The 143,710-nt window shown below is 38.5% G+C and overlaps 10 protein-coding genes, 1 long non-coding RNA gene and 1 pseudogene across 13 annotated transcripts in view; 4 read left to right on the forward strand and 8 right to left on the reverse strand.

Moving 5' to 3' along the window:
• The first annotated feature begins 16,161 nt into the window (after window positions 1–16,161).
• LOC144632776 (endoplasmic reticulum mannosyl-oligosaccharide 1,2-alpha-mannosidase-like) lies at window positions 16,162–32,566 on the forward strand. Its single transcript, XM_078491504.1, is given in 9 exon segments — window positions 16,162–16,403; window positions 17,644–18,528; window positions 19,515–19,703; window positions 27,676–27,863; window positions 29,810–29,816; window positions 30,171–30,269; window positions 30,271–30,285; window positions 30,674–30,868; window positions 31,401–32,566. Coding segments are annotated over 9 exon segments (2,022 nt in total). The 5' UTR covers window positions 16,162–16,289; the 3' UTR covers window positions 31,731–32,566.
• A 734-nt stretch (window positions 32,567–33,300) lies between these two features.
• Window positions 33,301–43,478, reverse strand: LOC144632068 (extracellular tyrosine-protein kinase PKDCC-like). The gene is made up of 5 exons (XM_078490675.1): window positions 41,457–43,478; window positions 37,527–37,661; window positions 35,910–36,339; window positions 34,674–34,874; window positions 33,301–34,048 (listed from the first exon to the last, which is right to left on the reverse strand). Exons 1-5 carry the CDS (start codon window positions 42,051–42,053, stop codon window positions 33,963–33,965), a joined length of 1,449 nt encoding a protein of 482 aa, XP_078346801.1. The 5' UTR covers window positions 42,054–43,478; the 3' UTR covers window positions 33,301–33,962.
• Window positions 43,479–43,622: 144 nt separating this feature from the next.
• On the reverse strand, window positions 43,623–53,597 carry LOC144632391 (THO complex subunit 3-like). The gene is made up of 11 exons (XM_078491032.1): window positions 53,495–53,597; window positions 53,246–53,341; window positions 53,002–53,125; window positions 51,355–51,446; window positions 51,030–51,098; window positions 50,535–50,611; window positions 49,923–50,003; window positions 49,140–49,226; window positions 47,776–47,854; window positions 44,759–44,869; window positions 43,623–43,818 (listed from the first exon to the last, which is right to left on the reverse strand). The coding sequence occupies exons 1-11, from the start codon at window positions 53,579–53,581 to the stop codon at window positions 43,756–43,758; spliced, it is 966 nt and encodes a 321-aa protein (XP_078347158.1). The 5' UTR covers window positions 53,582–53,597; the 3' UTR covers window positions 43,623–43,755.
• A 711-nt stretch (window positions 53,598–54,308) lies between these two features.
• LOC144650761 (uncharacterized) lies at window positions 54,309–56,648 on the reverse strand. The gene is made up of 3 exons (XM_078510513.1): window positions 56,467–56,648; window positions 55,604–55,866; window positions 54,309–54,960 (listed from the first exon to the last, which is right to left on the reverse strand). Exons 1-3 carry the CDS (start codon window positions 56,565–56,567, stop codon window positions 54,662–54,664), a joined length of 663 nt encoding a protein of 220 aa, XP_078366639.1. The 5' UTR covers window positions 56,568–56,648; the 3' UTR covers window positions 54,309–54,661.
• Window positions 56,649–69,215: 12,567 nt separating this feature from the next.
• On the reverse strand, window positions 69,216–72,196 carry LOC144650771 (uncharacterized). Of its 2 annotated transcripts, XR_013570193.1 has the most exons (4): window positions 72,095–72,196; window positions 70,163–70,635; window positions 69,887–69,962; window positions 69,216–69,435 (listed from the first exon to the last, which is right to left on the reverse strand). It is a non-coding gene; the product is annotated as an uncharacterized LOC144650771 (long non-coding RNA). The 2 variants fall into 2 exon arrangements; XR_013570191.1 differs by lacking the exons at window positions 70,163–70,635; window positions 72,095–72,196 and having other exon boundaries at window positions 69,887–70,024.
• Window positions 72,197–82,714: 10,518 nt separating this feature from the next.
• LOC144650787 (ribonuclease P protein subunit p30 pseudogene) lies at window positions 82,715–84,563 on the reverse strand (annotated as a pseudogene).
• Window positions 84,564–85,158: 595 nt separating this feature from the next.
• On the forward strand, window positions 85,159–87,357 carry LOC144650796 (chondroitin proteoglycan-2-like). The gene is made up of 3 exons (XM_078510542.1): window positions 85,159–85,295; window positions 85,968–86,003; window positions 87,018–87,357. Exons 1-3 carry the CDS (start codon window positions 85,247–85,249, stop codon window positions 87,215–87,217), a joined length of 285 nt encoding a protein of 94 aa, XP_078366668.1. The 5' UTR covers window positions 85,159–85,246; the 3' UTR covers window positions 87,218–87,357.
• A 1,066-nt stretch (window positions 87,358–88,423) lies between these two features.
• LOC144650804 (ryncolin-1-like) lies at window positions 88,424–90,086 on the reverse strand. Its single transcript, XM_078510555.1, has 3 exons — window positions 89,779–90,086; window positions 89,146–89,526; window positions 88,424–88,925 (listed from the first exon to the last, which is right to left on the reverse strand). Exons 1-3 carry the CDS (start codon window positions 90,011–90,013, stop codon window positions 88,696–88,698), a joined length of 846 nt encoding a protein of 281 aa, XP_078366681.1. The 5' UTR covers window positions 90,014–90,086; the 3' UTR covers window positions 88,424–88,695.
• Window positions 90,087–92,633: 2,547 nt separating this feature from the next.
• LOC144632035 (protein GPR107-like) lies at window positions 92,634–110,535 on the reverse strand. The gene is made up of 20 exons (XM_078490635.1): window positions 110,425–110,535; window positions 110,208–110,327; window positions 110,010–110,060; window positions 108,735–108,838; window positions 107,543–108,152; window positions 104,719–104,829; window positions 102,160–102,207; window positions 101,444–101,529; window positions 101,089–101,164; window positions 100,382–100,455; window positions 99,631–99,748; window positions 98,801–98,870; window positions 98,048–98,108; window positions 97,292–97,335; window positions 96,799–96,848; window positions 96,359–96,406; window positions 95,947–95,982; window positions 95,805–95,848; window positions 95,255–95,338; window positions 92,634–94,426 (listed from the first exon to the last, which is right to left on the reverse strand). The coding sequence occupies exons 1-20, from the start codon at window positions 110,521–110,523 to the stop codon at window positions 94,345–94,347; spliced, it is 2,016 nt and encodes a 671-aa protein (XP_078346761.1). The 5' UTR covers window positions 110,524–110,535; the 3' UTR covers window positions 92,634–94,344.
• Window positions 110,536–121,801: 11,266 nt separating this feature from the next.
• Window positions 121,802–135,385, forward strand: LOC144631861 (uncharacterized). 2 transcript variants are annotated; one of them, XM_078490454.1, is made up of 2 exons: window positions 121,802–131,318; window positions 132,300–135,385. In XM_078490454.1, exon 1 carries the CDS (start codon window positions 122,396–122,398, stop codon window positions 131,279–131,281), a length of 8,886 nt encoding a protein of 2,961 aa, XP_078346580.1. In that variant the 5' UTR covers window positions 121,802–122,395; the 3' UTR covers window positions 131,282–131,318; window positions 132,300–135,385. The 2 variants fall into 2 exon arrangements, with proteins under 2 accessions (XP_078346580.1, XP_078346572.1); XM_078490446.1 differs by having other exon boundaries at window positions 121,802–131,307.
• Window positions 135,386–138,284: 2,899 nt separating this feature from the next.
• LOC144631874 (apical junction component 1 homolog) lies at window positions 138,285–139,921 on the reverse strand. The gene has a single exon (XM_078490464.1). It carries the CDS (start codon window positions 139,424–139,426, stop codon window positions 138,395–138,397), a length of 1,032 nt encoding a protein of 343 aa, XP_078346590.1. The 5' UTR covers window positions 139,427–139,921; the 3' UTR covers window positions 138,285–138,394.
• Window positions 139,922–143,591: 3,670 nt separating this feature from the next.
• The window catches only part of LOC144631895 (cell adhesion molecule DSCAM-like), a 34,844-nt gene continuing 34,725 nt past the window's right edge, over window positions 143,592–143,710 (forward strand). Inside the window, exon 1 of the mRNA XM_078490482.1 lies at window positions 143,592–143,710. This exon is cut by the window's right edge and continues 235 nt beyond it. The gene's annotated coding sequence lies outside the window, so the exon portion shown is untranslated.

The following is a 143,710-nucleotide window of genomic DNA, read 5'->3' on the forward strand; positions in this document are numbered from 1 at the left end:
AATTGTTATATTTGCAGTAAAAAGAAGAGTAAATTCATAAAAGGTGGGGCTCTTGCACGTTATAAAGGCCCTTCTACTGTTGATAAAATAGCCTATGTAGCATCAAATTTCGTAACTCCATCACCTAGCTTTGCTTCAATGGCAAGACTTTTAGCAGGGCAAGCTCTCAAAGGTGTAAAAGACAATGTTGATTACTATAAAAAGGGTAAGGGTCTTGATATTCAAAAACACTTATCAAAACTTGGAGAACTACACATGAGAACACCTACAGGAAAAAAGTACAATTATTGTGGACCTGGAACTAAATTAGAAAAAAGATTAGCATCTAACGATCCTAAATATAGAGATCCAATAAACAATCTAGATAGCATATGCCAACAGCATGATATTGATTACAGTAATTCAAAATCACTAGCTGATAAACATAAGGCAGATGATCTTATGCTTAAGAGAATATCAAAAATACCATTTAAAGACCGTCCATGGGGAACAACAGGGGTACAAGCTTTAATCGCTAGTAAAAGAAAAATCGGATTGGGTATAAAAAAAAAAAGCCAAAAAACGTAAAAAGCCGTCGGGTGAAGAAAACTGGCAAGAAAAATTAGCTGATGAATTACACACGCAAATAAAGAGGAACTTTACTCGACGGCGTGTTATTGTGAATCATATTGACGAAATATGGTGTTCGGATTTGGTTGAAATGCAACAGTTCAGTAAATGGAACAAAAGCTACAGATATCTTCTCATGGTACTGGATGTTTTTAGTAAATATGGTTGGATAGTGCCTTTGAAAGATAAAAAAGGTGAAACAGTAACTCAAGCATTCAAAACAATATTCAAAGAGGGGCGTAAACCACAATATCTTTGGACTGATAAAGGGAAAGAGTATTACAATAAAAATATGAAGGAGCTTTTGGAAAAGAATGGTATAACACTATACTCCACCGAGAACGAAGAGAAGAGTAGTGTTTGTGAACGATGGAACAGGACAATTAAAACCCGAATGTGGAAGCAGTTTACCGCACAAGGCAATACTATGTATGTTGATATGTTGCCCAAATTAGTGAAGCAGTATAATAATACCAAACACTCAAGCATTAAAATGACACCCGTAGAAGCATCGAGGAAAAAGAATGAAGGCTTAGTATATTTCAATTTATACGGTGATATGAAAACATCAAAACAGAAACCGAAATTCAAAATAGGTGATAAGGTTCGAATATCGAAGTATAAAAGAAATATTTTCGATAAAGGGTACACGCCAAACTGGACCGAAGAAATTTTTACAATCGATAAGATACAATACACTAATCCTATTACTTTCAAATTGAAAGATCTCAATAATGAAGACATACAAGGAAGCTTTTATGAACCTGAACTGTTAAAAGCAAAACAGGATGTATTCAGAATTGATAAAGTCATTCGGAGGGATTATAAGAAGAAACAAGCTTTAGTGAAGTGGAAAGGATATAATGATGATTTTAATAGTTGGATACCAATGAAGGATCTACAACATATATAAAATTCGTGCTTATTGACTTAGGCATCTTGAATCAATTCTGAGAATAAAAGTTTATTTTATGACAAACGTTTATATAAAAGTTTGTATAAAAGTTTATTGTAATATGATTGGTTAGTTAATATAAACAATAGAACATTCGAATCTATTGTATTGAACCAAATATTATGAAACCATGACAATAATGCAGATGTTTAACCTTGAACTATAAAATATTAATCACCATAATTTTAAAAAAGTCATAAATATATATAAAAAATAACGAATCACAAGAAATATATAACATTAAAAATTTACCATAACTGTCGGTTAAAAATATATAAAAATTTCTAAAGTATATATATAAATGGTTGAAGTTCGAAGATATTTTACTGAAAAAGACAAGATGGATGCAAAAAGAAGGTCCAAGACTTTATATGCATCTAAAAAGGAATGGTTTTGTGTCATTTGCAATAATTATAACTATAAATTATCCGGTAAATGGAGACATCTTTTGACACAAAAGCATATTAATAACAGCATCATTTACAACAAAAAATCAGATTAAACGCACTAAGATGCAAGATTTTTAAAAAAGAGTATAAGAAGTTTTTTTAAATATTGTCAAAAATAATCAAAGATTATTTTTATCATTTAATCAAGGTTTAGTTTATAGATTTGGCTTCAAGGTTTGGTTTCCATTTTTTGACCTTGGGTTGACCTAGGGTTGATTCTGAGATTTGATTTCAGTTTAGGTTTTTCACTTTGGCTTCAGATTTAGTTTTTCAGATTTAGTTTTTCAGATTTGGCCTCAGTTTTGGTTTCAGATTTGGCTTCAGTTTTTGGAATCCAGTGCTGATAGTAGTTATGTACTAAATCTCTAAGGCAAAAAATTTTTTGCCTCAGAGTGTAGTACATTACTACTTTCGTTGCGCTTGTTTAGGCTACAAAGATCTTTTTTACAGATAATAATAAACTTTTCGTGGAGACATAGATTACATTTCTTGCTAACATTATTGTATGGCTGACACTTTCTTAGCACTTTCCATTTAATTTGATAGGGTTTTTTTGCGTCTTTAAGAGTCCAGATGTGCTTTGATAGTTCAGTTTCATTTCTTTTGTTGGTGTGTCGAAAGGATGCGTTGTGGTTTCTGTAGCGGTCTTTAAAGTTTGTTGCTAGTCCTACGTATGATTCCGTGGAAGTTTCGCTTGTCACTGTTGCTTGATAGACTATATTGGTTTGGAGACATTGACCTTCCAGAGGGCACTCATTCTTTCTCCTGCAGTTGCACCCATCGCGTGGTTGTTGAGTTGGCGCTGGCGTGACATTTGAGAGAATGCTTTTGTTGTGCGATGCGATAGTGGATTTCATGTTTGGCATGCATGAGTAGCTGAGCTTGATCGTGTGTCTGTTGAAAATCTTGTGTAGCGGGTGGATCTTGGGGAAGCATTTGTCAACAACACAAAGAAACTTTCTTCCAAGGTTGGTTTTCAGGTTTGAATTAAACGGCGGGTTGTACCATGTTGTGTTTCGTCTTCGCTTTCTCTTATTTCTCGTTGCTTGTTGTGCTTCTGGGTGGTATGTGAGCTTGTGGTCATATCCGCTTTCTTGGAGTGCTTTTTGGTAGGGAGGGATGGCTGCGTCAAAAACTTCTTTGCTAGATGAAATATTTGTTAATCGTTTGTTAATGTTCAGGGGTATGTTCTTAAGTAATGCGGGGGGATGGTTACTCTGCCGATGGACGTACAGCAATTTATTGTTAGGCTTCATGTAAGGTTTGTAGCTGCCGCTTGCGAGGTCGAAGGTCACGTCTAAGAAGTCTACGATCTTTTTGTTTGCGTCGATTGTGATTTTAAGCCCGTTTGCTTTGAATGCGTTGCTGACTTCTTGCTTAATCTTTTCAATTTCTCTGGGTGTAGCTCTACATACGGCGATGCCGTCGTCACGGTAGAGGCCTACTTCATGTTTAAACTTAGGCGCGATGAGGGACAGCATGTATGCCCCGATCAGCTCACAAGTTTCTGCTCCGTCGTATGAGCCCATTGTCACGTCAAACATACTGTCACTGTCTCTTTTTGTCCATGGGGAGTTTTTATGGTACAGGAGCGATCTTTTTGCATGAATGATGATTTCGCGGTCTTCCTGGGTGACAGTGGTAAATTGTGAAGCATAATCAAGTGCTTTGATTAAAAGTTCTTCAGAAATTGACGGGTAGAAGTCGCACACGTCAAAGGTGATAAAGGCATGCTTTTGTTTATCTGGTATTGTTTTGAACCACTCTATCGCGTTGCTAGTGCTTCTCCAGAGATTCACTTTGGTTGCTTGGATGATTTTTTTGTTGATGCCATCTAAAATATTTTTGCTTACAATGCCGATTTCAGATTTGCTTGGGTTAAGGAGCCTGCAGGTCGGATTGTTCTTGAAATCTGGTTTGTGGTCTTTCAACGTTATGAAAGAATCCCTGCATGCTGAAACTTCAATACGGTCGTCAAGGCCGAGTGTTTCTGCAATCTGCTTGTCTTTTGAAGAGATCTCTTTTGGCACAGTTGGATCTGTCATTTTGTAGGATTTTGTCACGTTCTTGTTAACAAGTGTCATGTAGTCTTGTGGTTCAGTCTTGTAGAAGCCTGGAACCTTTTTAATAATTTAGTACCGCTCCTCAAAAGTTGAGCGCTCTCCGAAAATCGTTCCACACAAGAAATTTGAAGTTACATACATACATACATACATACATACATACATACATACATACATACATACATACATACATACATACATACATACATACATAGCTTTTAGAAAGATAGAAAATTAAAAAAAGATAGAAAAATCCAACATAGATGTTTTGTTTTAGTTTTGAAATAGCAGGTTAATGTTCCAGTTCATTAACCGTAGCAGTCACCTGTTGTTTTGTCCTGGATCATAATTCTAGTTAGTGTTGAAGTGTAACGGAACCCGCACTCGCCTTTTGTATAACTGTTATCTACCTGCCATGCTTTGTAAGTGGTTAATTTTGTAAAAGTGAAATTCCGTTATATAGCCAATAGGTCTTCCTGAAATATATTAGATAATTCTTAAGTAAGACTATTTTATGGAATTACGTATTGCGTTAGCTTTTCAGTTTCTGTATAAGTAGAACCGCACTGTAAAATATTCTTCGTTGATCTTTGGTGATCTTTGGTAACGTACTTGGCTGTACTCGGTTACACCCCCGGTGGTGGGACGCCGGTTAGAAAAACATCCCATTAATTACTGTAAGTTATGTTATTGGAATAAACTCTATTGTTGGAGCCAAGTAACTGCTCGAACCTAGGGCTTTCCACAAATTGCTCGAGATTTTCGAAAAAGTTGCCCTTAATTTATCAAAAAGTTGCTCATAAGTTGCTCCAATAATCCAAAAATGTTGCTTCTGATAATAAAAGTTGCTCGAAAGTTGCTCCAAAAAACCCAAAACGCTGCTTCTAATCTAGATAATTTCTTTAAATTCATGCTAATGTCCCTTTGAGGGTTAATTTTCTAAACAAAAAAAAAAGATTTCTAAGCAGTTTTATGCAATTTCACAGCAAAAGAAAGATCTAAATAACATATCAAGGGGAAATTTGTAAAATGGTGACGTCATGTTTGCTAAGGAGTTTTTGTAATGTTTTAATTTAGAATGAGCCGATAGTTAAAACGTCTTCAGACGTTTCTCGAAAATCTTCGCCAAACTTCGTAAATCTTCGGAAACGTTCGTATGGCCTTTGTGCAACACTCGGATAATCTTCGGAGATCTTTGGTCTGGAACTTGCTCAAAATACAACAAGTTGCTCGAGAGGAAAAAAGTTGCTCGAAGGGGAAAAAGTTGCTCGAACTGATGAAAAGTTGCCAAAAAGTTGCCGAGCAACTTGTGGAAAGCACTACTCGAACCCACGACCTTCCGTACACTAGTCGGACGCTCTAACCACTGAGCTACTGAGAACTCTAATGGTGAGCAGTGGTCAGTTGTGGGTGACACAACGACTGCATCGCGCAAATCACATTATGTCAATGAACAGACACATTTAACTGCATCACGCAGTCACGTAGTACTCTCAGAGTAAATAAAACAAGAACATTGAGAAGCTTGAGAAGCTTAAAATCGGGCGCTTTGCCTTGAAAGGCAGGGTTCAGTACAGCAGAAACCACGAAGCAGTTACTTAAGTAGCACTCAGTCCGACTGTGTTTGTGTAAGTCACAGGGCTTGCATGAGCTGTATTAGTGTGCATAATATAATATCTAGAACGTTGTCGAGATTGCATTATTACTTAATGACATGGTGGTTTCAATTTATAACTGTATCTCACACAATACAAATAAACGATTGAAGTAGACGACTAGACAATGTAAAGTTTTAAGACTTAGCAAAGTGCAGTGTATTGGTAATACTGTAAGGTGCGGTTTCACCTGAAGGTCGTGTGCTTTTCGGTATTTTCCAGGCATTGCACTTTGATGGGACAGTACTACAACTGTTTACCGGGGAACTACTATTGTCAAGAAAATGATCACAACTTGTTGATGAATGATTGAACATTTGTTTCATACCATTACTGTAATAGCAATTGATGAAGGCTTTTAGTCCTGAACCAAAGTATAAGGACTGGGAAATACTGAAACCCATTATCAGCCACCTTAAACGGAAATATCTTGTTGGTGTTTCAAGGAATCCAAGGAAACTACACTCATCCCATGTATCTATGTATTGCGGTATTTTGTAATTTTTTGAGTGATTTTTGGGGATGTTTGGCAGGTGATAGTTTTTTTTAAAAGAATTAGTACAATTTAGACAACTAAGAAATATTGAAAATTTAATGTGAATTTAACATTGGAATTTGAAGTTAGAAATTGGCAGACGGACACCAAACAGTCCCGTGACATCCTGGAGTGTTTTTGCATGGGGGTCAACTGTGTGATGATGTTTCCATTTTTTCTTCAATCCCCACTGATAAAGAACTGTTGTTGGTGTTATGTTGGTGTTATCACATGTCAAGCCTTTAACAAGGTATGAAAGAACACAAAGATTTAAATTATTCTGCTGCTCAATTTTTGCGTAACTAAAATTAATGTTACTCAAATTCCTGATGGATTCTGTCTTAAACTGTTACGAGCTTAGTATTTCCAAATTATTGCATGTCAATGTAAGGCAAGACAAGACATGCCTTGGTTCTTATGTAATTCTCTTAAAAACACATAAGATATTGACTATAATTTTGTCTGTGCTATGGCAATTCACAGTGGGGTGGTCTTGATGTGTCTTTAACTTGTAGACTGGACTGGACTAGTAAAACGCGGACTAGTAAAACGCGGACTAGTAAAACGCGGACTTGTAAAACGCCTCTAGACACTTCGAATTCCTTGGCCACAATCATCTTACGGCTCTCTTCAATACATAATGTCTCAAAAAAACAGTAACCTCAGAAAGAAGTCAGAAGCAAATAAGGTCGAAAGACCGAATTTGAACATATAACGGCAAATGTTCTAATGTCACGAACGTAGGAGTCGTGTAGGCCCGTCACCTTTATTTACCACATACTGCCCCCAAATTAAAACAGTACCCTCAGAAAGAAGTCAGAAGCAAATAAGGCCGAAAGACCGAATTTAAACATTTAACGGCAAATATTCTAATGTCACGAACGTAGGAGTCGTGTAGGCCCGTCACCTTTATTTACGATTGACTGTTGATTTCTGGACGGGCCCCGTTCTACCTCGTGCGAGCAATACAAACGACTGCACTCAACAGACGTCAAGTAGTGGAAAGAAAGAAACATATGCACACAACTCATAGCATCAATCTCGTTGTTTTAGTAGGGGTTTGCAGAACGAACATGTGCTATACTGCAAAAACATCTCCACGCTATTAAAAACAGACCATAGAGTGCTCAAAAAAGCTAGAAATATGCCGTCGAAGAAACACACAAGAGCTTCAAACACAAATTGTTTCGCTCGCTAAACCGTTTAGTTTTATCCGATTTACAAGCGCTTGTTTTACAAGTCCGCGTTCTACAAGTCCGTGATTAACAAGCCCTCGTTTTACAAGTCCTCGTTTTACAAGTCCGCGTTTTACTAGTCCTCGTTTTACAAGTCCGCGTTTTACTAGTCCGCGTTTTACTAGTCCGCCTTTTACAAGTCCGCGTTTTACCTGAGTCCGCGTTTTACTAGTCCGCGTTTTACAAGTCCGCGTTTTACTAGTCCGCGTTATACTAGTCCGCGTTTTACAAGTCCTCGTTTTACTAGTCCACGTTTTACTAGTCCAGTCCAGTCCTCGAAATACAGTATGCCAAAACTCCCCGCCCTCTAAAGATAAGTCCTTGACGGTTCTTGTCGTTTTTCGGTGCCTATTCATCTTCGGCATCTTTCTCATCCACCTCTCGTTCTGTCCTGTGTCTGTCATCACACGAAAGAAAAGCTGATTCTCAAAAAATCTGCCACAAAAGGAAATTGACAAAAACAATATGAAAACCATATATCGAAAGTTTCTTATTCTAAAATTTTATCATACGTCTTAATTCAGAGCTACAAAGAAGTTCCTCCTTTTGAGTTATTGATACTGTTCTTACAGTACCTCTTTCCACTAGCGAAATTTTACAAAATTCCTTCGCGGCGAAAAGGTAGCGCGAATCCAGAACAGACTCCAATCGAGAGTGGGTTAATTCTAGATTACTATTAATTAACTATTACAACATTCATTTTTATTACCGAATGGTGATGAGGTTATGTTATGGGCCGTATTTTCTCACTCGAACACTCACTCACTGGATTCTGATATCAAACCGCAATTAATTCATCATTAAACGAGAAACGTGCTGACAGAAAGGTCCTTTAAAAGCATTCAGCACATGTCAATCAGAAACAAATTATTCTTCAACCTCGTTCCAGGGTCTCTCTCTTTCAGGGAAGTAAATTGAATTTCACAAAACAAATCGAAAGAGGATCACTTACACCTATCCTCTGGTGATAAAAGAGAATAGAATTCGCTCAACGAAGCCTCAAAGCATAGGCTATCAATGACCCATTCACGTAAGAAAACATTCAAAGACGCGTTTTAGTGAACACAACATTCATGCACGTTTTTGTTTCGCGTCACATCATCTTCGTGTCACGTCATCCGTTCTTGATCTTTTTGAGTCGTGCAGAAACGCGCATCTCTCTCTCAAATTTTATTCGCTGCTAAAAATAACGCTAAACAAATTTACTAAATGCTAAAAAGGATCAAAGGGTACACTTAAATATTTTTGTTATAAAATAAGGAATTCGCGCTATGAACTACATATAGTTACGCTTAAACTGTTATAAAAAATTATTACGCTCGCCTTGTGACGTGTTTTAGTCAACACAACATCCACGGCACGTTTTTGTTTCGCGTCACGTCACCTCGTGTCACGTCATCCGTTTTTTCGACTTTTTGCTTGTATACAAGCGAAAGTAGGAGAATAACAGTTATGTTAGGGAAAATTTCACATTCTTGTAAACTCTCAAGGGATTTTTATAATTTCTCAAGGGACTGTTTTAATTTCTCAAGGGATTACTTTCAGCTGTGGGTGATCACTTGCGATCTCGTGGAAAAAACATGACTTGTCACATTTACAAACGTTATATAACAATTTTAAAAGTGACATGTCAGCTTTCTTATCTCATTGCACGTGTGTCTGAAAGGCGTCAAAAATAAACCATACCAAAAAAACTCGCTCTTTTCAAAGATATTTTTGAAGTTAAAACAAATGCAAGAGATGGGGGCTTCTTTTAGCTTAGGAGCGGTTAAAAATTAGGCCAAATTTGGTCGCTACAAGCGCCATTCTATTTCGTCATCAGCCTAGGTCGTTAGGGGCGTGACCTCTCGTTGACAGCAATGTTGCATGAATCGGCTTTACAACATGCGATCGTATCGACGCAGTTCGAGTGGAATTTCAGTCAAAGACAGCAAAATTCTTTCGTATTTCATCTTCAAATATAATTCGAAAGCATTCACTGTATATATGGCTTTTGTTTAATCCTTCTTAAGCCCACGAAGCTGTCTTGATATCCGACCCTCGCAGAGCCTAGACAAAACGCAGCTTGAGTGTTTCGATTTGTTTACGTCGCAATTATATGCGCAATGTTTTCTCCGACAGTAGTCGGAAATATCCGTATTTTTTTTTTCGTGCTTTTTCGTCGCAAAAACAAAGCGTCGAACGCATATTTTGTTGTTTCATTTGCTAATTTCGCTGCCGTAATCGACTGCCTCGAAAGGTCCTTGCAATTTTAAAGTATATAATGTTGAGAAATATGTGTATAAATACCCGGCGCGGACGAGCCATTTTTGACAAAATTATATGGCTGCATTTCCTCCGCGAAGATAGGAAATTGTTGAACTAAACTACAAAGCAACTGTAATGATAAGTTCGAAGAACAATGCACAGGATAAACCTTCGACTCATACTTCATGCAAAAAAGTCGGTATCTCGAAGAGACTTTGATTCATCTTTTTGAGTCGAGCAGATACACGAAGTGTTCGGGCGTATCTTTTTTCTCAAATTTTTTCCGCTGCTCAAAAATAACGCTATACGTGCTGACAGAAAAGTAAACATATTCACAAAACAAATTTACTTAATGCTTAAAAGGATCAAAGGTAATACACTAACCGGTAAATATTTTGGTTGTGAAAACTGAATAGCGCTACGACCCCTGCGAGCACGAGCCATCAATGACGCAACTCACGTGGAAAAATAAAGCAAAGTGAGATTGCTTTACTTTATTGGACACTTATTTAGAAAAAATGCGGAGGTCGGCACTTCATTCATCGAATTACCATGAGGTTGCTCGAAGAGCCTTTGATTAAAATAGTTTCCCAAGACGACTAAGCTAACTAAACGTCGAGTGTATCTTTCAGTAAACAAAACATGCCGTTATGACGCCGGAAATCCAGCTCACGCATACTATACCCCGTGACTCACGCAAACTTCCGACTTACGTGCTACTACAGTCATTCCTTTCTAAACATTTTTTTTTTTGACCACCACCGTACCTTTCTACCCAAAAAACTCATGAAACCGCCCGGTTTTAACCTGTTTTAACCTTTCAAAAATTAGAGCGTTCGAAACTAAATAAGATCCGTAATCACAAACAACATACAGCCGTTTACCAGCACTCTTTAAAACTCCTGAAACCCTTCAAAATCAGGCAAAATAAATCTTTGAAATAACCTTTATCAATGTCTCTTATTTTTTATTCAGTTCTATAAAATGCCTTTCATACACTACTGTCAAACAAAAATTTCAATTTCCTCAAAGTTTCAAGACAAAAGAATAACAAATATTTCGTGCACAATGTAATTTGATTAAGCCAATATTATCACGTCTAAAAATACTTCAAGCAATTCAGTGAAAACCCGTTTTTTTTTCGTATCAACGAAAACCACTTTCGAATAATCAATACATGAAAATAACAATAAGATCAAAAGGAAGAAAGGAACCTGTCTAATTATTTGAAGACTTTCAAAGCCGTGATATTATGCATCCAATCCGCGATAAAAATTAATTTAATTACAACAAAATCCAAGTTCTCATTTTGAATTCCATTTTTTTCAGTTGATACCTTTATCCAACTTGTGAAAAATTCCATTCAAGTTCCTATTAATACTGTACATTCCCAATGTTTTGCTCAGGTCTTCAGAAGCGTCTTACTAACCAAATCTAAAATAATTCCAAAACATGCTGTACAAACATTCTACTCTTTGTGACAAACGACTTGACGACCAATTGTTCAGAAATGAAAATCGACACAGTTCTTGCTAAATAAAAAAAAGTTTTACGGCGGAGTCAGGCTCAAAAAATATACCGCAAGATCACACCCCCATTCATAGTCAGAAACCAGCAAACCATCTAGTTTGCTAAAAAAAACACTGCATGACATCAATGACGTTACCTTTTTCATTTACAAAAATAACTTTAACTTGTCAAAGTAAGTGCAATTTCACAATGGTGAATATCAGTACAGTATGGGGCCCAGTTCTCGGCCGGGTACAGTTCTCGGCCACTTTGTGTTTAACGCGTTTTTTTACACTCCAGTTGAATCAAAAGAAAAAGGTATTTCCTTCAAACGATAGACTGATTCATGTGCTTTAAGTATCTTGAGTTTGATCGTTCAATTCGATATAGAAAGCTCACACGTCGAGTTTACGCGGAGGTAGGTGAATTTGCATTCCCGAAAAAGTTGTTTGTTTACGGCTCCAAATTCATGGATGTAGTTAAATTCGTATTTTATCCAAAAGCCCCCACCATACGAGCTAATTTTTGGCATGTGAAACGTAGAATAATTCAGCTTTCTGCTTTAGTTAACTTTTCGTTGAACCGTTGTATTTTTTTAGTCTTAATTTACTTCGAAATTTTTTCTTGCGACGTTTGCGTATTTTCCAGTTCTCGGCCACCCTGCTCGCTATCACAGCTTAGCGCTTGGTTTTTAATATAATTTCATCTGCTGCTGCCAGAATGAAAGAAATAAATGTTTTAAAAATAAAGTTCAATCTTATCTCTAAGTTTTGAGCTGACTCTTGTCTTGTCTATTATTTCTACAACACCTAAATCTTTCAAGACCTTTTCACTGCAAAATAAACCATCTAAATGCACGGGTCACACAATGCGGTTTTGCCAGAACCTGCACATAGGCAACTAGGCGCGTTAAAATCCTTCTTTTCTAAAGTAAAACAAAGCATCGTAAAAATAATTTGGGATCGATATAGTATAAATAGGTTTACAGAGTGGTTTTATGACTGTGAAAATTAATTGAGCATTTTTTTACAGATAATCACGCACAAGCTTTTTAGTGGCCGAGAACTGGGCCAAGGTGGCCGAGAACTGGGCCCACAAATGGAGCTTTTATTTTTATTATTGCTCGGGCAAATTAATTTTTGACCGGTCGATAGCTTTACACCAAAAAGCTGAATAATGTAGCTAGCTCTGGGAGAAATTTTAAGTTCCTGCGGTTCTTCTGAGGTAAGAAATACAAGTTTACGTCAAAAGTGGCCGAGAACTGGGCCAAGGTGGCCGAGAACTGGGCCCACAAATGGAGCTTTTATTTTTATTATTTCTCGGGCAAATTAATTTTTGACTGGTCGATAGCTTTACACCAAAAAGCTGAATAATGTAGCTAGCTCTGGGAGAAATTTCAAGTTCCTGCGGTTCTTCTGAGGTAAGAAATACAAGTTTACGTCAAAAGTGGCCGAGAACTGGGCCAAGGTGGCCGAGAACTGGGCCCACAAATGGAGCTTTTATTTTTATTATTGCTCGGGCAAATTAATTTTTGACCGGTCGATAGCTTTACACCAAAAAGCTGAATAATGTAGCTAGCTCTGGGAGAAATTTCAAGTTCCTGCGGTTCTTCTGAGGTAAGAAATACAAGTTTACGTCAAAAGTGGCCGAGAACTGGGCCCCATACTGTACTTTGCATTGCCCCGTAAGCTTTTTTCTCTGTCCTTCCGCCGAAGCAAAAAAACACAACCTGATTACACATTAACCCAAAAGTCGACCAAGTGTGCCTGCAACGATTTCCTGTCAAAACTAAAATGAAAACCATTGCGGTATGCGTCACCCGTAGCGGTTTTGTAGCAACCCCAAGCTATCCCCGTCTTTTTGGCCGCGCCAGGAGACTACGCTCTAGGACGACCAAAGGGTAAACTATAAATCGGCCACGCCCGATTAATTATCAGTTTGGATGCAGGTGGCCACGCAACGAAGAATGAAACTACTTGGTTTGTCTGTTGCCGGATTTCTTGTTTAAGAAATGCTCCAACCAAACGTCACTCTAAGTGATTGCAAGACTGGTACAACGGCAGTAGCAGAGCTAGTCTTGCCTTGCAATCAATCTGGTTTTATACGAACTTGACATATGTTACATAGAACACGCTTTAATTAACAGAGACTTTACTTAAAAAGCCCATCAGGGTTTGCCAAGAGCTCCTGTCCTTAGGTCTACTTTACTGAAATCTTGTAACTTTGAACAGGGCCAAGACCAAATAAGACCAAATAGCTTATTATAGGAAATTAACGCTTCATGAAATTAACGTCAATTTCAAAAATTCGCGTTAATTTAATTTAAGTCGCGTTAATTTTTGTTAACGTTAATTTCCGCGCCGTTAATTAAGTGGAGCGTATTTCCGCGACCTTAATTTCCATTATTTTGGCCCCAATTTCTCGATACAGTCTAGATGTTCTTATCTCATAGGAAAAAGCATTATTTCATCAGAGTGGACGCTCGAAGCGTTCAGATTCCTTCGCTTAACTCATACGTTCGGGTTTAGTATCACGAACATTGTTTCCTTCTCAGATTATACGCCTAGTGTTGAAATAAGCTTGTTCCTGTTGTTTGGACAAGTGTTTTTCTTTGTGTACGTCGCGTTAATTTCCTTCATTTTGAAATTTACCGTCTTTTTCGCGTTAATTTCCTTTATTGGGAAGAAATTTTTCCTTCGATTCGCGTTAATTTAAGTCGCGTTAATTTCAAATACCTTAATTTACACAAGCGTTAATTTCCTATAAGGATTAAATGTAAAGTTTAACGCTGGAAAGCTCAATGTAAAATACTAAACGTTTCGGCAGTGCTGCCTTCATCAGTAGTAGTAGTAAAAAAATGTCGTAGCTCACGCTCACGTATGCGAAAATAAACGATGGAAATTCAAATTAAAATAATTTGGGAGCTCGCGCGTGTGATGGAAGCGCGCGCGGGCAAAGCTCGCATACGAGTTTCTTAAGCAAAGCTAAAGTCTTGGTTTAGCCCGCTTGGTGCCAGCGTCTTGAAATTGAAGATGACTCGCATTTCCTCACGTCTTCTCTTTGCTTGATCAGCCAGGTTTGCTCTTATCACTGCGACCATCATGTCGTTTAGGTTGTGGCCTGGTTTCGTAAAATGATCAGGTACCGGCAGCTCAACTCTCTTCCGTATGACGTCTAAACGGTGCTCTCTGAAGCGATCTCCGAGCCGACGGCCTGTCTCTCCAATGTAGACCATTCCGGGGCATTTACGGCATGAAATGCAATAAACAAGTTGACTTGTGATGCACGTATAATGGCCCGAGATTCTGATATGTCCATTGTGAGTTCTTATTCTGTCACTGGAGTTTACAAAAGGACAGGTTCGGCATTCGCGTCGGTTGCATTTGTAAGTACCCACTTGAATCTGGGGATCTGACGGTAGGCTAGAATGTACTAGTAAATCTTTAAGATTTTTTGCACGACGAAAGGCCTTTAGCGGCGGCTTGTTGTAAATGGCGCTAGTGCTTTGGTCATCGCGTAAGATTGAAAAGTTCCGCTGTATGATGTTGCAAACATCGACGTTCTTGGGATGATACGTGATAACCAGAGGTGGGCGGTCGACGGCAGTCTCGTTCCCGGCGGTGGATGCGAGTAGATCTTCTCTTCGTTTTGCTTCCGCTCGTACGCGTGCTCTGGTTATTGCGTCTTGTGGGTAGCCACGTGCCGCAAAATGCCTTTCCATGTTAGATGTCTCGTGCTGAAAATCATCATCGTCACTGCAGATCTTTCGCAGCCGTAGGAACTGACTATACGGATTCCGTAGTCGCTACCCACAAGACGTAATAACCAGAGCACGCGTACGAGCGGAAGCAAAACGAAGAGAAGATCTACTCGCATCCACCGCCGGGAACGAGACTGCCGTCGACCGCCCACCTCTGGTTATCACGTATCATCCCAAGAACGTCGATGTTTGCAACATCATACAGCGGAACTTTTCAATCTTACGCGATGACCAAAGCACTAGCGCCATTTACAACAAGCCGCCGCTAAAGGCCTTTCGTCGTGCAAAAAATCTTAAAGATTTACTAGTACATTCTAGCCTACCGTCAGATCCCCAGATTCAAGTGGGTACTTACAAATGCAACCGACGCGAATGCCGAACCTGTCCTTTTGTAAACTCCAGTGACAGAATAAGAACTCACAATGGACATATCAGAATCTCGGGCCATTATACGTGCATCACAAGTCAACTTGTTTATTGCATTTCATGCCGTAAATGCCCCGGAATGGTCTACATTGGAGAGACAGGCCGTCGGCTCGGAGATCGCTTCAGAGAGCACCGTTTAGACGTCATACGGAAGAGAGTTGAGCTGCCGGTACCTGATCATTTTACGAAACCAGGCCACAACCTAAACGACATGATGGTCGCAGTGATAAGAGCAAACCTGGCTGATCAAGCAAAGAGAAGACGTGAGGAAATGCGAGTCATCTTCAATTTCAAGACGCTGGCACCAAGCGGGCTAAACCAAGACTTTAGCTTTGCTTAAGAAACTCGTATGCGAGCTTTGCCCGCGCGCGCTTCCATCACACGCGCGAGCTCCCAAATTATTTTAATTTGAATTTCCATCGTTTATTTTCGCATACGTGAGCGTGAGCTACGACATTTTTTTACTACTACTACTGATGAAGGCAGCACTGCCGAAACGTTTAGTATTTTACATTGAACTTTCCAGCGTTAAACTTTACATTTAATCCAATGTGTTCATTTAAATTAACGCTGCGCAGGACATTTTCGTTTTTTCGTTACAAATAAAGATTCGCACGATCCGCAAGGAACTGGAACCGAGATCGTCTTTCCCAGTTCCTTTCGCTTAGTCTTTCGCGAAACATTTTGACGGCTAGAAGCCTGGGCACTAAATATTATGTTAAAGATGGCGGACAATCGGCGTTGTTGACTCGACTTTATGACAATGATAAAGAACAAGAATACATAATTTCCTCTAAAGACGACTTGTATTTGTCGCAGTTTCTTCCCGTTAAATTCATTTCAAAAATGAATTCCACTCAGCGGGAAGGATCGAGGGAATTTATCTCAGTGTCTATGCCATGGAAGAGTGATGACGCCGATGATAACAGTAAAATACGCCGGCATACATCGCTGTACAGGGTAAGAAAGCCACGCATTCATAAGTCTCCTTCATTTGGTACCTGTATTGTCGATTGTTATCATAACAGCGTTCCATGAACCTAAACAAACATTCATAAACTATTTAACAAATGTAACTTAATTTTACATGTGCATGTTGCTGCTTTGTTGAACAAAATTATTTACGAAGCAGACGAGAAGAATGACTTCGACATGACTTCCTAATGTATGGTGGTTGGAAAATTATTATCATTTAGTGTACGTTGTTTGAACTATATGAATGTAGCATAATGTGTTACATGCATGATTATATTCTTTTAAATTCAACATTATATTTGTAAAATTAATATAAATTTATCATCTGAAAATAACAAAATTATTGTGTAGTGGAAATGGTAGTCTTATTTGCTTTTACGTGTTCGTGCTTTTACGTGCAATACTGTTAATACTTGAATTTAATTTAATACCATCTGCAACATCCATGTTACATGTAGTTATTAAACAATAATTTACCAAAGTGGAAGTGAATAGCGGTGGATATTTACCTAGCTGCAAAGCGGCAAGGTGAATATCTACCACATTCACCGACACTGAGGTGAATAATTAGCATATACCACACAAGTTGAATAACTACTGGACCAAAACATCACTTTCAGTAAACAAAGCGACATGCAAAGGCAGTTTGTTTCTCTTTAACTGCTAATCACCTCTGAATTGAACAATAAGTGCACACAGAAAGCACTATTCACTTGTGTGGTATAGCTAAAGTAACTTATACACTGTACATGTACATGTGTATACCTGCCAACTCTCATGCCTTGGGCGTGAGTCTCACGCCTGCAAGCTGAAAACTTTGATCTCATGCTAATGAACCAATTTCTCACGCCTAGCCAAACAACACGCGTTCCAAAAAAATGTAAGCTCAAACCAATGTAAGAAATGAAAACTCCATGTAAAATGAGTTAATGGTGATATTTATCCGAAATCTCAGAGTTTTGACAATAAAAAGCATTAGGAACATGGTTGTGTTTAGCAAAACACATCCACGCACTGGGATCGGGATATGTTGAACGTTTTCGGAATACTTCGGACGTCTTCATAAAACTTCAGGCATTGTCGTATTGTATTCGGAAATCCTGGCACTCACAGGATAAAAATGTCACGCCTTTGACCCAGAAAAAGTTGGAAGGTATACATGTGTGAACGGAATTTGTTACCATCAAGTATGAATTACTTTACTGATTATTTCTTTTTATTGCAGAGATGGAGAGCCATGTCTTCATTTCAAAGATCACTCATCCTCTTGCTTTTTATTCTTGCCTGTGTAACTTTATTGATTTGGCGTAACGGACTGATGTCACATAGTTACAATGCCGATGACTTGGACGAAAGTATAGGCCATGAGGGTCACAAGATTTCTGATAAATATTCTCCAAAGTTTAACAGAGTCAACAAACAAGAAATCATTGACAATAATTTAAGAGATCTGGAAGAACGCAGGAAGCAACATGCCATTGTGATAAAGAAGGGACCTCCGAAGCTGAAGAATAGAAATAACCCTGAACCACATGACAATAATCAAAATCTTGATGTTGGAAATGACATCAAAGACCAAAATGTTAATACTGATGTGAATGGTAACACAAAAGAAGAGGAATTGCCGGGGGAGATCCATGGAGATACAGTAGTGCATAGTGAAGATAAACCTGGTGAAAATGGGGCAGATACTGCTGGAGACGGCGAAGCAAATCTTGTGGAAAGCCATGAAAACTTTGCTTTAAACATAAATGGAGTTAACATTCTTCCACAAGAAAAACAAAACGAGCGTCAGAGGAAGGTAATAGAGGCCTTTAAACATGCTTGGAAAGGTTACAGGGAATATGCTTGGGGCCATGATGAACTGCGCCCAGTTTCTAGAACGAGCAGTGAGTGGTTTGGTGTTGGGCTTACAATTATCGATTCCTTAGATACCATGCTGCTTATGAACTTGCGTAAAGAGTTTCAACAGGCTCGTGAATGGGTTGCCAACAGCTTGACGTTTGAGAAGAACGTTGACGTAAACTTGTTTGAGACAACCATCCGTGTTCTTGGAGGCCTTTTGAGTGCTTATCATTTGTCACAAGATGACTTGTTCCTGAAGAAAGCAGTAAGTAGATTTAATTGGAGAGTTGTTTTGTTAAGTCTCACGGGGGTAAACTGATTAACAAGCCGTATAGTTATACTGTGGGAGGCGCGGTGGCCTAATGGTTAGTGCGCTCGGCTCCGAGTCGAACGGCCCGGGTTCAAGGCCTGGCCGGGGCGCTGCGTTGTGTTCTTGGGCAAGACACTTTACTATCACAGTGCCTCTCTCCACCCAGGTGTATAAATGGGTACCTGCGAATTTACTGCTGGGGAGTAACCCTGCGATGGACTAGCATCCCATCCAGGGGGGAGTAGCAATACTCCTACATGTAGTCGCTTAATGCTACGGAAATCAGGATAAGCTCCGGCTGTATGGGCCTCATGGCTTGGAGACAGACTTTTATAGTTATACTGTATGCAGTTATAAATGAATGTTATATTTAAAGTTGCAGCTGTACATGTATGTCTTCATAGCTTACTGAAATGTTCTTTCAGGGCATGCCCATTTTATAAATTCAAGTTGGAAATATCAAGTTTGAGTTTAAAAAAAAACAATGTCCAATGAAATTGCCCTGAAAAGCACTCTAATTAGCCTCAAGAACATCCCATAATTAACACCAAGGCTAGCCTGAATAGCACTCTGATTAGCCGATTAGCAATCTGGTTAGCCTCATTAGCAATCCAGTTTGCCTCAATTTAGTTCAATTTATTGTCTTAAAACCTACACATGTATGTAAAGAAACTTTGACACTTACTCCTTATTCTAACTCCAACTCAAAATTCCAACTCAGACTTCACACTTGAACTTGAACTCATAAATTTAATACACTCTTCTAACAGCTGCTAACATTGCAGTTTTTCTGAACTTTAATCAAGTTTATTATTGGACATTTATTACTGTACAGTTAATCCCTTTTTAACACGGAAAATAAAGAGTTACATTTATAAATAGAGATTCTGTTATTTTATTAGCTAGTTAAAGTATTCAGCAGTGCTGGTATGATTTTGCAGATTGATCTGGGAGATCGCCTCTTGCCAGCTTTTTACACAAGGTCCAATATTCCATATTCGGATGTTAATCTGCTGACCCACGCAGCTCACCCTCCCCGCTGGGGCCCAGACAGTTCTGTGTCAGAGGTCACCACAATACAGTTGGAGTTTAGAGATCTCAGTTACACCACTAGAGATGCAAAATACAAGGTACTGAACATACCATATTTTCTTAATTAAATGCCCCTGGCGTTTATTTCAAACTTCACCTGTGGACCCGGCATTTGTTTGAGGCCGGCATTCAACCGGGTCCCGGCATTGATTAACGAAGTGAAACTTTCTGTAATTGTTTCAAGTTAATTTATTTTTTATTAGTTTGTCAAGGCGAAACAATTTTTCCAATCGTCCTGCCCCGACAAACTGTCCCTGGGCCTCTGAGGATTATTATTACCAAGAGTTACAAAGTCATGTACAGTATTGCATGTGGCACGCAGCAATCAAGATTTGCGACAAACAGAACGGAAACAATAATTACGGTATATGATCAACATGGGAACAAGGAAATGTTATGGATATAAAGTTTTAATTTCATAAACGGCATCGCCTGGACCTCGAACAAACACTAGGACCTCAATCAAACGCCCCCGGCGTTTATTTAAAAACTAGCAGTTTTGACCCAGCATTTAAACGAGGCCAGCTTTACTCAAGAAAATACGGTACCTTAAATATTGTAGGAGTAGTGATTGTACATGTATTACAACAATAGCCACCCACAGATAGAATGCACCCTGAGTTTAGTAGCTCATTTTGATTTTATTTTTTTGATTTATTTTTTTTAGGGGGTGGGGGGGGGGGGGGGGGGGTGGTGGTGGAGTTTTCAGAAAGCATAAAAATTAAATTTGAGTGAACTGCATTGCATTTTCCCTTTATATATGATCAACACAAACCTTGGAACTTTCAAACCAAAGAACACTTAAGAGCACAGGTTTCCTACGGTCAAACATATGTCGGTAAGAGTCCTTAAATGGATTTCGCTCATACTCTTACCATGGGTAGGTCTCAATATGAAATAAATCGCAGTATACTTTGTTTGGCTAAATATCGATTTGTTTTCGAGAAAATCGATAATTCTAAAATCCAGCAAAATTGACGCTTTCGGAGCTCAAAATTTATGCCGAGTTTGTTAGCTTCGCGTCGAAAAATAAAGCACTCTGGAAGAAAAGTACCTATTTAATATCGAAGAATAACATCAAATTAGTACGTCGAAAGCAATTTCTGCTCTTAAAGTCCTTTTATTTACAAAATATAATTAAGTTTATTCGACACACTTTTGATTTAATTCAAAATAGGTCAAACTTATCGCTTTATTTAAGTATGAGCGAAGCGAAATAAATGGCCGAAAATTTGGTATTAGACAGATAAATGATTGTTCTTTTCGATACTAAAAGGATTTCCTAGGGAAATGATTTAGTGCGATGCTTTCAGATCTCAAAGTTTTTTAAAATTCGTTAATTTAACCGACCGTGACATTGTTGATCTTATCAACATTATGTAAACATTCCACGCAAAGGTTAATTTTCCCCATGTGAACTTCAACTGAGTAAAATAAAAACATAGACTTGCTTACCGTGGTGTTCGCTGATACATTGTAAATCCTGTTTTCCTCATTTACGACAAAACCTAAGCCCTCGACGAAGCTGTTATCCAATTTTCTTGACGCGCCATTTGTAACTGATTTCCACGTCTTGAAGTGACAGTTCTTTTCCATGCATTCTTGAAAACAGTCCTGAGTCTTAACTGATCAGTGTAAACAGGAATACGAAGTACTTTGCTTTAAATCAACTTAAAGCTTAGCAGCAGTGGTAGATAAATCGATACGGCCGGCAAATCTTCGTTTCGAAAACCGCCATTTGAGATTTGTCGGCCCTTTGTCCTGCGGTATGCAGATAATTAATTCACACTTGAGTAACTTCCGGCACATGAAATCGACAACCACCGTGACCAGATAGCACCCTCCTTTTCGAAATATTGGTTGAGGCACTATTTTTATCATTTTAACATAAGCTCTCAATGAAAAACTTTTGGGCTGAACTTGTAATAAAGTTTCACTTCAGTTAGCCACCGTTCGAGAGAGTTGTTAAATGGTTGCATGAAATCCGGGTGGAAAGTTCTTCTGTTGCGTTGCTTCGCTTTGTTTCATATTTTTTATCCAGTTCTTACCCTTGTTCAAATTCTTGTCCCTTCTTCAGTGGAAAATTTGAAACGACGTTAAAATCCCTATAAGACGGAGATCTCTTTTAGACGAACTGAGTTGGAGCCGGTCACGAAGGTACCCGTTTCAGAGAGAGTTGGCTGTACACAAAACCTTAGATGGCGTCGTTGGATCCGTCTCCCGTGAATGTCAGTTAAAAATATATATTCCGCTGTGTAGTCTAGCCTGTAAACAAGCTCTCCTTCTTTCTCCTGTGGAGGATTGGGCGAAATAAAAGCGGGAAGGAAAGGTGGGGAAGGGGTGGGGAAAAAAGGGACCATATATCATGTATATGCAGTTGTAATACCAGTCACGGTAAACAATTTATAATAAAACGCTGAACATTTATGACTGTTTACACCAAGGTGTATATTGGTGTAAAAATTAAGGAAAGGGTGCTTTTCACTTCATTAGATTAAGCTAGGTGAAGAAAAGTACACGTAATCAGAAGTTTGTTATGGACTTCTCACGTGATGCCATATTTTGTATTTATTTCTGCAAAGTACAACAAAGCATTTATACCAAAGTAGCATTATTAAAAAAAAATGAGCATAATTACAGTTGAGCATTATATCGGACAAAAAACAAGCATTGTTAGAAGCATAACATTCCCTTTTTACCAGCGTAATTGGAAGGGCCTCTGGTATTCAGTTAGAAAGAACTTGCATTCAAAAGATACCGCGTTCTAGAAACAAGTCACCCCGTTTTGGCTGCTGATATTTTGGAACTTTTGTGTGTTCAAAATACCATATCTCGTTCTAGATATCGTCTGATATTGAAAATCCCGTTCTAGATCGGGAACCCAAAACCACGACCTCATTGGACGGCACAGAGCCGTTTTTGGGGAATACCCCAGCTTCGACAACTCCTTCCTAATAAAGTTCGCCTATTGAATTGAGAATTAAGGTGATTATAAAGTTATTACTTTATATCTCTTGTTGTTTGGAAACTTGAGTCGTATTATAATTATAACCGTCTTATTTATGAAGGAATAGACTGCGGATAATATTTGAAACTTAAACCGTTTTCCCCTAATAGCTTCCAAATCAACTCAAAAACACACCGGAAAACAGGTTTAAAAACAAAATATTTATATAATGACTATGATATTTTTAATACATTTGGGTTCCCTGATGGCGAGGCGCTTGTCCCTCCCCGCAAGCTCTGGCGGGGGGCACCTTCCCTTGTTTACGCCGGACCCCAACAGAATATATACATGGTCATATTTTTTAACATTCACGGAAGACGGATCCAACGATAACATCTTAGATTTTGCTTTCACCTGTTTTGCCTTGACCTTATCAAGAACTTGGACAAAGGTAAGAACAAAAAAAAAAACTATAAAGCGAAGCAACGCAACAGAAGAACCTTAGACCCGGGAGTTAAAAGCGCTGTCATGCAACTATTTAGCAACTTTTACAAACGGTAGCTACCTGAAGTGAAACTTAATTACATGTTCAGCCCAAAAGTTTTTCATTTAGAGCTTATATTAATATAGCAATAATATGGTGCCTCAACCAAAACTATACCAAAACGCAGGGTGCTATCTGGTCACGGCGGTTGTCGATTTCATGTGCCGGAAGTTACGCAAGTGTGAAATACATTATCTGCACACCGCATGACAAAGGGCCGACAAATTTAGCAGTTTTCGAAAAGAAGATTTGCCGGCCGAATCGATTTAATAACCACTGCTACTGTCCGGAACGTTTCGGTCCGATTTTCGGATAGGATATGCCTTCTAATTACACGGATAGGATAGGCCTTCTGTTTACACGGGGCCGTTCTGGAACCGGTGCGGGACGGAACCAAAACTGGACCTGCTATTTTGCAGGTCAAGTTATGGAACCGTTCCGGACCGGTTCCAGAACCGTCCTGTGTAAACACATGGATCGGTGCCAAACGCTTCCGTGTAAACAGAGGCCGATCCGGTCCGGTCCAGTTCGGAACGGCTCCGGTCCGGTCCCGTGTAAACGTAGCCTAGCTGGTTAGAGTATAAAAATGACTGAAAAAACGGCAAGGACAGGACTAACACCAGGTGTCCGTCTTATAGAGATCTTCAATAAGGGAGAGTTGACTCTACAACTGTTTTGCCTTAGCCTAATCAAGAATTTGAACAAGGGTAAGAACTGGATAAAAATATGCAGCAAAGCGAAGCAACGCAACAGAAGAACTTTCGACCCGGAAGTTAAAAGCGCTTTCATGCAACCATTTAACAACTCTCTCGAACGGTGGCTTACTGAAGTGAAACTTAATTACAAGTTCAGCCCAAAAGTTTTTCATTGAGAGCTTATGTTAAAATGATAAAAATAGCGCCTCAACCAATCACCAAAAAGCAGGGTGCTTTCTGGTCACGGTGGTTGTCGATTTCATGTGCCGGAAGTTACTCAAGTGTGAATTAATTATCTGCATACCGCAGGACAAAGGGCCGACAAATCTCAAATGGCGGTTTTCGAAACAAAGATTCGCCGGCCGTATCGATTTATCTACCACTGCTGCTAAGCTTTAAGTTGATTTAAAGCAAAGTACTTCGTATTCCTGTTTACACTGATCAGTTAAGACTCAGGACTGTTTTCAAGAATGCATGGAAAAGAACTATCACTTCAAGACGTGGAAATCGGGTGTCGGTAAAACGCCGACTCGGGGTCGGGGCCGGTGCCGGGGTCGGGGTCGGGGTCGGGGTCGGGGTCGGGGTCAATTTTTAATTTTTTTTTTTTTAATTCACTGATTGAGAAAAAAATTACAAAGTTTATATTAGCGCGTGGGACATTTCGAGTCAAAATAAGCATTTTCTTCACAAATTCGCCACAAATCTTGATCCTTATAAGTTCAAAAGTATAAAAGAAGAAATTTGTGGTCTAGTAGGCGACAGGTGAAATTGTCTATCTCGGCGAATAGAATTTGCTGACGACTTCTTTCTAGGCGCTAGCTCCTCACTAACATAGCATGAACTTTTTCAGGTTTAAATTAAATTGTACAAATGTTTGTGTAGCAAGAGAAAATTAATTCAGGTTTATATCGTTAAAATAAAGCCGCCTTTCGTATCCAAAAAAGTATTTATGAGAAGGCAGAATTGTTTTTTTTTTTAGAAAGCGAAGTTCGCATTAACATGTCTCGCAATCTTGAAGTTTCTACATTCTCTTATTTGCGTGACCGAAATGCGGAAAATTGATCTTAGTAAATGCACACCGTTTTCGACGCAAATGGTGAGTTGTAGCCTGCCCGCCTTTTATCGCCCCCGCTTACTAAACACACCATACAATCTTCGCTTGCTGTTCAAATTTGATCTTCCCCGGAAGTTCACAAATATAAAGCTGGCTGTATATTTCAATTGTTAAGGAATTTTCCAAACTAAAACATATTACAACAAACTGCCCGACGTGCGAGTTTCTCTGTCAAAACAAACCGCTCTACTCCTTTGAAAATACTTCTTTTGATATGAAACGCAGCTTTAATTTTTATTTCTCAAAAACATATACAATTTAATTTAAAATTTAATTTTAAAGTAAACATATTTAGAGTATTTGCAAGACAACGTCTACGCGAACTTCCCTTGAATCCTCTGTTTATACCTAATTTGTTTCAGTGGGACTAAAAACCCAAAGATCCTCAAACAAAATCTATTTTTTTTAGTTCTTATGAATCACAAGGTAGTTCTGTTGATCAACGGATCAACAAAATACAAAATGAGCAAAGAACGGCTAAAACTGAGGTTTTGCTGACGAGGAAGTATTACACCCGCTTTCAGTGTTTGGTTTAGCGGTTTGTTGAAACAAACAACACGGATCGAAATCCGCCAATCACCAGCATGACCTTTTGACCTTGTGGGTGAAACCAACAAGGGTATCCATCGGTTTTGATTGGATCAGCACGTCGAAAGATGCTGAAAATGGTGGAAAAATGGACGTAGAAAGATAGCTATGTACGTAACATTGTCAGAAAGGCAAGCGGGTGTAAATTATTCGATTACAGAGAATTAGACAACAACGTCTTACCGCTAAACTGTATGTAAAAGTTAAATTTCACCTCTCACCTGTTAGACCTTAACTGAAATTCTTCTCTTTTACTTATGAACGTATAAGGATCAATATTTGTGGCGAATCTGTGAAGGAAATGCTTTTTTCGACTCAAAATGTCCCACCCGCTAATATAAACTTTGTAATTTTTTTTTCTCGATCAGTGAATTAAAAAAAAAATTAAAAAAATTGACCCCAACCCCGACCCCGACCCCGACCCCGACCCCGACCCCGACCCCGAGTCGGCGTTTTACCGACACCCGTGGAAATCAGTTACAAATGGCGCGTCAAGAAAATTGGATAACAGCTTCGTCGAGGGCTTAGGTTTTGTCGTAAATGAGGAAAACAGGATTTACAATGTATCAGCGAACACCACGGTAAGCAAGTCTATGTTTTTATTTTACTCAGTTGAAGTTCACATGGGGAAAATTAACCTTTGCGTGGAATGTTTACATAATGTTGATAAGATCAACAATGTCACGGTCGGTTAAATTAACGAATTTTAAGCAACTTTGAGATCTGAAAGCATCGCACTAAATCATTTCCCTAGGAAATCCTTTTAGTATCGAAAAGAACAATCGTTTATCTGTCTAATACCAAATTTTCGGCCATTTATTTCGCTTCGCTCATACTTAAATAAAGCGATAAGTTTGACCTATTTTGAATTAAATCAAAAGTGTGTCGAATAAACTTAATTATATTTTGTAAATAAAAGGACTTTAAGAGCAGAAATTGCTTTCGACGTACTAATTTGATGTTATTCTTCGATATTAAATAGGTACTTTTCTTCCAGAGTGCTTTATTTTTCGACGCGAAGCTAACAAACTCGGCATAAATTTTGAGCTCCGAAAGCGTCAATTTTGCTGGATTTTAGAATTATCGATTTTCTCGAAAACAAATCGATATTTAGCCAAACAAAGTATACTGTGATTTATTTTATATTAAGGCCTACCCATGGTAAGAGAATGAGCGAAATCCATTACAGGGCTCTTGCCAAGAATTTTCATTTTTGTTTGAAATTTGTGCATATGTCCTCTTAATTAGTCTTCTCTGTTTTGTTTCTGCTTCCAAAGTACGTGGCATAGCATAACCATGGCAAAACCTTTAAAAGGTCCTGCATTATTATCAGTTTGCTTTGGTTTTGCATTACTGCAATCTTTGACAAAAGTAGTTGACAGTCATTGACTTCGCTCTGTCGTTTTTTATGGCAAATTTACCACTTGTTTTTTAATTGCATGACTGTCTGCTAAAATACCCACCCTCCCCCCATCCAATGTTGTAAAATGGTAGCAAAGGACTCCTAGAAACAAACTGCAACATTGATAGGGGGAGGGGGGTTGGAAAGGTGGGGCAAAAGGATTAAATTAGTCCAAATAACAAAAAAATAGGGGCTAAATTGATAATGTGTCAACACATTTGTCAATAGCGACCTTCAGATTTGACTACGAGTACGTGATCGAGTACGAGTACGACTTTATAATTTCAACACAATTGTATCCCCCAAACTATAACTCTTCCCTGTTGCTGACTAACACATAAATAAACATTAGAGATAAGATTGGTGTGATAAGTGATTATAGGAGGCACACAAATTTGGTTTGAAAACTCGTACTCATACTCAATCTCGTACTCGTAGTCCAATCTGAAGGTCGCTAATGATTGTATGCTAAGTGATTGGTTCAGCAAACTCCCACCTCTTCCTCAAACAATAAGAATTCAAACCAAATGATTTGTGACTTGCACATGTTTCCCCACCCTAGACTTGACTGGTTTACTGGTTTGTCTGTATTCTTTGTAATTTGTCAGAGTTTTTACTTTGGATCTTTTTTTTTTTTTTTTTTTTTTAAATAAAAGGCTCTGAATGTACCGGTAATGATCCTTTTTGGCTAATTAACGTGATGGATATATTTTTTTCTAGGAGTTTGTAGATACAGTATCAAACCACGTCCATGCCCTCCCAAAAAGAGCAGGCTTGGTACCTATTTTTGTTAACGCTGATACGGGCAAGTTCCGTCCTGGTGCGACTATCACTCTTGGTGCCCGTGGTGACAGTTACTATGAATATCTGTTAAAACAGTGGTTACAGAGTGGAAAGACGGAAGATTGGTACGGCTTTGAAAAGAATTATTAATGTAGAAAAAAACTGAAGTTTAGACACATGTAGGAAGATCCAATGCTGATGTGGCTAGGTCAGAGTTATCTATAGACAATTCTGAGATGTACAGAATTTCACCCCCCATCCCCACCTCAGGAGGGGGGTACGGAAGAAAGTTTTAAATAGGGAGACCCTGCCCCAAGGTCCAAACCCTTACCCTTTTAGAAACCATTTTTGACAGAAAAGAAAATCCTTTTCCAGATCTTCCATGAAAATTGGTACCCGTTACACACATTTACAGTACAAATACTGGATCCCTTTTAAACTTGTAACTTGAGTAGCCCCTTAAAATACTCAGATAAATCTACCATCTAAGGTCCTTTTACACTGTAAATACCTTAGAATATTTTCCCCCAAGGTTTCCTTTCCTATACTTCAACTCATGAAATTCCTACCCTTTTATATTGTGTACCTGCAGCCTGGAAAAGTTTCCTTTATGGCTAATATAGTCCACCATTTAGAACCCCCTAGGAGCTTTGTAGTAGTAAGTACATTGTAATGGGTGTCAGAAATGGAAAGAACATGATGAAAATTAAATGAAATTAGTAAGATTGCTAATTGAAACATTTTGAGGATTTGTGTATCCCTAAAAAGGTTGCTACATGTCAAAACCTGCCATCCAGCTCCATTTTTAAGTCGTGAATGCAAAGAACGACTTAAGACGCTCAATATTATATTTGTAACTCCCTGTAACCTGGCAATATTAAGAAGTCAAGGGGGTGGGCTCCATTATGCAAACTTATGGAGTACCAGGGAATACGAATATTTTTTTCCTTTCTGAAGGATTTTTCTAGTGAGGCCAGTGCTGAATCACATTAACAAAGAATGAAGGATGGAAGCGGAAGATTGCACGCCGACAAGATTTATCGCGGATATGAAATTATCTTATTGAAGCAATCAATAGTGGGTAAGTAATAATCACCCTAAATAAGGCAGTATTTTCCCTACAATTAGTCTCACTCAGCAAGTTAAACTGATGTTAAAAAGATTTATATTGCTCTGTCTTCGGTCGATCATTCATTTGCACGTTCGTCAAGTTTTTTATCTCGTAATATTTTATAGTTGTCACACTCTCGTTGTTCCCAAGTACATCTACCAGACTAAACGCCACTAAGGTAGCAAGCCAATATGGATATTGCTGCTTGAAGCAAACTACATTACACAGCCAACCCCAACAAGGTAGATAGTATTTAGTTCTCGGGTGTATATTGCACAGGTTCCATAAGCAGAGAAGAGGGAAAAAACTTCAAAAATAGTTGTAACCAGTACTGGGAGAAGATGAAAATAAATGTAGTAAAAAAAAAGACTACCATACTGAATGAATGAATAATGCAGCCTAAAAGAAAAGTACCAGATCCAGTTCATAGGTGGGAAGGGAGGGAGAAAAGAAGCAAAGCGACCCACAAAAGCAAAGCCAAAAATAACCTAGGGCTTCTTCCCCCCCCCCTACTCAGCAAAGATAGAAAAAATAATTGTGTTAATAAGAAACTGAGTGGCTGGCGAGTGGGGTCCTGAAGACAGTTAGGCTCTTTAGAAGCTATAAGAGTTCAGACAATGGCCAGAGATGGCTGTAGAATAATATAAGGTGATACGGGTTAGTAATGTTGCAAGTAGAAAGAAGGGCAGAGTTATTTACATTTCACGCCTCTAAATTGATAAAAATTATGTTGGCTTACTGTTCCTCAATTTTGAAGTCCATGTATAGGCATGTGTTTTTTTAATTTTTGTTTTACAGTTTGCCATTTACAGAAAAAATGTATGTCGAATAATACCACTGTCCTGTATAAAATGGTGAGCTACCTGGTTATTAATTAAAGAACCCTTTAGCAAATGTGAAACAGTTTGGTGGAAAAAAATCCCTAGCTTCTTTCCATTACCAGCTTCGCAGCATCTTAAGGTACCTCGTATCTTGTTACCACTATACGTGTCTCTCTCAGCATTAATTATTTTAAGCTCTGAAATAATCTTCACTTCTTAGCTGCTTAGCTAGAAGGCCTCGATGGACTACTGGATGGTTAGTTTTCAGTTAGAATATGGGGTTATTTATCACTTACCAGCTAGAATTTTAAACATGACTCAACTGTGACATATGTTAACAGATTTCATAGACAATTACAAAAAATGTTGTTTGTCAGCAGACATTTAAAATTTATTTTGGCTAATTCTGGGCTATCAGTTTATAATATACCACATTCACGACTTTGCTCATAGAGCCTTTGATTTACTATATTTTCTTTCTTTCTTTTTTTCAGGATTAGAATGATTTTGTAGAAGCCATGGATGGAGTAATGTCACTTCTGAAGCGAGAATCCCAACCAAGCAAGCTGGTGTATATTGGTGAACTTCTCCATGTAAACATTCAGCCCCAAAATGGTAAAATTATAGTTGTAAAACCTTTTTGGTCCTGTGCATGTTAATTTACATCCTGGGGGGGGAGGGGGGTACTCAAAAAAATTTTGTACGGGGAGGCTCCGCCCCGAGCTCTTACCCTTACCCTTAAATAAGCGCCGCCTTCAAATACGTGCCACATTTGAAGCGCGAAACATTTTACCCAGTGGTGCATAAATGGGCACCAAATTTAATGCTGGCAGGTAACCCTGCAATGGACTAGCATCCCATCCAGGGAGGAGATAGAAAAATTAATACTTCTGCAGCTGTAGTTGCTTCTTGCTACAGAAATTGAAGTTATGTGCCGCCTTATGAGCCATAACCCTTCTTTGCAAAATGAATTTCTGAATCATGTAATTTTAACTCATTTCAGGATCATTTAGTGTGTTTTCTGCCGGGAACTTTAATGTTAGCAGCCCACAATGGCCTGGACAAGAAATATGAACAGTTTGCTAAGGATTTGTTAGAGACTTGTGTACAGATGTACAAACGAATGCCAACAGGGTTGAGCGCTGAACTGGTTTACTTCAACCAAGGACCATCCATGCACGAAGACATTACAGTTAGGGTAAGTGCACTTGTAATATAACCATGTTCTTAGTCCGTTTCCGTTCGGATTCTTGTAAGAGGCTAAATGGCTAATGCGTTGGACTATGGACCGAGACATTGAGAGGTCCAATTTGAGTGATAGCCAGGGTAATTTTTTTTCTATTTCTCGGCAAGACACTTTCGTCTCGTCTCACAGTGCCGCCTCTCTTCACCCAGGAATTTTAATGGAACTGGCGGATTGCTGGGGCAACTTAAAAAAAAAGAAAAGAAAAGAAAGATGTTGGGATTATGTGCCGTTGGCTAGCATCCACCTACAGCTATAGTCGCTTCTTGCTGTAGTTAGAAACCGGAGTTTTAAAATAGTTAGATTGCTTTATTCTACATTAATTTAGCTTTTTATTTGTTGTTATTATCGTTCTTTTAATTGAGGCCACGAAGTGTCACCCTCGCGAAATAAAGCCTGGACTTCACTTCACTTTTACTTTCACTTAACTTAAGATCATCAGGAATTAGTGCTTGAGTATTTAACTCAATCTGTTCAATTTCTTCAGCCACTGGATGCTCACTGTTTGCTGCGACCAGAGACTGTAGAATCTTTATTTATTCTCTACCGCCTCACGGGGGACAAGAAGTACCAAGACTATGGCTGGGACATATTTCAAGCCATCGAGAAACACGCCAAAGTAGCTACTGGAGGCTACTCATCCCTAAACAGCGTCAAAGACCCAAGACTAGGATTTAGAGACAAAATGGAGAGCTTCTTCCTCGGAGAGACGTTAAAGTATTTATTCTTGTTATTTAGTGATGTGGACATTGTTCCTCTTGATAAGTTTGTATTTAATACAGAGGCTCATATATTGCCAATTAGGAAATCTAAATAACCAGGTAGGGATTATTCTAGTATCGCGCGTATTTGGTCCTCTTGCGCGAAAACCCACGCGCGAATTATTTTTATCGCGGGTGTAGATTCTGGTTGTACTGAATTTCAGTAAAGGGACCGGGGTAGTGCTATAGTACCACAAAATGTAGAAATTGAGGGTGTGAATTTGTAGGATACTGTCGCCTTTTGAATATTTTATTGTTTATTTAAGATTCACTTGTTGTGACTGTCGCCGGTAGAATGTATTCAACCGGTTGTCACGCTTCATGCATCTACGATATTGTCACGTAAGATCAGGCTATTTTAGGCGATAGGTCACGCAAGCGCTAGGTCACGTTATTTTAGGCAATCATCTGATCCATGATCATTATATGTGTCACGAACCGTTTCCATCTTCTAGCAGCCATGCAGCCATGCTTATTGTTGAAGGACAAAAAAAATATATTTATAAAACACATCGTAGCTCCGCAAAGCGTCTTCAGAGCTTAATGTTAATATAACATAATTTTGCGGGAAAGGGTGGCTTCTGTAAAGAAAGGAGGGAGGTTTGGTATCATATCAATGTGATAAAAAAATTATTTCAAAACTTGAAAAGGTATCTTATTTACAAGGAGTGAGGTTATCAGGAAGTAATCAGATTACACAACGTACTAACCATTTTTCCCGATTAAACGCCGGGGGCATTAATTTAACTGACTTCGACGTTCTAGACCCGGTGATTATTCAAGGCTTGGCGTTTAATCGAGAAAATGCTTTTATAGTCGCCGAAATAGTTAATACAATGGATAATATTTATGAATTTTGGAAGACTTTATAAAAGTTACATTTGAACGTTTTGTTGTTGTTGTTGTTGTTGTTTCACTTCCTTTCCTTCTGAATGGCCAATTCCCTCTATAGAACGCCTGCAGGGAATCATGGTAGTTGTATTCATCGTTGCCAAGTCTCGCACATGTGTTGCTGAATACAACTACCATGATTCCCTGCAGGTGCGTCTGATAGGGGAATTGACCGGCACTGAATTTGACTTGAGCCGATTTCAAGACAAATATGGAAACAAACAAAATGGAGCCTCAATCCCGTCTCTTAGGTCTCGACTCTAAAATTAAAGATGTCACTAAGTTCAAGATCAAGTTTCATCTGAATCGGGGGGAACTCCTATGTTGAAGGGGTGGGGATGTCGTTGTCTCTTTAGGCTTTTTAAGACTAAGAAGGCGAGTCAATATTGTTGCCAATCAAGGTATCTTTTAAGGTTCATTTAGGGTTTTAAACGCCGTCAAACAGTGTCGGTGGTTCATGTTATCAGGCATGAAATCTTAAAAAATGTCTTCAAAAGAAGAAAACATTTAATAACGGCATCTATCGTCTCGAAAGTCAGTATAGTGCGCCTGTTTTAATTGGTTAATAGGTTCTGGCTAATCTTTTACATAAATCATGAAAATTGAGGGTGAGTCTGCTAAAGATAAATGCTCGTAGAACAGGCGATTCAGATGGGCGGAGCTGCTTGTTATGCATGCATGCAGGCAGGCTATAAAGGCTACTGGGATAGAGCTGACCTCACGACTTCGCCACCATTCACATTTTATTTGCTTTATTATCACTCTTTTTGGTTCATGTAGACTGTTCACAGTCCCCTATTTTTCCGTGAAGTCGTAGAGATCGATCCTTCAGTCCGACGGGCCGCCAGTTACAAAGGCGAAGTTAACCAAGATGGCGGCCCGTCGGACTGAACGTTCGATCTCTACGACTTCACGGAAAAATAGGGGACTGTGAACAGTCTATGGTTCATGATGCCAACCAAAGCTGGCGCATTGTTCATGCCTTGAATGATTTCGCTGGCATTAAGTGGCTCAACTTTCACACTTCATAATCAGCCAGAAGGCACTTGCACCTCCACTATACCAGGAATGCCGAGGCTCCTCGCGCTCGTGGCGAAGCGCGACTCGCAAAATCCCCCTGAATATTCGCCTGTTCTGCAGGCTACCAGCAACCATATAACCACTTTCTACCATCGTTTTAGGGAAGAAACTAGGCTAATGGGCATGTGGGTTGTCTAATACGTTTGTGTACGGTGTCACTTTGTGATCTGAGGGGTTTGATAATGCAAGTTGCAGTAGAAACGGTGACAAATCGCCATCACGGAAGCGAATCCTTGTTTCTGTGCCTGTTGATTGACATTGACTTCTTTGTCAAAGATTGACGTCGGTTGTCAAGGTAACGGACCTGGCATTGCGTATCACGTGGGCTGCTTTATATAGACTGTAGTGTCTTTGTTTGGTTGGACATGTGACGTGTCGTTCTTTAAATACACGACGAAGTAACCTAAGGGTAAAAAAACCAGACATCTTTAACTGGTACAGAATACTTAGAATGATGTAAAGTTTTATCTGACAGCGTTTTCTCGTAGCTACAGTAGTTAGCAGCTCTTGTAAGGTTATAATTTTACTGGTCCTTCAGTGTGAAGCAGGTCTGATCAAAAATCATCGTTTTTAACACTTTTCTTCATTTTTCCTTCAGTTTTTTTTAATTAAGATTGTACGATTTGTTTATTTTTACATTCCGTAAACATTCTGGCTTGACATGTCATAAGTATCTGTTAATTTTGACTTGCAAAGAAAATGGTGAAATCCAAGATGACGGATCCAAGATGCCAGCTCTAATGACGCAAACGCCAACACAAATTATATAGAATATAAGATTATTAAATATAGAAAACAAAATGGCGAGGGAACCTAATAAAAAACAACGGGGCTTGTAAGCTTAGGTTCCCTCACAAGAAAAACCAGTGACTGATTCGGGTAAATACTGACAGTGGGGGGTTTGAATATGCTTGAACGTCTGAGGGTTAGTCTCCAGACCAAATTTGATTTAGAAATGTTTTTAAAGAGGTAAGAAAACCAAAACTTATAAAACACTCGAAGCAAGGTGAGACAGTCTATTTACTCACCAGTCCATAATGTTTTCGTTGTAGCAACAAAAGCTTTGCATCTATCGTCCTTGTCGCACTTGTATTTTGCCTCTGTGACGTCAAATACTGCCAGTTCACATGCGCCAAACAAACGTGAGTTTGAACAGTGGTAGTCATGTAAGCCTGGGAAGTCAGCGTTAGGAACCTTCTTATAGAAATTCGTCGGCTTTGAGTTCGATTCTAGTATATCAGACGAAAAGCAAGAACAGTCAAGAAAATTGTCACAGATGACATAACTGTCCATAAGTGGAAACAAGACAATATCAATGAATTTTCAGTCAATAAGGGACCTGCCTAGCTAGCGTTTTTCCACCGTAGTAGATTTAAAGATAATTTTGTCCAGTGCCAAAATGACTTAAAGAAGCAATGTCACGGTATATAAAGTTATTTTACTGATTCCTTTCAAATTACATTGCGAGACGCCTTACCGTGGCCACCCAACAAACGTTTTTTTTTACAAGTGTGCTCTCGTGATAGTGTTATTTGTTTGACGCCTCCTTGCAAAGTTGAATACGAGCAAATAGATACTTGGTACATCGTATTTATCAACAAAACGCAGTGAAAACGTAGAATATTACAAGATGACACTTGTAAAAAAGTTTGTTGGGTAGTCACGGTAAGGCGCGTCGCACTGTAAAGGAAGCCTCAAAATAATAGTATTCTAACATAAAAAAAAACAACAAAGGATTATTAAAACGGTGAAAATAACCAAAACTGGTTTCGACTGATAAATATTTAGACAAATTTCGAACGACGAATTTGAAAAACATTGCCATTTTTTTCAAAATTGTTGTCCATGACGTAGTGCCTGTAATATTCAGAAACACAGCTTCAGTATTTCCTCTCAAGAGCACCCATTGGTTTACCAGTCTAGTATGAAATGAAAACTTTTTTTGCGCGTCCATGAACCCAAGTTCGCCTTTAGGGACGAAGAGACTCCGGTTGACATTTACGGCCAGTTTCACCGCTTTGGATATAGACCAGTGTTCATCATGCAAATCAAACCTTTAGAAATCTGTATAGCTAGACGTAAGCAATAAGGAAATGATCATCGGAGCAAACCTTGTCTTGATTTATATCACATTCTCCCAACTACTACAGACTAGAACGGGGAATTTGTTTGTTCGTATTGTGTTCTTTCGAAATCTGGCCTTGTGGCTCTTTCCCTAATGGATAATTTTTCTTGTGATTAAAATGCCTAAACATATCATATACCTAAGTGTTTTCTTGAACGTAGAAGCTCCAGAACTCTTTCCAAATGCCACACAAGCGCGTCACTGCTCCAAGCCAATGTTTGAAGATTATATTTAATATCGTTCAAATAGCTTTGTAATTTCTCTGGAGCTCCCGGTACAATAATATGACTTATTACATTGCGGCTCGCGTAATCTAAATTTTTCGCGGCGATTACACCGCGACAGCGTCCTCTGTCACATTGCAATGTTTTATTCCCTTTGGCTCCTCTCACAATACAATTCTTGTTTGTCAAACATTCCGGTTCTTCGTTGTCGACGTCATCGAAATCTGTCAGTTTGATCTCTCCGCTGACCAGGATAAACTGCGACAACTTAAAGTCCCGCATAAGAAGCGAGCCGAGAGGAGAATGGGCAAAATATCTGAGTAACCTGGCGAGGCCAAGACAAATCTGAAAAGAGAAACATAATTTCATGGGTATACTTCCTGGTATCATTTGTATTATACAATTTTAATTATATAATATTAAAATTACACAAAAACTTAATCAGTACAATGCGTGAACTAATACTATAACATCTGATAAAAATACAAATAAAAAACGTCCTGCATGAGAACTGATGGTAGAAATCGATCATAATTAAGAGCAACACAACTTTGGTTCCCACTGAAAGACGTTAACACATACAAGAGAAAAGAGTTATCATCAATCAGCCAGAAAATGGCATGTACATTATATTTTTATTTTTGTTACATGCCAAAAGTTAGGGCTTTCCACAAGTTGCTCGAGACTTCCAAAAAAGTTGCCCGTAATTTCTCAAAAAGTTGCTCAAAAGTTGCTCCAAAAATCCAAAAAGTTGCTTCTGATAATAAAAGTTGCTCGAAAGTTGCTCCAAAAAATCCAGAACGCTGCTTCTAATCAAGAGAATTTCTCTAAATATATGCTAATTTCTCTTTGAGAGTTAGATTTCTAAGCAGTTTTATGAAGTTTTACAACAAAAGAAGTATCTAAATAACATATTAAGGGGAAAATTTGGTAAATAACAAGGATTTTTTTAACTGAGAAATATAGTGAAGATATCAATGACGTCATTTTTGCTGTAGAGTTTTGCAGCCGAAAGTTGAAATGTCTTCAGATGGTCCTCGAAAGTCTTCGGCAAACTTCGTAAATCTTCGGAAACGTTCGTATTGCTTTTGAACAACCCTCGGATAATGTTCGGAGATCTTCGGTCTGGAAATTGCTCAAAATTCAACAAGTTGCTCGAGAGGAAAAAAAGTTGCTCGAAGGGGAAAAAGTTGCTCGAATCATGAAAAGTTGCCAAAAAGTTGCCGAGCAACTTGTGGAAAGCCCTACCAAAAGTTGAGCGAGTGAGGCGCATTATCTTGGCTGGAAAAAAATTTTTTTGATTTACTTGACATCCCACTAAATATAGAATGGCTATAAATGGGATTCAGAACGATGACTATTACAAATGCGGATAGTTTAAATACGTACCTCAAACACCAACTCCCAGTCTAATCACACTGTACGCAATTGCAAGTGATACTCACTCCGTTATCATAATTACTGCATTGTCCCATACTAGTCCCAGTCCCTATCATTGAATAGGTAGTGAAGAACTGGGACAGATTCCTTACCCTGAATCTTTCCTGCCAAGGCAGCTGCAACAAAGTGATGACGTCAAGTGACGAACCAATCTCCGTTACCATGGTAAGTCCACGGGTCTTTAAGTCAGCGGTATTGAGCTCATTTTGCCAACAGAAACCTAGAAGCTAGTGTAAAAACGTCGTTTATAGTGACGATCATATCATGAGGTGTAAAAAAAACTGTGATTAGAAGCATTTAACAAGTTGTAATCATTTTGTTCCAATTTATAATTATTCTGTTTAGGACTGAACCCCATCTATATCTAATAATAATAGAAATACTGAATAAAGTAGGTAAAGTCTGTGTCCGAGCCAAGTGGCCCATAGAGCCGAAGCTTATCCCGGTCTCCGTGGCATTAAGCGACTAGGCCGGGAGTAATGCTACTCCCCCCTTGATGAGATGCTAGTCCGTCGCAGGGTTACCCCCAGCAGTAAATTCTCCTGTACCTATTTATACACCTGGGTGGAGAGAGGCACTGTGAGAGTAAAGTGTCTTGCCCGAGAACACAACCCAGCGCCCCGGCCAGGCCTCGAACCCGGGCCGTTCGACTCGGAGTCGAGCGCGCTAACCATTAGGCCACTGCGCCTCCCAAAAAAGGCCTTTTCAGTTTAGTGACGATCATATCACGAGATGTGAGTAACTAGGTTACTCTATTTACAAGCCTTTAACAAGTTGTAATCATGAATTGCTATTTGTGTTCCAATTTATAATTATTCTGTTTAGGACTGAACCCCATGCATCTATATCTAATAATAATAGTAATAATAATCAACTTTATTTAATGCACTAGAAATAAAATATTTATATAATTTTATATCAAGTGACACAAGTCATGCAAAAGTGCCGTGGAATTTACGTGGATCTCCCCAAGTGATATCCCCCAGTCTTCTAAATATGCGTTTTACGTTCGCACGTTCAGTTATTATTTTTTTGGCCCATAGAACATGACAGAATAGTTCAATTTAATAGAAATGAACGTTTTGAAAATACTTTGAAGATTTACGATCGACAACAGTCAGTAGGTTAGGCGTTTTACAGTTTGACCGAGGCCTTACTTGAAAATATTTTAAGGAAAACAAACACTATAGCCTCCAGTTGGTTTTAAAAATATGCGCGAGTGTTATCTGTTTCTCGAAGCTCGCGTGTATGACAATTTCCAATGAAGCTACGCTCTTGAAAAATAGCTGAAACTTCCTCTGCTCGGAAAGCTGACGGAGACAAATATTCGTGCATATTTCTTGTACCAATAGAGGAGTTGTTTACACATCTACGTTTTTTCTTTCTTTTCGTTTCAAAACCGTCCCTTTTTGTAAGCTACTGTTTGTAAGCGGGGGTGGCCTTAATGAGTTGATGAAAAGTTAAAAGGTCAGACAAAGACACGAAAATGCCGATTCACAAAGCAATTACATTTAAGAAAATATTCCACACAGTACGGATTTGTATTTAATATAACAAGATCAAAAGTCTTCCGAACGTTGAATCGAAACGTGTTTAAGATATTTTCTGGAAAGCAATCATTTGCTTTTCGGTAATCGGAAATAAACCAAATGATTATCCACTCAGGATAAGCACGTGCCGACCTCCCAAACGTGCTTGTAAAACGCTTATGCCAAGATTTTACCAGTTTTTACGTCGGGTACTAAAAACAGCCAAATCCTTAGCCTGATTAAACATAGGATTATACATGCATGCATTCTTGTCTCTCAGTAATCTGCTTTCCGTATGATAATTAAAAATCAAATAAGTATTTCGTTCTGTATTACCACGCGAACATGAAAAGCCCTCTGGAACTCTCAGTTGTTTTAGGCTGATAAAGGTTCCTCAGCTGTCTTTTTTCTGTACATTTATAGGTATGCCCTGAGTTATGCTGGTTGGTCAGGGCTTCAAAAAAAACGTCACTAGGACAGAAAAAATACAAGAAGGCGTTTCTCGACCCCGAAAGATAGCCGACAAAAAAAAATACTTGATTAATCATCAAACAAACTCTCCCAGAAATCTACCAAAATTAAAGGGCCAGTTCCCGCAATCAGTTTTGTCATGCCCAACTTCGACACTGACCAACTTGTCAGTGAAGTACCCGGAAAAATTAGTTTTTTTTTGTTTCTTCTGTTTTTTACCTTCTTAGCAGAGCGTGTGGAAGCCGAAATTTCACCAGAGGGCATAAAACTTATCAGGCCAACTGGACGTCTCCGGTTCTTTTCAATACAGAAGAGTGTTAATGTTACCACAACAGTAAGCGAGTTCTGTTACAGTTTTATTAAAGAAAGAGATTTGCTGGTACTTTATTTGCAAACTGGATGAGAGTTGTCAGTTTAAACAATTGCGGATGCAAAATGAGGCGCTTCTTTTGGCCGTTTTTCATAGGTTAACGCTATTTTATCACATGTCTTTGACTGGGTAAATTTGAAATTATACTGTTGCAGTTGACACAAATAACGGAACAAGAAAATTTTACTCATCAGTTTTTTAAAAAAATAATTTTAATAGTCAGGTACTACACTAGTTTGTCGTCATCACTAAGGGCTCTACAGTTTATACGTTGGAAGTTTTTATTTGCCCCTTTTTTTACCACATTTAATAAGTCTTGACCTTATAAACGTCTTTTTAATATTTTCTTTAAACTATGCATAATTGCACTTTGTTATCTTAGTATGCTGTCGCAATTTTTTTGCAACATTCCGGTGTCGGATGTCGCCATTAAAACCGTGAAAGTTTAGAATCATAGAATGAACTATAAATTGGGTCACTGTGTTGAATTATTTTTTGTCACTATTTTATCCTCGACAATTACACCGATAAACGCTTTTTAAATTTCCGTGATGTGCAATATTTGGAGCCATTTAGTTTGCTAAGTGGTTTTCAAACAATCCTGCTTTCTCGCCCGCGTTATTTAAACAGATCGATTTATAAATACCAGATATTTCGGTTCTAAGAGCGATAATCCCAACCAACCAAAATATTAATTTCACAGGTGAGCAAAGAAAAATGAACGTTTTCATCAGAAATTCAAACTAAACTGAATTGAAACAAGAAATACAGAAACCATTGCTAAAAGAAACTTGGCAAAACGTAGCCTTGTGCTTTTTTTGTCTGCAAGGTTAACTACGCTCACTACGCGTAGGCAAGAATGGAAATTTCAAGAATTCAGGCAATATTTTGCAAACTTTATTAACTTAAATTTTCAGTTTAAATTCACCATTAAAACTCTGAAAAAAAAAACTCTGACATTACACTTGCCTCTCCGTTTTACTGATTGCGAAAAAGACAGTTTCGATCAAAGTTAGAAGGTTCACTTTGCTCAAACTAGCTATTCGGATCATTAATTTCTGCCGTTTTTATCGAAGTATCATGTTCTTCAGGCGGTAAAGGGGATTAAAAGGTGGCCAAAATACTCCAAAGGTTAATTAAGTCTTTAAAATGTTAGGCCTGCCTTCGCATCTTGAAAATTAAAGTTGTCAGCTTGCCAGCTCGTGATGGAGAGGGCTTTATTTGGTCAAGTTGCGCGCATCAAGTTTTTCAACACTATGCCCTATGGAAGACTGTTGGAACAGCTCTCTACCCTTTCCTTGCTTGCAAACAATAGCATTTTAATAGTACTGTCAAATGGCCCTGTTTAGTTTTAATACAGTAATGATAGGTCTATCACAAGACTGACCGCATCATTGATGCGACATTTGTGGTAACCCCGCAAATATCACGAGCAACCATTAAAAATCACTTTGGCGACTAGCAAAACATCGGTCTGAATTTTACGAAAGAGTGATAAAATTTTGAGAAAACAATTCGCAAGTCCTTTTATTGCGAGAAGGTCACAGACAAAAGAATCTTCCAATATCGAGATAAAAGGCGAAAAAGGGCGAGTATTTGATCAGTTATCAGTTGATACAAAATCAACTCAATTATTCTGATATGCCACTTACCTTGACTATATTTGCATGTTGCAGCTGTTGAAGCATAATTATTTCCTTGGCTAGCTTGTATTTCGCGAAAATAAAACATTCCTCGACTGATCTGTTCGCCGTTGGATTTGAAACACAGCGTTTAATATCCTCATTGTCAAGACGGACGCTTTTAACTGCAACTTCGACTTCCTTGTAAAGTCCTTTTTGAACGGTTTTGGTGTAGCCGCGGCCAATATTTCGCACAACTTTAATAGCTTTTATGTCGCTACAACCGAGTAAACGGGTTGATTTTAACGGCGCTCTCCCCTCTGTTGCGTTAAATGATGGTGAATTTTGATTCTCTTCCCAGTGTTCCAACTTCGGAAAAGATTTAAGTGCTCTTCCACGATCCCAGTACAATGATTCAGATTGTAAATTCAAATTGCTGCTTTTGGCGTTGTATGAAGCCAGCGAAGGAAACCCATTTAAACGGCTGTTTACTTCTGAAGCACGAAGAACATGGTCGCTATTGATCTGGTGAACAGTTTCAAAGATTACTACCACACAGCAAAATAATGACAAAGAAGTTAAAGTTAACGCGGCTCGCAGCAGAAAGCCACGCCGAGATCGCTTCATTACGATCAGACTCGATCAGTTCTAGAGACGAAGAAGCATGCCTAAAGTACTTGTTCCCCGCTTGAGTAAACCATTTCTAAGCTTGTGAAAACGCAGACCCTCTCGAAACTGTCTTTCATTCATTTCCGTCAAATGTCACGGATTCCAGCGATGTGTAGTATAAACAAGATCAGGAATATCGGACTGCAAAAACGGGAAATGGCCTTTTATTATGGATTAAGAAGCGTGTTGAGATAATAGCATGGGTCTGGCAGCGGAAATCATTAGGAAAACATCAAAATTTAGACAAAGGCTTTTAATAGTTTGTTTTAAATATCTTTAAATATCACGCCCATTAGAACAATATAAAACACGCCTACATGATAATGAACTGTAAATCAGCAGTTACTGATATAAATAACACCTTTACCTTTACACAAAAAGATGTCGACTGTCAAAAAACGTTCATGAGAATCAAGGAATCCGAGGGTAAAATTGAATTTAATTTCTCGATTTCTAAATACGTTACTTTTTACAGTTTCAAAATCATTTTCGAAATGTCAGTCTTGAAAAAATTATGCAGGAAACAACTCAGCCACAATTTTGCATTTCTGGAGAAAATCATACGAAAACATATATTTACATACAAATCGCAGTGAGATTATGAAACACGCATTATTCCGTAATCCCTTGTCTGAAACTTCCGGTTATTGTATTTATCTTACATCACAGTCGCAACTGATCCCATTAAAGAAAAATATAATTAACCGTATAAGCACTTGAAATGTTTCGAGCTTGAGTTACACGCAGTTTAAATTACTATTTTCCTCGCTCCGATCCTCGCTTAGGTCAAAGCTGTGTAAAAACTTCATTTTTAGTAACATTTTTTATTTTTAAAATAATAGTTTAACACTGATTCAAACTTGAGTACACGTATTCACATTTCTAATGACATAAAACATAAAGCGGCAAGGAATTTTAGAAGTTTCAATCAGCTTCCAAGAGAAAGAAAAAGAATGCTATTAGGTTCTTGATACTATTAATGGCTGACATGCAGGATAAAAGGGTGTAAGAGTCTTTCAAATCTTCGGCATAAAAAGGACCATTCGGTTTTCTAAAAGTAATAACCCCTGACCAATCACAACAAACGTAAATAGACAATTAGCGCCAATCAGAACTCGAAGCAAAAATACGAAACCGGCGCCAAGCGCGGGAAAATACGCAGCCGGTTCTAAGCGCGCGAAAACACGCAACCGGTGCCAAGCGCGGGAAAACATGCAACCGGTGCCAAGCGCGGGAAAACATGCAACCGGTGCCAAGCGCGGGAAAACGCGACTAAGGAGACTTGTAATCACGTGATTTCTTTCGACAGTGAACTGAACTGAAAACCGCTTCATGCTGAACCAGAACTTCCTTGCACTCTTCGCCATGACGCGAGGTAAAGAGTGGTATACAGAAATGTTTAAGAAAAGTGCTGGGAAATACCAGTTTTTTTCCTTATTCCCTTCGCAGTTTGTTTGCCAGGCATTCCGTCACATTCCTCACACTTTTTCCCCATTTCAATAACTAGCAATAAAATTGTACACCCTCTGAAAATGTACAGGTATTTAATACAAGTGCGACCTTCACTGTCGCAGTTTAAAGAGTGTCTTGGACACGGTATAGCGTTTGCAAGTATGTTTCACAAAGTCCACGATTCCTGCGGATAAGTTGCTGCCGAAGATTACGAAGAGTTGGCTGGTAAACCAAACAGACGTACAGTGCCTGCATCACGATCGTGTTTATCCTGAAAAAAAAAAAAATACAACTTTGATTGCATATTGCGGTGAGATAACAATTAAGGCTAGGTAAGTTTACACGAGCAATTTTTATGTGGAAATTTTTGTGTGAAAATTTTTACTTGCTTGCGTAGACAATGAAAAATTGGTCATTTTTTGTGACAAACACCATTGCGGAGAAGATGGCGTGTTAGCTTTTTTGTGGCAAATTAAAGTTGTCACACACGAAAATTGCTTGTGTAGACGACTCATCACATAAAATGTGGCAAATATTGGCCAGCGTATGTGATCCCCAATCTTCCAATCTCCACCAAGCACTGTGCGCGCGTATCTCTGCTGTCCAAGGCCATTTCTAGCGCACTTAACTTTGAACTGTTGAAAAATAATTGTTGTGCCATCTACATGATCAAATATATTTGTCACATAAAAATTGCCTGTATAAACCAGGCTTTAGTCTATGAGCTAGAGTTGTCTATGTTTAAAAAGACAACAAGTTCAAGCTGAATTTGCTATAACGCTCACTGAAAACGAGGCAGAGTAGTTTTATCGTAGGGTTTATTTTAAAACCACAGACTAATTCTTCATGTCCAAAGAAACGAGCAACAAAAAAGATACACAGTTTATTACAGTTCCGAAATTTGGCGGCATATATAGATACAATCCAAATTTAAAACATGCGACCAGTGCCGAGTGCTAAAAGCGTTAAACTCCTGCCGAGTGTGCTAAAGCATGCAACCGTGAAACCGGTGCAAAGCGCAGAAAAACATGCACCTAATGCCAAGCGCGGGAAAATCTGTAAGAGGCAAGCTACGATTGGTTATCGCTTTGTTTCTGATTGGTTAAAAAATGTTTGCTTCGATTGGTAGATGTAAGAAAAGCCGAAAACTAAAGAAAACGGCTCAAATGCAATTATCACCACTTGTTCATACAAAATATACCCCTGTTTACCTTATCATCACAAGCAAAAGCTAATAGAGGTTTCTGTGGATGCCAGGCTACTGTAAACGTTGGAGCATTACATTGCACTTCACATATTCTCTCGCCTGTCTCTACCATTGCCTAGACATCAATAAAACAAGATTGTAGGCCATCAAGCTATTAATGAAGAGTTTCTACATGTATGTCGATGTTGTTTCTTTTATTTAAAGGGACATTGTCACCAGTTTCACTTCAAAAGCTCAAGAGCCTAAAGACATATGGAAACTACAAATAGCCGTCCAAAAATCGCCATGCAAGTGTACTGAAGCGATAAACAAGTGATTTTATTGTGATGCCATCAGGAACTTTAGATCTCAACTTGAAAAAGTCAAGCTGATTTTTCCAAGTTTTGTCCTTTTTGTGGGCTGCAAAAACACTTTAAAATTATTATGGCTCCCTTCATCCTTCAACAACAATTTACTTTATATCTCCACCTTGATGTACTAGATGCATTTCATGTACGAGAAGACCTATTAGGCGCTTTTATTACATGTACCGCCGGTACTTTTTACCGAAAAGCATTAAAATCCCCTTGACGGCAGTGTTCCTTTAACTTGCTAAAGCTAATCAAAGGCTCTTCGAGCAACCTCATGGTAATTCGATGAATGAAGTGCCGACCTCCGCATTTTTTCTAAAAATGTGTCCAATAAAGTAAAGCAATCTCACTTTGCTTTATTTTTCCACGTGAGTTGCGTCATTGATGGCTCGTGCTCTCAGGGGTCGTAGCGCTATTCAGTTTTCACAACCAAAATATTTACCGGTTAGTGTATTACCTTTGATCCTTTTAAGCATTAAGTAAATTTGTTTTGTGAATATGTTTACTTTTCTGTCAGCACGTATAGCGTTATTTTTGAGCAGCGGAAAAAATTTGAGAGAAAAGATACGCCCGCACACTTCGTGTATTAGCCTTTTAATTCGTGTATCTGCTCGACTCAAAAAGATGAATCAAAGTCTCTTCGAGATACCGACTTTTTTGCATGAAGTATGAGTCGAAGGTTTATCCTGTGCATTGTTCTTCGAACTTATCATTACAGTTGCTTTGTAGTTTAGATCAACAATTTCCTATCTTCGCGGAGGAAATGCAGCCATATAATTTTGTCAAAAATGGCTCGTCCGCGCCGGGTATTTATACACATATTCCTCAACATTACACAAATAAACAGTGCAAATTTCACCGAGATATGACAATTCTATACTTTAAAATTGCAAGGACCTTTCGAGGCAGTCGATTACGGCAGCGAAATTAGCAAATGAAACAACAAAATATGCGTTCGACGCTTTGTTTTTGCGACGAAAAAGCACGAAAAAAAATACGGATATTTCCGACTACTGTCGGAGAAAACATTGCGCATATAATTGCGGCGTAAACAAATCGAAACACTCAAGCTGCGTTTTGTCTAGGCTCTGCGAGGGTCGGATATCAAGACAGCTTCTTCGTGGGCTTAAGAAGGATTAAACAAAAGCCATATATACAGTGAATGCTTTCGAATTATATTTGAAGATGAAATACGAAAGAATTTTGCTGTCTTTGACTGAAATTCCACTCGAACTGCGTCGATACAATCGCATGTTGTAAAGCCGATTCATGCAACATTGCTGTCAACGAGAGGTCACGCCCCTAACGACCTACACTGTAGGCTGATGACGAAATAGAATGGCGCTTGTAGCGACCAAATTTGGCCTAATTTTTAACCGCTCCTAAGCTAAAAGAAGCCCCCATCTCTTGCATTTGTTTTAACTTCAAAAATATCTTTGAAAAGAGCGAGTTTTTTTGGTATGGTTTATTTTTGACGTTTGTAATTTTTTAAACGGTGTAAGTGCTAGTGATTATTTATTCGTGTTTTAGCGTTAGTTACGCTATCCATTGTTTGTGCGACGCTTTTTATAGATCGCCTTTCAGACACACGTGCGTTGAGATAAGAAAGATGACATGTCACTTTTAAAATTGTTATATAACGTTTGTAAATGTGACAAGTCACGTTTTTTCCACGAGATCGCAAGTGATCACCCACAGCTGAAAGTAATCCCTTGAGAAATTAAAACAGTCCCTTGAGAAATTGAAAAAATCCCTTGAGAGTTTACAAGAATGTGAAATTTTCCCTAACATAACTGTTATTCTCCTACTTTCGCTTGTAAACAAGCAATAAGTCGAAAAAACGGATGACGTGACACGAGGTGACGTGACGCGAAACAAAAACGTGCCGTGGATGTTGTGTTGACTAAAACACGTCACAAGGCGAGCGTAATAATTTTTTATAACAGTTTAAGCGTAACTATATGTAGTTCATAGCGCGAATTCCGTATTTTATCACAAAAATATTTAAGTGTAACCTTTGATCCTTTTTAGCATTAAGTAAATTTGTTTTGTGAATATGTTTACTTTTCTGCCAGCACGTATAGCGTTATTTTTAGCAGCGAATAAAATTTGAGAGAGAGATGCGCGTTTCTGCACGACTCAAAAAGATCAAGAACGGATGACGTGACACGAAGATGATGTGACGCGAAACAAAAACGTGCATGAATGTTGTGTTCACTAAAACGCGTCTTTGAATGTTTTCTTACGTGAATGGGTCATTGATAGCCTATGCTCTGAGGCTTCGTTGAGCGAATTCTATTCTCTTTCATCACCAGAGGATAAGTGTAAGTGATCCTCTTTCGATTTGTTTTGTGAAATTCAATTTAGTTCCCTGAAAGAGAGAGACCCTGGAACGAGGTTGAAGAATAATTTATTTCTGATTGACATGTGCTGAATGCTTTTAAAGGACCTTTCTGTCAGCACGTTTCTCGTTTAATGATGAATTAATTGCGGTTTGATATCAGAATCCAGTGAGTGAGTGAGTGAGTGAGTGAGTGAGTGAGTGAGTGTTCGAGTGAGAAAATGCGGCCCATAACATAACCTCATCACCATTCGGTAAAAAGCCTTGACACACAATAATGTATTCATATTGTTATTAACTTTGTAAAGCAATGACATGTTTAGCACATACTATGTCAATGATAAGATCCTCAGAGCCTGACGCTAACATCTCACCATCATGACTGAAACTCAGTGTTCTGACCGGCCAGCTGGGAACAGATGAAACATAATCAAGTTAAGGAATAACCCTCATTAAAAAGATTCACAATCCATAATTTCCAATGTTTGCCACAAGACTCATATATTCTACTCTAATATGGAACTGTAGACTGTTCACACCCTCTTATTGATCTTTTCAACGAAAAAGAACTCGAAAGGAAAAGCGAGCAAAGCGACTGCTAGTTCAATGCACGACGGGATGTCAATAACAACACTCACTTTGTTACCAAAAGAATAAACAAGATTTACAATTCAAACATATATTTAAACTAATTTCAGAATAAATAATAACGCTATAAAAACATGACGTTTTGGTGACGACATGCTAACTAAATTGAGCTGAGTAAAAATATGTCCCTTTCGCACCTCCAGGTTTGTGTTGGCCTTTAACTCTCTCGCGATTCTCTTCTGCGTTCAGTCGCAGAAACATAAATAGAGGGCTATGAAAAGTCTAATGCAATTGTCCACATTGTTTGTAAAGACATTTGGGAATTCTCAAGCAAGTAAAAAAGTCCCAAAGTGGTCTCATGTGTGGCATTTTTGATGTGTATTTATGTCATCCCTAGTTTCTTACCAGAAATTTAGGTCAGGGATGCAGTCTTTAGTGGGAGGCGCGGTGGCCTAATGGTTAGCGCGCTTGCCTCCGAGTCGAAGCCTCCTGACCGGGGCGCTGCGTTGTGTTCTTGGGCAAGACACTTTACTCTCACAGTGCCTCTCTCCACTCAGGTGTATAAATGTAGTAAATGGGTACCGGCGAATTTACTGCTGGGGGGGTAACCCTGCGATGGACTAGCATCCCATCCAGGGGGGAGTAGCTTCGGAAACCGGGATGAGCTCCGGCCTGTATGGGCCACTAGGCTCGAAGCAGACTTTACCTTTATGCAGTCCTTCGATGGGTGTGGCTCAATTTTATTACAGAAGGAAGCCTCAAGCCAAGTGGCCCATCCTGCTGGAGCTTATCCCGGTTTCAATAGCTTTAATCGGCTAGTAATATCAATACTCCCCCCTGAATGAGATGCTAGTCCATCGCAGGGTTACCCCTGGGCATTTTATTGCAGGTACCCATTTTACAGCTGGGTGGAGAGAGGCAATATGAGAGTAAAGTGACCTGCTCAAGAACACAGCACAGTGATCCCCGCCAGGGCTCGAACCCGGAACGTTCGCTCCGGGAGTCCGGCACGCTAACCATTAGGCCACCGTGCCTCCCATTTCAATTTTATTACACTGGGCGCATAATATAAATTATTATAACAGGAATATAATGTTTATACTCACTCTAATCTTGAGAATGTTCTAACACAAACCAGCTCATCTAGATCCCATAGACTTACTAAAGCATCGGCACTTCCAGTGGCAAAGTATCTGATCAAGATTAAAATGAACAGTCAGGTACATGTACAATAGTGTACTAGACAATATTATTATTGTTACATGGTTGCCACGAAATCAGTTTTAAAAAATCCCTGACTTTTTCCAAACTTTTCTCTGAAAAAATAAATTAAATTTCCCTGACCAAATAAATACTAATAAGGCCCACTTCCAAAGAAAGAAAACATCTTTGAGATTTCATTGACCTTATACGTTTCTTCCAGGCATTCGTCATTTTTATGCCAGCTGGAAGAAATGAGCAATGCAATATTCCAATTTTCCCTGACTTTTCTTTAAAATGTCAATTTTCCCTGAGTGACTCAAAATAAAATTCCCTGACTATTTCCCCGACCTTGAAGAATTTTATTTTTCTCTGACCATTTCCTGACCTGTGGCACCTTATATTAGGAGTTCTGAGCAAATGAATAATTTATTGTCGCACACACACAAAGCTATCCAAAGAAACGCCGGTTAACATAAATGCTTAGAAATTACCTGAAAATGAGCTAGCATGCAACTGACGGAGAAGCAAAAAATATGCAATGCCATTAGCTCAATTCTACAGAGGCTGGAGTACCAAACTATATAAGTGCTGGTACTAATTTTAATAGAGTGTGTTACATAATTGCTCTGTAACTACCACATTTTTACTCTAGTCATGTCTACATGTACATGTTGTGGTTTACTCACCTTCCCTTGGGATCAAACTTTATACATATACAGTTAGCAGGATGAGCATGTAACGTCTGTTGTGGCTTTAAATCAGGGTAACTGAAATTGACAATAATTTATTATTATTATTAGTATGTGTATACAAGGAACCCTCCAGTATTCAAAAGAGTTGAATGATGACTGAAATAGAGCTATGGAATGCTAAGACAAAAAAAGCATGTTAAAAAATCTAGTAGAAACTCTAAAGGATTGCAGTCCAAAACCTACAATATTGTGCACTTTGAAGACAAAAATCAAAAGCTTAAAGAGCTACGCGCGTACGACTGTTTTCTATCGGCGAATGGAAAACAGTGGGAGAACCAATCAGATTCGCGGATTTCCAATAGAACACAGCTGAGTTTCTACTAATAATCATTTCACAAAAACCGAGCTACTCAGCGCATTGTGATTGGTTAATGGCTGCCATCTATTGAGTACCGGTGTACAGAATTCATCACTGCAGTTGGTAGTTGGACAAGTTTGATAAGTTAGTGGGGTCTATGAACTATAAGAAATGACATTCAACAGTGCATAAAGGTTTATTACTTCCATACTATTCCAACTATTGGTACTAATGTATATTATTTTAACCTTAATATATTGATACATCCATGACCATTTGTAAGGAAAAATAAATCATTTGTGTTGTTCCAGGAAATTTCATTAACCTGAAAGAAAAATAGAACTGTCACATTACCATAAGCCAGAGGGTTTCTTGATCGGTTTTAAAAAATATGGAAATAGCCTGGGAGGGTGGGTGGGGAGGTAGAGCAGTTAGTGCTAAGTTTTTCCTGGACCCTAAACCCAACAGTTGGTGAAAGAAATAAAGAGAGAAAAGAAATTCCACAGAAGTTGGAAAAAATAACTTAAGTCTGCTGAAGAGACCCCAAGTTTAACAGCAGTTCTTACATCTCAATTGAAAGTGTTGTATGGATTCCACTTTGGAATCTAAAAACACCAGTCACCAACAAGCCCCGGCTTTTATGATCTTTAGAATAATATTATTGTTATCTACATGTAATTGCGAGTTTCAAAAAATTAATTTGTAACACCATTAGGAGTAAATAAATAAAACAACCCACATACCTCAAATTTAAATTGTTCATCACACCTTGCTTTGTACGTTCTGGCATCTATAAATGTTATTAGATCTTCCTAATAAGAAAAAGTTATATTTGTTAGAGAAACTGCACACCAACAATTTAAATTATAAATCTAAGAAGCTCTCATTTGTTACTTGTTAGTTTGAGAAAATGTTTGCTGAAATTGGAGTAAAGCTTTCTAACTGATTAAGCCAACAGGCCTTTCAGATTGTGAGGGTGATAGTGCTGGCAATCCCTTGATCGCTGTGCTTCAAGAGACCCATTGCGCTGGCCTCTCAGATCGTTGTGATACACATGAATCAACTTACCTTATTTCCTACTGCTATCGTGTTACCATCAGGACTCCAACATATGTTGATGTTTTCTCCTTTGGTATTTACTACAGACACACACTTATTAGCTGCAAAAGGAATTTTAAAAAACATATTATGATGCGTGTTTCCATACATGAACAGTGGAGTACCTGTACCAATTCAGCCCTGTTTACAAGCATGAAGGGTAACCCTTGTGCTAGAGTGATTTAAGCAAGAGGGTAACCCTAGCACTTGTACATTTCTTCTTTTTTTCATTAATGTGAAAGGTACGATCAATCACTCACCTTGCTTTTTAAATGTGTTAATGATAATGGACCGAGTTACATCTCCGACTTATTTCAACATCGCCATTCTCATTACAACCTATGGAACAGTGGCTTAAATCTTGTTCAACCATCCTACAACAATCGCTTCTACCACAACTCTTTCACCTACAAATTAACTCACTAATGGAACCAGCTGTCTTCTTATGTTAGACAATCTAGTAACTTGAGAGACTTTCGAAAACATTTGACTTTTTTAATTTTAAGGCTAGTTGCAAATGTAACTATTGTGTTTCATAGATTTAAGCAACTAATTTTTAGCATTATTATCATTTTTCAAGTTTTTAATCCTGCGTGTAACATTTAGTGTGGGTGGGTTAAAGCATTTTTACATTTTAAATTTTTTACTCATAAGATATTGTAATCTAGCTATTTTTAATTTTTTAATTATTTTTATTATTTTTTACTTATACTAGTTTCTATTGTTTTTATAATGTATTTTAATTATTGTCATGCGCTTTTACATGAGCCTCTGGCTTGGATATAGAGGGCAACCTCATTCCGCGCATGACATTTATAAATTGATTGATTGATTGATTGATTGATTGATTGATTGATTGATGTGTTGACAAAGCAGCTAGGGTTCCCCTTGCACAAGTAAAATCCAAGCAGAGTGCTAGGCCTAGGGGAACCCAAAGTTTACCCAAGTTTCAAATTGACTCTTTTTGGTATCAATTCTGTTGCATTAGTCAAAGATAACTAATAATTACTTAATTTGGTTTAGATCAAGAAAGTACCATCAGCGTGGGATGTACATGGAATGCACCCTGGTAGGATTCTGTTAAGATCCAGCAAGCAAGGCTTGACACTAAGATTTTCCCAATTGACACTGGAAAGTAAATTTTCAGTATCAAAAACCTTGATATGCCACCCTATACCAAATTATAGTCTTCTTTCCAAAGTGTAAAGTTTTGTAAAAAGTTAGTGTCGAGCCCTGAGCAAGGTTTTTTCACCAAAGTAATTCAACTAAAACCTGGGATTAAATAATTGAAGAATTGTTTCACTTATTTCCTCACTAAGGCCCCGTCCACACTGACCCGGGTAAATTTGAAAACGCGTCCTTTTTTCTCCAGTTAGGCCAACCATCCATACTGAACCAGCGTTTTTGGTCACCGAAATGGAGCTTTTTAAAAACGCTCTCCAAAGTGGGTATCATTTTCAAATTTACCTGGGTTAATGTGGACGAAAAAACATTTTACACAGCATTTCCAAATTTCTTCGTTTTCAGATTTACCCGGATCAGTGTGGACGGGGCCTTAGGCAGTGGTGGAATTACCTAGTGCATTTTAAATATTATTCTGACTAATTGCTGCCTTACCTCTGGCATCCCATATTCTAATAGTTTTATCTCCTGACGCCGTCACAAGGAGATCAGGATTGCTAGGGTGCCAACAGAGCTGATCAACACTCTCACCATGACCTTTATGGTTTGCTTCTTTTGTCTAAGAAAGAAGACAATTTAATTAGCAAACCAATTTAGCTTATAAACTTAACAAACAGACTTAAAAGCAGTGAAAAGTAAAAATACAGATCTATAATGCTAGAATGGAAAATGTACTTACCAATCGATCTTTTTCAAGCACAAAAATACTGACAGTTCTGTCAAAAGATCCTGAGGCAAGTCTTCTGCCATCACAGCTCCACGCCACGGAATGAACCTACAACATACACGCGCCAAAATTTAGTTAAACCTAAAGGCCAAAACCCAAAGCAAGACTTTTAAGTTAAACTATACTTCCTTGAAGCAAATAGCAAATCTACAAGCCAATTATCACTAAATAAACAACTTCTAACAGTTTTTCTTTGCACACCTTGGCTGTATGGGCAACAAAGTCTTTTGTTCTTGAGTTATTTTCAAAGTACCGCCGCATTTCGTTCAAGTAATCACTACCCGCCATCTTGAATTTGTGTCGTTCCCAGTTTCTCTCGTCGTTGTCGTTGGCATGGTGGGTTCCAGTCGTCCTGGGGACGAGGTTAGTAGGCAGCCTCGACCTCAAGCCTCGACCCATGTTTGCAGCCTCGACCCATGTTGGCTAGTCGCTTCTAAAATACCGTAAATGATCTAATAAACGCCCGGGGAGTCTATTAAATTTTAGGGTTCCTACAGGGAGCGTTAAATAGATATGAGGCGTTTATTAGAGGGAGGCGTTTATTTTACTTTAACTGAAACAACATCAACAAAACAAAAGAAGACACGAAGATTGCTCGCAGAGAAAGACAGGAAACAGAGTTTGTAACTAGGAGTCTAATCCATTCTGCGCTAATGCAAAGCCTGGAGATGCTGTCCACAGTAACACAGTTCGATATTGATGTTTTCATCGACATCAGCGTCAACCATGTTGGTATCGTTGGCCTCTTCGATATTCGAAACTAAATAAATGATTTTACTCTATGGAGCGTTACCTTGGTTTTTGAGGCGATCCTTAAGGGGGCGTCTATTAGACACGGGGCGTTTATTAGAGAGGGGCGTCTAATTCAAACTTTATACCTCAGGGGAAGCGTTCATTAGATACGAGGCGTTTATTTGAGAGTGGGCGTTTATTAGATCATTTACGGCATCCCATCGTTTTCTGTTTAAGCCGTTTAGCTGTCCAGTCAGATAATGTTTGCTGGGGAGTAGTTGACCTGCGATCAGCAGTGGAGGCGTTTATAAAAAAAGAACGCTTGGTCGCAGGTAAGGGAGTAGTGAAATTGAAACTGAACTTGTAAACTCGAGGCACACAGAAATTCAGCTGCCATGCAGCTATTTCGCTGCTTATCAAAACCTCAATGAAAAATTTAACACTGATTTTATTGTGAATAGTTACAAGAAGATTCAAAAATTGAAATAATTTATCAAAAATGGCTAAGCCACAAAGTGTGATATGTGAACCTAAAATATGATATCAAACTTAGAGAGCAGGCCCCAGTTGTTCAAAGGGCAGCCCATCGCACCGACAAGAAAAAGGGGACCTCTATCCCGCTTTTGCCATAGAGTTTTAAACAACTGTTAGATCCATGTTTAAAAACAATTTTCTTCTTTCTAATATGGTACAGCTGTCCGTTTCATCAGACAGTGGAGGCTCTATTGTTTCACTTGTTTCCTCGAACACCGCGATATCGTCGACTTGATCGAAACCTCTCTCAACATCAGACAGTCGTTCTTCATTGTCCAATAAAGTGTCTCTCCTTTTAAGCCTGCGGCGACGCTTACAGTAGAAAATAACCAGGCCCACTGCAGTTAGCAGAAAAAATACAGCTCCACCCATCACCAGAGATATGACCAAGATTCTTGGTCCTGTTTAAACAACACAAAAAAGTGTCATTAGGTGTGGTCGCGATAAACGACAGATGAGCAAATTTTACACCTCGAACAGCTTATAAGGAAACTTCTTATCGAAAACAAAGTGTAAAGCAACTACAAATTCATAAAACTGAACGCGTGAATCGGCGACGTAACCAATATCCCTAGCGTATTTTAACATTAACACGTTTTCCTAACAACAAACCTAGCTGATCCGATACCAAACCTTAAAGAAGCTATGTCAAGGTATTTTTAATCATTTTCTTGATTATTTCCAAAACCTTAAAATAATATTCATGTAAGGTAGAAAAAAACAACAAAGGAGTCATCATGAGGAGTAATTTAAACCCGAAAATAAACAAGGATGGTTTGAACTGACGAAGATAAAGATGGATTGTTAGTAACAAACTAAGTTTATCTCAATTTGTATAAAGGGGAAATTTACAATGCTCGAAAATCATCCTTGTTTGTTATGTGGCCATGGTTTTGCCAATAAAAGATTTTTGCTCTGCCAATTTGGAGATTAGAGCTCATTATTAACGAAAATAAATAGAATTACCTAAAATACCGTGACATAGCCCCCTTAAACCATAGAAAAATGGAAGTGCTTGCAGCTACTTTCAAGTCACAACCTAACCTTGTGCCTGCTCATTATACGTCAATGGTCCTACATGAAACATTATGGTATCGTTGTTTCTTTCTATTTTCTCGCCGAATCCCGGTCTGCATCCGATACGGCACAAAGATAGTGGGTCATCGTTTGGGCAAAGCACGAATCTGCAATGTACGTACAATGCTTTCGACTTCTCATGGCCGGAGCTAGGCACCCTGTAGCTGATTGTCTGCGACAAGGATTTTGATTTGAACATGTAACCACACAAGTCTGGTTTCTTTATACAGCTGAAAGTTAAGCAAATGGTACATCAGCCCAGCACTTTTTTAAATGTTACTGGGATCTTCGATTGAGTGTACATGTCATAAAACCAAAACCAAAGTAATTAATCGGGTTAATTACTGACAAAGGACAAAGACAATCCAGTGAACCAATCAAAGCTCAAAGTAAATACATGTAGCCTGCACGAGAAACCTCTGATTGGTTGAGAGGGTGGTGCGAGTTTTTTAAACTAATTGCCAAGGGTAGTAATGTAAAACCAGAAGGAGCGCAAGAACAGGCCTATTTCTGGCATATAACTGACAACTCGTCATTGGTTTAAGATTTTTTCAACTAAGAGGCAAAAGAATCAACGCTTAAAAGACTAATGTAGCTTTTTGCCCTTTGATGAGCCTACTCATTAGAAAAACAGTAGAACGGTATGAAATTAAAGACTTTATTAATGAAAATGTCTCTCAACAAGTCCTATTGGAAGAATTAGGAATAGTGCGGAATCTTTGGCACTCTTTGACTAAATCTAAAACAGCTTGGTTCAATCTGTACAAGCCGCCACAACAAAAAGTCGATTTTTATGGTCTATGCAAGTTAAGTAATAGAACCCAGCTCACCCGTTCTCTATTAAAGTAACACCTTCCTTGTTGTAAAAGTTAGCGTCCGGGGTTGCGCGGCATACTTCAACAGCAATAGACTTGTTCATAAGTTCAAGCATTTTATTGTTTGGTGATAGCTCTGCTTTTAACGAGACTTCCTCTCCGGTGTTTACAATCTTTGTATTTACGTCCTTGAATGTTAGCGGTGGAGGCGTAGTAAATTTTTTCACTGAAAGAAAGTAAAAATGAGATTTTGAAAGATTAATAAGAAAAACTGTGAGGTCAAAAAGGGGAAAGGGGCGTAGTAAGTATCTTCTCAACTTTTTAGGGTAAACTAGGTCCAAAAATGCTAAAGCTTCAGGATCATAGCAAACATCTACCAATGTGTTTTACAAGGGTGAGAGATTTTGTAGCCACATTACATTGCATTGTTGAAAACCAAAAGAAATCTGACCACTCGACCACTCATAAGATAATGTAATCTGTAGCTATTTTTAATTATTTTTATTGTTTTACATACTATTTCCCATTGTTTTTATAATGTATTTAATTATTGTCATGATCTAACATGAGCCCGGCCGGAAGAGAGGGCAGCCTCATCCCGCGCCACGACATTACACCGTATACATTGATTTAATTGATTGATTGATTGATTGATTGATTGATTGACAGGGCGTGAGAATTTGAAACTTAACTGCAAACCAACGAGACATTCGAAACAACTGAACCCAGTTTTGTTGGTCGCGCATTTGTATGAGATAATATCTTAGTATAGTGTTAAGCTTTAAATGTCTTAAAACGCAAGATCTCGAGGGGCTCAGCACTATTTGGCCAAAGATTGGCTTTTCTGAACATTTAAATGAACTGTTATATCTTTTGCGATCCCTTGCAGTTTTAGTCTTACTGTTATGTCTGTTATATTGAGAAATTATTTAGTATATACCACACAAGTGAAACGTGATTTCGTGCGCGCTTATTGGCTAACTCGGAGGTGACTAGCAAAGTAATTACCTCGATCCGACCAGCTAAAGAGAAACAAGCTGCCTTCGCGTGTCGCTTTGTTTACCGACAGTGATGTTTTGGTCCGCTAGTTTTTCAACTTGTCTCGTATATACTAAAGCAATTATTCGCCTCAGTGTCGGTAAATACCCACCACTACTCAGCTCGACCTTGGTGAAGGTGAATAGTAAAATAGATGATTGTAAAATAGATTAATCGTCGCAAGAGGTTTATTTTAATATTCACCCTGAAGATAACTGAGTTGAAAACGTTTGATCTTTTTTTGTAAATATTTTATTAGTTTTAGCCTTTAATTAAACTTTTACATATTTTGTATTCAGTAGCACACGAAACTGTTCAATTTTTTTTTACTAAGTGAATAACTCGAGGCAACAGTAAATCCTAAACAGCGCTTTTATTTCCTTGTAGCAAGTAGAGTTTTAATGCCTTTTTGTACTGTATCTACCACAGAAGGCCCTGAAGGGGTAAAATAAGAACTGGGACTCGGGTAATTTTTACTGGGAAAAATGGGAATTGGGTCTCTGGGGATGGGAATCACATAATTAATAATAAAAAAAAACAATGAAACTGGGATTGGGATGGGAAAATTGGGAAAATCTGGGAAAACAATAGGCTGGGAAATGGAGTTGGGGAAAAATTTGGGCCGGGAAAAATGGGATTTATGGCCCCTTCAGGACCCTCAACTAACAACAAAAAGTAAAAAGAAAAATTTCAACTTAAGATCTCGAAAACTTCACAAAAGTTCGCAGCATCTGATGCCATGCCGGCACAAGTTCATCAAAAGTCGTACGGAAAAACTTTGCAGGACTCGTCTTCGCTCAGCTCATCAAGCTCGATATCTTGTGGATCGTCTGTCCAGGTGCCAAAAGAGCTTGTAGAAGAACAGATGTCCAATGATTCATCCTTGGAAAAAAACACTTCTACAATGTCTGCTTTAGCTTCTGTGATGGTGAGCGTTTTAGATGATCTTTCACAAGGAAGAACCTCGGCAGTTGACGAGCTTTCGTCTAATGACGGTGAAAAGCTCTTGCAGGGCTGTACAATAATAAGCCTGCCCGCTGTAATAGCAGGCTGTATTTGTGGATGAGGTGTTGCGGTCTTCTCGTTGTCACTAACTGACTGATAACTGCCATCTGAATACTCTTCAGTGCTTGAATTGCTGCTTAAGGTTCCCAAGGTTCTTACAGACCAACCAGAGCTCTCTGATGACGGGCTTGCAGGAGAAGAACGATTTGAGCCCCCTGGAAGTGCCGGTGTTTCGATGAAACCTGGGTTTCTTACACTGCCACTATTACAAGGCGATACTCGATTCTTCCTTCTGCTCCAAGGTTTGGGGACTATCGCTGAAGGGCGTTCACCCGTTTGTAATTTCAGCGCTGTGCCTTCGTTCTTTAAAGACGCACTTGATAAAAGACTTGCGTTCTCTGGAGTTATTGCAGTTACGCTATGTTTTCGTTGCGAACTCGCTGTAAAGCAATTGCCCATGTCGACAACTTTTTAACAAACTGTATGTACGCACAGTAGTTTACGTGTGAATTTTTGTCAACTGGAAGTGTGTTAATTGAAATTACAATTGTTATGTAACCAAACGCTTGACGTAGAAATTAGAAAAAAATAGTTGAGTGCGCGCGCTCACGAATCGAAACTTGGCGATTTTTTAGAAGCATTTTGTGTTCCCAATATAATGCTACCAGGATTGCGCAGCATGGAAGGAAAACAATTTTTTTTTTTGCCTCTCTTTCCTCACCCAAGAAATTTTTGCGCAAAATTATTTTAATTTTTTTTTTTGTTATCCCCTTTTTTTTTTTTTTTTTTTTTTGGGGGCCCCCCTTAGAGTAAAAAAAAAAAAATTTTATTTAAAATTTTTTCAAAAAATTTTTTAATGAAGGATGGAGGAAGGAAAAAAAAAAATTTTTTTTTTTCAATTTTTAATTTTTATATTTACATAATAGTCGCAGTGCAAAATGGATGTCGGAAATGACAAGAGCATAGTAAAGATCAAAACATTGCTTACTTTGTAGCCTGCGAGAACAGACGGCTTTTTTTCCCGAAAAGCCGTCTGCTCTCGCTGGATTCTAACTTTGGGACCGTAATAAATGTATTAAGGTAATTTTATGGCGGTTTGAAGGCGTTTGAAATTGAGATGATTGGTATATATTTTTGCAATACTAAGAGAATTCTCGCACTCTAATTAGTCGAGAGCTGTGGTCCAATCGCAACGCAAGGGTAGTTTACAAAAACTTGAGAAAGTGTCGCAACCATTTAACAAAACGGAAACCAGCGACTTTCTTCAAATCTCATGTGAGACATTTGGGGCAAATAATTATTTCTGACGATCTAGATGAAAAGCTTTTTCATCCGGCAAACATGTACTTTTTCTAAACTTTCAAACAACCATGAAATCTCGAACCAATTGCCTTAAAATAAGCAACAACCTAATTTAATCACTCATTTTTTTTTCATCTTTGACAATCGAATTTGTTGACAAAATCACGTGCCTATGAAATAAGTTTGATTGTTGCTTTATTATTGCCTTACTTGCAATTGTTTCATCTGCTTGGAGCTCGAGCTGCATTGGTTGTTGTGAAAGTGCATCTTTAACGGGCGTCGCCTTGCTCTCAACATTCGACACAGTTACATTAAATTGAGGACTCGTTCTATTTGATTTCTCCATTTCGGAAGAACCATTGCATTTCACTACAAATGTTGTTACGATGTTCTTTGAGCTACGATTGTCTGTGTTCTTGAGATATCCATGTACCAGATTTGTGAAGATATATGAGCCGTTGTAACTTCGGTTGACTGTTCCGCAATCATTCAGTCCAGTTTGTAAAATAATATGACTGTGGTTAAGCTGCCGTCCTGTGCACGAATTGTTGTTTAAGTGAAAGGAGCTGTGATTGAAGTTTGCAAGATATTTCTTTGTTAAGAAAATCACCATGCGGTGTCCAGGGCATTCGAAATGTATAGATCTGTCAAGTTCGGCGTAACCTGGTGTATGAAATTGAACAATAAAGTATAATGAGATTTAGTTCTTTTCAGTTAGGTCATTAATGAAAGATGTAAATTATTAAAACATCACCTCTCACGCCTGAGATAACAATTTTTCTATATAACTTCTATTATTATTCATTCAAAATATTTCTCCGTTTCTGATTGGCTTTCAATCTCCGGTTTATTCCTGCTAACCGGCTAGCGCTGACCAAATTTGGAAGAAGGTCCTATTATACGACGATTGACGTCATTTAAATGACGTCAATTGTCCAATATCAGAAATTAACCGATCGCAACCTCGATCCCACGGCGTTAACCGTTCGCAACCTCGTTCCCACGTTACACGGCAACTGCTCTGATGCACAACGACTGGGAAAATGGCGAGATTTGTGCAGTTCCACGAGCAAAAAATCACCAAATTATTAGAAGACAAGGGGTAAAAAAAGCAACGAAGGCGAGTTAAACGATTATTAAAGCGTATTTTAAAGAAAATACAATTTCTGAACCAGCCACAGTGGAGGACTTGGCGCAGTTTTACGAAAATTCTACGTCGAAGTTAGCAAGAACGATGGAAACCTGTACTCGAAAAAGTCGCTTTGTGTCATCAGAATTGGCTTCACTAGACACTTCAAGCAACTGCTAAATATCGACATTATAAATGACAGCGAATTTTAATCTAGGAAACCGAGTTGTGAAGTTTAAATAAAATTTTAAAGCGAACGTTGTTGTGTATTTGTGACTTTGCGTTTTGTGAAAACCACATTAAATTCATTTTCTGCATTTGGAGCTCTAGAAATATTTTAAATGAATAATAAAACAATTATTGAATTCGGCTTTCGTATGATATGAAGAATTATGCAGATCTCGGTCGGTTCTTAACACCCTCCTCGATCTGTATAATTCTTCATATCATACTCAGCCCCCTCCAATAATTGCTCGAAATTACACCTTATTATTCAACACATGCACGCCCAAATATGGTCTATGTAATGAATCGAATCCGACTAACAGATTCAATACAGATATCCGGGATACGTAGGTTGCGAAGACGCCCGGGCTTAAAGCAATGAAATTACAGTTCTCTGCAAATGTGTTCGTTGACAATTGTTGAAAAAAATCCGCCAACGCGGAAATCGTCTGAAGAGCCAACACTGGCCTACGGCCCGTGGCAAGATCAGGCGATCGCAGGATAATTGTTAAATATAACTAAAAAATCCTGTAGAACAAAACTGTTTCCAGATTATTTCCAGATGGAGTTAAATGTAAAATAAACTATTTTCTGGTTTCAAACATGTGAAGTCCGTGCAAGCATTTTCTGTTTCTCTCCCCCTCCTATGTACCCCCACCCCTCCCTCCCTCCACTCCTCACCCCCTCCCCCTGCGCCCGGCTGAGTAACACAGGCTCCGACGTATTTCAGAGCCATTTCACGTTACATTGCGTCCAGAAATAATTGAAGTCGAATACAGGAACAGTTTCGCACTGACAAAATGAACTAAATATATAGAGGGCTACGCCTCCAAGTCAAATCACTTCTTCAGGACTCGTTCTTTCAACATCTTTTAAATTCATTCACTTTCATTCGTAAATAGTCAGATTTTTTAAACGTGCTAATATAAATTTTCATCGAAATTGTATTGTTATCAATCTACTTTATCTGTTCAAAGTTCAGTTAGCTTTATACTTACCATCTGCACTCCCAAACGTCCAAAATCTTAGATCAGAACAAATCAAAACAATTAAAAGCGCTTGAAACAAATCAACCATAGTCTTCGAGAGTCATGATGGACTCATTTTGTTGTCATCAAATTTGCATTTTCAACTAAGACTAAAAATCGCTAATATACGCAAAATTATTCGTCCCACGTGCATGGAGGTTTCAGACCAATGAATTCAAATTCTCTCAGCCCAATTCTATTGTTATTATACCTGTTATTATTTTGCGTGCCCTTCTTCAATTGCTACGGAATGTCACACAGCTTTCAAACAAAAATCGCGCGTATGGCTTTCTAAAGCACTAGAAAGACAAAATAAGGACACCAGGTAAGGTTTCAAGCTTCATTGTAGGTTTTCAAAGGAAAAAGGAAATATTTTCAACTCATTTTCAAATCCATACAAACGCTAAATGCTGATAGTACGCTCAAATTTTAAATCCATACAAACGCTCTGATAATACGCTTAAATTTTAAATCCATACAAACTCTAATAATACGCTTTGGTCAACTGTGCTTTCATGGGTTCGTTCTTCTCGCCGCGAAATGAATCTCACGAAAGCGTTGCCGTTGCCCGTGGGTAGAGATAGAAAAAAACTTCCTCGCGCTAAGAAACAATCAGATTGCGAGATTCGTTACCGTGTCCTCTTGGAATAAAAAAATACATGTATTTTTATGATAAAACGGCCTTCGCATATGGCGCTTGAAACACGCTGACATGCAACCTCGTTTCCAGGGTTTCTCTCTCTCCCCGCCACGCCTCCCTCTTGGGGCTGGAAGAGAGAGACCCTGGGAACAAAGGTGGCTGACATTTGTCAAAAGGTCTCAAGAAAGAAATGTTACCACGGAGGTGAATCGCAAGTGAATGATTCATTCGTTTCTTAGTTGTTCCATGTTGGTTAGACACTTTATTGCGGGCCCGAGAGAGGCCTACAACCCTAATCTTGACAGTGACCAGCGGATTGCGTATAACGCGTGCGCGCCACGTTTATAAAAGGCTAGATGCAAAGCGGAAGTTAAAAAGTTTGTTCTTCCACCAAGAACGATCAGAATGCGTGAAATGTGTCAACCACAACACTTTGTCGAAACACCGGAAGTTGAAAATCTCTCCTTCAAGAACGATTAGAATGCGAAAATGATAAGTCAATCTCAACAGTTTGTCACATAAGATCAAGGCTTGTGTCACATGGAAGATTGGAAATTACATTTGGCTGACTTTGTTTAGGCGTTGGTTTTGAGAAGATTTACTGTGATTGTAAAAATTCCTTACAACACTGACAACACAGCGAGTTCACCGACAGAGGAAAATAATTATATAACTTCTTACTTACAGTTGAATCCCGATAACTCAAACCCTCAGTAACTCGAACTCCCGCTAACTCGAACCTTTTTTGATTTCCCTTCAGGTCATTTTCTTCAAATTTTACCCTCGATAACTCGAACTCCCGCTATCTCGAACCTTTTTCGATTTCCCTTGAAGGTTCGAGTTATCGGGATTCGACTGTAATTAGCAACAAGACGCTAGGACAGCGTTCACTCCGGCCCTGGAAGTGACATAGGGGTGGAGGATTAGGAAAGGGTTTGGGTACGTATCGGAACTCCCGGTTCCTGTAACTTGTACTGCCGGGTATGAGAGGCTATAAAAATAAAACATAAAATACAATTAAGAATAAAGAAAAGCTGCCTAGATAAAACTAGTGCCAAACTAGTACAATGTCAAGACTTTATTGCAAACAAATAAACAAAAAATGCCCAGTAAACCTAGACGAATAGTAGGAACTCCCTAATGAAGATCTTGACAAAATATGAAACTATCTCAATGTGGTGTTTCTTGGTGCAGAAAAGCTGTTTTTCGGAGGGAAAAGTTATTTTCGAATCACGAAAGCGTTGCGTGACAACCAAATAGCGCAGATGCGAAGGAGACTACGAATATTGTTTACAAAACTCTGCAAACCAAATGGTTCGTTCCAAAAACTAAATTCGTAATGCTTTCTAAGCTCTTCATTTATTTTACTATTTATGAAACTACTCGTTTGCATTTTTTTGGAATACTGGAGTATTTTTTCTAAATCTTTTATAAAACACAAAACTAAACTCAGGTCGGGTTGAAAGGTATGATCAGATAACACCGCGTCTGTCTCGAAACAAAGATCAATGTCCCTTCAAAACCTAAAATACCGAACTAAAGATGGACATATGAAAGAAACTTGAAAGAAGCGTTATTTCAGATTAATTTTCGTAAAAGATGAAGCACAGAAACTAAGCGTCAATTTCAAAACGCGTGAAGCAACCCTCGCACGCTTAATTAAATTTATTCACGCAAAAGCAAAAACTGTGATTTCTTATAATTATAGCGGACGGCTTTTGCATTCAATTTTTTACTTGACTTACTTTTACTGATCCTTCTATAAATTCTATCCAAAATTCAAAGTAATACTTTGCATAACAAGTTTGCTTTCTGAAGTCTCGAGAAGCCGCAGAAAGTCCTTGATCAAGTCCATGATTTGTATTCAAAACACACTGCGTCGCGACACAGTCTTCGCGGCGCGGAAAGAAAGATGAATTTCTTCACACCAGCAAGGTTTTAGCAATCTGTACTTGCCCCAGAGAGGGAATTTTACTTGTTAAGCATAACAAACAAGACCTTGGAAGTTTGTAATCCGTTCCATGGCACAAAAGACTTGGGCTTTAAATCGATCATCAATGGCTTCTACGGCAACTTTTCTCTTTTGGGGTCAAGCAGATGGTACGCAAAGCACAATGGGATTACGTCACTCGATTGCGCAATTTTGCAGATTTGTGATGGCCAAAGAAATCAAGCCCATTTTACAACTCCTGGCCTACAGCCGGAGTAATTATTGGATGAGGCTGAGTATGATATGAAGAATTATGCAGATCGAGGAGGGTGTTATCCGCCGAAGCCGAAGGCTGAGGCGGATAACACACTCCGAGATCTGCATAATTCTTCATATCATACGAAAGTGGAATTCAATAATTGTTTTATTATTCATTCAAAATATTTCTAGAGCTCCAAATGCACAAAATGAATTTAATAGGGCTTTGACAGTTAGTAGGCAAAGTACACAAATACACAACAACGTTCGCTTTAAAATTTGATTTAAACTTCAAAAACTCGGTTACCTTCATTAAATTTCTTGTCCTTTATAAGGTTGATATTTAGCGCTTGCTTGAAGTGTCTATTGGTGGTTTTCACTGTCACGCCGCGAAAAAATAAATCCAAAACTGTTGAGTCAAAAAAATCAAGATTAATACAAGTTGTAGAAAACTATTATATAAACTACTTGTCCAAGTTTCAGGTCTGTTCGTTATTCCGTACTCGAGTTATCCGTCAAATTGTTTCTCGCAAATTTAGAGAGCACAGTATGGAACCGCCATGTTGGAGCCCAAGCAGTTGGGCTCCAACATGGCGGCCGGAAATCAATGAAAACATCTGGCATTAAATACTGCTACAAAAAGCGGTCGGATCACCCTCATGAACAAGTTAACATTCACATAAACAATTCTCGCTAAACCTCAACTGTTCAGATTGTTACAAATTGCAGGATAAGGCATTTTTTTTAACAAAACGTGACCACCTTCTGGCGGCCATCTTTGATCTCGTGTGGCGTGAAACTCCAAAATTCAAAATGCTCTTTCTTAAAGATGGCGAATGCTATCGAGCTAAAAACCCTCAACAAGATATATATTAAGGACGTCTATTAAGCAGTGAAGGATAAAAACTCAGGGGTCTTGCAATTTTGGATTTTAGAATTTTGATGACGTCACGTGAAAACCAAGAATTGAAGCTAAATCTGATGACACAAAGCTGGAATTAACCGGCGATCGAAAGCCAATCAGAAACAGAGAAATATTTTGAATGAATAATAATACGTATTATTATTCATTTAAAATATTTCTGTGTTTCTCATTGGCTTTCGATCGCGGCTAATTCCAGCTATTTGGCTAGCGCCAACCAAATTTGGAAGAAATTCCAATTATTGGATCGCAACCGTCCAATATCAAAATTATTGGATCGCAACCTCGTTCCCAGGATGATTATCCTATCGCAACCTCGTTCCCAAGAACCGCTGACGTCACGCGACTGAACGGCTTTGCTGCCGAACAGGTTAAAAGCGCGAAATCGCCGCTAGATTGAGCATTACGTAGAGGTAAAATTTAAAGTTATTAGAAGACAAGGAAAGTCAAAACACTGAAAAAGCAACGAAGGGGAGTCGATCGATTTTGAAAGCGTATCTTCACTGAAGAGGAAATTATCCCTGATCCAGCCACAGCGGAAAACTTGGAGCGGTTTTACGAAAATTCTTACGTCGAACTAAGCAAGAACGATGGAAACCTGTACTCGAAAACATCGCTTTGTGTCATCAGATTTAGCTTCAATAGACACTTGAAGCACCCTCCTCAATCTGCATAATTCTTCATATCATACTCAACCTCATCCAATAATTGCTAAATATAGTATAGAAATATTGGTAATCGAAAAAACATGTCTAATAGACCATTTTACAGTTGTCTGCTCAGTGACCTGGTCATTGACTGAAAGTGAGGCTGAAGGTGACCTTGTTTTGATACAGACCTCACTGCTTTTGTTGTGTTAATCACGTTGTTTTGATGCTAACTAGGTTACATTTACATAATAAAGCAAAGAGGTTTGTATCAATGCAAGGTCACCTCCAGCCTCGCTACCATTCAAAGGCCTGGTCACTTGGTAGACAACTGTAAAATGGACTATTATCTAGAGGCTTTGAGTCCTTCGTTAATGCTCGGCTTGAGATTCTTGATAAGATACTACTAGAAACTATGACCTGTTTCTCTTATTACCAACATTTCTATACTATATTATGTAATATTAAAACGCCGTAGAAAGTTGCTCTTGTAAAATCATTATTACTATGTAAAAAATGAAAATATTGCAATTATAACATCAGTTTCTTTTAATAAACCAAACTTAGTTTTTACAATGATTTTATTTCTCGGCCGATAGAAATTTCATGAGCCTAGAAAGCCTTACAAACGAAGAAAGAAAGATGTAAATAAATTACAGATGGCTTTCGACACACGTCTCTGAAATGAAAGAAAAATGTATGCCCCGAGCTGGATTCGAACCCGCGTCTCCCTCTTACTAGTCAGGCGTGCTATCCACTACACCATCGGGTCAACCACGCTGGATACTTGGCAACTTATTGATGTGTATCGCATAGAGCGCGGTCAATCCACAGGGCATTTTTCTTTCGAGACATTTGTGTGTTTCATGGCTAAATTCCCAAATTAAATTGGGTTACGTGACAGATAGAAATTTCATGAGCCTAGAAAGCCTTACAAACGTAGAAAGAAAGATGTAAATAAATTACAGATGGCTTTCGACACACGTCTCTGAAATGAAAGAAAAATGTATGCCCCGAGCTGGATTCGAACCCGCGTCTCCCTCTTACTACTTATTACTCTTACTACTTATTACTCTTATTACTTTCATTTCAGAGACGTGTGTCGAAAGCCATCTGTAATTTATTTACATCTTTCTTTCTATATTTCTCAGCCTTGCTTTCTTTATTTTGTATTCAGTAAAGGATTCAAACAGTTAATGATTTGGTGACAGCCATCTGCTGCACTACATTACAGCTTGTTGTTTAATCGTCTTCTCATCAAATACAAACACTATTCGTGTTAGAACTTGTCGGCAAGATCGAAGTTCATAATTGTCACATGTATAGTGATGAACAATACGTGAAGCGGCGAGTTGTAAAATTTGTCACAGGTGCGGTCTTTGCTGAGAATACCATCTGGTCGAGTAGGGTGAATTGTTATTCTCAAGTTACCGTCCTCATGCAAAAATAAAGAAAACAAAACTATCTTTGCCTAATATTTTTTAAGAATCAAGAAAGTACAGGCTCATCGAGAAACCCAATCCGAATTGAGCAACATGCGAATTTTAATTTGTTTTAGCCTTATATTTTTTGCACGAGTTGCAATTTGTACCAGTAATCACATAATTTCGAGTGCAATTTGGAAAAAATATGCAGAAGTAAATGTTTCAAAGGGTAACTTGACAAAATTTACAAGTGCTTGATTTATTCCAAATGGCGCGACTAAAAATCATGTAATTACTTTTAAATAATATATAGCAACTCAGAACTATTCTAAGTATTTTTTACATTTTTGAAAATCGTGACATCTTTTGCTGTTTCTAATAAAAAAAAAACACTCCATGCACAGTAACAACTAAAGTGCGCGATTTTTCGAATACTCAACTGTAAAATGCAAGAAAACCTTAGCGAAATGTTCTAATTGAGCAAAGCACAATTATCGTAGATGGAATGACTTTGAATTGCGTATATATAGAGGATGTGTCGAAGGACGCATGCTGACGCTTTGGGCGTGGGTCATCGCGATCTACTGTAAAAGCGACATCTTTTATTTTTTAAAAGTGCTTTTGCAAAACGTTTGTTTCAACGTTTCTCCAGTCAAACATTTAAACACAGTTCTAAACGGCTCTGGCAATAATTAAATTCAGCGTCTGTTTTAATACTCGACTCGGTGTCGTTACAAGGGACACACTTTTCATGATAAAATAACATGCGATTGGGCGTTCGTTTTCTATGCCTGATTACAAGTTAAAAATTAAAACATTTATATTGACGCATATTATCGATATTTTTTTTACCTGTACCTCGGTGAATTTTTATTCAAACTTTCTGATTATCTTTTTACATTTGACAAAGTAGTTATTTGTACTTAATCGACTTCTGCACTTAGAGTACGAAGTTTCAAATTTTGTTATCACAAAACATACGATTTGGTGGGGTCTTGATCTTATTACAACATAGCAAGCGATGTTCCCTTCTGCCTAGGATTCGTTAGAGGAAGTGAAAAACAAAACAAATCAAAACTCAAGCATAGAGACTGTAATATCAACCCTTTATTGCCACAAAACTTTGAGTTACAATTGCAATTTTATAAAAATAAAATTTATAGTGCAAATCTACGACGTTTAACAATGTTTCAGTGTGACAGATCTACCTTTTTTAGTTTTTCGTGTGCAATTTTCTCGGTTTCTTTTAAATAGCGTGTTTTGGATGAATATCGTATTCCTCTGAATCGTCTTCGGATGTCTCGAGATCAGCGAAAGCAGCAAGAATCTTCTGTTTAGCATCATCAGGAACTTCCTGTCCTTCATCAGATGAGACCGGCATCTCGTTTTCGTCCATCTTACCACGACGACGACGACGACGTCTTCGCCAAGCGTCACTAAAAACGAAACACAAATGTTGATTTGAGCAAACAAAACACCGTAAAACTAGATTCTTCGTAGACTAGTTGAAAAGCTGTGAAAACTCAGGAACAAATAAACTTCCGAGGAAAAGTAGGAAGATGATCGATAAGTATTTTAGGATTTGTGAAAAATTACTGTTACAATAATTACAATAAAAAACATACGCAATGTTTGGATCTAATGCGTTTTACTATTTTGACATTTTTCATAGAAAATAAAGTTTCCAAAACTCGGATCATATTTTGTGACTTTAAGTCTATGATTAAATGATAATTGCAGCAGTGCTTTTTTGTTTGTCTCAATCTGGGCCATTATATCGATGAGCGATCTTTAGAACGGATTTATTATCAAACTTATATAAGATAAAGGTTAAAAAAGACCTTAGACTGGGAAATGCTACAGCTTACATGATGCTACGCAAATTACCTGTCATCGATGAACAGAGATGCAACAACAAACATCACGAGAATTGCGATCAAAAACTTGTTCATCTTGTTAAACTCTGCAAAAAAAAGAAAGAAGGGAAAATACATTTTTTAATAACGTAAACATTTGTTACTTAAAAACGAAACAGTTTACCTATGTGCCTCAAAATATTTCAGTCAAAAACAAACCAAAATTCAACTGATTTCATACTTTTTATCATATTACTTTTCGTCAAAAAAAGAATTGAACTGATTTCATACTCAGCATTATTCTTACCTTTTGCCGTTTTGTGACGAGCCACAGAAAATACTTCTTCTTGCAAGTAGTGTTGACTGACTTTTGACTGTGCTGACGAGATATTTATAATGCCTGAGTTCAGTGTTATTTTAAAATAGTTAATGATTTGGTGACAGCCATCTGCTACACTAAATTACAGCTTGTTGTTCAATCGTCTTCTCATTATGCACAACTGTTAAGCGCTTTTCGGTAAAGTCAATGATGTAATATTTCAAAAACGATTGCGAGTGTTTCATCGGGGTTTCCAAACACGAGAAAACTGATGAAAGCACGAGGCCGTAGGCCGAGTGCTTTTATTGTTTTCGAGTGTTTGGAAACCCCGATGAAACACGAAGCACGAGTTTTTGAAATAGCTTCTCAATCGGCGCCTAATTGCAAACAAAATATATTATTCACGAAAACTTAATTTTTGATTTCTTTTGTTTAATTAGCGTACAGTTTGAAATCGGGGCCTTATTAGGGTTTTCCGATTTAGCGGAAAATTCACTTAAAAGGAACACATTTTTCCGCCTATTGAAAATCTTATTAAATTCAGTTAGTTAACCCATTAAAAGTACATTAATCTGCTGGCTTGTTTTCTCTGTTTTACTATCCCTCAGGAAAGTGGGATTCTACGGTAGTCTAAAATGTCAAAAGCTATCCCAGAAGAAAATGATGTTGTCGTCAAGTTTGGGATTGTGTTCATCAGTTTTTTCGGGACCAAACCGAAAATTTCCCTTCATCGGATTGACATAAAAGTTACACCAGTTATTGCTCTAGGATTTCGTAGTAACGGTAAACAGAAAACTCGAAATCAGGAAATCTTAAATTTTGCGCGATCTACTTTTCATTATAAAGAGCTATTACCAATATAGTAAAATGTGGTGCACATTTCTCAACAGCCTGCACAATCATCATATCTTCAATAGGTGTGTATCGATGATTTGACATTTTACGCTTTGGTAGCTTTTTCTTCCGCGTGTGTTGTCCACTGCTCGAGGGCAGTGTAATATCACCAGTGCAGCTCTCAAAAAGGTATTGCTCTCGTCAAATGACATATCTGAGGGCAGTCAGTCCACATGACATGGCCACAGTTTCGAAAGAAAGAAGAATTAGTTCTGAAACAAAAGGCAAGATAGAAAACAAGATACGTGTGATGTTAAACTGTTGTAAACTCCTAAGGTGTGACAAAAAAGGTGATATGTGATGTTTACCCGTGGAATTTTTATGTGCAAATGAAAAGAAAACAATAGAACAAAAAGATACCGCCTCATTTTCAACTCCCATCTTTCTATTTATTTGGTGGCAAAAAGCAGGTTGCAAAACCTTGGAGAAGTGTGAAGTTCCACAAATGGCAACTGTTTGGATAGAAAATAGTTGTGAAAAAGCTATGCTGCGAAAACTTTCATGTTCGTTAATGTTTGGGGTTACTCTGGTGTAAGAACTTGTAAAATGTTTCTTTGTTTTGGGGGCTATTGTTTTCCTGCTTTTTATTGTTTCGAGGTTCTTTGTTGTCTTGGCGTTCTTTGTTTTACGTTACTTGTGAGTTTCACAGGTTTCACAGGCTTTTACGTATGCGATTAAAAAGCCGCCTCCTTTCAGTAAATATTTTTTTACACCATGGATACTTTGACACCTAAAAACATTTTTCTTCAGTTGTCTCAGAAAATATACTGCTGTTTTCAATATATTTTTCTGGGAAAACTGTGATACGTAAACGTTGTATCTTGATTTTCAAGAAGTTTAAAAAGAATATAGTTTGCATTCCACCACGAGACATTGTATTTACTGCAAGGATTGCTAATTTAATCTACTCGTAAACAATGAATAACAACTGAAATTCCATTGTACAAATTGAAACAAACGGTACTTTGCATCTAATTAGCTATAACAGGCGGAAAAAGTCGTTCCATTTCCGTTTAATCGGAAAACCCTATTGCAAACAAAGGATATTATTCACGTTAACATTTAATTGGTACTATCTTTTGTTCAATTAGCGCATACTTGGTGATGATTATGTAAGATCTGTGTTTTTCACAACTAAGGGACAACTAAGCTTGTTTACTTAAAGCCGCCACAATTTGCATGCAGTGGCGTCCTGCTAGTTTTGAAACGTGGACGGGTTAGCTGAGAATGAATCTCGCCGGTTTCGGCCGCCCAAAAGTGTGCAAGACGATTTCTTGCTTGCACAGTCCAACCGTAGAAGTACACAGTGCAAAGACAAGTGAGCCGTTGAGGTTTTGAGAACTTGCGAAACAGCGCGCGAGCAAAAATTCCTTTTTCTTGACCCGGGAAGTGTACATGTGTTCAACGATTGTGATGTTCATCGCGTGCAAAGTCTTGAAGAGAAGTTGGAGGACCTGGATAGTCTGCTCACAAAATTCGTCCAAAAATTCGGTTGTGAAAAGGAACGGTGGTCGCTACGAGATATTCAGGAACGTTTTTGAATTGCGCGGTAAACGTAAATTTTAGAGTTATTCCAAACAGAAGCTTGTCTATTCAATCGGTGTTTGTGTCATTAATATTTAAATTAGGATAACCCTGCATCACAAGGGTTTGACGTTTTATCAAACTCTAGAGTTTGATATTTCATCAAACTATCGTGGAAAAAAACCTCTGTCCAGTGTTTCATCGGGGTTTCAAACCACACGCACCTGACCAAATTGGCGTATCCCGATTGGCTTGTGAATTCATGAATTATTAATGAGTTTGAGAACAGGATTTCCACCGTTTAATTGAGAAACAAAAAAAACGTATCTGCCGAGTTGTAAAAATATTTGCAGATGTAACCTTCGCAAAAAATATATTCATCAGTACCAAACGACTAGAAATTATCAAAAAAAGTCCCGCCCCAGGTGCAAAGATCTTTAAGAATATAGGTGAGCAATGTGTTTATTTCGGGACAGCTAAGTGAGTATCGAAAATGCTATTTAAAAAACTCATTAATAATTCATAAAGAAAATACAAAAGAAATTAATGTTTAATGAGTGTCTTTATATCTGATAAAGACACGGCTAAACTTTACGTCCAATTTTCTAGGCCAAAATAACCCCAAATCTAAATAAATTGATCTACATCAGAAGATTTTTAAGCCGTTCAATAAATTCGCAGTTCGTGTTTTATCAAGTCTAAAACACTCGGCTGCGCCTCGTGTTTTAAACTTGATAAAACACTGCTGCTCATTTATTAAACATTACGTAAACGTTCGTCAATTAGTAGGGGGAGCAAAAAAATTTACAAATGATATCTTACATTCATATATTATGATGAAAACGATTTACAGTTAGATTCATGATAAGTCATAAACTTGATGGGAAACGCTTCCGTTTCTGACAGTAACAAGAGACTAGATTTACATGTTAGTGCTTTAAAGAAAAAAATGGAGAAGAAAATACAGAAGCCTTGGTCGAGTCTCTAGGTTTCAAATAACTGAGAGACATTTTAGAATAATTGGCCATGAAAAAGTGTTTACGCTGTAATTGTCATCTTCTTTGGTAAGGGAGGCTTATCAGTTTTTTTTTCACCTAATAACGAATCATTGTTTACTGAAAAAGCCATAATTTCGTAAATTTTTTTAGGACATTTTTCTTTACTGGTACTAGTTCTTTTCTTTATCGCCTTGGAAGTCTAAAAATGAACTTCAAAGGCAAAGACAAAACGTGTGTTTGTTTTGAGATAATAAATTCATTCACCTGTAGTAGAAGTGTTACATAATTTGAAAAAGTGTTGTCAGTGCTTACACAAAGAATATACAAAATGTTGCCAAATCATCTATATGTTTATCAGTTACCCATGGTGGTTAGATTTCATGGAAGACGAGAACTTATGACCACTTTAAGCAAAAGCAAAAATTCACTTCTATCATTTGTAAAACTTTTCGCTTTCCCTACTAAACGAAGAATGTTTACTTAGCATGCATAGTGAAATAAAAATCAGGGTTATATCACTATTTTTCGATTCTCAATTAGCTGTCCCGAAATAAACACATTCATTTGTTTTCTTCCATTCTTAAAGAGCTATGCACCTGTAGCGGGACGTTTTTGATAATTTCTAGTCGTTTGGTAATATATTTTCACCAAGGCCACATCTGCAAATAATTTTACAACTCGGCAGATACGTTTTTGTTCATTAATTCAACGTGGAAATCCTGATCATTGATGTTGGAAAAGCGCTTAACAGTTGTTCATAATAAGAAGACGATTGAACAGAAAGCTGCAATTTAGTGTAGCAGATGGCTGTCACCAAATCATTAACTATTTAAAAATAACACTGAACTCAGGCATTATAAATATCTCGTCAGCAGAGCCAGTAGTCAGTCTACTTGCAAGAAGAAGAATTTTCTGCGGCTGGTCTTTAAAGGGCGAAAAGTAAGTATGATAAAAAGTATGAAATCAGTTTAATTTTGGTTTGTTTTTGACTGAAATATTTTGAGGCACATAGGTAAACTGTTTCGTTTTAAGTAACAAGTGTTTACCTTAGTTACAAATTTACTGTGCCTTCCGCTCTTTTTGCAGAGTTTATTAAGATGAACAAGCTTTTGATCGCGATTCTCCTGATGTTTGTTGTTGCATCTCTGTTCATCGATGACAGGTAATTTTCATAGCATCGTGTAAGCTGTTACTTTTCCCAGTCTGTGGTCTTTTTAAGCCTGTAATTTATCTTATATATTAGTAAGTTTGAAAATATATCCGCCTTCATTGATATAGTGGCCAGATAGAGACGGAAATTAACAGAAACAAAAAGGCACTGCTTCAATGAAAAATGTCAAAATATTAAAACGCATATCTTAAATACTCGCATTCTTCCTACTTTTCTTGTCGGAAGTTGTTCATGAAAGTTTTCACTGCTTTTTATCTAGGAAGAACCTAGTTTTACGGTGTTCTGTTTGCTCAAATCTACATTTGTTTTTTCGTTTTCAGTGACGCTTGGCGAAGACGTCGTCGTCGTCGTCGTGGTAAGATGGACGAAAACGAGATGCCGGTCTCATCTGATAAAGGACATGAAGTTCCTGCTGATGCTAAAGAAAAGATTCTTGCTGCTTTCGCTGATCTCGAGACATTCGAAGACGATTCAGAGGAATACGATATTCATCCAAAACACGCCATTTAAATGAAAGCCGGGGAACATTGCACACGAAAAGTTAAGCCGGAATGTAGAGTTGTCACATTGAAACACTATCAAACGTCGTAGATTTGCACCAATAGTTTTAAATTTAGGAAATTGTAATTATAACTCAGGGTTATGCGGCAATAAAGGCTTGTAATTTTAATCTCTATGCCTGTGTTTGTTTTGTTTTGTGGAGAATGGAAATATCTATGGCACATATATTGCAAAAAAATAAAGTTTTTAAATTGCGCATATGTGCGTATTTGAACCCTGGGTCATGAACTTAAAGTGCAGACATTACACATTAAATTTGCAGACATTATGCTATGTGCTTACTTGAACCTAAAATAATTCCAGAAACTTGCATTGTTTACTCGTGTTTTTGCGGGCTTTTCCTTTCCTTTCCTTCCTTTTCTTGTCATTTTATTCGACATAACTTTAGTAAAGAACTATCTTTACTTATCACTGAGATAATTTCTTTAAGCAAATAATTTTTTTTTACGATTGATACTGACCCAGCCTAATAAAATATATGCATACCACGGGAAAAACGTAGAGATAGAATGAAACTGAGTACCTATATATTAACAATACCCCAAACACTTTGAAATTAATTTAATTCTCCTGACTAGAATGAACTCTCTTTGTCTAACTATATACGACTACACATATGTATGATATCGAACATTCAAATATTTTAATGAAAATGATTTACATTTAGGTTATAAGTCATAAACCTGATGTCCGTAACGCCCGGGGGGTACTCTTATATGTGGCCTATATAGGTATGTGCCGCCCGATAGGGTATGGTTTTTGAGGTTCCGTCCTTAAATAGGGTATCTTTTCTCCTGCATGTGTTCCCGGTGTGATCCTTAGATAGGGTACCTAAATTCTATTAGCTAAAATAAACGCCCAGCTAAACGAAAAAAATATATCTTAAAACTGAAATTTTCTGTTCAGGTATTAGAAAAGCGATTTTATAAAGATTTGTGTCTTGCCGTGCGGGTAGCCGTTATTTGGGTCGTCACGGAACGCTTCTCTCCCCTTGAATAGGGTGTCATTTTTCGGTTTTGGGCCTTAAAAGGGTATCAATTTTCCCTTTCTTTATCCTTAAATAGGGTCAGGGTTTAAGAACCTCGGCGGCACACCCCTATCCGAAATTTATGGGAGTACCCCCCCCCGGACCGTAAAGCGTCTGTACTAACAGTAACAAGAGACTAGATTTACATGTTATTGCTTTAAAGAAAAAAATGCAGACTTTCAAGGTGATGAAAGAGAGAACTAGTTTGGATAACCAGTAAACAGAAAATGTCCTCGAAGAAATTCATTAAATTATGGTTCTTTCAGTAAACAAAAATTCGTTATTAGGTGAGAAAAACTGATAAGCCTACCTTACCAAAGGCCGGGTGACAATCACAGTACAAACACTTTTTCATGGCCGGTTATGTCTCACAGCTATTTGAAAAATAGAGACCCGAGGCTAATAGTTTTAACCAAAATTCAGGACAGCACAAGCAAAAATAAATCTTGTATTTTCTAGCCTTACAAAGTCTCGATACCAAGGATTCTGTATTCTTTTGCATTCTTTTTAAAGCACTAACATGTAAATCTAGTCTCTTGTTACTATCAGAAACAGAGGCGTTACACATCAAGTTAATGACTTATCTTGAACCTAACTTTAAATCGTTTTTATCATAATATTTGAATGTACTATATTTATTAATTAACACTTCAGGCGGCTGGTATATTGGAGGATAATGCCCAAGGCTGAAAGATTGTTTGAAAAATGAACAGTTGGCCGAAAAGCGCCGAAGCTTCGAGGGCAATTGTGAAATTTTGAGGACACTCTTAAGCCGAGGCCATTATCCTCCAATTTACCAGCAAGCCAGAAATTGGTTTATTTATTTTATAACCCTTTGATTAGTTTTTACAACCCGCTTTATCGCCGGTAAATAGAAAAACCATACAGTGATAATGAAGAAGAAACTGCGGTTGAAATAAATGCAAATTGATTGTTTTTTTGTTTTGTTTTTTTAACACGCGGATTTGATTAAATAGTTAGACCTGAAACGGTGACTTTTTTCGTTGCAGAACTATCGCTGCATTTGTCTATGATTGTATGTTAAATAGACAATCCATGTTGTTTACTTAATATCATTGTAGTTCTTTCAATACAATGTAAATTATTTGGTAATACCGTTATACCATGTACAGATATGGGGTAAGTTGTTGTTGTTGTTGTTATTTTGTACTTGTTTATAAAATCGGGTGACGAATATCAAATCGACGGGGTATATTATCTGATACCCGTGGTCCAATTTTGTACCACGTGATGCGTTTTGTCCAATGGTCGGTGGATTATAACATACAGTATATAGTTACCTTAGACAAAAAGAGTGCATTCTAGTCGAGAATTCAATTAATTTCAGTGTTTTGGTGTAACACTCTATACTGAGTAGAATTCCAAACCTTTGTGTGTTCTGGAGGAGAAAAAGGTCACTTTTTAAAAATTAAAAGATACGATTTGCTAGGGTCTTGATCTTATTACAACACAGCAAGCGATGTTCCCTTCTGCCTTAAATTTGTTTGAGGAAATGAAAAAAAAAACCACAAGCATAGATATTGTTATATTAACCCTTTATTGCCGCATTTCTTTGTGCTACAATTGCCATTTTTTGAAATTAAAACTTATCGTGCAAGTATAAGACGTTTTAATGTTTCAGTGTGGCTCTCAACTTCTTGTCGGCAATTTGGTTCCGGCTTCTTTTAAATGGCGTGTTTTGGATGAATATCGTATTCCTCTGAATCGTCTTCGGATGTCTCGAGATCAGCAAAAGCAGCAAGAATCTTTTCTTTAGCATCAGCAGGAACTCCCTGTCCTTGATCAGTTGAGACAGGCATCTCGTTTTCGTCCATCTTACCATTACGACGACGACGACGACGTCTTCGCCAAGCGTCACTGAAAACGGAAGAAACAAATGTAGATTTGAGCAAACAGAGTACAGTAAAACAAAGTTTTCTTTAGTTGAAAAGCTGTAAAAACTTTCATTAACAGCTCCCGAACAAAAGTTGGAAGATGGCGAGTATTTTAGGCTTTGTGAAAAATGGCATTTGTAAGAAACATTTGTAAAGAAACATACGCAATGTTTGGATATGCGTTTCAGTAATTTGAAATGTATCATTGGAAATTAAGATCATATTTTATGATTTTCATTCTATGATTAAATGATAAATGCTGCAGTCTCCTTTTGTTTTCCCTAATAGTTAATTTCCGTCTCTGTCTTGGCCAAAATATCGATGAATGATCTTTAGAGAGGATTTATTATCAAACTGAACATGTAAGATCAATTTTTACAAAGACCGCCGACTGGGAAAAGTTACAGCTTACACGATGCTACAAAAATTACCTGTCATCGATGAACAGAGATGCAACAACAAACATCACGAGAAGCGCGATCAAAAGCTTGTTCATCTTGACTACCTTTGCAAAAGGGAGAAAACCCAGCAAATTTGTTAATTAACGAAAACATTTGTTACTTAAATACGCCTAAATTTTTACATCTAAATTTTTTTAGTCGAAAGCAAAACAGAATTGAGCCGATTTTATACTATTTTTTTTTCTTACCTTTTGTCGTTAACGACTATCCGCAGAAAGTACTTCTTCTTGCAAGTGGTTTCAACTGACTACTGACTGTGCTGACGAGATATTTATAATGCCTGAGTTCAGTGTTATCTTCAAACAGTTAATGATTTGGTGACAGCCATCTGCTGCACTAAATTACTGCTTGTTGTTTAGTAGTGTTCTTACTATGCACAACTGTTAAGCGCTTTTTGGTATTATCAATGCTCATGTTTTTCCCGTTTAATTGATAAACAAAAACTCATCTTCCGAGTTGTAAAAATTCTCGCAGGTGTGTCCTTGGCGAAAATATAGTACCAAACGACCTAGAGATTATCAAAAAAGTCCCGCTACAGGTGCACACAACTCTTTAAGAATAGAAGTCAACAATGTGTTTATTTCGGGACAGCTAATTGAGTATCGAAAAAATAGTGATATAACCCTGATTTTCGTTTCACTATACATGCTATGTAAACGATCTTCGTTTAGTAGGTAGCGCGAAAAAATTTCAAAAATGATATAAGTAAATGTTTGCTGTTGTTTTAAGTGGTCATAAGTTCTCGTCTTCAATGAAATCTAACCACCATGGTTACCTGATAAAGATAGATGATTTGTCAACATTGTGTATTTTCTTTGTGTAAGCACTGACAACACCATATGAAATTATCTGACACGTTCTACTACAGGTGAATGAATTCATTAAAAAAAAAAATACATGTGTTGTCTTGGCCTTTGAAGATTATTTTTAGACTTCCAAGGCGATGAAAGAGAGAAGAGAGAACTAGTTTGGATAGCCAGTAAACGGAAAATGTCTTCAAAAAATACATAAAATTTTGACCCTTTTCAGTAAACAATGATTCGTTATTAGGTGAAAATGACTGATAGGCCTCCCTTTCCAGAGGAAGATGATAATCACAGTGCAAACACTTTTTCATTGCCAGTTATTCTAAAATGTCTCACAGTTATTTGAAATTTAGAGACCCGAGGCTTGTAGTTTTAACCAAACTTCAAGACAGCACAACGGCAAAATTAAACCCCGATTTTTAAGCCTTACAAATTCTCGATACCAAGGTTTCTGTATTCTCTCCTACTTTATTTCTTTAAGGCATTAACATGTCAATCTAGACTCTTGTTAATCTCAGAAACGGAGGCGTTACCCATAAATAGGCGATTTACATGAAACAGTTTACACTAAAAAATTGGCCAATTTAACAGCAAACACTAAAACTTATGCGCAAATAACACTAAACACTTAACCCCATTCAGACCCTCTACTAATGGATGATAACCGTATATTAACTGTACTGAAAAACTTAAAAAAAGATGCTCTGAATCCATTCCTTAGGGGTTTTTACCTTGTAAGGGTCATTTAGCTCGGTTTTGAGTTATAAGTATTTAAAGATAAAATTTAGGGTGTTTTTGACAAGCTTTACCGCTGCTATGGTAACCTGATAGGTCATACATACATACATACTTTATTTAACGTGGAAAAAAGTACACACTTAGCTGTTAGCTAGTTTACAGGTGCTCCACGATTAAAAGTTTAGTATTTACAAAAGTATTTACATCAAAACAAAGGGTATAAAGGTGATCATTTTTCCACCAATATTGCTGTAAACCATTGTAAGACACCTTAAGGGGTTAAATGTAGGCGAATGAGAGCATTAAAGATAATTTGAAAGGATAATTACATTTATCTTGACTGATTTTTTTTTCCTTAAAGTTGATTTATAATTCCCTGATTCGCTTTATACATCCGAGTTTCAATGCTAGTACTGTCACAATAATTATACCAATGGTCACTGGTGAAAATCGGACAAGAGAAATTAAGTTTTCAAATGTGAGAATAAACACCGTCATATCAGGGTTGTAAGGAGTCCTGTTACCCAATTGGTGCCCGTAATGAGGCTGGATCATGTGAAGTGGTCACTTACTTGAGGTTAAAAACAATAAAAATTGTAAACCACCAAGAGGTTCCCACTCTAGTGACTTTGGTATTTCGGAAAAGTGGAGATGAAACTCACCCAGATTTCTTCTCATTTCTAAAATGGCAAATGCTAATAAGTATATAATAAGTATATCCAGTGCATAAGGAGAATGACTATCTGTGATTTCCTTACTTGCGAGTTTAAAGGAAAGCCACGAGCCATGTGGCCCACACTGGAGCTTATCCCGGTTTCCGTAGCATTAAGCAGCTGGGAATATTTCTACTCTCCTCTGAATGGGATGCTACTGCTAGTCCATCACAGGGTTCTCCCCCCAACATTATGTGGCTGGTACCCATTTATACACCTGGGTGGAGAGAGGCAAAATCAGAGTAAAGTGCCTTGCCCAAGAACACAATACAAGTGACCCTGGCAGGGGCCTTGAACTCGGAACGCTCAATCCGGAGTCCAGCGAACTGACCATTAGGCCACCGCGCCAAGTTTAAAGGCCTGGTGTTTAACTTAGCAGGATGATATTTTTAGCTTAGGAAATTGCAATCGTGTGAAAAAATATTCACCTTACACTAAAGAGTATGATCAAAATCCAGTTGAGCCTTGATTTAACAAACCCCTTTAGAACAGCCCAGCTGAAGTTACTGACAGTAAAATGAATTAAGACAGAAGCCCAATATAACAAGTCTGTTGTAATGAATACACTTTTGGAGAAGAGTGACAGCCTGTATTGAGAGTGAACACACAAACATTTACAGCCATATCGTACTCTTGGAGAGGATAGGAAAATGTAAATAAACAATTTCTAAGTGTGAAAATGTGATACAATTTTTAAGGCAAAAGGACAAACGAACAACACAACAGTCTAATAGCACACAGAAGCATTTTTAATACCCCCTACCCCTCTTATCCTCTTCCCCAATTGATTGTTTGCAACCTATTATCGAAAAGAGATTAGAAAGACAGCTTTATCAAATAGAGGTTATGTTGGTGAAGTAAAAAAGAGCTTATCAGAAAACATTGGCACTCTTGTGTCAGGATTTGCTAAAGTAAACTACAAAGTACACATACCGGTATATGTTCAGAACTATATATTACAGCCAGTTCTCCTGGATGTTATATGCAAGGCCCTGTAAGGGATTGAAAGGGGTCCTGTGTCACTCGTTTGAATTATAAATGTTCTGCGTCACTGTCCTATCACAGGTTGTAAATTGGAAAAAGAATGATGTTTGTACTAAAAACCTTTTGCCATCAACAAATGCAAAAAAAACTAAAATGAAAATCACTCCAAACAGCTAGCAAACAACAGATAAGTAAAGTAACATTTCAGTAACATCGAAACAACCACTATCAAATTCTCATTATCATTGTTTAATGATGGTCTTTCATACCATGCCATAGAAAATACAGCCAATCATACAGGAAAGCCGTTGTATATTTGACGGTATTCAACCCAACCCCCCCGGGGGAGCACTCCCCTATATGGCCTATACAGAGACGTGCCGCTGGATAGGGTATGGTTTTTGACTCCTCCAGATGGCCCTGAACAGGGTATATAATTTCAAACTCCTCTGTCCTTAACAGGGCCTGAACCTGTCCTAGACAGGGTATGGCTGCAAGACTGTCGTCGAGTATTTACATTATTTTAGCTTTCTCTGCAACAAAAAGCATATTTTTATTTGCTGGGATCGGTGTTCACATACCAATGCATCGAACATCACTAAAATAGGGTCTTAAAATAGGGGGTGTTGTCCTACACAGGGTAGGTATTCTAAGTTTTTATTGTCCTAAACAGGGTCAGGGTTTCAAACTCCCAGCAACACCCCTATACCCAGACATAGGTCAAGTACCCCTCCCCCCTCCCGGCAACCCAATCTTCCCGACGGGCGCTGCGATCTTATTCTCGATGAAATTTAGTAAGCGTATTTTCTATGGCATGGTATAAAATAGTTACACAACACTTTTCTTGTGGTATACTAGTTATGAAATATTCCACTTTTCACTTGCAATTTCTTGGTATACACACTCACCTAAAGGTTTGTGTGCAAGTGACTCGTGGGATATTCCATAGTGTATACCACTCAAAAGCATTGCATAACTAGTATGTAATAAGGAGCCAAATCATATTAAATAGATTTAGGCAAGTCTAAAAGTGGAGCTCCCCAGTTATTTACTTTGCCCTTCTTGAAATTCTGAATTTACTGACCATTAACAGAAACAATACAGCACTTGAGCCAGCGATCCAATGCAAACCATTACATGTTCAGCGGTAAACTTCAAAAAAAAAAAACATTCAACCTCAATGAGTTCTATATCTGAGCCTGGGATATGTTCATGTTATACTGGTCAGCAGATACCTTGTTTTGACAGCTCTCAATTGACCATAACATGGATATCCAATATCAAAGATGTAAGCTCTCATTAACATTAAGAAACTATTTTTGGAGAATGGTGGCCATGTTGGGGCAACATCGCTAGGGGGCCCGCAAACCATGCCGCTAGCCATGATGACCATGAAAAACCAAAAGAATGGTTCGGTTAATTTTCTATGGGTATGGGGCTCTGCTCTGCTGCACTTTGGGCCGCTGGGAGCTCCGCTAACATTACATAACTTTTATTTTGCTTGCTTGCTTAGACATAATTGCATTTTAAATTTGCAAGTCATGACCATTTTGTAATGTTGTTTGGCACTTTTTTATATCTGTATTGTTGCTTCTTTTTGGGCAGTGTTTTTTTTGCTCATCTGTATTTACCCAGTGAGCCTTATGGGTGGCAACATACCAACATTGATAACCATGGCAACACAGCAGTATCCAATCAGAAATCATGCAACTTTTACTCTCTTTTCTTTGGGTTCATAACCCTCGTCTCCAATACTATCATTTCCAGTCACTTCTTTCTGATGATCATTGTCCTTACTTGCTTCAACCATTGCCTTGTTGATATTCTCTGCCTTCTCACTGGCAAATGATGGCAGCAGTTTACCTGAAATAACAGATCTTTCTGTGCCTTTTCTGGCCTCAGCATGGAACAGAACAGCTCTACAGTTCTTGGTAATGGCTGCTTTTGATTGTTCCTCCTTGAAATTAAACAAGAGCCCCAGATTAACTATATCATAGGGTCCACGAAAGTCAAGCTCATGCCCTGCTCCACTGGATATAACGATGTGTTTTCCTTTTGTTTTAGCAACAAGCTCAATGGCAGTGGCTAATAGCTGTGTTCTCTCAGTCGTGCCCCCAAACGCAGTCGAATAATTAATTTCGAAATGTACTCCCCGTTCGACGGCTTCGTGAACTGCCGGGAACTTAATGTAAAATGGCAGGCGACTGCTCATGTCCAGAGAAATTATGTCCATTTCTAGCGATTTACATGCTTGCCGGTAAAGCTTTTCTGTAGTCGGTTGAACGGCTAAAATATCAAAAGACTGCACTGCTTCGCTGGATAGTTGATGTACTTGGTTTTGGTCGTCTAGTATAACAGTTATTCGCGAATAAAACTTTAACCTTGGGTTCTTCTTCTTCATGTCTTGGATCGCTGGGAAAACATTCCAGTCCAAGGGAGTTAGGATAGCCCTGTCCTCCTTCTTTTTCTTCTTCCCTTTTTCCGTCTCATTCTTGAATGTGTGGGTTTTGCAAATCGCAATAGTCTCAAATCCCAGTTTGACAGCTTTAAACACAAGTTTTTCAGTCGCACGTGGGTCGTTCAGGAAAGGAACGTTTAGATCCGCAAAAGCCGCCATATTGGAAATGAGTAACCGCTGACCGGCTTATTTTGTGAAATGTCAACACAATAGTTTCCAAGCCTTTCCTCGGACAGAAACTTATGAAGTCGGAAGTCGGTGTCCAATCAATAAAAAGAGGGATAATATGTATTTCTAGCAAACGTAGATCTGGACGAATGAGTCTCGGTCGATAAAATTTTATCATTTTCTAACATGAAACTGCCGCTATAGAAAAGAAAGTGTAAAACTACATTAGATGAGAAAATGTATGCGTACCGAACGTTTAACCAATCAGAATAGTCGGTTCAGTTGATCTGGACTACGTGCGGAACAGATCGCAGAAAGGACACTATTTTTAATTTTAATATCCAGTACACGCCTAGAATGGCATTGCATTATCTCCTTTCCTTTCGAGGTCATAATATTCATCTCTTGCATCAAAGGAATATATTTCTTTTTTTACTATTTTATTTGAACATCTGTTTGCGCATAAAAAATTTTCTTTCATAGTTCTTATTGGGTACTTAAAACTTGTCAGTGTTGAACGTGACATTCTCTCATGTCCAATGTGTTCAGCTTGACCAGGTTTGATATCCAACTATAACAGCATCAGGCGAGGCTAGCAGTTAAGCTTACAACAACGTAAAGGCATTTGCGAAATCATTATCGTGTTCAGTACTAAAATAAGCACAAAGAAAAACATGAAGAACCAGATCCTGTTTGCCAACATCTTACTTCTCTTTGGCTCGGGTAAAGTACAAGCTATACTTTTACATAATCATTTTTATTGTTGTGCGTTTTGAATCTCTGCCTACGAAAACGATTTTGGGAGAAGTACGTTGTCCATTCATGGCTAGGGGACCAGAAACTTAATCTAATGTATTGGTCAGAAAAGAGCAGAAGGAACAAGCTAATTAACCTGGCTTATGTTTTGTATTATGAAAACTAGAAGTATACTATCTTTCAGTCTCTCTCTACTGGTGTAAAACGCTGAATAACTAAAAGAATTTGTAAAGAAAATAACACCGAAAATACGCCTAAAACGACCCAATAATTAGCGGGTGACCACAGCGCAGCAAAAAAAACATATACCGTAAAAGCTCTAGGTCTATTAAGCCCCAGGAGAGCTTATTTCTTTTTAAGATCTTTTTTAGCGGGGGGGGGGGGGGGGGGGGCTAATAGAGGTTGGTTTATTACAAACAAGAGGGTATATTTCAAATCATTATGGTAATAAGTTAGGATAAAAATGGACGAAATAAAGTGTACATTTTAATATTTTCGTGCAGTTTGGTAACATATTTTCAAAAAATAGCAACAATTCCCTATGTAAGGAAGGCTTATTAAAAATTTAGAGGGGCCGGTTAATAAGCTTTTACGGTGTCCCGCAATAACAAATATTCTCATGTATTGACACATGCACAGGTGTATTGTCAAGAGTGTTGGAGAAGAGAGATTCAGGTAATGCAAGATCTTAAAAAAATCTAAATGTTTAGTTGTTTATAGTGGTCATGCACTTAGAACATATATCTTCGAGGTAGCTAGTTTACAGGCATGCCACTGAAACAGAGGAAACAAATATTTTAAATGAACATATCATAGTTAAAAATCCCAACTAGCAGGAGGAAGACCAGTTGGCTCTATACAAAGCATGACCGAGGATTTGAACTCGAGAGAACCGAGAACAAAATATTTTTTTGTGATCTTTGGGTGGGGGGAGGGGAGGCGCGTTAGCCATTATCCCAATTATTTTGAGGGCAGTTATTTCTTATCCTTAAAATTACCACAGCTGTTATCCCTGTTATTTTGTTACACCTGATTGCGATAACATTGTCATATTAAAAAGAAAGATGAAAAAAGCAAAATAGGAATTAATTAGCTTAATCATAGTTGGCAGCATTCACAGGAAATTCACGTATATTAATTGTGCAAGAAGGGGTGTATTTTGAGGAGTTTGGAGACCGTTTTCTCGCGCAAATTTCAAACATATCCGTCGTTTTAATGCCAATAACTTAACAAATTTTTTTCTTTTTTTCTTTGACAACGTTATTGCAATTAGGTGTATACCTTATCACTATAATTGTTCAAAACATTTATCTCTTATCCCTAAATAATTTTTTTAAAAAAATTCCTTATCCCTAAAACCTCTAGATTAGGGCCTGACTATCGATCAATGACTATCTTTTTCCCACAGGCGTATATTTTCTTTTTTTCTCATACCGGGTTTCTCATAGTTAAAAACTCATAATAAAGCATCATTTAACCCTGTTCAGTACTGTCATCCGGCAGAGCTAGGTGGGGCTTATATCAGGGGGGGGGGGGGGGGGAGCTTATAATCGGATGTACTTTTTTGTTTCCAGGAAGATGGGCCTATAACCGGGGGGGGCTTATAACCGGAATTTTACGGTATACGGATATTCGCCTTGCAACTACAATGATTATCATAATTTTAGCCAAATTTCGTTTTACTTCTAGATGATTTCTGTGAGACCAACGCAGCTGGAGTTCACCCCAATCCTGATGACTGCGAGGGCTTCATAATGTGTGATATGGCTGGTAATACACACGAGATGGATTGTCCCGAGGGACTGAGATTTAATCCCGCACTGCTCGTCTGTGATTGGCCACACAACGTTGAGTGCGAGGATGGCAGTGGGGAGGTTTCTGGGGACTGAGCCGAGCCCTTATTGAAGACCTACACAAATGGACAATTCATCAAATGATAATTACAAAGAACCTAAGCAAATTGCAATTTTATGAGATGTTGTTCATTACATTGTATGGATTCAGGAATTAAAGAAATGAGCTAAAAGCAGCCTTACATGTTTGCTGTCTTTACATATTATGTGCGGTTTTGATCCCTTATACCAGCCAGACAGTCAAAAACATACTCTCCTTCTTGGCGAAATCATTTAAAATACGCGGGTGTAGTTTCGATCCTGCTCGCCATTATCATTTCTGGGGATCTTTATCCCTCCCCCTCCCTATTGATGCTACCTTCGTCATCCGTTCTAACCTGATATTCTGCTTGTTACAATTTTCTAATCCTAGAGATGATGGGACAAAGATGGAACGAAAACCGTAGCCTGCGAGCAGGCACTCTCTTTGGCAACAAAAACGCTTCGGCGGGAGCAACGACGCGAGCGAAGCAGGCTTCGAAGAGCGAACATACTATCTGGTTCATACAAGCCCGGTGTACAAGCTCTGATCTGTTGAAACTCCAGAAACGTCCTTTGATGGCCCATGGCACATCTATCTTTATTACACTTTATACCCTCTTATACCTCCGAGGACTCAACCGCACACCCCGGTACGCATTGATTTAATCCTTTAGGAACTAATCAATAAGTACAGCTGTAACACAACCTTGATGCACGCTAGCCATTCTTTACCCTAAATCTCATAAATGGCCCCTCTTCAAGGGCAAGTCTAGAGGGACCCGGCAAATGCTGAGCGAACATCAATGCAGACTCGCTCGTTCATGGCTATTCGTTTGCCGGGAGCTTAAGCTTGCTAACGATTATGCAGCTGGGGTCCAGGCAGTGCATAATGCTTCGTAATTCTAAAGAGAATTTATAGTCTATTCACACAAGTTTAGCTTCCTTCGTTTAAAATTTTATTTGCACGGAAAACGAAAGCCCTTTTCCTTCTTTAATTTTCAGCTTTTCCTCTCTAATCTCTCCTCGATTTTGAAAATATCCCCCCCCCCCCCCCCCTTCACCCTTGACACCGAGAAGATAATATATGAACCCTTTTTAGTAAGTATAACTGAAATCATTTTCTCCTATTCCCCCCCCCCCCCCCCCCCCGCTAAACAACAACAAAGAGCCTTAGCACACAACAAACTCATGTATTTTTATTTTCTACTGAAGGGTTTGTAGGGGCAGTCCCTGATTCATTAAACGTTAATTTCTATCTATTGAAAAACACAGTCTATGAGTGCAAAACGTTACTCACGAGGACGATCCGGATCCCACGTTAAAAACAGCCGACTTCTTTACGCGCTTTAAACGGTTTGCTACAATACAGAATTCACGACGATAAAAGTTGAAAGCTAACATGTAAGATACCCATGCAAGAAATCTAAAACTAAAACACCTTGGACTTGCACGTTTTTGTTAATAGTGACATGAAGAACTTCTGACGCCGAATCCTAGAAGTCCTTTGGACGAATCTTCATCTCAGACCTCTTCATTAGGTAACTGTCCCAATAATTTTTACTGGGATATAGACCATTAAGACTTGATCCAAAGCAACTGTTGTACCACCAGGCACCTTTGTATAGCAAGGCACAGTTGCCTGAGTTCTTGTCATTATCGCGATCTTTGGTAGTAAACCCTAAGCCATTATGATATTTGAGTGGATCGCCACCTGGGGCGTTACCTAAAAACGAAACAAAGCTTACATTATATGAAAAAGTAAAGATGGAATGTTACAAGATGGTGATTTAGAGCCCTAGAGCGGCAATAAGAAAATAAGAGCCAGAGTACTTAATATTATGGCCTTTACATGTATAGAATGCAATTGCTATTTTTATTCCCGAATTGATAAAATTCTAATAACGGAGGCTTAATCAGATAAGATCCAACAGAGGAAACCTCACCTGAATAACTTCCAACACTCAGCTGGTATTTTGCCTTTTCATTTCCCACAGAAAATGAGCTGTACTCTGCAAATGCTGTTTTTCCACCCTGGTCTTCCAAGTCAACACGAAGCTTGTTACTGCTGCTTACAGTCAAGCGGTGAATCTTGTCCAGTCCGAGCCAAAACTCGCCGTTCAGATTGCCGAAGCCTCGTTTGTAGTCATCCCATCCACGGTAGAAATCTACAGAGCCGTCAAATCTCTTGTGAAACACCGTCCATCCTCCACCGGCTGTTTTCTGATCACAGAAGACTTCAAATTCTCCCAAACCATCAGGATCGATTTTGTACACTCCACTGATCTTTTTACCAGACTGGTAAACTGCGGCACAGTTTCTGTAAACTGCAATCAAAAAAAGCACATACATTTTTCGGTTGCGAACACTTAATTGAAAGATTGGAGTCTAACAATTATTTAACGTTTTCACGTTATGGGTACTAAACACCAAAAAGTCTGGAACTAGGCGCAAACAAGAAACCTTAGCTTGCCAGATTTACTGAGGAATAGAATGACCGATCTTGACAGCGGACAGGGGAATCGCGCTCGACAAGAAAAGCATTACAATTAAAAGTTTTAACAAGTTCCGTTACAAACCTTTCAATGCCTTGATCTCTTCCTTCAGTTCAGCCAGCTGTTGTTTTACTTCAGAAAACATATTTTCGATTTTCTTCAGGGAGTTTGGTCCGGCGATGAAGTAATTGTTGTTGAAATTATACGGCGAGGTCTCCTTCGCAGCGTCGCCACTTTGTCCTGGTTTCATCGGCAAATTTGAATTTGCAAGTACCGCTATGAAATAACACGACAGGATGGCTTGAAAGAAATATTTCATCGCGGATCGGTGTTTTAGTTTAAACTTGTAATAAAACACAACAATATCAAGAGCTTCAAAGAAGGAATGAATCCCCTAAGACTATACTAAACTGTTGGTTGGATACAAAAATGTCGCTTGAGCCTCAAGGCAAGATTTTTCGCGTCTCGATCTATTTTAGGAGGCACCTAATTTTCGCCAATCACATTACCACACATTTCCTCATAACGTCAATAGTAGCTGTAGTCAACTTCCGTTTCTCTTAAATCCAAACAACATTTGCATTTTACGTTTGGAGGGCAAACTGCTTGGACAAATAGTGATTCAGAAATGTACGTCAATATCGCTGTGCAGAACCCCTTATGTTGCTTTGCAGAACATCCGCAGAGAGCATTTTGATCATTTATTGAAGAATCTATCTCTGCCGCCCGCGTTTAAGTGCCATGATCAGTTTGTCTGCCGATATTGATACTAGCGCAGCACTTGCCCATGTTTTTTTTTATCGTATTTTCTTTACATACGTGCGCAATCATTACAGAAGACGTAAGACGTGACATAAACATACCATCAGAGACAAACTTCAGTATAATAAACTAACACTGTTTGCTTTTAAGCGAAGATCGCAATCTGCGCAAACGTTCGCTCAAACCTCTTGTACGTATGGCGCAAGTTTCAACAGCTATATAGCAGAATTGCAGAACTTTTGCACTGCTGACGGATTAACGCAATACTCCAGTTTCAGTGCGAGGCCTCCAGAAAGGAAACATCGATCATAGAGGTTGAATTCAACGCGGAAAAAGTAAATGAATAAATAAAAAGAAAATGAATAATTTTAGGCGAAATCTCTGTTTTCATGTATTACGTCTCTCGTTAAGTGAAAACGCTTATTGACAACAGAACAGAAATTAGAGTTCGGAGAAATGTGCGAAACGTTCCGTTCATCAACGAACGAACGAGAACGAACGAACGACGAACGAAAGAAAGAACGAACAAAAGAACGAACAAACGAAGGCACAACCTGCGATCAACTTAATTTAACCGCGCTCTTAGGGATGGACCACCATAATTTTTGTCCAACCTCGGGTTGTGCAGGATGTTTTTTTTTTTTGGCTTATTTGATATATTTTCTTTTCTTGTGGCTAGCTTTGCATGACCACCCTTCCTTCCTCTTCCCCCGTTTAAGAAAAAGAAATCGCACTGTCTTAGTTACCCCGACTCCACAGGTCCTAACACCACTTGGCATAATTATACGAGCTCTCTCAATGAATAAACTGCATGAGAAAGCACTCTCTCTTTCATCGTGAGGTCAGTTTTGAACACCCGCGAGCCTCCTTCAGCCACAAGTATTCCAAAATGGATGACGTCCAAAGGGAGATTAGCCTTCTTACGCAGGCTACCACACTTTACGCTAATTGGAGTAAATACCGTAAAGTTCCGGTTATAAGCCCCCCCCCCCCCCCCCCGCTTATAAGCCCTCCCGGTTATAGGCCCATCTAATTGGAAACAAAAAAAATACATCCGGTTATAAGCCCCCGCGGATATAAGCCCCCTCTGCCGGATGACAGTACTGAACAAGGCTAAATGTTGCTTTATTATGTATTTCGATCAACACGCCCGTGGCTCTTTTCGAAACGTTTTTTTTTTCATTCCGCTTGTAGGCCCTCCCGGATATAAGCCCCTCCGCTTATAAGCCCACCCAAAACCCCTTACGAAGTTGTATAAGCCCAGTGCTTATAACCGGAATTCTACGGTATGTGAACTGGAGAATGAGGAGAAATATGGGGTTCTGCATGGGTAACCCAGATCACTGCAAAGGCATCTGTTGTTATATTCACGATAACACATGGTGGGTCACTCATTGTGCATAAAATGCAGACACTAAGTCGAGAGTTCAGGCAATTTATTTAACTCGAGGTTTTACAATGATATTCCGAAATTAGAGCTACATATAACATTTTACACATTCAAAATAAACACAAAAATGTCCTAGCACCACAATTAGAGCAACTTCTAGTCACGAGAACAACTCTTTTCTCTACATAATGTTGATCAGTAAATGCACAGGCAATAAGGAATTCTAGATGATACGCCCTGAATTTACCCGTCCACGTTTAACTACCCAAAATAAAAAATAAAAAACAGGTTTCGAGCAGGACAAACCTGTCGGGAAACAGGAACAACTTCATATCCCTGTTAGTGAAAGCAGGATTAAGCCGGCTCAACCAGAATAAATTCAACTCTGAATTCATTCAAGGGTTACACCAATAACGATTTAATGGTATTTTTTTTGTTTGACCTTGCAAACCTCAAACTGTAGCTGCTTACAAGCAACACTTAAAAACAAACAAAAATGAAAACCGCTACGGTAAATCGTACTAAATATTCTGGTAGAAACACAGGCGGCCCAAGCCCTCAGATTACCTTTGGACGTGACTTTGCTTACGAGGTGTTTGTTACAAAGATTCGATTTATAAGGGTTTATAAAGGTTATTTAGGTGTCCACGCAAAACGATAACTCGCCGAAAACGCGTTGTATCGACCTGAGAAGCGCAGACAAAAGAAGAAAAACGAATCAGAGTAAGTCAACTTGTTCACAATTACATTTTTTTTTTTCTTTTAAAGCAAAACCGTTTTTCCCATACAAACCCTATAAATCGAATCTTTGTAACACAACACCGCTCGTAAGCAAGAGTCACGTCCAAAGGTAATCTGATAGAGAGCTTGGGCCGCCTGTGGTAGAAATGGCCTAACACTGTAGATATCTTGAGAAGTTTGCAAACCAATCTTCTTTTGTTTGACATCACAAGCTTATCAACAGAATTCTTGCATTTCGATTACAAGCCAATTGCTCTACACATTTAGTGCAAATCTGTTTTCATTTTTACGTAGTATTTCATAATAACGTACGTGACATTTAAGGTAGAACGTTTATAGAATAACTATATATATATATAAATCTGTAAATTCAAATCGTCGCTTTCAATGAATTTCTATAGCAACATTTGAAATATTAAAATTGAACTTAATTGCATTTTCACATTAAAGCAGAAGTCTCCAACTCATAAATGTTCCCCGATTCATTGAAGTATCCAGTGTCAATTGTGTATACATTGCACAAGCATTCTTATTAGCTAGTTTACACTAAACTGATGAATACAGAGGCCGTGCACCATGATTACTTTGAGAGTTGCACCACGAGTCTAAAAGAATACATTAACTCATTTAAGACCCCGCATCACACGAAAATAAATGAGATACCAAATTTAAAGATTTGGGATTCGAAGTTTCCAGGTTGGTGGCAAAACCAGAAAAACCATCCCAAATTCATCACTAACCCGGAAAATTTTCCTCTAATATAAACGTTCTCTTAATTTAAAATTCATTTATAGCTCCGTTATATAGCTTCACCACCAGCATGTGGAGTCCTATGTGGAGTCCTTCGTAAAAAAGTATATACACGTACAAGGCATTGAATCTTTGCTTAACACCGACGGTTCGAGAGAGTGGCGAAAACCACTTTCCTCTTTACACAAAACTTAACTTCTGCTTTATGGTGGATTCAAACTAAAGTTTTGGAAATTAAATTTTTGTTGCTCTGAGCCTCTTCGCAAAATTGTTTGCAAAAAGTTACATTTTGACAAGCTTCAACATCATAAAAAAAAAACAACAAAAAAGAAACAAAACCTCGGGGTTACCGAACTCGTAAGCACTTGCAGCTAAAATTAAGGGTGTTTTGACTATTGCTATGGTGACCCGTTGTGTCATTAGAATTATCACCACTTATTCGTTTCATACAATTATTATAACAACCGATATTGGGTGGTACTATATGCATAAAAGATATTGACCGCTACGACACCCTTTATAGTGATATAGACGGAAATAAACATATCTTTTACCGAAAGTCCCCCCCCCCCCCCCTCTCCCCTTCCCTTTCCTACTACCAGAACCACAACACTACACCTTCCCCACACCCACACTAGCTTGGTCACTGAGTTCTACAAACCTCAAGCCATAAAAACTTTGGAAGTGTTAACTTCGATCGAGATAAATTTTCTCTTAATCAATAAATAAGGCCAAGAGAACCTTGTATAAATTTTACACTATCAGCTATGAGATAGATTTTTTATGTAAACATATTTTTGTTTTGCTCCTCTAGAGCAGAAGCTGACTTTTTTCAGGTATGAGCTGCTACATCGTAACTATTATCAATAGCACCATACGCATATTATATCTACAAAGATCTATAAACATTTCTTGTGATTTCAGAAAGATAAATCTATACTTATTCACGCAAGGAAATTGTTATAGGTATTGGAAGTAAGATATTACATTCGCAATTTTTTAGATTGTTACGCTGTTTCGAATATTCTCTTTCCGTTTGACGAAGGCTGTAGTCTTGTTACTCCATCGGTGATACCTGCATTTGTGACCCTGATAAAGTCAAACAAGGAAACCGTAAAGAACTTGACTTACTTTACAAATATTCAAGAGCAGAAAGAAAAACACATAACAAATATTTAATAGCAGACAGAAGAGCACATTTCACTCGAGGTTAACGGCAACAAATCTCTTTGTGATAAGACACAAGAGTTATCTTCAAGACAGAAAGACACGTGTTTAAAATGTCTCAGGAGACCTTTAAATAAACCATGGTAGCTTGAAAATGTAACGTCTCTTAAGAGAAGGGAAAGTTCAAGTATTTCTGTGTTTTTCGCTTTTTGTTCTGTTCATTTGAGTTCTTGGGTAGAGGTCTTTTAGAATAGTTTTATTAAATACTGCTTTGTCTCTTCTACACCAACTGTGCAGCAACATTGTTAAATAACTGACTTGAACAAACAAAAAAGGAAAGATAAAAAAGCCGACATAGAGAGGCTATGCCTGTTACGTACTAAAACCAGGAACGTAGAACACGCTGAAAAACCCTTCTCCGGTGTTCCTACCGGCAGTCCCCACCCTTCCCCTGCAAACCATTCATTTACAGAATACAACAGAGTGATTGCTTTGAAAAAGTTTCTCTTCAGACGACGACAAAACAAACACAATTCACTCAAGCACTGAACAAATCCTTTACTTCTCTGATATACCGAAACTTTCCTTTATGATATACACACAGCAGCTGTTCAATTAGACTGAGGAATTAATTTGAATTTTAGTGAAGAAAAAATCTTAAAAGAGATAATAAAGTTCATTGTTCTCATGACCATTTGCTGGAATTTGGGTGGAAAGACTGAGGAAGAATTTAGAAATTAATCAACTTACACTTCATCCATCTCCATTTCAGCATCGCTGTCTTCTTGGGGTACATGCAGGTAAGGGTTGTCTGGAGCAGGCCGGAACTTGTACCTGCATTCATCCAAATTATACAAGAAAGTATTACAATTATTACATAAAAATGGTAAAGTCTGTGTCCGAGCCTAGCGGCCCATACTGCCGGTGCTTACCCCAGTTTCTATATTTAGTGACTAGGAGTATATCTACTCCGTCATAGATGGGATGCTAGTCAATCGTAGGGCTACACCCAGCATTATTTTGCAAGTACCCATTTATACACAGGGTAGAGAGTGGTACTGTGAGAGTAAAGTGTATTGCCCAAGAACACAACGCAGCGACCCTGGCCAGGACTGGAACCTGGATCACTTGATCTGGAGTCCAGCACGCTAGCCATAAGGCCACCGTGCCTCCCACAATTATTACACACAACTGTCTAATTAGTGCAAAAGTAAGTTATGGCATCAATATGTAAAGCACCAATCTGTGACAAAAAATTCCAAGTTCCAAGATGAAAAAAAAAATAGTTTTGGCTTCTTACCCAGTGAGAACAAAGAAGACATAAGAGGCCGCATTATTGAAGAACTGAAACAAACCAGAAAAAATAATTCAATGTTAAATGGTGGATAAAAAGCTTGAGTAAAACAACGAACGCTGTTTAAGATATGGAAGGAAAAACTTACATCATCCAACCACATATATTGAAATGGTACTGTTATCTGAAATGAACAAACATAAAACACTATCACCAGTTATTCACCTCGGTGGCGGAAACTAAAGATAATACCGGACTGCAAAAAGGTAAATATTGTGAGTTATGCACCAACACTGAGGTAGATAATAACTGCTATATATCAAACTAGTCAGGATAAAAAGCATTTATTTTTTGTAAGTCTCATAACAAGTACAAGTAAAGATGACATGGTGATCCTCACAGAAGTGGTTTTTTTATTGCCGTCATTACTATTGGAAGCCCACAATCAAAGCAAATATGCACCAGTAGCCCAAACTGCATGTATTGCAAAGTTCATGAGTTGATGTTCTTAATTCAAATGGTTTATTAAACTCAGAAGTACAGTAGAAAGCGACACTTACCTTTATCAAATAGACGATTATTCTTGTGAAATAGATGTAGCACACAATCTACAAAAAATTTATAATTATGTAAATTAAATAATGGTCAAACTTTCTATTTTAAAAAAAAATAAGCAAAGCCAGGACTTCATGAGAGAAAGTTTAAGAAAGCAGTCAGAATCGCACTAGCCTGCAAGCAGTCTGTCTTGTTTGGGCTTTGTGTTGCTCTCTTGTCTAGGCTTTGAATTGGTTTTCGTGCGAGCGAGTTACGAGTGAGACTTTACGAGATGGCAGGGGGGATTACGTAAATTACATACAGACATTGAAATTTTATCAAAAGGCAATGTTAAGTTCTGCAGCCTTGGAATGCAGCCCATAGATACATGTAAATGTCAACTCCAAACAGTGTTATAAACAATTTCATACTATTAGGCAAAATAAGAAGAATTCAATCGACTTACCATCACGTAGAAGTGTCTAAATAGCTTCAGTTTGGCTAAATTTAGTGCGGCTGTAAAAAATATTAGAGTGATTTTACTAAACCAGTAAGATAGTTACTACACTTTTACATACTATTAGACACCAATTCCATTGTTTTCTTTTGTCTAATTTTACTATTACAAACTACATGTAACTGTTAGATATTGTTTCACAGGTTAAATAAAATCACTTGAATGGGAAATTTTCATTAGAATAAATACGTGTAGCAAGAGCAATGTCAGAAAACTTCACAGCAATAAAACCAATAAAAGAGAACTCAGATTTCTATTTCAAAAGAAGGAATTTTTTATCTTTTTTGTATAGTGGCTTTATTTTTAATTTAAAAAGGCGAACCTCTATTCACTACCTAGGTATAGGAATGACAATTTAAACTGGTATGCACTGAAATTTAAAAGAGAAAGAGCAAAACTTAGGCAATGTCAGTATAAAAATTGCTTATTATTACAGTAATACCTTTTCCATCAGTTTGAGATCCTTCTTGTAAATGTCTTATTGACCTGTAATACAAAGAAGAAAGTTTCAGCACATAAAACTACTAGCAATAAGAAGGTACTGTCCTAAATAGTTAATATACACCTGGTATAAATTCAAACTAGCTGTATCCACTATTATTTAAACATTTACCTTTTTTGTGGAGAAGCAAGATATATGCGTTTTCCTTTTTACATTATAATTAGGACCCGGATCACTTGCGCATTCTTGGCCATCCCAGATAATGTCGTTGTCTTTCTCTCTCTCTCCTTGCAGTTGACTAAATTCTTACTTTTACAGGATATTAAACCAGAGCTTAAGAAAAGTGCTTTCCAGTCATCCATAGCCTGCGAAGTGGAGAGAAGCGACAGCCGGATGCGTCTGCGTTCGCAGGCTAAGTCATCCAGGGTAGGTATATTTTCCCACCAGACAAGTAACTTTTGGAAACGATAGTCAAAAGCCCAAGCAAGTCATTTTCTCACTAAAAATGTAAATTATAAGAGACAAGCATGCAACTGCCTCAGGGCAAGCAAAAATGAGAGCTGATTGTCCAAGAGGCAAGCTAGAATTCAAGTTTTTTTTTCAAGCCCTGATTAATCATTGAAAGCATATTTATGATGAACAAGAAGAGCTTTTCTTTGTAAACAGGAGCTCTATCTTTCCACCCTGTCATCAAAACAGTGGCAGTAGACTCAAAAACAATACACAGTCATAACATTTCTTTAAGAGATAACTTACCACACAACAGGAAACAGGATTGCTCCACAGCATAGCAGGTCTACCAAGATAAATAGTTCTTTGTGATAACAGTTAAGAAAACAAAATCCATTTTAATACTACATTCAGAGAATGTTGAAGCAGTACAGTTGAAAGACTGAGCAGAATCTGTGTCAAATTAATTTATTTTTGCTGCAAACTCCTTTAAAGAAAATGGAAAAAGTGACTAAAACATAATTTAGTCAGAAGAGGTTCAACTACCATTAAAAGTTCTATTAGTACTAGTAACAATTTGTTAACATTTTTAGCGGAGCTCCCAGCGGCCCAAAGGGGCGCAGAGCAGAGACCCATACCCACAGAAAATTTACAGAACTAAGTAGCATGGTTTGCAGGTGTGTGCGCCTAGCAATGTACGCCGCCTCAACATGGCTGCCATACTCCAGAAAAAGGTTGGTTAAAGTTAACAAGAGCTTAAATATATTTGATATTGGACATCCATGTTATTGTCAATTGGCAGCTGTCAAAACAAGGAATCCGCTGACCAGTATCACATGACCATATCGTGGGCTCACATATAAAACTCATCAAGGTCGAACGTTTTTCGAAGTTTACTGCTGACCAAGTAATGGTTTGCATTGGATCACAGGCAAAAGTCCTATATTTTTCTGTAAACGGTCACTCAGTTAATTCCAATTTACAAAAAGTGCAAAGTAAAAACCAGGAAAGCTCTGCTTTTAGGCTTGGCTAAATCTATTTAAAATATAGTAAAGGATATCCATGTTGTGTACTGTGTGTTTGCTTCCTCTGTTGACTCCATCACAATCTGGGCTGTGTTTGCTAGAATCTACAGAGGATAAGAAAAAGAGAATCAGAATTTCTATTAATTGTACCTCGGTACACATGGAGTCTGTGATATTTCATAATCCCTTTTTTTAAAAAAAAAAAAAAAAAAGCTGCCATTGCCACATGCAAAGAGCAATCAAAACTGTCAGGAATAGAATGCACCATTGATAATGTATTACACATAATAACATACAGATTGGTGTTTGTAACATACATGTACATGTATGTATCTTGTGCAAATGAGGCCCTATCAGGGGTTATCAGCATACATGATATTTACCCAGTAGGAAAAAATTATAGGGATACAGGATATTTGGGGGAAAAATAAACAGGATACAAGATACATAAAAAAACAGATTCTGGGATATCAAACATCAAAGTTAATAATAATAATAATAATAATAATAATAATAATAATAATAATAATAATAATAATAATAATAATAATAATAATAGTCATTTCTATAGCGCTATTTAGCTAGTCTTTCATAGCGCTTTACAATCACTATGCTAAAATATAAAAAATAAAATATAAAAATACCTAACTAAATTAATCTATTGAGCTAAAATATCTATACATGCAGAGAGTGAAGTTTTAAAAGTTAGGGATGCAAACCACAGGAATTAATGGGATACATGATAATTGGGCCAAAAATTAAAGGCATATGGGACACTCAGACAATCCCACCCCCCCCCCCCCCACCCCTAACGGGGCATCGCAAATCCCTTAATAGACGATCACTGACTAATGTCAAACGTACCTGTAGTGGTATGACAATCATGAAAATCTTTTTGTCTCTGTCAGACAGTACATGCTTGATAAAGAAGTACCCAGTACCAATTAAGACAATGACAGTAAACAATAATGCTCCTTTTAACCTGTGATGGATCCAAAAAACAACTTTCATTAGACTTAATTTATGGACAAGCTCACGCTCTTTGATTCTAAAGGATGTTAGTCAACACTGCCATGTTCAACTGGAAATCCATGAATCTGAATGCCTCTCCCATTCTATTAATTTGCAGGGCAGGCATTTTCTGTGCATGGGCACAAAGTTATTGTTACTTTAGCTTGCCATTGAGTAGATCTATTTGCTGCCATGTTCAAAAGATGAGGAAAGTCACTCTTCATTCAGTCTCACTCCTACATTATTTTGTACTCCCTAGGTCTGAACTAGGATGCTTTTTCCCCTCTTTTCACACGCCTCTCCAGAGTTTGAACCCAAAATTATGGTGCTCACCCAATCAAAATACGCCTGAAGTACAGGCTATTTACAATAGTTTCATTCGCATTATTTTTTAATATTCTGGTAACAGCCTGAGAGCCCATGAAGTGTAGTTTAATCATTACTAACAATTATTTTAAGTAAAGCACTTTAACTGACTTTTAAAAATAAACTAGATAAAATTAGTCCCTCACAAATTTATATTTGTCTATACACATTTAAAACAAAATAATAGCAAATAAAAACATCAGTTATCAAGCACACTACATCGGCTTGTACCACTTACAGATGTGTGATGTAATACAACACTTCCCAGGATTCTTCAGGTGTACCATCTCTACTGATGAAGTGGAAATTTACCTGTTTGGCAAAGGTAGATAAATCCAATTGACAAATAACACAGAACAAAAACTTAAACGAACTGCGTCACAGATTTTGGCATGGGATGTGGCCATCAAATTCGGTGAAATATAAAAATAGCACAGTGAAGGAACATTTCAATAACACAGCAAATACAAAAGAAGAGAGGAATGGCCAGAAGTGGCGAATATTGAAACAGATTGCAATATGGGTTTTTGATTTAATATTGTTAGGCTGAACAATTTTTCAGAGTTACTCTCATCACTTGTTTGCTTGTAACTCTTTAAATTAAAATGCCAAGGTGACACATTAACTTTATGTTGCAATGAAGCTATGGTTTTGTCAATAAGATCCATAGAAGTAATTTCTTTGGAAATATTAAGTTTCATAGTGGGTATTTGGCAAAACTTAGTAAAATGAACTTAACATGCCATGACACGGCCCTTTAACAAACTAGATTCAGGGTACCCATCTTTCGGACAGGGGCCACGGAAAAAAAGGGGGATTATTACGATAACAATCCTTCTTCAAATAACAGACAGGCCTTACACACAATTATTATAACTAATATAAAACAAAATTAATAATGCTATACAAGGTATAACTAAAATGAGTGATGAGAACTGTACTTACTGCTTGAAACATCAGATCAAGAGCTTTTAACAGGACCAAAACGAACATCATGTAATGCACTTTGTAGGTATATTGTCTATTAAATAAATAATATATTAATTATTATTAATACTAATTTATGTGAAATGCAGCTCAATATGACTCCAATTCAAAGCAGTATTTAAAGTATTTAGGTGATTTAAACAACTTAATTTGAGCTGCCTTATTAAACTAATAACTGTACAGTCCTGTAATCAATGAACAAGATATCCTTGTGGTAGCACATCAAATTGTTACATTTTATTGACAACATGGTTTGCATTTTAATGATTAAAACATCTTGTGCTAGTGGTATAAAGTAGTTAAAAGATGTTACCTGTTATTCCTTAGTACACGAAGCCAGTAAATTGCAGTTCCAAAGAAAAGCACAGAAAGGACACCAAACATGTAAGGCAAAGGTTCCTGTAGGAGAAGATTACAAAGTGCTCAGTGTCGCACTACAACTGACTATAAGTTTTCAGTACCAAATGCAATTAAGGTCATTGCCCTGTATTGCATTGCGCATCCTTACTGCGCAGAATTTTCCACGTAATAAGCGGGCGCATATAGACAAAATGGCGGCTTTTTTCTATGCAGCTCAGTTTGCAAGAGAAGTTAATCATCTCTTTCTCATAAACGAGTCTGGTGGCCTATCAATTTTTTCTCATATTTTCGGTGAAGTGATCAAATTCTTTCTGTAAAATGAAAACAGATTAATTCCTATGTTTGAAAAATAAATTATCGCCAAAAACGTGTACTTTGGCAGTAATCTCAGAGGAAGTAATTATATGGAATATACAAGGTCTTCCTGCTCCTAATTGAATGTGGTGACCCCCTTTTTTATTTCAAAATATAAGTTCACTTAAAGTAATAAACAACTAGGCAAAGTTTGGTTAAAAATCTATGTTCCTGAAGTTCTATCTCAGGGTAACGACCTTAAGCATTTTAAATTCGTTCATGTCTAGCAATTGTTTTTTTAATCATAAAACATTCCAGTTCACTTGCATTAATAAATTATGATGGGAGCTCAGTAAACCTTTCTTGAAACCTCACCTCTCCTGCTGACAAATAGTTATCCCCATTTTTCTCTATAACACGAATCTGTTAAAATATTGAAAATAAAAAAGGAAAAAAATCAAATTAGATAAAATTAATGTAAAATGTGATACTAGAAATTGCATATGTCTGGTGAAAATCACAAAATGTGACAACGGCAAGGTACCATTGCATCAACTGTGAGACAGTACTGGTCCTTTACTTAGACCAATGCAGGCATTTGATTTGAGGATCATTTGCAAGGTAAATGTTTACTAGACAGTAATATTAATATTATTGCAGTTCTCAGTAATATGCGAACTCTGAAATTCAATCCTCAACCAATGTGTACATACACTTTTTGCTGCCATTAATTATCTTAGTGGAGCTCTCGTGAAACAGAAGTTCACTTCAACTAGGTCAAAAAGGCACATCCGTCAGCTGTGATTGGTAGATATCTTGGGGCAATTCCACGAGAGGTGTAAAAATCAAGATTTTTCAAAAGATATTTCAGATGGAATAATTACCTGTGCTGCATTGTAGACATGTTATAGTATACAGAAAAACAACTTTTACTTTGTCTGTGACAACAGTGTTTTTAGGGGGGGTCCCCAAAGTACGGGTTTACCTTCTTAATAATTTACAATGTCTGTGATGCACATTTTTAACTTACAAAAATCATACTTTCAAAATGCTTATGAATTCAAACAATAATTTTTTTATATTAGGAATATTCCCTCATTTGTGTTGACAAATAACTGATAAAGACTTCATCCAAAATATTTTTAAAAAATAGCAACAGCGATGTGAAGTTCTGTCATGGACGTTACGTAACGTCCATGTACTTTTTTTCTCTCCTTAAGTTATTATTTGAAGGATTCTTAAAAAATTTCTGCTGCTTTGTTACTTATCAAAAGTGAACATTTTGATGATAACAAAACTCTGGTAAACTGTTACATTTTTTAACTAAGTCCAGTTAACTCTTTCAGTGCTAAAGTAGACTTTTCTCGACATTTGGAGATGCAGTCAACGAACCACTTGTGACGTCATCAATTTGAAAGTCAGCAGATTTTAGTGATAAGCATCTGATAGAGCTAGGTTTGACCTTTTCAAAGAACTATTCATTTTGCGTATCGGTCGCATCCTGACAGGGCTAATCGAGAAAAAGTCAATCACTTTTTAGTGCAAAATCGGTGCTTAAACAGGCCAAAACACCTGTAAAAGATCGAGGTCCTCTTTTCAGGGTTTACCAATGTTTTAATCAAAACTTTTTTGGTCTAAAGGAAGGACGGATACAGTAGAAAGAAGTGGAAATAACAAAGCCGAGAGAAACGAAAGGACAAGGAGCAAGAAAAAAAAAATGGAAACGATTTCGCAAAAAAAAAAAAAAAAAAAAAAAAAAATTGGCTTATGCGCATGCGCCAAAGTACAATTTTGTACACTTTTCAATGGAATCTTCATCAAAATCTTGCTGCATTGTGGAAAAGTGCTTTTTAAGCAAAGTTAAAGGAAATTCAGGATCGTAGCATCAAAAATTCAGTTTAACGGTAGAAAAAAACCCTGTTTTTGGAGAAATTTAGCACCGAAAGGGTTAAAGTTGGTCAAGGACGCCATATCATGGATGTTACACTTTTTGCAAAAATGTTGAAAAAAAGGCAAAACTTTGTCAAAGTCTTTGGAAAAGGTAAAAAATAGTTCTAAGGCGGTATAGCAGTGGGCAGTTTTTTCCAAAAGACAGGTTTGGGTAGATAAACAGCAAGCTTGTGGAAAGAGATTTGCTGAAAATGCAGGTTAATATGTCATGTAAGGACCGAGAAATGTCCTCAAAAATTTATATGAGCATTCCACGGGTTTTACATTAACTACCAAGATAATTTCATTTCCAACTGTCAAGAAATATTGTTTTACTACAAATAATAGAGCCCAACAATTGAAAAAAGTTAATTTATTTGGTAAACTTGAAGAATTCACATAGTGTAACGTCCATGACAATTTTTGTAACCTCCATGACGTTACATTTTTAGTCTCCAAGAAAAACTGTGAAAGATAATGGAGGTGAAAACAAAATTTTCAGTTTATTTAACACAATCACTAATTAAAACTACATTGACATGGAGAAGATATTTTGAAAATGCTTGAAAGTTCACAGGAATTTTAAAGTAATGCGAATGCACTAAATTACGTGGTTGATTTTTATGTAACGTCCATGGGAGTCGTTTTTCTCAATATTTCTCTGGCACAAATAAGTCAACTGGAAAAAAGAAATAATCAAATTAACACACTAAGGTGCACAGACTTGTACATCAATGAAAAGTTTTAAAACTTGTTTTCATCCTTAGACAATGCAAGTTTAAAGTTCTAAAAATTAGTCTAAATTGTAACGTCCATGACATGGAATTGCCCCTTGATCCATTTTGTTTGTTTCCTAATTTTATGGTTGGTTGGCTGTAGCCTTCATGATGATTGATGGCAGCGAAAAATGCAATCGTAAGTTGGATTTTGAATTTCAGAGTTTGCATAACACTGAAAAACACAATAATTTTATATAACCCAGAACTTGAAATATTCAAGTTGTACCTGAATTGACACTGGTACAGGAGGTGCGCTCTGTGCATTTGGAAGGGGACAGTTGTGGAAGTACAAGTTGTATAATCCCTCCTCAGCCTTGCTTTTAACCTTCACTACAAACTATAAAATTCAAGAAAAAGAAATAAACTTATTATAATTGCATGGTTACTGTATACCAAGAAAGCTTTAGATGATTTCCAGTCCGTACTGCGCAGACTCAGGGTTTGTTTTCATTTTTGTTTTGAATTTGTTGAAACGTTACACTTCCGTGAAGTTTTTTAGTTCCCCATTATGGATCGTTTCGTTCAAGAATTCACGATGAGCTAAAACGTCCGTTTAAAATACCGTCGAGCTTCTTTTACTTGTTATTATTGTTTTGCAAGAATATCTGACGTTAATAATGAAGATAACTATTCAAAGTGGCTATGAGCCACTTAACTCGGAAAATTTATTATGAAACAAGAATCGAAAACAACAAACTGACAAATAGAGATTTGCTAAAACAAATGATGTTAAACTTTCCACAATTCATATCACTTCACTTAGTTTCATTGTCATCTAGCTGCTCAACGAGAGCACGCCGAAAGGGTATTAAAGTGATAGAGTTCCCATCGGTTGCAAATTGTTTTCTTTCTTCTCATTTTTCCTTTTTGTTGTTTGGAAGGTTGGCAAAATAATAATATCATCTGAAAAAATAAGTATTGGTTTATTTCAAGAAAACTGACATTAATACAATATTTCGGCTGGTAGTTAAGCATGCATGTACCGTATTTATTCGGCTATAAGCCGAGACCCTAGACTTTTAGTTTTTGGAACCAGTTAGAGTCTGACAAAAAATAAACCCAAATCACTCGGCTATAAGCCGAGACCCAATTTTTCCTTGAAACTATAAAACAATCCACGTACAGCGAATCAACATATTCGTTATTCGTTCACTGATAAAGAATGAATTCATTAATAGAACCGTACACATGCGTGACAAAACATTCACCTGAGTTCAGAATCCCATCTCAAACAAACACGCATTCTTCTGAAGAATTAAGCAGTTATCGATCATCATGCCAAAAGCTACTGGTTTTCAAACAACTAAACCTTCAAATTGAAAGTTGTTGCCGAGGTAGAGACAGTTCAGAACAACTGCAAAATCGCCAGAGAATACGGGATGATTGCTGATGATTCAGTGAATCTTGTCCGTCGTAATTCGCCAAGTTGCTAGCGAAAAGATCAAGCAGATCAAGCGGGTGAACTTTAAATGTCATCAAAACGAAACCTGTATTTGTAGATTATCATCAATCCAATCAACCTCTTCTGAAGTGCTTTCTTTTAGCAGAGAAGTCGTGGTATTTTAAGTTTTAGCTTTTGAACAAAAATATTACATGCAACCGATTTCTGTCAGATCGTGTTACAATGTTTACCAAGCACGTGGGAAAGACCGCTTCTGATTGGCCAGTTTCTGGTGTCGCGACAACAAGTCAAATAGATTGATTCTTTCTTGACCCTTCTTCTCTTGAAAAGTCACGTTAGCAGTGATTTTGCAAATTTAAAACTAAACTTAGAGAAAGGAACAGAAGGAAAGGAACATAAATAGTCTTAGGCAGAAATAATTTTTGTAGTAGAGATTTCGAGGAAATTGTTTAAGACATGCGGGATTTCGAATGCCCTCATCAGTTCAAAAGACGATCACGTATGCCGACAAAACAATAATATTCCAGAGCGAGCCGATGGAGGACGAGTTCCAGCCTAAATAGCGACGAAAAGACGAATAAAAACTTAATTCCTCACGTTGCGTCATTAAACCAAATGGATTTTTTAAAGGGGCCGCTAAAATAAAAGGTAATCACCAAGAATAAATACAAACGCTTGTTAATTTTCGTTTGTTGATGACCGCTCGGCTTATAGATGAATATTTCATTCAAATTGAACTCTTTTCTAGTACAGTGGAACCCCGATATAACGATATGCCAAGGGAGCAGTAAAATTATATCGAGGTATCGTTATATCGAAACTCCCGATATAACGATATGGGAGAAAAATAACCGAAAATATCGTTATATCGGGGTAACACTGTAACAGGGAGTCACAAAGTTGATTTAATATCATTTACAGAATTACTTCTTGATATTCCCAACAATTTGCATGATGATAATTTTCGTCATTTTTGTATATCATCGTACAAAGCTGTTTACAGAAACATTAGAGATCACTCAATAACTGTAATATTATTGCATTAAATTCGATGTTTTGCAAATAAATTGTGACTGAACTGATAATATCGTTATATCGGGAGGATTTCTTTTTTGTGAGACTCACAAACATTGCAGGCAGAGATTGCGCAGTACGGACTGGAAATCATCTTTAACATACATGTGTCAATTCTCCTCCCCAAATCCCACTGGCCTCCCCACTTAACAACTTCTTTCCAGGCTTTTAGACAGATACACGGAGGTGCATTTAGGTGTCTGGCAGATCGTTGCTACAGACTTGAGAGCTACCTTTTTAGCAAAATTATTTGAAAAATCTTTTGACAATAAATCTTCATTCAAAACGAGAATGCTTAATTTTTTGAAAATTTACTAATGGAGCAAGTCCCCCAAACCCCTCTATGAGGGCGAGGCCTTAAAATTTTGGGCACTCATTTTTCAGATTCTGCTAACTATTTCAGAGGCATGTCCAACTATTATAGAACAGACCTTAACAAAGGCAGAGAGTAACAGATCATGAGTAAGCCTATAAAAATGGTGGGGGAGTGGCAAAACTTCTTGCGGTTTCACACTATGCGAGCCAGTGTCAAGCAACAACCTAACAGCCTTACATAATTACTATAAGTACTTACATTGCCAGAATACTTGAATTGAGAGATATTATTTCTCTTGCTGTACAAAGGTAATGATTGTTCTTTACTTTCAGCAAGGGTTACTGGGTTTGTTTCAGCGTTTCTTCTTCTTCTCGCTGAATTCTTAGATGGGTCATTTCCTTCTGGGTTAGCAGTTGTTGAACCGTTCTTTGCTACCTTAACTGTTGTAGATGCTGCTTGAGTACTAGTTGTCGAAACTGCAGTAGAGGTGCCTTGTTTAGTAGATGGCAAAGTTGAAGTGGAGCTGCTTTCTGAAGCAGGAGATGAACTTGATGTTGCTGACGTGCTTCCTCCCACATTTGATGCACTTGATAGAATGGAGGTGCTTGGTGTAGCGGAAGATGAAGCTGAAGTAGAACTGCTTTCTGCAGCCGGAGAAGAACTTGATGTTGCTGAAGTGCTTCCTCCGACATTTGACGAACTTGAAAGTGTGGTGGTTATAGCTGCATCAGCAGGCAGTGTTGGAGCTTCGACAGCGTTTTGTTTAGTGGAAGATGACTTCACTGCTGAGGTGGCTGATTCAAGCAAGGCAGGCGTATTGTCAATAGTCAAGTTCAAAAAATCTTTGCCAAATTTATTAATTATTATTCTGCAAAATTAGAAAGAAAAGAATTAGAAATCAGAATTTATCAAGCCAAGGCCAGAATATACAATATGTCAATTGATATTTATTGATCCTTACACAAGAGTTTTTCAATTTAAAATTTTAAATACCTAATTGCCTCTAAATAGAGACCTATTCCGTTTCAAGATCGTTTAGTCTCATATTTGCTCTTTCTGCTCAATGCACTCAGAAACAAGATTTCAGACACGTACATGTATTATTATTTTGAATGCTCTAGATGTCTGTATAGGGATATAAGGATTTGGACTTAATCTGCTGGGATAGTTTGGGCAGAATTGAATATTTCAAATATTGTATCAGGTGTCGACTCAGGAAACACAGTCCTGTAATAAACCTTATTCTCACTGTGTATATAACATTGTTGTATAAGTCTAGATCTGGTAGTAAATGCCTAGCCTTCAACTTTTCACCAACCAAATTGCCAGAAAATGAGAGAAATTTAATATGTAATATGAAGTGGACAAATATCTCAATTTTCAAAGATGATTGATCCCTATCTTGTATTTCAGTTTTCTACTGTATTTCAATTTTCTGTGCTCTACTTACTTTTCATGACCACTCCTTAGATCAAACTTAATAAGTGCCAGGGATATTTGGTTAGCATTATCAAATGAGTGATCCTTAAAAATACACTTTTCACTGTGCTGTTCCTACAAAATAAGTGAAAAAATACGAGCAACGTAAGCCTTTGCTATATACAAACGTTAAATTTGACCAAATTATTTTATGTAGGCATAAAATTTATGATATTTTACTGCCTATATACATGTATGTGTCGTATAGCTGTGACTTATGATTATAGTCATTGAAGTACCATGTTTTCACCTCATTTACAAGCATTGAAATGCCTTCCAGAAATAAACAATAGAGCAAGGCAGACAAAATCCACAAACCAAGGATGTACATTGTAACTAAGAAAACATAATTTAAGCCAGCTCATCAACAAGCACAGCTGGCTTTTCTGGCCTTGGCAGCTCTAAAAGGTGACCTAGTTTTTGTTTTGATGTTAAATTTAAACAAATTTAAGTTCTCTTTTGATTCAGCCAGTGAAATTAGCCGGCAGCCAGCCCTTAGCGACGACACTGACAAACACCATAATTAATCTATGAAAAGCAAATTAGTCAGGCTATGCCTTGTATATTTCTGTAGTTTCATCTGTGGACAGCCTCTCAAAGGCCTATGTACCAAGCGCAGCCTCTAAGTGACTAAATACTATCTACACCTATCTTGAGTCTTTGGGTAAAATGACTACTGTGAGTGTTAGAAGCCTTTAGATGATCTTATAGAGTGACCTTTGCTTATCTTATCATTTTTCTCTGCATTAGCATTTTTTTTACCAAAAATAAAATTTACTCTGCCTAACAGTATGGAAAATAAAAACAAAAATGGGGATGCAGCAAATATAAGAGGAATCATATGATTATAAAGCAAGATATATCCTTAAGAAAATGTATAATTTACAGACATTTGTACTTTAGTGTGGCACAGCTATGCAAACATTTCATTCTGTAAATGTAGCAGCCTTTAAAATATGCATCATTTGAAGAAATATTTAACACGCATTTCCTTCAAATTTAAACTCAATTTTGATTGTTCTTTTTAGAATGATAACTGTTTAACTTTTCTTTTTTCACTGGGAGAACTTCTGAATGCGAGATGTATATGTAAAGAAAAGAACTAAAGGTATATATACATGCAAATGAAAGCAAAAACGGTATAATTTCGAGTACAGCTTTGTACATATATTTAAGCTTATTTTAAATAAATATCAAACCGACGTTTCCCCCAAGCTTTAAAAACATAAATTGAAGTTGAGCTAACCATGTAAGGTGAAATCCCATCGCTTCCTGTCTTCTCCAAGGAAAAGCCAAGCTAAAATGGAATCAATAAATGAGTTTTAATGACCAGTAATGAAACCATAATTTTATACGAAACGAGACGGCTTATTCAAATGAAAAAAAGATAAACAGAGCTTATTTTAACTTCGTTATCAGATTCTAGAAACCACACAATACCCACCATAACGTCTTTGCTTGAACCATGGTTGCCTTGAACTACCATATCAGAAATATTCACGCTTAGGATTCCATTCTGAAGAAATCCGAACTTACTCAACTCGATTGTCTGTCGCACTTCGTCCTGTGTGAAATTTGCATGCGAAAAGATTAGCGAAAAAAACGGTTTATTCCTATTCAAAGATTACTAAAAATAGATTAGATCCAGACAATAACTATACCTTGAGCTGTATACGATGATCTCTTCCCCAGCCAAAGGGAACGAGAAGTAAAAATACGTAAAAAACAAAGTGAATGTTTTTACTAAGACCGGTCGCCATTTTGTTGTGACATCGAAGTGGTGGCATGACGTCACTGCTCATTTCCAGTCCTTTCGCTGAGGGTGTTTATTCGCGAACAACGAACAAGAACAAAATGGTGGACGTCTTCAAGGACGAGCAAACGTTTTATTTCTACTTTTTCACCTTCACATTGGCCACAATAGTCGCGGCTTTCATCCTTTCGAGGTTTATAACTCTAAATCCATCGTATCACTCATGAAAGGTAAGATCAATTGCCGTGGAAACGCAAAAATAATTCTTTTATTATTAGAGGGGTTTTCCAGGCAATCTGCACTATGTGAACGTAAACTAAAGGAGTCGGTCGCAGTTTTTCCTTTTATTGATGTATTTTTACTGCTGTAAACCTTATCACTATTTTTTGTGTTAGATAGCTGATTTTGTGCTCAGACTTCCTGAATCTTTTTTTTTTTTCAAACAAAATGTCAAGTTTACACAAGTAATTAGCAAGCTTCTGTTTTGAGCATCATTTGCAATGGCCACCTGTTACAGTAGCTAAATACGAGCTAGCTTATTTAAAATCCAAGCGCTCTTTTTCTCGAAATAAACCGATTGTTGACCATCTGTCTTGGCGGAATTGTCAAACCGATTTTCGCATCGCCCTCTTTGCATTATGTATACAGTTTCTATGCTAACCGGACTGCACGAACAGCAATGCACAGAACGAGACGCACGAAATTGTATGCATAATTAGATTAGATAAACTCATACGTAAGGTGTACTTCTGCTTAATTTATATTGCTATTCAAATAATACAAGTACATCTTAAGAGGTTTATCGGGGGAAAACAGTCCCGTACTAAGAATATCAGTCTCAGACATTTGTCCAGATCTGCAACATCTGGATAAGGAATGAATAAATAAATAAATTTATCCTGTATCCGACTCCAAGGATAGGGCTTGTACTAAAACCTGAAAGAAAAGCGGTGATACCACCAAAGCGAAACAACAGCCAGCAAAACCACTTCAGTTAGCCTTAATAGCACTCAGGTTAGCCTAAATAATGCTTCGGTTAGCTTGTTTATGGTAAGCTTTCAAAAATGGTAGGGACTTGTTTCGGTAATTTCGTTTCGTTTTCTTTTGTTTTGCCGTTTTCGGGTTTTGAAAGTCTTTGCCAAGGTACTTAGTTTTCTAATCCAAAATAAGTTATTGTAACGCCATTTTAGACACGCCAATTGTAAAAATTGTAGGCCGAACTGAGAGCTTCTGCATACCCTATATAAAATAAAGGTCCAGTCAAAACATGTATACTCACTATATATAGATTTTGAGGGTTGCTTGTAGGTGCAGCAGCGAGCACTTAACAGTTGTTGTATATAAAGATCACTTGAAATGAACAAGTCTGCGTTTGAGCCTAGTGGCCCATCAGGCTGGAGCTAATCACCCTGGTTTCAGTAGCATGAAGTGACTAGGAGTATTTTTACCCCCCCCCCCCCCCCTCTCCCCTCCTGGATGGGATGCTAGTCCATCGCAGGGTTACCCCCAGCAGTAAATTTACCAGTACCCATTTATACACCTAGGGGGAGAGAGGCACTGTGAGAGTGAAGTGCCCCAAACCTGGACTGCTTGATCTGGAGTCCAACACACTAACCATTAGCCCACCATGCCTTCCACTTGAAACGAGTTTATAAGCAGTACATTATTTTTTATTTTATTTTTTTATTTTTTAATTTTATTGAATGAAATATAAACATTTACAGTAAATCGACACACACACACACAAAAAAAAAAAAATGCAGGAAAAAAAGTAAATAAAATATTAACAAGCTTTAACAAGCAGTACACTATATTATTCCAAGGGCCTCTGAGGCAGTGCAGTGAAAATAAAATTAGACAAACTCAACTTGTGCCCAGTAAAATAATGGATAAATTTATAAGCATTTTATGTACATGTTGTTAATTGCTATAATTTTAGACTAGCCTTCGTTGCAGCTGGATGTGTAACAAAATCCTCGATTTTTAGGCTGTCTGTGTTGCAGGTAGACTTTCTCAAAGTCCTTCGACGCGCAGTTTAGGTATGTGGCCCTCTCGCGACTTCGTCACTCGCAGTCGTCGCTTCTCGACTCCCTGCGCGTCGCTTCGCTCGCCCAATAGAGGGCGACTTGGTGCAAGTCTATGTTGCAAGCTATTATCTGACTAGCTTATGAAACTGACTTTTAAAAAATTTCTGATAATTATCATTTTCATTAATGTTTGTTTATCAGAATCTTGAAGCAATCACATGGAAGTTTCCCACCTAATAAACAGAAGACACTGCTGCTGACTAGAGCTGCTGAAAAGAACTGTGCTATGTTAACAACAAGAAGAGAACATCATGCAAGCATTTTATATCATGATAATTTATTTTTTTTTCTTCATAACATTGCTAAGTTCAGTTCTGGAGGAATGTTGGATTTTCAAGTAACCTCTTTCGTTTGCTATTATTTTTTTCTTAATTTTTTCTTCCAAAAAGTGATGAACTTTTTGTGCATTGTTTAGACTCTGAAATGGGATTATGAACTAAGTAATCTCAAGAAAGAAAAAAGACCAATGTATTATTTATTGCCAGCTGTATTATAAAAAATATTTATTAAAAATGTAATACTATAAATTAAAGTGACTGAATGCAATTGTGCAGTTACAGAAAATATCCCTACCCACCCCATGAAAGGTCAAAGGAAATTCTGAGAAGGTGGGGGGGGGGGGGTCTCAAAAGCCAAAATTTTAAAAGGAAAGTATGGAGCTTGTCTGGAATTTCCAGAAGGGTGGGGAGATTCAAATTAAAAAACCATCCAAGGGTCGAGTCGGGTATCATGGATATTTTAGTAAAACTCATACAGTGACAAAAAAATTCTATTTTCAGTAGTTAGTATGGTTTCAGTATTATTAATTCACCTCAGGAAGTAACAACGTGAACTGAGAGGACAGTTGATATCTGCTAAGTGAAGTGAGTGCAGTTGAAAGCTGTGTTCTTGCCCCAAGCCTTCTTTGGTCTCGTAATTTATTTGGATTACTGCCCCCCCCCCCCCCCTTGTTCCCCCTGCTTTGTCCCTTTGTAGAGGAGAGCGGTGCAATAATTGCTAGCATCAGAAGATTATTACTTCTGCTAGCATATGATATTCATGTGCAAAAAATGCTGCATTTCATAATCACGCAAACTGAACATCAAACATGTTAGCCCTGAGTCATAATGGCCCATAGAATATAAAAACTAGATAATATACAATAATATACAAAAAGTAAAAAAGGTCCAAACGATGATCAGCAAAAGAGAAAAAAAATACTCCGAAATAAAACAGCAACAACTAAACAATCAGTTTTATAATAGTCCCTCACACCCCCTGGAGGCTAGCCCTAGGTGTGTATAGGAAGCTTTAATACACATATATAAATATGACATTTTTCGTTCACGTCAAAAGGTCAAGCTATTTTTTTTTCAGATTGTGTGAAAGAAGTGGAGAGAATATAGAGTACCGTCATAATATTACTCGTATTCCAAGGCAAAAATAAAGCACTTCGAGCATATATTTTTCATTCAAACACCAAATTAAAAGCACCACACAAAAACGGATCTCTAAAATTCTCTCGCTAACGCTCTACAGATTTTTCTAAAATTCTTCAACAGTTATTAAATCGATTATCAAAAAGTGAATACCAAAAGTCAACTAGAAAAATGAAAACAAAAGGAAACAACAATCGTTGCTATGGTAACCTTTGAGACTAAGTGACCAAAAAAATAAACTTGATATATGTTATTGCAGAACGCTGCCCAGATCATTTTCATTTTCAAAACGACCACCCTAGGGCTAAAAAAACTACATCGAGCCACCTGACGGACCGACAGTGGCAGCCCATTCCACATAAATTGCAAGCAAGTGAAATGCACCTTTCCCAACTCCCAAGCTCGCAAGCTAAATGTAAATTGATGTTTCTTTGTAGTCGGTGTTACAATATGGACACAATAGATTGTTTATTGACATTGATATGATTCACGTGACATTTGATTATAATATGATTGGCATTACTTTTACATTATACACTCTCGATAGCTTACTGAACGTGTAAGATCACGAAGCAAGAAACTGATTAAAGCACGATAGATTGACTCCTGAAGAGCCGTCTCTGTGTCTCCTACTAGTAGACCAAACGGAACGTGTTACATGGTGGCAGCGCGGGTAGAAGTCACTGAAAATGGTAACAACTTCTTCAACGGCTACAACCTCAACAACAACTACAGCAACAGCTGGAACCGGGACGCGCCCATCACGCACACACTATGTCCTCTCCAGCGCATGGCCTTAAACCCCCTGGAAAACTCACCACGTCAGGAAATTGGCAGACGCGGAAATCCTACAAAAGGTAGGAAATTATTCTCTCAAACTCGCAAAAGAAACTAAAGGTCGAGCGGGAGAAGGATAAAAATTACAATGGCCCAGTCAAAATGAAACCGAAAGAAATGAAAAAGAAAAAAGACTGGCCAAATAAGAAAAGAAGAACGAAAAGTCGAAAAGAAGACAAGAGTAGAGATTCACTGCCCTCGCAACTAGTGAAGACATGCGAGTAACAAAAGAACGATAGTGTAGAAAAAAAGAGAAAGAAGAAGAGGACCCTCAATAAAGTAGAATTGTAGAAGTGAGAAGCCCAGCGACCCAGTTAAAAGTATTGGGGAGAAGCGAAAAAAAACCCCACGCGGAGGACGATGAAAGAAGTGTTGTGAGGTGAACACAAAAAAAGGAGAAGCAGGGGGGAAATGCCCGAGTGGCGGCACCAAAAGGAACACGCGAAGGAACTCGACCAGCAGAAGACGAGCGAAGAGCAGCTAGAGAGAGTTGACGAAGTCGTACGAAAGAAACGAGAGCGAGAAGAGAGAGAAAACCGGCGAAGCACGAAAGTAGAAACAGCCGACAGAGGGAAGTGAAACAAGGAAGAAGGCGAGCGAGAAAGGAAAGGAGGAGCCACGGGCGAGAGCGGCCAACAAAGGGGTATCACCGAGAGAAAATCACGCAGCCTCACCCCCAAAGGAAAAGAGACAAAAGAAACAGCGGAAAAAAAGCAACACAGACGTATTGACCGTCCGTTGGGAACCTTCCGTGAAGTCAGAAGGACGAAGCGTACCTGCACACCCGACGAGGAGACGACGACGAGACGAGCACCGGCAGCGACAGGGGAGCGACGGGAGCACAGAGACACTGTGACGAGATGACTGCGAAAGCACTACGAACGAACACAGGAGTGTGATGGGGAAGAAGAGCAACGAGATGAACTAGAAGGAGACGGAAGGAACTCAAGTTACTGAAAAGGACGAACATGCTAACAGAGAAATAAAGCAAGAAAAAGAAAGGTCACAACTAACGAGTAGTGTGAAGATGGATAGAGAAAGGAAAGACAAGAAGCGAAATGAAGAGTTGAAGGGACAGAGCTGGATGGAGAGTACGGAACCACTGGCGATAAAAGAAAAGAGTGGAAGAGTGGATGAGGAACAGGAGAAGTCGTTCGAGGAAACAAGAGGTTGTGACCACGGCTCCTATCCTAAGCTACTACGACCCCAAATCAGAGCTCGAGATACAATGCGACGCAGTCAAAAGGGTCTCGGAGCTGCACCCTCAAAAGGGAAAGCCAACGCCTATGCAAGCCGTGCACTCACTGATACTGAGGAGAGATACGCCCAAATTGAAAAAGAAATTTGGCGATTGTGTTCTCTCTCGAAAAGTTTCATCAGTACACCTCGGACGACCAGTCACAGTGAGAAGCGACCACAAGCCACAGAAACTAAAGAAGCCTCTATCATCCGCACCTCGCCGACAAAGACTCAAAAATACAACATCAGTGTACACTATGAATGTGGGGCGAAGATGTACATAGTGATGTGTCCCGAGAACCTCCCTGAAGTAGGACGGAAGAGACAAAAATAACACAGGCCCTCCCCATCAGTGACCGGAAGATACAAGAGATAGGAAGAAACAGACACTGACCAAGCACTGTGTGGTAGTCCCTAACTTAAGGGATGAGAGAGGACACCGTCAAGCGACCCCTACTACAGATAAGAGATGAGTAAAGTCAAGATAATTAAAGGAGAAAGGTAGTGATCCCGCCACTCTAGGAAAAGAGAAAAAAAGATTCACTCCTCGCACAGGGAGAGACGAGGAGAGAAACCCGGATCCAGAGAAAGGAAGAGAAACGTAGGAGGAGAAAGTAACAGAAGAAACCCCCACCAAGAAGTACCACACGACTGGGAAAAGTGGGAACAGACCTCGAAAAAAAGTGAAGTCGAACTACAGCAACTTCTGGGAAGTGGACAAGCTACCTGACACTAAGGAAGCACCGTCGTTTGAAACTCAAGAACCACTTGCCAGATATGGATGTCCAGATAAGTTGTATCCGACAGGGCCACAGTTCCCAGCAAAGAATGCCACGTTCGCTCAGGCCTGGGAATGAACATAACACCATCAGTCCAGGAAACAGAAAGCGAATGGAAAGGCCGAGTCCGCCGTAAAAACAGCAAAGCGACTCCTTCGCAAAGCATGTGAAGCTGGTACTGACCCCTACTTGGCGATCTAGACTACGCAACACACCTACAAGGAGTGGGATCCAGCCCAGCCCAGCGCCTAGAGCCGGAGAACAAAGACCCTACTACCAGCAACAAGCAAACTTCGCAACCGCAAGCCAGCGAACATCTGATGAGCGAGAACGAGCGCCAAAATCAACAGAAGCACTATTCAACCGCACAGCCAAAGATCTCCATCCCCTCGACAAGGTGACACAGTGCGAGAAACCACTTCGCCAGGTGAGAAAAAGTGGCGCAAAGATGTACGAGAAGGACCAGCGCTCGTACACAGTTGAAACAGAGAGGTGGAGTGTACCGTCGCAACCGCGTACACCTTCGAAAGACCCAAGAGCAACCACCTATGATCCAACAGCACAATGAACCGTTTCCGCTAGGCAACCCAGCGCCAAGCAAGCCAGCTGAAACGCTTCCTGCAACCAATCCGCCGCCAGAGCCAGCTGAAACCCCCTCACCAATGAGCCTGAGGCCTGCACGTGTTCGAAGGCCTCCAGAAGTTTAAAGATAGTGTGTATTGAACATTGATGATTGTCGAGCTTATAATTATATCTTATATGTTTTAGCATTTCGTTATTTTGTTAATCGAAATTGTATTTTTTTGTTCTAAAAGAGAAAGGAGTTAAATAGGAAAAAGATTTATTAAGATAGATTCACGTGACATTTGATTATAATATGATTGGCATTACTACTATACACTCCGATAGCTTACTGAACGTGTAAGATCAGATAGCAAGAAAGATAAAGCACGATAGATGACTCCTGAAGAGCCGTCTCTGTGTCTCCTACTAGTAGACCAAACGGAACGTGTTACAGTCGGCTTTTTAATTCAGTCTCAATTATATGAAAATCTGTGTTTCTGTGCGTGCTATTCAGTGTTCAAGCCCAGGGGCCATATTTCACTTGCAGTAACATGCAATGACTACACGCAATGTGCACAAAAGCCCCACCGGGGAGGTGTCAGTAAAGTATTGTATTGTATTGTTACCTCATACTCGTAGTTTAATAAAGATAAAACTGTGTTACAAACGGAACGTGAAATAGCTAAAGACGTGTAATTCGTGACTAACTTGATGCGTTTTAATCCTGTTTACAAAAGAAATACAGTATAATTAGCTTAATTAAAATACTAAGTGAAATACAGCCTGAGGGGCTGTGCCACTCGACAAAGCTGTCTAGACATGACAATGAATAAGCTGAACATTTCTCATTCGTGTGTTATTTTAATGTCTTAACTACAAAAATTACTGCGAAATGGCATTTCAAGCTGTGACACAAATTCAATTCAAACAATTGACATTCTCCATGAATGTGCTTTTCTAGATTTTGGGTTCCTAATCTAAGGCCGATAATTTCCGAGCTTCACTGAACCAATCAGAAGTCGAGCATATATTGAAAAGTCCAGTCTCGCGTTATCACAGACGAGAATGCGTCTTTTGTATCTCAGCAACCCCGCTGTTCCTTTCAGTATTAAAGATGAGTTTGTGTGAGCCAGGTGAAAATTTATGCCTTGCAAAACTCTGTTGACTGAGTAGGAATGGCCATTGAACTCTACGAGAACTTCCGATTGCAGGTTTTGAAACTGTTCAAGGCTCGTTCTTTGTCTTCAGAAGTTCCAATGGTTTTCGAATGGTTTTTACCTTAATTAGTTAATAACTTAACTTTTAGACTATTCACGATGTCTTTTTTAAGTTGTAAGACATATTTCGATGTGATTCACATCTTCGTCAGTTACAAAAGGTATTTGAAAACCCGTTTGAACTTACAACAACCAATGCCTTGGTAATTACGAAGATGTGAGCTGACATCGAAACATGCTTCACAAATTAAAACAGCATCAATCTCGATCTTTCTTAAAATTGCAATTATGCATGTGCGTCATCATCATTATCTTTGTCATTGGTATCCGCATAATGCAGAATCTTTGTGGTCAATATTTTTAGTTTCGGCTACTTTTCAATTTCTTTTTACATCCTGTTGGACTAATATGCACAACCACATGTCCTTTTATATCGCTGAATGTTAGACAGTTCACAGCCCTCCATTTTTTTCGTAGTTATTTTATCGATGACCGCGGGGGAAGAACGGCGAGAGAACTGGACGCCAGCGCAAAACGGGCTGCTCTAGCTAAATATATTTAATGTGTAACAGAAATGAAGAAACAAGACTTTAAGGTTTAGAAATCGGAATGATGGCCCTTGCAAACATCGAAACGTGACTTGTTTTATAATCTCCCTTTCTAATTCCATACATTTGCTTTAATTTTTCCGGTTAATGAGAATTTTGATTCACATCAAGACAACATTCCCCGAGGGGGGGGGGTACCCAAAAAAGGTTTGTACGGGGAGGCTCCGCCCCGAGCTCTCACCCCTTACCCTTTTATATACCATTTTGCCAGAAATTGTACCCCTTTCGTATTCCTTTTAACGAAAAAAAGGTACCCCTTTCATGTACCTGAAAGTCATGGTTTAGACTTAAAACACGACGTTTTCTTGTCATTTTCAAGTAGCGCTTAATAAATTGAAACAATACAGCCATAAATTGCATCTGTTCGAAATATTTTAATTAAAGGCCATTCAAAAACCTAAATGACAGATTTCCATACCCTTTCGTATACCTAAACTTGTGAAATCCCTACTCTTTTATATACCCGAAGCCTGAAAAAGGGACCCCTTTCGGGCGGAGCCTCCCCGTATAGGCCATTATAGGGAATAACCCCCCCCCCCCCTGGGACAACATCTCCTGTCTTCGTGTTTTATGAGAATATTGGGGAGAAAATGCTTTTTGATAATTGCAGGGTGTCGCCATTTTCATTCTAATCAGCTGGTTCATCGGGTTGGTTGGTTGCCATAATAATTGCCTGACTGTTATATTGCAAAGAAATGTTTATTTATGCATGGCCGGGTCTGCCAGTGATAAATTTGTTTTGGTGCCGTGAAAATGCCTGGAGGGGTTTTAGGTTTAAGACATTGTCACGTCACGTTGAAAGCAACAGTAAGGAAATGGACTTGGAAAAGATCTAGCTTTGCAAAAATAAATTGAAATTAGTTTATTCTAATTTAGATCACGACTCGGTGTAGCTTTACAAAAAATAAATTTCTACTTACAAGCCTGAATATGCCTTGAAGAGATTCTACTTAAGTCTGTGCGTCATCAATTATTTATTGGTGTCGTACGTGTAAAAATGTTATGAAGGACTCTAAAATTAGGTTCAAAATTTGGCGAGATTGCACATGCTGGTTTCGTATAGTGTCCTTGGGACGCTTCCAACTTAATTTTTGTATTCCGACATACCGGTAGTTTCGTACCTTGAATCTTAAATATTATCGCAAGTTCATCTATATTTTTCAAGCTTTTTATGCCTCAAGCGGTATAACTTCGTTAGGTTTAATTTGGCCAAATAAAGAAATGAAAAATTAATTAAAATGATGTTTTAATTTTTAAAATTTTTGTGCTGCTGAGAAAGGCCAACGTACGTTTTTAGAAAACGAGAATAATGTATCAGCTAAGATAAGAAGCTAAAATGTCCTCAGTGAATAGACCTCAGTTTATTTTTTACAATTCTTGACAACATGCAAATGTTGACTCGCATCCAACTTTACAGTTGATGTGTATGCATTTCGGGCTGATTTAGTCGATTTCTCAATGCCACCTTCAGATTCCTCAAAATTGATAAAAAATTAAAAATTAAGTTAAAACATCTAGTCGTCTAAAAAACAAGAACGTCCTCTCTTTTCTATGATAGACGTTCTTATAGAAGCCAGATCTGGTCTTCCATTGGCGCTCATTTTGGTTTTTTTTTTTTTTTTGGTGCTTCATTTCAGGTTGAAGAACCCTGAAGTAGCTGTTACTTTACTCCCTCGGCAATACGCAAAGTAAATATTGCTGCGCATGCAAAAAGTGCTACTTATTTATATAAATTGTCTACGTTTTAGTATTATATGTTGTTAAATATAAAATCGCACAGAAGGAATATTTCTCCAGCCCCGATAGGTGTGTGGTTTGTGGATCAACAACCCGCTATGTATAAAATGCCTGTTATTCTTGAATTGTTACTCCTACTCAGGCCGTCTTTTGCGACAATTTTAACAGGTAGGTAAGTCCATACATTACAGTTAAAACCACATGGCCAAACAGAAATAGTAAAAGTGCTCAGTTGAGTCAACAAAATTAAAATAAGTAACAGCATTTTCTTATTTTACTGGCAAACAAATTGGCTTCGTAAATTTCTATTATTGTCGCCTTTTAGCAAATTAAAATCATTGGGTGGGATCAAATTTTTCAAAATTTATTCGCAGGTCAACCAAAGGAAATTCAAACGATTTAGAATTTAAAGATTTCTTTTCAATGTCCATTTCCTTTGGTTTGTATTCATATCCGGTCGGGTTCTATGTCGGGAAATCTCGTAATCGCTCTTGAGTATTTGTCAACATTTGACAATTTAGAACACTCATGAACCTCAACAGATGAAATAAATTAAATTTCTGACTTTACTCCAGCCCTGAATTGCTAATTGTCAAAAAACAATTAATTATATAGCTTCACAAAGACGTCCCTTCGTTAAAAATCAAGGGAGTTCAGTCAAGAAACATTTCTTAGGATCGCGTGCATTCATAGATCTGTCGTCAGAAATATTAACAAACTAAATTCCATCTTCTGGAATTATATACTAGTATTAGTGTGATCGTATTTATTTTCATGCCTGTCTGTGCCCCGTAGGCGATCTAAAGTGATGACACCGTCTGCTGTTACTATCACTGTTGATATAAATAATTTTTTGAGCCATTGCTCACTCACGCAAGGCTCTGCATTGTTTTGTTCACGTGGTTCGGAACCTATCAAACGTTCCTTTCTACTCCAAGATAAACACAGTCGAAGGAACGCTTTGTAACATCTTCGTCATAGAGATGCGCCATTTTGAGTAAAAGTGAAGGTGGAGTTATACATTTTTCATGACCTGGCTGGAATCCGATCGTTGGACAAACTTGTAGCTGGTGGCTGCGAAAGTGGGAACACAATGCTCAAATTTTAGAATTCAAATTAGCTTTTAGTGCCATCGATTCATATGCAAATCTGACAAGCTACTAGAAGTTGCACGGTTCGCTTTCCATGAACAGAGGTGATTGTCCACGAGACGGGACGAGACGGAACCGATTATATTTCCAGCGTTGCCCGTAGCGATGTAACTCCAGAGCTTGGTCGCTACAAATTGTTTATATTCTTGGCCCAACGGGAAGGTTTTGTGCCATCACCGCAGAAAGCGGACAAACTACCATTCTGTCGATGTGAAATCCGTCGATCGATAGCCTCCGACACCATGTGGATGTCAGCGATTTCTTACACCATGGAGGAATACTCTGTTGATCAGGATGAAATAGAAGACGGAGAAATATCTATCTTCTTTTGGTCATGTGCGTTTGTTATTCTGCTCATTGTAACCGTGTGGTTTTACATCACACAGATCGCTCCGATGGGAAGGTCGGCCGCTCGACAAATCGCTGATGAGGAAATCGATCGCGAAGAGGAGGTAGCGAAGAAAATTCTTGAACATTTAAGCGACGATTTGCAGTTTAAGAGCGATATTTCGAAAGAAGACGGCGTGGAGAATGCTGCTTCAGCCTCGAGTGCGAAAAAAGAGGATTCGAGCGTTTACGAATACATTGACGATGAAATTCACATTCACTATTCAAAATACGGGTGGGATGACGAATATGACGAGCCGTCTGATTTCTCAAGTGGCCTTGCTGCGGCGCGGAGACACTCTATGGAAAATATGGATCTTATCTTCCCTGGATTCTTACCTAGCATTGTCGAAGAGGAAGAAATTGACGATGATACTGACACAGAGAGCAGCGAGAAATCTCAAGACACAGATGCGGATGATTTGAGGTTAAACGACCTTTCTAATTTACCTTCAGTCTACAAGCAACTCGTTAATAACAATGGCGGCTTGTTAGAAAGTTCAGTGAACGGGGAATATAATTATTCTGAGACGGGAGAAAAAATTTTCCCAGTTATCGAAAGCCAAGAGTCGAGGACAAAGGAATCGAACCCAAGGGATAGTGTTGTCATTCGTAAACCCGCTGAGACGCTCTCGATGAAAGCCTTTGAGAATGTTAACAACGCAGCGACGTTCAAATTGATCCCCGAGCCTGTAAAAACAGACCAAAACGGCACCTCTTTGTTACCTGGCAAAAGTGACAATCGTTCTCAAGTATTAGATACAGAAAACTACAAAAATATCCTGTCAGATGAGCCGGCGCATCACATTGCCACGCAAGAAAGCGTGATACCAACAAAGTGCCCAAGTGTTGTAGAAATCACTTCCGGTGATTTTGACATTTGTTCAGATAAATACCAAAAGGAATCGAAGCAGGGAAACGTTTTTGAAGTGAACGGCGATGTTATCGAAAGCACTTCAATGTTTACAATATCGAACTGTGATCTTGCGCCAACTCTCAAACAAGATGCAAATGAGATCCAGGAGCCCAAATTATGTGCATCAAATGAGCAAAAAATTTCCTGTCCTGCGAATGGTCTGGATGATTATTTCACACGTGATATCCGCTCCAAACATCCAAAGAACGATGAAAATGTCCATGACAACATTGGAAGCGAACCGGAGTCGGAGCTTAGCGATGCCTCTTCGGAAGACACCAGTGGATTAACAGGTATTAATATGGACGTAAACAAAAGCGAGATCGCTGAATTTAATTTGAATGGATTCGTGGACGGATTTGCGGGTACAAATGATCACACTACGCACGCTTGGACGTTCTTCTCCATGTCGGGAAACGACGAAACAACTGCGCCAGCTGAGAAGGGAATATCGAACGAGAAGCAACAATCGGATCAAGTCGAAGTTCCTAAAATAATTATCGACTCTTATGACGATGGTTTGCAAAGTGACAAGTTAAACCCTAATGAGGATTCAATCGATATGAATGGAAATGCAACGCATGGCGACTCGTTTGAAATCGACACGTTTGAAACCGACATCGATATTGATGATGTCGATTTGATCGACAGTGACGAGCTAGAAGAAGAAGGTGAATTTAGCATTTATTTCAAGCGACACGTATCCGTCACTGATTTAGACAAGATTCTATCAGAAGAAGGCCAAAACGAAGCGAATGACGACTCTAGCAAGGAAGTACTAGAGACCGATCTCTCGGTGGACGAGCCACCGCAGGTCGAAAAGAACAATGTTGACATTTCAACAACGCGTACTGTAATATCAGCAGAAATAGAAACAAATAACTCTCATACTCCCAGCGAGACAGAAGGTATCGATGATGGATCAGACATGAATATTAAAAAGTCGATTATTATCACTTCAAAGTTGAGCGATTGTTTAGATAAACAACGAAGTGTAAACGAGGCTGAACAACTCGAAGAGGTGGATTCTTTGCTAAAGAGTTACGCGGTGGAAACATTAATGGATGATATTTCATTTCAAAAAGATGGTGTTTATGGCGAACTAGTTCTTTCGAAACTTAACGAGGATCAAAAGGATGAACCAGATGATGTTAGTTTTGATTCTTACGGCCACGACTGGTCAGGATTTGCCGAAGAATACAGAGTTCACCGAAGACCACTTCTATACACCATCCCAGAAGATGAAGAAGTTGGCCCACCAGAAATTCACTATAGGAGAAATAAAAACAATGTGTGGGGGCAAGAAAGGTTTAATTACAGTAGTGATAAAGAGGTTTCTGCTGCTAAGGAACCTGGACATCAAGCCCCAATCGCTACAATGGACGGCAGTGACTCTGAATATGATTTGGACGATTACAGCGGCTCTGAAACAGAAAAATCTGGTGGAGAAATGGGGGAAGACACTGAGATTTCCTCCTCAGACAAAACTGTTTACTATAATGGTATGACAGGGAATGGTGGAGTGAAAAAAGCGAAGGATTTGGCTAGCGATGAAGAAAAGTCGGACAAAATTGTTTCTTTGAATGGCGTGACAGAGAAATCAGACATGGGGGGCGTGAGAGATGCGGTCAGCGATGAACTAAAAAGGTCAGAAGAAGCGGAACTTTTAGAAAAAATTCCCACCTACAATGGCGTGACTTCGAATGGCGGAAATACTGTCGCTGTAGACAATACAAGGTCTGTAAAAATTGTAAAGAAAATCAAGATATTTGTCAGAAAAGAAGTCACTGTTGCGAAGGACGATCAAGAACTTCAACTTAGCCCAAAACAGGTGATTGAAGATTTTGACAATCAAGTGAAAGATAAAACTGATGCAAGTAACGGAACTAGTGCGAAAAAAGAGGTACAGGAGGCAGAAATCATTCCGAAATGCAGAGAAAAAAAGACACATCCTCCATATGACGTCATCAGTTCGGAAATAGACTCGGTTACTAATTTCATGCAGCCAATGAACTTTGAGGAAGAACAGTGTGACATTTCTGAGGTCAGTGCAAAGGAAATGGAAACCTTCACCAAAAAGGAATATCATGCGCCTTCCAAACCAGAGCCGAAATTCGTAGATGAGGTTATAGAAACGCCCGTCTCGACAGTAAAGGTCGACGTCCCAGAGCGTGACATCACGCAATATTTCACGGAGCCAAAAATGGCCGAGACTCTCAAGGCCAGCCCATCACCCGTAGAAGAAGATGCCTCAAAAAGTGATATTGTGGAACATTTTGCGACACCACCCACAAACAGTGGCAAATCAGAAATGATTGACACATCCAAAGCAAAAATCGTTCCAGAAAAAATGGAAAACCGCGCGTCACCTGTGGAAAAAGAGGCCCCAGGGCGTGACATCACGCAACACTCCGCAAAACCATCGGAACAGAATGGCCAAACTAAAACTGTCGCTGAACCAGAGTCAAAAACCCTGGCTGAGACTACCAAGGCGTCACCGGTAACGGCTGACGCCCCAAAGCGTGGCAGCAATCCATTTTCCCCTCGAAAAACTAGTCAGAAGCATCTTTCGAAAATGCTCGCTAGATTTGAGTCAAAAATCGAAGCTGAGACTATCAAAGCTCGCAAGTCGTCTTTGGAAGGTCCAAAACCTGATGTCACACACGATGAAAAGAAACCACCTGCAGAGCGTGACCAAGCGAAAAACGATGCTGAACCGACGTCTGAGACTATAAAAACGCGCAAGTCGTCTCTGGAAAGCCAAGTTCCAAAACCTGATGTCGCGCACGATGCAAAGAAACTTACTTCACAGCGTGATCCAGCGAAAGACGAGGCTAAACCGAAGCCTGAGACTAACAAAGCAAGCGCACCGTCAGTAGCTGTCAGTGTTCCAAAACGTGACGTAACGCAACATTTCCAAAAACCACCAGCTCAAAGCGATCAAACGAAAATCAAAGCTACACCGACACCTGATACTAACATCCCAAAACGCGATGTCGCGCAACAATTAGAAAAACGTCCTGCACAGAGCGAGAAAACGAAAATCGATGATAAAACTGAGTCGAAATCAACACCAGAGACTGTCAAGGCGAGTGCATTGCCAGTTGAAGCTGAAGTCCCAAAACACGAGGTCACGCAACAGATAGAAAAACGCCCTGCACATGGTGATCAAAAGACCATCAGCGAAAAACCTGAGTCAAAAGTCACGCCGAAGGCCATCAAGGCGAGAGCGGAAGCTGTGGAAGCTGAAGTCCCAAAACGCGACGTCACGCAACAGTTGGAGAAAATTACTGCACAAAGCCATCAAACGAAAATCGACACTAAACCAGAGCTGATATTGACATCTAAGACTATCAAGACGAGCGTGTCATCTGTGGAAGCCGAAGCCCCAAACCGTGATGTCACACAACAGTTAGAGAAACTTCCACCGCAGAGAGATCAAACGAAAATCGACACTAAACCAGAGCAATTGACATCTAAGACTATCAAGACGAGCGTGTCACTGTGGAGCGAAGCCCCAAACCGTGATGTCACACAACAGTTAGAGAAACTTCCACCGCAGACTGAAGATCAAACGAAAATCGACGCTAAACTAGAGTCAAAAGTTACGCCGGAGACTATCAAGACGAGCGTGTCATCTATAGAAGCCTTTGCCTCAAAACGTGACGTCACGCAACAGTTGGAGAAACTTCCTCCACAGATCGATCAAACGAAAATCGACGCTAAACCAGAGTCGAAATCGACGCCTGAAGCAATCAAGGGGAGGGCGTTACCTGGTGAAGCAAAAGTCACAAAACGTGGCATCACGAAAGATTTTGCGGAACCTCCCGCACAAAACGATCAAACAAAAATCAACGCTAAACCAGAATCTAAGATTGTGGATGAGGTTATTGAAGCTCGCGTTTCGACCGTAGAGGCGCACGCCCCAGAGCGTGACATCACGAAGCATTTCGCAAAGTTACCCACACAAAAAGATCAAACGAAGATCAACGCTAGACCCGAGTCCAAAATTACGCCAGGGACTACCAAGGCAAGTGCGGCATCTGTAGAAGACGTCGCTCCAAAACGTGGCATGACGAAAGATTTTGCGAAACTTCCCGAAGAAAACGACCAAGCGAAAATTGACTCCATGGAAAAAGTAGCTAAGACTGACGCAAAAGACAAAGTTGATGGAAAACCCGTTAGATCGAACGTTGGATTAAAATTGTTTATATCGGGAAAGAGGAGCAAAGAAGATCCTGAACCAGCAAAGGAAGACACCGCTACATACACCAAGGAGCCGGTTTTATCGGCGGAAACTGAAGGTCAGCCTCTCGAATCTCCTGCTGTAAAGATCAGCGTTCAAGGGAGAGACTCTCCAGAGAGAGTTCGCTCTCCAACTAGAATGTCCCCGAAATCTTGGGAGAAAAAGTCTAAGAAGACGTACCTCGCATCGCGTAACATACGACTTTCCAAGAGCCATGAGGACCTCAGGCTTGTCGAAAGAGCGCCTGAAGGACCGCAGGATAGCATTCAAGAGGAGGAAACCGCTGCAGAGGACTTACAATCACCTAACAGTAACAGTTTACTCGCGCAAAGTATTCCCGAGGACGATGCGATCGAGTCCGTCGAGCCATCTTCCGTTCATACGGCTAAAATCACCGTTCAAGAAGTCGTAGGCGACAAGCAGAGGATTCTTATTTTGAACGTTAGGAAGAAAATTCCTGGAAAGGCGAGATGGAAGTCTCTGAATGATCTTGATTCGATCAGACAGGTTGTGACACCGCCGCGTCGAAGTAGCGACCTGGGAAATGCTTTGGCGAGTTTTGCTGAGGAGGAAGAAAAAGTTGAAGAGCACAAGGGTCCGAAGGTATTGCCTATCGTGGAACTTAAGTCTCGCCAAGATCGTAACTCCTTGCCTGAAATGGAAGAAACGAGATCTGAACAAGTTGTTTCACCTCGAAGGTCACCCATCCTCAAAGTGACAGCACTGCAAGAACGCGAATCTACGCCAGAAAATGACACGCCCAGAGTCATTAAAGCTAGAGTGATGCCGGTGTTACACGAGGGAGCTCCTCAGAATGGAGAGGTCGTGAGAGAAATCAAAGAGAAAGACTCTCCGAGGCAAGAGTTTAAAGCGCGCGTGACACAGATATCACCAAGGGATTCCAAACCCCGCGAGTTTGTTACGGACATAAGTGGCAGAGGAAACAAGCCACAGGAGAGAGTAGTGCCTCATGTGTCCCCCGTTGTTGAAGCTATCCCACGGCTAGAGCGCGAGACCGTTACGGAAATTTCTGAGCCCGCAACGAAAGGAAACAAGATCAAAGTTCGGGTGGCGCGGGTGACGCCTACAGAAGAATTCCCGCCACAATTAGAGGGCAATGTTCTTCGACCATATTCATCACCAACAGTGGAAGCAATCCCAAAGAGAGATGATCGTGAGATTGAAGCTCGTATATCGCAGATATCGCCCATAATGGAAGTCCGATACCGACGGGGTCGCGAGTCAGGATATGGAAGCTTAGAAATAAAAGATAATGATGTCAGAAGTCCGAATGGGTCACACGCCACTGACAGCATTCGTTCGTACCCTGTTTCTACTCTCGGAGGTGCTAACGAGCGAAGTGTCAGCAGCATAAGCAGTATTGAAGATGAATACGACGGAGAAATTCTGGGAGAGAGCAGAGTAATGGTGACAGATCTAGACGCGTTACTAGCTCAACAAAGTGCTGCTGTAGATACAGAGGAGAAGCCACGGCCACCTAGCCCTGAAACACATGAAGTCACCGAGAAAGTTCACGTGTGGGCGCGCATGGAACCCGGTCCAGAGAAAGTCGTTCGTATTAACAGCGAAGAGAAAGACGACGATGATAGCCTAGTTATACGCCACGTCAAAACTGAGGAACCGATTGTCGTAGAACCTGTTATTGTTACTGAAGTTGCAGTCGATAACGAAGAATCAAACGTGATCTCTGCCTTCCTCGTCAACGATGGTTTTGACGATGATGAGCTGGATGAGGTGTTCTTGGAGGAGTACCCACCCTACGGTGACCCTAACAGTCCCGGTAACTCCACCCTTAGACACAGCAGCGATGCAGACTCGGAGACCTCATCTGTCAGCAGCTTACCGCTTAAACAGCGGCATCGGCAAACAAGAGCAGCGCTTGAAGCCGTTGGAGCCAGAAATCGTACCGAGTCGAGTGGATCTTCTAAAACTGCGACTCCTGTTGCCGAGCTTGAGAATGAAAAGACAGGTACTTCATCTGGATCAAGCACGCCCGAAATCAAACCGAATGAAATCTCACGAGATGAATCGTTCTCGTTCAAAACACCCCAACAATCTCCCCCTGCGGCAAATGAGAAGCCAACAAAGTTTACGTCGGCCTTTATTTCGCTTTCGCGAACGACGGAAGTTCGACGCCCTCGTGCGAGGTCGGACCATTCCGCTCGTAAATCCGACGAAGAACCAAGTACACAAAGTAAAGCACTGGGACCTAACTTGCAAAAGAAAGGACTAGGAACTAGTGTCCAGGACGTTCAGACAATGCCAGGACTCGACATAGACAAACAACGATTCAAAGAAGCCGCGGATAGCCGTAAATCAATGCCAGACTTGACAAAGAAAGAGCACCCGATAAAAGACTCGCCGTTTTTGCGGGGATTGAGCGCTCACACACGCAAATGGCTCAGTCAAAACGCTTGGATGGACTCCAGCGAACAGCAGGACCAGGAAGATCTAATGACCTCAGATTTATTTTTGTATCCTTCAAATCGTTTTCAACCTGGACCTAACATCGACGCTAGTTTTATGTCATTAGCTGGGGAGAGATTCGAGAAAGACTTCCCCGATGATATCTCGGTATCGACGCTGTCAACTCGCCCTCAAAGCCCAATGTCAGAGTTCTCGTTTGCTGGAGAGACACCTTACTGGGGGATGCGAAGAGGCTCAACGACTACTATAAAGTGTTCAAATCCTCGATGTGAACAGGAAGAGGTTTTGTTTGCTGGCGAGAAAACCACTTACACGTCCTGTCCGGCTTGTTTTACGTACTACTGCACAAGAGGGTGCAGGCGAATTCACTGGTCGGAACACAAGAAGATATGCTTCTTCGGTCGCATCAATAGCTACATTCGCTCCTTCATTTATCTCTGTCACAAGAAAGAAGCCCTGAAATTCCAGCTCTCTCAGGCAGCCAGAGAAGGGTTCAAAAGGAAAGGACGTGGATGCGTCCTGGTGACTTTCGCGTCTCCGCAATTGGCGCGAAAATTCATGACGACTGGTTGCGCGTTTTTCCCCAGTCCTCCAACGTATTCATCATTACAGGACCTACAAGCCGAAGGCGTGGTAAGCAAACACAGAGTCGCTTTAACTCAGAACATCAAAGACTACGAACCCGAGGAGGAATTTGTTCTCAATCTTGCCATAATTGCTGGCAAGATGGAGAACCTTCCAGCAAATCCCATTCCGCGGAGAAAAGTGAATACAGTTCTTCAAGTGATCAAGATTCCCTTGAGTAGCAAGCTTAAAGAGACTGTCGCCCCTCCCGCTCCGAGCGACCCGAAAACTGAAACGAAGGTCTTCTACCTCCCGAAGTGCGCTCGGCATGAATTCGTGAACGAGAACGAAGCGCGGAGGCATTACTGCAGAAACATTTCCAAGAATTTGAAGCAGTACGGAATCCGACTGAAAAACGATTATCCTGATGTGTATGAGAAACTTTGCCTTTACGTTGATCAAAACATTCGCTTCAAGGAACCTCTTACTGTGTACGGGAACCAGGGTAAAAAGATTGTGATGTGTAAAATAATGCCTGAGGCTGGTGATGATGTAAAGAATAACTGAAGAGAACCATCAACTTGAATTACAAGGTACTTACAAGGTAATTACATTTTTCCGTGTTTGAGAAACGTTCTCCGCAGTGGTTCTCTCGGTAATTACTTCAGAGATCATTTTTACTAGGCAAACTACGGTTTTTCGCGATTATTCAAGATAATTTTTTTTTTTTTTTTTTTCTGAGTGCTCCGATATTGTGTTTGTTGTTGTGGTGGTTGTAGTCTGCGTGCAGTTGCCTCCTATTTCTTTTACTTCACGTACAAATAAGAGACCTCTACACGCAGGCTACCCACCACCACCTAAAAACCGAGCACTCGGGCGGGATGAGAGGTGATGAGAGGACTCTCACTCTCGTGCTGGAACCGCCCTCCGACTGCTCACGATTGAACTTGCCGATTTCACGAGAGTGGAGAGAGACCGACCCACTTGCAGGAGCGAGGGGCCTGAGAGTCAACTCTCATCAATCAGGCTCATCGTCGTTTGACCCGGGCTGAGGTGATTAAGGACCTATTTAATCTCTTCGAGTGCTTTAAGACCGCATGTTGTCTTTTGATAGGGTATAATTTCTCGGTCAGATATTACTTCTAAAAGTGCAGAGGTAATCCTAATAATACTGTATTTCATTTTAAAGTTATTATGAATCTCCTTATCCAACTGAAAGACTTGCGTTGCATGACAAAGAGAGGGCCAGTCATATGTGATTACTTCAGAGCAATCCTACAGGTCTCAGCTACGTCAATCTCAAATAATAATAATAATAATAATAATAATAATAATAATAATAATAATAATAATAATAATAATAATAATAATAATAATAATAATAATAATAATAATAATAATAATAATACTTTTTTAGCGCCTATCAGGCCCTAGGCGCTTACAATTATAAAAATTCGTTAAAATTAGCTGATAAATCTTAAAAATTAAAAATGTACATAAAAGTAATAAAAAGTAAAAATCGCTAAGAGTAAGATTTTTGTTCTCTTTTCTTTTTATTTTACTTAGGTTTTTTTATTTTACTCAGGTTTTTTAGAATTGATTACCTAGTATGGCAGTGATGGAGGATCCTGTTTGGAGCCCTACTTCAAAAAGTGCACTCTCATAGGAACATGCAGGTCGTTTTAATCATAGCAGCATTCAACAGTGCCACTACAAATTCAAGGACACCGGAAGGATCCCTTACTTGAAGTTATCATGACGTGGATTCTACCGCTGACAGGATTGTCCGCGCATGCTGTATCTGATCCACAAAGCCAAAGACTTCTAAATACGTACGCTATATAGACATTTTTAATTTGCTTGCATTGCGTTACTTTTTTGTTTTTATTCTTTTTAAAACTTGATTTATTAGCATAAATTTTGCCATTTTAACTTTTAGCGCCATTTTCTGTGAAAGGTTTAAAGATAGGTATTTCCGTCATAAAGTGATTATACATGGTAAATGGTTTCATAGCTTGTCAGGGTGGTTTACTTGTAAGACAAGGAAATTTCATTACTAAAAGGGGTAGTATATTTTATTTCATAGGGAACTTTAATGTGTGATTTTATCGCATGAAAATGCTCTTTTATCCGTTTTATTGTCATTGTAGCCATTACGGTGTATGAATTGTTTGCCCATTGGGCGTTTTTTTACGTTAAATATATCTTATAGAAGTACGGAGGTTAGATTATTCTCAAATATTTCGCTTAATTTCTCATTCAAGAGCCTGCGGCATTCTATTTTCTCAGAATTTATTACACACAACTCACACTCCTCATTACATTTTTATTGTTTTTCCCACTGGCGGAAATTAAAATGGTTCGTTGTTACATATTTCTGGTCAATTCGATTAGGCGTTCTTATTTTGGTTTGTGCAGTTTAATTTCTCAGTCGAACCTAAAAGCCATTTGTTTTCATTATTTTAATACGAACAAACTCTTGACGTTCGCCAATAATATATAAATCTGAAAGTGAAAATTACCCAGACTGATTTTCACCTCTGTTAATTACAACAACTAATCGATCATATCATGTATTAGTTGCAACATATTACGTTTGTTTATAAGGACGAGGGCGGTATTTATATAACATCCGTTAAATACGTTTCAGTACCGCTCTAAGTGTGCATGATACAGCGTAACGTAATCTTGCCGAGATTTAAATTCGAATAACTTTCCATGCAATCGATTAGATTTTCCATACATTGTGTGCGGAAAACGTATCGCGCAAAAACACATTTTTATTCAAAATTGATTTTTTTCAATTAACCGTGTCTATTTTCATATCAGTTCACATTATAAGGCCTAATAATATATATTCTTGGTTTGACGTTTCCAGAAGGAAATTTTTCGTCGTAGGGCCTTTGGTAGCCTGCGGGTCGGGCAGATAATTTATGTGATTTTCGTTGTAGAACGCGAAACGTGACACACGCGCGGCGCAGCTGTCCCCACTCGTGTCTCGCGAGAAGTCGCGTTAGTGTCAAATAGTTGAAGAACTACCCGAAATCGTTGATTCGTTTATCCAATAATATTTCCTAACATTGTTTTCCCCGGCTAAAATGTTAGAGCTTCAAAACTATCGATGTGCCGCGAGTCATACATTGTATGAAACAAATTCTTGTAGATATCCTAAATCAGATGCACAAATCTTCGAGGCAGAACTGCAAAGATTCAATAAGATAAATTGTTAAAGCAACCTTGGGTTTAATTTCAATTAGGAGCTTTTCTTACTCTTAAATTAATAGATTTTAATAATTATATTTGGTCATCGTAACATGATAATACTATAAGTGTGGTCATTAAACGATCTATTTGTAGGATTTTTCGTTCTGTGTAGCCTATTTTGAGCCCTATGATCCTTCGAGTCTGTTTTTTAACTTCCGGTAGCACCGGAAGTCATAAAGCGAGATCGAAGGACTCTAAGGCTCAAGGCTCTAAGTGTCGCTATCAAAAGAATTTCAAAGTAACAAAGTTTCTTTAGACACAAATCCCGGCATTTGTATTTTTCTGAAAATGGAGAAGAAACGATTAATCCTCATCAAGGATTGCAAATTAATCTTCTTTTAAAGTATCCTGTCTGAAACGCTCTTAACAAAATCAGTTCGTATTTGTTTTGGTTCATTTTTCAGTCGATCACAGCCACATAGAATTAAGTGTCGGGTACATTGACACAGTAGGGACTATAAATAAACTGGTAATTAAAAGTAGTCATGTAACTCAGTTGCAAACAAGCTGGATATTTCTGATCCCAAGGTCGGAGTTGTTAATAATCGCTTCTGGGTAGGCTAGGAATTTGACGTATACTGGTATCTGAGGGATTGAATTTCAGTTTATATCGTATTTTTACATTAAATTTGGGGATTATCGGGAATACAATTAAGGGCTACATTGCATCATTTTTTGAGGGAATTTGTATGTTATAAATTTCAGATTTGGGGGAATTTGTGTAATTTTAACAGGTACTGTGAGTATACTTTTTCTTCTTTGGTGGATCCAGAGCAAAACTAACTCAAAGTCACAAACCAGAGCGATAATTTAATTAGTATCATTGTAATTCATTGTGTGTGTTCTTAACAAATCCCTAAGTAAGCCGGGATCTTACAAAGTCCCTGAGCTTTAATAATACAGTTCCTGAACAAATAGATAGTTCAAACAAAAATAGCGATTTTAAATAGCATGCATATACAAAGAATACCACAAAAGAATTGTTGAATCACCGATTACCGTAATATCCTGTGTATAAGCCCTGGGATTATGCTTCTTCGTGATGTCTTTGAGGAGGGCTTATTTTAGGGGTGTGGGCTTATAATGAGGGTAAACAAACGATTCAGAATGCATTGCTTGACCACTGTCATACTATCGTATCATACTTTAATGCAAATCTGCTCAATAGTCGCACATAATTCGTTCTTTGCATATAATTTTCTGTAAAGATACTAGAATGATTAGAAGCTCTTGGTCGGGATTTTACAGTAGTTAAACGTTAGCCATTTTTGTTTTCAAAATTCAGCTCCGCTATCGCACGATATATTTTAAAAATAGAGCCGATTGCTATGTAATCATTTAGTAACTGATGATAAACATCGGTTTGTGTAAACAGAAAAAGGAAATAAATATTTAATTGTTATAGAATTCTTTCGCATTTTGTACTATTTTAAGTGATGATTTCGCTCGTACGGCTGTGAAGCCCCAGTGAACTTCCCCTTGACCTTTTGAAAACCTCGTTTTATGTTTTAATTGTCGCTAATAAATGCGGTTTCACAACTTTGTGCCCTTCACTGCAAATGCACTGTCATGTTACGTCACTGAAACCTGCACGCGGAAAATCCAACAAGGACCACTTCAGCCACGACTCGCACGTGTGGCTTGGGACAAATGCTGATTCTTACATGACGACTCGTACAACTTGAATCTTAGCGTTGAGAGTTAGTGCAGACTAGTATTGAAAAACTTTCAAAGCAAAAAGTTTAACAGTTTCAAAACGAGAACAAATGTGTTGTTTTTAAAAAAGAAAGATTTGCGTGATTCTTCGTATCTATGCTTACTAGTGGCTTTGAATTGACAATTGAAAGTCGTTGTGTGTTTGGTTTTGCATTTGCTCAGCTCTTCTGTGAGTTAAGCAGTCAAAACGTAAATGCTTTTCTTGCTGACCAATCAGTAGCAAAATCAAAACTAAACGTGACTTGGGCTACGCGTGTCTTTCCATGTTTGACACGGTTTGCGTGTATTTTTTCCTTTTTCGTGCCTGGCTTATTGCATTTGCTGTGATTGGTCAGCTCAGAGTGATTAACAACTTTGGTTTTGTTTTACGAAATTCACGAGAAACTCATCAGTTTTACTGTGGTATACCATCCTGCCCATATATGGTTCATTTATAAACCCATGCACGTCAATGAAAAATTACAATCCCACGTTCCGTGCAGCGCCGATGAAAATATTGATCAACATGCGTACAATTCCGCATGCTTGTGTAGACATGTGAAGACATCATCTCATAATTTTCAAATTATGTCAATATCACAAACGGTCATATGATATAACCGTTATTGCGTGGTACAGCAGTCAGCCTGCGCTATTAAACACTTCCTCTTCACTTTAGCCTCTTCACTGCTTTCCGGCAGCTTGAACGTCACGGATCGCGAGCCAATAAAGATATCCGTCCGGACCTCCTAGTCAGTCAATAAGTACTCGTATAATCACAAACTTACCATTTGCATGTACTCCGGCTTATTAGAGATGCTTGCTTTGGTAGCATCAGTATAAAGATATTATAGCTTTGTTGACAAAAGCTTTGTCAGCAGTTTTTGACAAACACTTTGAGTCCAGGACCAATGTCAGTAAAGGCAAGTGTCAGCAAGTATTAACTGAGCTGCACACTGGGTGAAAGAAATGATAATTAAAATTAATTCAATTGGACTTTGAAAACCACTTTTAAAAAGGAACAATGAGTTTAATTTGCTTATTACTTACGAGGTGATTTTGGCCTCCCCTTGGGGCTGTTATAAACTGCCTCAAACTGACATTTTGAAAATGTCGAAAATGGCCTAGTTTTATTTCGATTGATTAATCGACGGTTACTAAGTTGCAACTTTTATTTCGATTTTTAACAGCATCGTGCTTTAATTTGTGAATTTCAGGCTTAGCAGCGTTTTTAACGCTTCAGTTCGGGAAATGTTTTGAATTCTTGTTTACTTTGTTGATCTGCATTTTATGTCTTATTTGCGTGTGGTTCTCAAAGATCGTGGGAACACGCAACCACGCAAGATCAACCGAAGCTAACGCGAGAGTGTGCTTCACCTCGGAAAAATGACATGCTTTTCCTTTAGTTCAAAGCGCTAGCTATTATATTTATTTTTATCGATTATATATGTTTTTGTTGTTCGCCAATCATGTAAAGTACAAGTCCAGGTGATATCATTTTACGGGTAGATATACTTAAATTTAAGGCAACATACATTTTATTACTACCCAATGCAAAATATAACCAAAATTTCCCCCTTATGAAAAGCGTACGTACCCAAAGTTAGCAGTTGATACTTACTGCCTCAAACCGTTCATTCTTTTTGTAAAAATGTCGAACAACTGAAAACGGGTAACATCGCAAGAGGGATGTGTTATGACATTAAAATCGCGCGCGCGTGCAACTTTAAATTGATTTTTTTTGTGACACACGAAAAATTGTTACATCGGAATAGGATGACAACTTGCGTCTCGTTCGTAATGTTGCGTTTGATTTTCTCAATTTCATTTGTTATTTCAACTCCTTTTATGTTCAACGTGATAAATCAAAGGCAACACGTTTTTTATTCTTGTTTATGCTTAAAATGTTAATGTATACCTTTCGAATTTGACTATCTTTTTTTTTTCAAAGTGGTCATGCGAAATTCGCACACCGCAAATCGGGAAAAACTGCGAACCACGTCACATTCAATACAAAGCTTAGTAAGCTCAGTGCAGACACTGACTCAGTCCATCAATCTGCAATAACTCAACCCAAAAACGACATTTTACTTCCAATTTACAATGTAATAAAGCAATATATATTCGCAAAAAACGTTCTTGTTTTCCTAAAACAAATTAAACCCTTGTATTTGTTATATTTCCGTTTTTGTCACAATATTTACGTCAAAGATCCACATAAACGTGTTTAGCATAAAAATGAAATTCAATTTTCCCCTCCAGTGAGTATGCAAATTTTTCAGCTCTTTAATTATTTAATAGACTGGTCGAGTAGAATCGATGCTCTCATCCGCAAAAAATCTTTCCACTTGTAACTCTCGCTGTTTTTACAAATAAACACGAATCATTTGGGTTAGAAATATGGGCAGTCGATAATTTATCCTACTGAATCGGGCGCTAAACTGTTCCATAAGTTTTGGTAATTTTTAGGCTGATCTTCCTTGTTTCTAATGGGAAAAAGATTTGAAAACAAACGGATGGCGGTGAGTGTTCGTTGCGCGTTGAAAACACAAACTTTACAACATGAAACACTGCGGGAAATTTTGCTGCCTTGATTTTATGACTAGACGGCTTGTAAACGAAAAACATGATTTATTCATAGATGACAAAAAGAAATGGCTTCGTGTTTGACAGCAATCACGCATAAAAAAATTCTCTGGCTACAAAATGTTGTTTACAATTTTAAAGAGATTTTCTTCTTGCACTGTCTCTGGCGTTGTTGGCGCAAATGTCAAAATCTTGGCTGTTCTGCGGGCTAAAAGTCCTTGAAGCTTTTCTACCCGCGAATGGAATTTTAACTTGTGTTATTACCGCAGGCTCCTTGTTGCGAGGTATAGGAGTCTTGGGAAGATTTTTGCCTACGACAACCGCAACGTTCAGTACCATTTCTTGAGCCGGGCAGTAGCTGTTTACAAGACTAAGTAGTATTTTCTTATGTTTTGAATAAACCCCAGCGTCTTTAAGTTCTTGATAGGACGAAAACGTTGGCGTGTTTCTAGGATTGCGAAAATAGTCCACACCACTTTTTACGAAGAGTTCTGCGGCTTTCGGTGAAAGGAACACCAACATAACCGCCCCGCGTCCCTTTGCTACAAATCCCTCACGCGCAATTTCAGTCAAATGGTACAGCAAGTCGCGATTTTCATTACACATATTAATAATCGATTTCATGTGGCTATCAACGAGCCCGTAGTGACACACAACTCGATGTTCGTTCCAGTGAGCCTTACGACACTCTATACAACAGTAGTGAGTGAAACATGACGGGCAAGACTTGAAATCCAACGCGACGATGCCCAAAAGTTCCTCTTGTTTTTGACATGTAGGATTCTCGCAAGTAAAAAGTTTTCTTTCCATTAAGCGGGGCGGCTTCGGCGGCAATCCGCGGGGAGGTTTCTGAGGTGGCGTTTTTGCATGACTTCTTCGAGGTAAAGTGGTAGGTTTTGAAGATGAAGGCGAACGAGGAGTTTTATGATTATCGTTGACATCCAGCGAAAGCACACTGGTGTTTGCGGCGAATTCCTCTTGAAATTTACAGGGTGTTTGCGAATAATCCGGCGACGAATAATTTCCGTTTATTGCGCTGTACTTTTCCATCTTTTTGCCTCGCTTCTGCTTGATTTTTGACGGCGAGACAGGTACCATGTCTCCATACTGGGGCGAGCGACGGCGGTTTGTTCGGCACCCGCCCTTTCCCATACACACGTACATCATTTGCGCGCGAGCAGTGCAGAAAGTAAATTTTGTTTTGCTCTACAGACGCTCGCCTCCTATGTCACTTTCGAGACTAAACATCATCGCTGAATATATTGGTCTTTGTGTAGCAGCTGTTGAGTACAACGCGGCTTGGCCAATCATTGGCTGGCATTACAATATGTTGTATATTCTGCCAATCAGTGATAGCGTCGAGGGCCATGGCGCGCCACGTCTGTTGTCAGAGACCACAATAGACACACAATGTCCTCATAAGTCCATAGAAAGAGTTATCAATCGAAAATTAAGTAAATCATTACGTATTTATCGCCATTGACTTAAAAAGAATTGTTGTTATACGAAAGAAATTCGTTCTTGTTATTTCTTTTGTGCTCCCCTACTGACTTAAAGAGTTTTCCATGGAAACCCCACAGAGGCTTTTGTGAACATACCAAGGCATGCTAGCTCTCCTGCGAGCTAACGGTCATTGACATTTTAAGCAAACAACGGTAAACGAAACAACGACAGTTATGTTGATTTGCATTAAGCTCATAGCTTTCCTAAAACGCGGGCCACTTTTTTGGCTATTGCCATTTTTAGACCTTACAAGTGTAGCAATTTATTTTAAGTCACCCTCAAGGCAATCGGTTACGCGCCATGACCAATTGCGAAACAGAATTTGAAAGAACAAACTCAAAGCTAGTTTTAGTCACGTCTTAGTTGTCAGTTTATGATAATTTTATTTGTGTTAGGATTAACTCAAATGCATGGATTCCAGAATTAACTGACAAGAAACTATTTTTATAAGCCCTTAATTACTCAAAGTCGGAGTTTAAAATACTTTATGTAAAATACGTTGAACTGATTAATCGTCGGGAATTGAAACAGTTCGAATCGAGCCCAGTTCGAAATCTGGTGAACTTTGAGCTCGACAGATCATGTAATGTCACAGTAGAACTAAACAGAACTGAACTGGAACTAAAATCTTCAAAAAAAGTTTTAGAACTAAACTTTTTCCCTGAACAACAGACCCTCAATTCAATTCCGGCAGCGGCATTCTTTTTTGCTAAACCGGGAGACGGTTCTCGACTGCACGGCCGGCTGCAATCCACCGAGGCCTATATCACATTGTATATTTGGAGTGTTTTGGGAAAACTTTAAAACTCTTGAGATATGTTGAGTGTTTGTGAAGAATTGTGCAAAAGCCGGCGATACTACTGAGATTTGCCGCTATATCCATATCAGCTTAGTCTAAATATAAATTATAGTACACACACATATTTTAAGGCCATTTTATCTTCAGTAAAAATAAAAATAAAAACACACTGCGGTGACATCATCATTGTTACATTTTTTTAAGATTAGGTACCAGTCTTTTCTTTCATATTTAAATTTAATTGTAATCAAGCTAACGGTCACTTCTAAAGATGCATGTTGAAGCATACGAAATCAAACTTTATCAGACGTGCATTGCCGGTCTTGTCATGTTAAGTTTGTCACCGGAGTGTGTTTTTTTTTTACTGATATTATAGAACAATTACTTCCCACGACACTTTCGAGGAAATAAATTAAATTTAATCCCGAACAAAGGAGCTATTAGGAGCCTCTAAAATATACAAAGTAAAGATTTGAAATGAATATATGAAATTCATATATTTTTACTGCAGATATACATTTTAAGCAAATGAAAGATCATCGCAGTAATGTACTCAACTTAAGCAGTTGAGAAAATAAAGCCTGAAAAAAATTCAGGCTTGAACGGGAATCGAACCCATGACCTCTGCGATACTAGTGCAGCGCTCTAACCAACTGAGCTATCAAGGCAACTGGGAGCTGGTCAAGTGCGAGTTCGTAATATACTCGTGGATGGAGAAGATATGAAATGAATATATGAAAAAAAGTTATTTAAAAACAACAACCTGCCGTTGGCTTCTCTCGCTCCTCACCCCAGCCCCAAACCCCCGATGCAATTGCTTCGCCCACTGTTTCTCTCGCGTTCCTGTGCGTTGATTGGACAGAGGTTGTGATTTGTCTAGTGTACCCCTGACCTTGAGTTCTGTCACTCAGCGACTTCTTTTACATGCTTCTTGTACTTTGGGCCATTTTTGTGGTGAAAACTAGCAGCATTTTTATGGGTCTTCATAGAGCTTGAATTGGTATAGACTTGCACCAAGTCGCCCTCTATATTGGCGAGCGAAGCGAGCCACGCGTCGCGAAGCGGCGCGCAGGGAGTCGCGAAGCGACGACCGCTTTGAGTGACGAAGTCGCGAGAGGGCGACCTTCGTACGCCACATACCTAAACCGCGCGTCGAAGGACTTTGAGAAAGTCTAGAATTGGTATAACAAAGTAATAGTCATTTTATGTTCAGGTCCAGAGACGCTTTGTAGCTTAACCGATATTTCAAAAGCACTAATTCGCTGATAAGTGAAGTCACACAAATTTTGTAATAGACGAGTCCAGCATTTAGTTTATCACTCGGCCAGTGAGCTCGTTCTCTGCATTCAGGGGCAGATCCAAAAAATTAAGAAAAAGGGAGCCGTGGATACTGTGGTGAGAGTGCAAGCCGCCCCCTCCCCCCACCAACCGCGCCCCAAATGAAAAATTCAAGTTCGTGCCGATGACTGGGAGCTTTTGTGGAAGAAAAGTTAAGGAAGAAAAAAGGGGTGGGCCCCCTCGCCCCCCCCCCCCTCTTGCTCTAAATCCGCCGCTGACACTGTTAGGCACAGTGGAAGACCACGCAGACGTTGTACTTAAGTTTTGCTTTTATGAGTTTAGAAGGGACCCAACTGCAACCCAAATGATATACGGCATTCTATAGGATAGTCCAGTCTCTTGTCCCGTTAGCCTTTCTAGAGTAAGTCAAAAAGCCGCCTGTCATATGTCAAAAGGGAGAGGAGAGATAATTAAGGGGGGATAACGAAATTCCGACTATTAAAAATACGATACGATCAAAGGGAAAAATAGAAAAGTCTGTGTCCGAGCCATGTGGCCCATACAGCCGGAGCTTATCCCGGTTTCCGTAGCGTTAAGCGACTAGGAGTATTGCTGCTCCTTCCTGGATGGGATGCTAGTCCATCGCAGAGTTACCCCCAGCATTAAATTCGCCGGTACCCTTTTATACACCTGGGTGGAGAGAGGCACTGTGATAGTAAAGTGTCTTGCCCAAGAACACAACGGCCCGGCCAGGCCTCGAACCCGGGCAGTTCGACTCGAAGTCTAGCGCGCTAACCATTAGGCCACCGCGCCTCCCACTAAGGAAGGGGAAAATAAATGTAATAGATTGGATGACAAAAAATTCTCTGAGCTTTATCGTCCCTTTCTTCTACAGATTTGTATTCAAACGTGTATTCCGGAAAACTAAAAATGCAAAACTGCATGTGCATATAGCAGATTTATGGCAATATTTCGACTAAAGCCTAAGCGTTTTAAATTTACAGTGCTGGAACGAGTGACTTCCTGCTAGGCCTTTCTCGATTATGCTAGCATTTTTTTCGGCATTTTTTGGGAAAACGAGCATTTTTTTTCGTTTTTTCTTGAAAAAGAATTGCTAGCATTTTCTGTCATTTTTCATGACTGTGATCCAGATTTCAGAACGCAGAAGGAAAAATAATCCTAAAGTTTCACAATTTTGATTACTTAATTTGATTGTTTTCTGTCTGTTTCGACTGTTTGTGCGTTGTGTTACTTGTTTACTTGTGTTGTGTTACTTGTGTATGTTTTTTTATTTTTTTTTAAATATTTTTTTTAATTTTTTTTAAATTTTTTTTTAATTTTTTTAATTTTTTTTTATAAACAAACAATTATTAAGTATCACCTGTTGTTGACTGATATGAGCATATAATGTAAGAGTTTGTACGTTTTGTTTGAAATAAAACAAAGCATTCTTTGGAATTCAAGTGGCATTTTTTAAAGAAATCAGCCATTATTTTAGCATTTTTTTGGCTTTAGGCGAGAATTTCTAGTAGCATTAAATGCCAGTTTTACTAGCATAATCGAGAAAGGCCTACTTCCTGCTCAGATCGTAAAACCACCGCGAAACCGAACTTAAGCCGAAAACATGCCGAATTCAGTCGAATGAAGCCGAACTCTAACCGAAACATCATGACCGGGAAGTTCACTGGCTTTGACCGCTGCCCATTTGATCGCAGGCTCATGGTTGCTAATCGATTCAAGCGTCCTTTGGCATCCAGCGTCGAAGAACCTAAACATTGAAAATTCCTGATGTGCTGAATGCTTTCTTCTCCTTGGCAACCGGCCGATATTGCTTTCTAATGTGGTCTTAATGATTATGGAGTGGAATCTTT

This window comes from Oculina patagonica, chromosome 1 (genome assembly GCF_052425735.1).
Source record: "Oculina patagonica isolate OP01 chromosome 1, crgOcupat, whole genome shotgun sequence".
Taxonomy (NCBI): Eukaryota; Metazoa; Cnidaria; class Anthozoa; order Scleractinia; family Oculinidae; genus Oculina; species Oculina patagonica.

Bases quoted from the DNA above. Each gene is read 5' to 3' on its own strand.
- LOC144632035 (XM_078490635.1), bottom strand. From the start codon at position 110,523: ATGGCGACCGGTCTTAGTAAAAACATTCACTTTGTTTTTTACGTATTT. The intron at 101,165-101,443 runs GTAACATCTTTT...TTTATTTAATAG, and splicing joins CGTGTACTAAGGAATAACAG to ACAATATACCTACAAAGTGC. The intron at 95,983-96,358 runs GTAAGTGTCGCT...TGTTCATTTCAG, and splicing joins TAATCGTCTATTTGATAAAG to ATAACAGTACCATTTCAATA.
- LOC144631861 (XM_078490454.1), top strand. From the start codon at position 122,396: ATGTGGATGTCAGCGATTTCTTACACCATGGAGGAATACTCTGTTGAT.
- LOC144632391 (XM_078491032.1), bottom strand. From the start codon at position 53,581: ATGGCGGGTAGTGATTACTTGAACGAAATGCGGCGGTACTTTGAAAAT. The intron at 51,447-53,001 runs GTAAGGCAGCAA...TTCCTTTTGCAG, and splicing joins TAGAATATGGGATGCCAGAG to CTAATAAGTGTGTGTCTGTA. The intron at 43,819-44,758 runs GTAAACAGGGGT...TTTTTTTTTCAG, and splicing joins CTTTTGCTTGTGATGATAAG to GATAAACACGATCGTGATGC.
- LOC144632068 (XM_078490675.1), bottom strand. From the start codon at position 42,053: ATGAAGCGATCTCGGCGTGGCTTTCTGCTGCGAGCCGCGTTAACTTTA. The intron at 36,340-37,526 runs GTAAGGAATCTG...TTCTCTTTTCAG, and splicing joins CTTGGCAGGAAAGATTCAGG to ATTTGTCTTGGCCTCGCCAG. The intron at 34,875-35,909 runs GTATATGATATG...CTGATATACTAG, and splicing joins ACGTTCAAGAAAACACTTAG to AATCGAACTCAAAGCCGACG.
- LOC144631874 (XM_078490464.1), bottom strand. From the start codon at position 139,426: ATGATGTACGTGTGTATGGGAAAGGGCGGGTGCCGAACAAACCGCCGT.
- LOC144650761 (XM_078510513.1), bottom strand. From the start codon at position 56,567: ATGCTTGAACTTATGAACAAGTCTATTGCTGTTGAAGTATGCCGCGCA. The intron at 55,867-56,466 runs GTGAGCTGGGTT...CTTAACTTTCAG, and splicing joins GTTACTTTAATAGAGAACGG to CTGTATAAAGAAACCAGACT. The intron at 54,961-55,603 runs GTTAGGTTGTGA...TTGTTTAAACAG, and splicing joins GTATAATGAGCAGGCACAAG to GACCAAGAATCTTGGTCATA.
- LOC144650796 (XM_078510542.1), top strand. From the start codon at position 85,247: ATGAAGAACCAGATCCTGTTTGCCAACATCTTACTTCTCTTTGGCTCG. The intron at 85,296-85,967 runs GTAAAGTACAAG...ACACATGCACAG, and splicing joins CTTACTTCTCTTTGGCTCGG to GTGTATTGTCAAGAGTGTTG. The intron at 86,004-87,017 runs GTAATGCAAGAT...TTTTACTTCTAG, and splicing joins GTTGGAGAAGAGAGATTCAG to ATGATTTCTGTGAGACCAAC.
- LOC144650804 (XM_078510555.1), bottom strand. From the start codon at position 90,013: ATGAAATATTTCTTTCAAGCCATCCTGTCGTGTTATTTCATAGCGGTA. The intron at 89,527-89,778 runs GTTTGTAACGGA...TTTTGATTGCAG, and splicing joins AGAGATCAAGGCATTGAAAG to TTTACAGAAACTGTGCCGCA. The intron at 88,926-89,145 runs GTGAGGTTTCCT...TTTCGTTTTTAG, and splicing joins GAGTGTTGGAAGTTATTCAG to GTAACGCCCCAGGTGGCGAT.